The 144,179-nt window shown below is 38.4% G+C and overlaps 1 protein-coding gene across 10 annotated transcripts; it reads left to right on the forward strand.

Annotated features, from left to right (window-relative positions):
* The first annotated feature begins 7,575 nt into the window (after window positions 1-7,575).
* NEDD1 (NEDD1 gamma-tubulin ring complex targeting factor) lies at window positions 7,576-74,046 on the forward strand. 10 transcript variants are annotated; one of them, XM_082349527.1, is made up of 19 exons: window positions 7,600-7,691; window positions 10,241-10,384; window positions 13,275-13,369; window positions 17,359-17,475; window positions 20,616-20,756; window positions 33,028-33,257; window positions 34,880-35,081; window positions 35,466-35,661; window positions 39,578-39,706; window positions 42,077-42,124; window positions 43,054-43,256; window positions 44,126-44,279; window positions 45,187-45,343; window positions 51,056-51,122; window positions 51,622-53,708; window positions 58,307-58,399; window positions 59,846-59,888; window positions 61,172-61,218; window positions 73,916-74,046. In XM_082349527.1, exons 2-15 carry the CDS (start codon window positions 10,249-10,251, stop codon window positions 51,724-51,726), a joined length of 1,980 nt encoding a protein of 659 aa, XP_082205653.1. In that variant the 5' UTR covers window positions 7,600-7,691; window positions 10,241-10,248; the 3' UTR covers window positions 51,727-53,708; window positions 58,307-58,399; window positions 59,846-59,888; window positions 61,172-61,218; window positions 73,916-74,046. The 10 variants fall into 10 exon arrangements, with proteins under 10 accessions (XP_082205652.1, XP_082205653.1, XP_082205654.1 ...); XM_082349528.1 differs by having other exon boundaries at window positions 73,923-74,046; XM_082349530.1 differs by lacking the exon at window positions 59,846-59,888 and adding an exon at window positions 8,250-8,328 and having other exon boundaries at window positions 7,639-7,691.
* Window positions 74,047-144,179: the final 70,133 nt, after the last annotated feature.

Genomic DNA, 144,179 nt, shown 5'->3' on the forward strand with positions numbered 1-144,179 from the left:
CAACAAATAGGTATTGAGTGCCTACTATATTCCAGGTATTGTTCTAAGCATTGGGAATATAGTGGCAAAAAAACAGAACAAAGTTCCTATTTTTGTGTCACTTTCATTCCAGAAAAGAGACTAAACAAACCAAACAACAACTAAATAAATGTATACTGTGGTAAAATGTCAGGTAGGTATGTTCTTTGAGGACAAATAAAAGTTGGGTGAGAAGACAGAGCATGACGAGGTGTTGGGGATACTTAAAATAAGTCCAGAGAAAAGCATCTTTGAAGAGATGATATTTGAGCATAAACCTGATTGAAGTAACTAAGGGGAGCCATGGGAAAGTTCAACCAAAGGGTGTGTAAGGAAAACCTTGGGGGGCAAAAGGGTCCCAAAGGAGTGGGTGGTGGAAGTTGTAAGGGAGGGGTAGAAGGGGAAGGAATACAGATGTTCACATAATAGCACCCCTACCAATCCCTGAAAACCTTAAATTCTTTTTTTTTTCTTTTAAAACACTTTATTTGGTGAAATTTAGAAATATTAAAGAGGCCAAAGTGGTACAATCAGCCTCCTACTGGCAAATTAAGAAATAAAAAAGGTTGTCACTGTGATAAAGATATGAAACTTGGAACAGTTGGAAACCTAAATTAGAACAGGAAAAAAGATGGAAGCATAAGCAACTACAAATTCTAAATCTCAGTCTGAAGTATATGCTATCTTTTCAAAAATTAACAGAATTTAATATCATTTTATTTTTGTTCAGATATTGAATAGTTAGTTGATCCCCTGTTTTACTATTAACATATCCCTTTATCTTTTAAATCCCAGCTCTAAATTTTATTAGAGAACTCAGATATATTTTCATATGATACACAGCACTGAAATATGTTTAAGATATTCAAATCTGTATAATCACCTTAAATTCTTAAGTACTATATGTCATCTGCTTCCTTTTGCAACCATCTCTAGCCCCTTAGACAGTACTAATTCCTTCCTTCATCATGAAGGCCCAGCACTTGATAAATTTCACAGCACATGTCACTTTGTATCAACAGAATTTGTTACTTTGGTATAACCTGAGCTTCTCCAAGGTAGGGATGTTGTTCACCTTGGTGATTGAAATACACAGCACGGTTTGCTGGGAACTCCTAGGGCCCACAAATGTATGTTGACAGAACAATAATGACAAACGAGGTGACTTTTTGAACATGGCTTCTGAAAACCACTATAAAACATATGATCTGGCTGCTCTGTCCTTTATAACTCTTCATGCTTTAAAATATGAATGGGTCAATATCGCATTAAATCTTTTTTCTTTTAGAATTTAGTTTACATAAAAACAAATGAGACACATTGGGCTAAGTTAAACAGAAGTACATCGAACCATAAGGCTTAAAAAAAAAAAAAAAAGCAGTCCCTTGCCCCTCTCTACAAACACCCAGTTACTACTTCTCTAGAGGTCACCCTTTTAACTCTTTTGCTGTGTCTTTTGGTATTTATCTCCATCTCCCTGAATAATAAGCTAAGGCACATTTTTTCTTTCAATTTTAGGCTTTACCTATTAACTTTCTACCATAAAATATAAGGAATCAGTTTTCACAGCACCCTCCTCCACTCCTACTACACACAGATGCACACTTCCCATCCATATTGAGTTGATACCCAATATAGCTGTATCATAATTTTGGTTAAATTAACATTCTATGTTCACTTTTTTATGACTACATAAATATTCATAGCAGAGTTATGTGGTATATTGTGGTTTCTAGTTCCATTTTTATTTTCTTGCACAACTTTTTGTTTCCCTAGTGTTAGCTTTCTGTTATTGGTTGGTCAGTTGATTGGTTTTCTAGTTTTCTATGTACTCGATCATGAATGAAGTCCCTTACCTCCTCTCCTCCAGTTCTGTAAATCTCTTCCTAATAAAATTAAACATGTCAGATATGGGTGTGTGTGGGTGTGTGTGCATGTATTTTTGTTTTTTGACAATAGCATTCCTGGAGCCTTTTGACCTGCCATCTGGACTGGTTGCTCTTTTGGCCCAGTGCCCAACAGTAATCCTGGGATTTTTCCTTTGCTGACATCCTAGGGGTTCCATTTACCTTTCTCAGACTGGATGCCGTCTTCTTCTTTCAGCTCATTCCTTTGTTTTGGCGGAGCACCTCCTCAAGTAACTTCCTGAAAGGATGCATGGGAAGTAAATTTGTTGGGACTTTACATGTCTGAAAATGTTTTTATTCCTCCCTGACACTTGAATGATAATATGGCTAGAAAATATTAACTACAATAACCATTTTGCTCAGAATCATGAAGGCATTGTTAACTGTTTTGTAAATTCTAGTGTTACTACTTAGAACGTGGAAGCTATTTTGGTTTTTTAATTTTTTTAAATTTAAAAAATTAAAAAAAAATTTTTTTAATCCTCTTATTATTTGTTTTTAACAAATGGCCCCAGGGATAGGGGTATTCTGGTTCTTGAAACTTGTTTAGTAACATCTTTTTTCTTTTTTCCTTCACTTTGGGGAATGTTTAAAATCTCTTGGGACTTACCTGGTGGACCAGTGGGTAAGACTCCACACTCCCAATGCAGGGGTCCTGGGTTCGATCCATGGTCAGGGAACTAGATCCCGCATGCATGCCACAACTAAGAGTTTGCATACTGCAACTAAAAAGATTCCGCATGCTGCAAATAAAGATCCCACATGCCACAAGGAAGATCTTGTGTGCTGCAACTAAAACCCGGCGCAGCCTAAATAAATAAACAAACAAACAGATAAATAAATATTAAAAAAAATCTGTCAAGCCAATGTTCTGTAATTTGACAATTATGTACTATTATGGTATATTTTTAATTTTTTTTATTTTAATTTTTTTTTTAGTTTTTGGCCATGCCACGTAGCATGTAGGATCTTAGTTCCCCAACCAGGGATCGAACCCACACCCTCTGCATTGGAAGCATGGAGTCTTAACCACTGGACCGCCAGGGAAGTCTGTGGTGTGTTTTTTAAAAAGAGTTAATTTTGTTTTTTATTTATAAGTTGAGGACATCACTTTATTTTTTAATAATCACGAGCAGTTAGTCCCTGAGATATTTTTTAATAAAATCTATTGATGTTTAGTATACAAAAAATAAACTGCATCATTTAAAATATACGGTTTTATGAATTTTGACAGATTTTGAAACTACCTTGAAACCACCACAACAATCAAAATAAAGAACAATTCCAATTCCATCACCACCAATTGTTTCCTTGACTCCTTACAGTCCATTCCTCCTTCCACCAAGGCAGGTGCTCCACTGCTTTTTGTTTCTATGGATTAGTTGGCATTAAATGTGGATTGATATCAGGGTAGGTCCTCTGACTTTGCCTTTAAAAAAAAAGTGTTTTGGCTAGGTCATTTGCATACCAAAATAAAATTTTGAATTAGCCTGTCAATTTTCACACACAAAAAATAAACCTGCTGGAATTTCATGGAGATTAAGTTGAACATATAGATTAATCTGGAAAAACTGACATTCTAGCAATATTGTTTTCCATCTCATTAATATGATATAGCTCTCTATCTAGGTCTTTAGCTTCTCTCAACAACGTTTTATAGTTTTCAATGTATAGCTATTGCACATATTGTATTAAACTAATTGTAAGTATTTCATCCTTTTGAATGCTACTGGAAATGAAATTGTAATTTTTATTTCATTTTCCAATTGTTTATTTCTAGTATATAGAAATACTACTCTATTTTTGTATATTGACTTTGCATAAGCCTTGCTAAATTCACTTATTGAGTTCTAGGGTCATTTTCTTGTATGCCTTATGATTTTCCAGTACACAATCATATTGTCTGCAAATAGAGTTTTACTTCTTCCTTTCTATTCTGTGTGCTTTTTCTTTTCTCTCTTTCTTTTTTTTTTTTGACTTTTTGCACTGGCTACGGCTTCTAGTAGAATGTTGAATAGCAGTAAGACAGGGCATCTTTGTATTGCTCTCAGTCTTAGGAGAAAAGCATTCAGTGTTTTGCCATTAAGTATGGTGCTAACTGTGGGCCTTCCATAAATGTTCTTGAACCAGTTGAGGATGTTTCCTCTCTTTTTTTCCTAGAGAGTTGATAATCGTGAATGGATGCTGAATTTTTAAAAATGCTTTTGCTTTATCTATTGGCATAATTATAATGCGATTCTCCTTTATTTTGTTAATATGGCGAATTATGTTAACTGGTTTTGAGTGTTAAACCAACCTTGCATTTCTGAATTAAACCTTACCTGGTCATGATGTGTAACAATCCTTTTTATATGTTACCGGGTTTAACTCACATTTATAAGTGTATATATAATTTTTGTCTCTATGTATGAGGGATTTGAGTCTATTATTTTATGTAATGTCTTTGTCCGGTTTTAGCATCAGAGTAATACTGTCTTTAAAAAAAAAATGAGTTTAAGGGATATTCCTTTCTCTTCCGTTTTTGAAAAAATTTGTATTGGGTTGGTATTATTTCTTCCTTACATGTTTGATGGAATTCAACAGTGAAGCCCTCTGATCCTGGAGTTTCCTTTGTAGGAGAGTTTTCTTAATTACAAATTTAATTTCTGTAATACCTATAGGACTACTCGTTATCTATTTCTTCTTGTGTCAGTATTAATATTTGTGTCTTTCAAGATATTTGTCCATTTTATTTGTTATGGAATTTATTGGCATAAAGTTGTTCATACTATTCCCTTATTATCTTTTCAAATGTCTTTTGGTTTTGTATTGACAGTCTCTCTTTCAATCCTCATATTGGTAATTTGTGTTTTCTCTTTCTTCTTGATAAGTCTATCTAGAGCTATATAAGTTTTATTAATAATTTCAAAAAATCAGATTCTGGTTTCATTGATTTTTCTCTGCTGTCCATCTGTTTTCATTTTCATTGTTCTCTAATCTTTACTTAAAAAAAAAAGTGCTCTTCTTTTTCTAGATTCCTTAAGAGAGAGAATAGATTATTGATGTTGGATCTTTTTTTTTCATAATATTAGTATTTAAACCTATATATTTTTCTATAAGCATTGCTTTAGCTGAATTCCATAAAGTTTTATATGTTGCATTTTACTGATCATCAGTTTGAATATTTTCTAATTTATTTGTGATCTGATTTCTTCTTTGACCTATGCATTGTATACAAGCAAAGTTGTTTAATTTTCAGATGTTTGGGGCTTTTCTACATGCTTTACTGTTTTCTATTTCTATTAATTCTATTGTGATCAGAGAACATACACTGTATGATTTATTCTTTTAAAATTTATTGAGACTTGTTTCATGGCAGCATATAGTCTATCTTTGTAAATGTTCCATGTGTATTTGAAAAAAATATTTATCCTGCAGAGGTTGGGTACAGTGTTCTATAAATGTCAGTTAAAATACTGTAGTTGATTGTGTTCAGATCTTCCACATCTTTACTGATTTTTTTTTTCTTATCTGGATGTTCTATCAATTACTGAGATAATTCTGTTAAAGTCTCCAACAGTGATTAGGATTATGCACGTTCTTTTTTCTCCCTTTAGTTCTGAAATTTATTCTTTTTTTAAAAAAAATTATTTATTTGGCTGTGCCGGGTCTTAGTTGCGGCATGCAGGCTCTTAGTTGCGGCATGCGGATCTAGTTCCCTGACCAGCAGTTGAACCCGGGGCCTCTGCATTGGGAGCGTGGAGTTTTAACCACTGGACCACCAGGGAAGTCCCTGACATTTATTCTTCATATATTTTGAACTTATGTTATTGGTCACATATTATTTATAATTAATATGGCTTCTGGTTTTGCTGACCTTTTTATTGTTATGAAATATCCCTCTTTGTCCCTAGGAATATTCCTTGTCTTGATGTCTACTTTTGGAAAGCTGCATATGTTTATATAATTCATATATCAGTGAGGTCTCCAACATTTGGCTTCTATTACTTGTAGACTGTATTATACAGAACTAGGAAACACTATGCGCATAGATAGACACAGAGGTAGGAACAAGAATGGCAGGACCATTCCACAACCATGTCAGGTGATGAGGCTGTAGGACCAGCAGCGAGAAAGCAGCAGAGGTTAACATTTGGCCCTTTATGCTCTTGACAATATAGCATAATGGTTAAGAGCACAGTTTTTGTAGTCTTACGGTTCTAGGTTTAACTGCTGTCCATACCATTACTTAACTGTGTGACCTTGGGCAAGTTACTTAATCTCTGTTTCTTCATATGTAAAATGGGGACATACACATGTTTTCAGAAAGATAAAATTACATATATATAGTATATATATACACTTTATATACATATCTACACACACACAAATATATACTGCTTAGCAAAGTATCTGTTCCATAAATATTTTTATATGTCATTGTATAATATATAATATGATATATTGCTATATCACATATTCATATATTCTAGTCTCCACTTTCCTGCTGACTTCAAATTTTCAGAGATTTAGTAATTATCTTTTCTTTCTTCTATTTGCCCTTATTCCTCCTGCCCCTACTCCTACTCTGTTTTCTTATTTCCCAACTTTTGGGTCCCCACCCCTGCCAACATGTATTTAATAACCTCAAGAACTGTAAACTACAATTAAGGCGGTTGCTGCTTGCTGTCTTCGTTTTGAGGCTCCCCATCAATCTTTACAGCTTGTCTAGGGCTTCAATTTCTGCTCTGAAAAAATTTCTTCTCTGCATTTATTAGAGTTTTCCAGTTATTTGAAATATTGTTGCAAAGAACCGGGGCTTACGTACGTAGTTCAGAAACACACTCCCAAGTATGTACTTGTGCTGAAAGAATAATAACACTGTTTAGAAAAAATGCCCTATATTTTTAAAAAGGATTCTCAGCAGAGCTTATTAAAAAAAAAAAAAAAGCCCTGGTAGAAGGGGAATATGAAAGCTCAATCCACCTACTCCTTTTTCCACTCTGAGAAGCATCTCCTTCAGAAGAATTCCCAGCCAGATGGTGTTCGATGTTCCTGACCCTGCAGCATGATTTGGAAAAAATATCATAGGCTTTGAAGTCGGATAACTCAGACACTTAGGCTTTCTGTTATTTCTTAGCTTTTCTTGGCATGTCTCCTGGTTTGTAAACTGCATCGGGTATTATCGGCTGTCCACGGTTTCCTCTTCAGGGAAGACATTCCCAAACCCACATCCATGTTCATTTCCCTTTCATACATTTTGTACCTTTCATCTGAGGCAACTCTCAGAGTTTTCGATTTTCATTTAAGTATGTATTTATTAACGTCTGCCCCTTATACTGGACTGTAGCTCCACCGGGCCAGGGACCACGAGCGTTGACCGTACCCTTGTATTCCCAGGCGAAACTCAGCACTGTGCACCCAGAGTCTAGCAGAGTGCCTGGCACACAGTAGGCAGCCAACGAACAAATGGATGACAAAAGGGCAGCAGGCGCTGGCCCTAGCGCCATCGGTGGGGCGTGGAGGGAGCCGCCCAGGCCCGCAGATCCCTCCCAGGCGCTAGGACCAGGACCCCCACCCAAGCCCAGCACCGCCCCTGGCCCTGGCCCTGCCCCTGGCCCTGCCCCTGGCCACCAACCCGAGCCATCGCTTGGGGCAGCGCCTCTCCCGGTGACGCCATTCGGGGGCGGGACTTCCGGCCGCCGAAGTTTAACAGTCCAGGCGGGAGCCGGAAGCCCAGCGCCGGAGAGGGCCGCGCTGTGGCCCCCGGTGTACGGCGGCTGAGAGGTGAGGTTCCGGAGGGCCCGGGGTAGGGGCTGACACCTGCCGAGTACTTGCCCTCTACTGGTACCCGCTCTCCGGTCACCTCAGGGGGCGGGGCGGAGGCCCCTGGGGTCCCGGGGCCCCGGCCGGCCGGCCTGGCGCTCCGGACGGTTGCCGGGCAGGGGTGCGGCGGCGCGTTTGGCGCGGAAGTGCCAGGGAGCCGCGGGCCGGGGTCGCGCACCTCCCCCTGCGACGGGCTCCGGTCGGGCCTGAGAGGTGGCCCGGGTCAACTGGGGTAGGTCGGCGGCGGCTCCGGGGGCTGCCCTGCCACGTGAAAGTTTGCGCTTGTCTACAGTCCCGTTCTCTTTTTGTAAACCTCTCAAATCCAACTCGTTTAGCAGGCGCTCAAATGCATTTTACGAGGTAACCCCAGTTGAGCAAGACTCCTGCAAGTAAAATGCATTTTGGGTGACTGAAACTTGTAGAACTTTTGTTTAAGCTAAGTGTCGTAGTGGAATTGTTTCTTGTAGCCGCGCTCCCCGAATCCGGGGCTGACGGTGCTACCGCCTTGTGTCCTCACAGCTCAGTTTTGATGGGAGCCTCTTCCTGAGGCTGATACGATGCCCCGCCCTTAAAATGTGCTAGTTCTCGGAAGACTGAGGTTGGTGGGCCCTTCCCCGCTCCACTTTGAGAGGAGGAGACCGACGTTGAATGACTTGGCCAAAGTGACTGTCACCTAACTCTGGGGCAGATCATCTGAGCCAGGTCTAAAGGGATCTTTCCGCTCCATCACGCCGCTCAACAGGAATGGTCTAAGATTATAGTAAAGATATCTTTCAGTGGTTTTTACTGGGTTTACAGATGCTTTTCCAGCACTTCATTGTTGTTGAGTAGGGATCCGAAAGGGCACATGTTACCACCTGTTAAGGCGCCAAATCCAAACACTGTGTCTACATTTCAACAGATGACTAACGGCTCTTAGTAGAACTGTATTTATCTGATGAATGAAGCATAGTGAATCACATAGGTGGCTTTTCTAGTTAACAAAAGTTTTACCTTCTTTATAAACACATTGAAATTTTGTCTCTGGAGAATGAAAGGGCCCTATAACTTGTTGTGCCTTTAGGTTGTCCTCTGAAATAGAGTCTGCTCCTCGTAAGTGTGATGTTTTGTTGATGACTTGGGAACCTGTCTGTAATATCACTTATGCGCTGCTGCACTCTTGCACTGTCCGCACCAGGAAGGTGTGAAGGGTATATTTCTAGGCCCCCATCCCTTCCCTTCCCCTTTCTCCCAGGTATTTCTCAGCATTTTTTTCTTACCCGTCATGCATTACTACTTGCCTTTTGTCTTCTAGACTGCCTTGGTTTATGAAATCACTTTGTCAGAATTATGTGTTTGAACTGTATACTGTGAACAGATAATACAAGCGAAGGCACTGTAGACCGTGTGTTGGTATAGGGACTTAGTGACATCTTCTTAGGCTGTATTTGCTAATTTTAGACTTATTTGGAAAACCTGCCATGGCGGGATTCTGACCTGCAGGAGTGCTACAGTTTATCATAAAGTTTTTAAAAGGTAAGGAAGTTACCTATCCAACAGTTATTTGTTGAGTACCAGCTGTGTGCCAGGAATGTTTCAAGACTGGTAGTAAACAAGATGAAATCCCTGTCCTAAGGATCTTTATTTTGTTCAAGACAAGGGGAGTCAGACATGAGAATAAGACCGCAGATAGCAGGAAGGGCCATAAAAAATGAAACAGGGTAATGGGATATAGGACAACTGGTATGGAGCAGCTTTAGCCATGGTGGTCAGGGAGGGCCTTTCTGAGGAAGAAACATGAGCTGAGACTGGAATGATGTGAAGGAGATGACCTTGGGAAATCGGGAAAGACCATTCCAGGCAGATGGGGCTGCAAACAGAAAGACTCGGAGGTGAGAAAGAAGGCCAGTGAGTTTGGTGGCCCTGGGAAAGAGAGGTAGGAATGTTACAGCAGGCCAGTTTGTGTAAGGCACGCTAAGGAGGTTGGACTTCATTGTAATTGTTCTGCAGAGTCATTGGAAAGGTCAGCTAAGAGAATGTGATCTGGTTTATGTTTTAGAGAGATCACTCCAAACACTTTGTGGTGAGCACAATCTCTGGGACAAAAGCGAACGAGTAGAGCCACTTGTTTTAGATAAGATGCCTCATTTTAACTCTTTTTTTTTTTTTTTTAAATTATTTATTTATTTATTTATTTTATTTTTGGCTGTGTTGGGTCTTCGTTTCTGTGCGAGGGCTTTCTCTAGTTGCGGCAAGCGGGGGCCACTCTTCATCGCGGTGCGTGGGCCTCTCACCATCGCGGCCTCCCTTGTTGCGGAGCACAGGCTCCAGACGCGCAGGCTCAGTAGTTGTGGCGCACGGGCCCAGTTGCTCCGCGGCATGTGGGATCTTCCCAGACTAGGGCTCGAACCCGTGTCCCCTGCATTGGCAGGCCGATGCTCAACCACTGCGCCACCAGGGAAGCCCTTAACTCTTTTTTTAAAACCTATCCTTAATTGTTTTTAAAATATGTTGTTTTAAACTATTTGCAGGTGCAGTCATGCAGGAAAACCTCAGATTTGCTTCATCGGGCGATGATGTTAAAATATGGGATGCTTCATCTATGACATTGGTGGATAAGTTCAACCCACACACATCACCACATGGAATCAGCTCAGTGTGTTGGAGCAGCAATAGTATCCTTTTCTTTTTTAAACAACCACTTTTTGTTAGGTTAAACAACCAGTATCAATGAAACTTTTGCATGTGATCCATAATGAGAAATATATTTGGCATAGCTGTGAAATATAAAGTGAAATAGGAATTTAGTAAACAGTATATCATATGATGCACACTGATATTCTCTGTTGATTTCATTAAAAACTTATTTGCAATTCACTACATTGAAAAACAGTGCTATTAAAAATATGTTCGCTACTAGATGCAGATCATAGAATTAGTTTTGTTATTAACAGTTTGTTATTTAATCAAACGGAATAAGGTAGGTAATGGTGGGAAAAGTTCTGAAAGGTTCTGGAATGATGTTTTGTGTCTGTGTTTGGATATTTGTGGATCTGGTTGGGAAATTAAAGACAGAACTTGAAGGCAGAAGCAAAGGTTGAGGGAAGAGATAAAAATTGTCAAACATTCCCATCTTACTGATGTATTCTCTGTATTTCTTTTCCTTTCTATCTGTGATGAAAATAGTCTTGTTTCCCAAAAAGACAGGAAAATTATCTAGATTGAACTTTCCTCAGGTTTTTATGTTTCTGATTGACACCCTCCCTGTCTTAATAAGTTCCTAAATGTGGATAAAATGACTTCATAAATAGGGATTTCTCAATATCTCACTATTGACATTTTGGGCAAGATAATGCTTTGTTATGGAGGCTGCCCTGTGTATTGTAGGATGTTTAGAAGCCTTCCTGGTCTCTACCAACCAGATGCCAGTAGTCCCAATGGTGACAGCCAAAAATCATCTCCAGAATTGCTAGATGTCACCTGGGAGCCAGACTCACCCTCGGTTGAGAACCACTGCTGTCAACAAAGTATTCTTACCACCTTTTGTATGAAAATGTTCTGTATACTTGGTATGCTAGAAATAATCATTCGTCTGTGGAACTCATACGCATACACTATTTCTTAAACAACAGATTAAGCTTTAACATGTGTCTGATCTTATCAGTATCAAAGTAGTAATATTCTGCTTCCTGATGAAAGTAAAAATATCAAAGCTTTAAAATATGAATGATTCATGAACAAAAACATTAGAAGTTTTCATGCTCAATCTAATCTTGCAAATACATAACAAAAATGATGAATTTTCTTATTGAATTAAATTTACCTCTTCATCATTCCTTGATTTTGTATTAAAGTAGCAAAATAAATAACTTTGGTGCTCTATTAATCAAACTCATGGTGAAGGGACTGCATTTTTGAAGGACTCTCCAGATATATAGTGGGGTAAGATGTTTTAAAAAGAGTCACAAATATGTGAGGTTGCTTCTATTATTAGATTTTTATTATGTTTAGAGCTTAATTTTCCTTGTTACTCACTGCATAAAAGTAGCAGTTCTTAATGAGATTTATTATTTTTTTTCCCCAAGGAGTTTTATTAGGAGTTGATACATTTACTGATAAACCACTTAATGGTCTATCAACAGAACTGATGTAACTATGTGATGGTGTCCTATGACTTTTGGAAACTGGTCTTATTTCTGTATAGTTTTGTTGTACAAGTACCTGTGCACTGAAAACCTTTGTGTAGTTTTATACCTATTGAGGCTTTGATGCCTTCCATAGAGGTTAGTTACTGAAGACCAAGGAATTCCCAGACTCAGAGATTTAGGGACCACTTAGCATGGATTCCAAGAACAGCGTTAATGGTGAGGTGCCAGGGAGATTAGTTTTCTTTTTTTTGGTTCTCTAGGTAATATTCCTCACTTTCTCATGATTTCTAAAACTACATGAGAAATAAAAGGAGTAACTAGAGTATCCTCTTGTATTATTTTCTTTCAGTCCTTTCTTTAATATATTCTAAGGAGGAAAGTAGCAATAAACATAGGAAGAAGCCAAGGAAAGGGAAATGATTTATTTTTCTCAATGCTGTAATATCTAGGTAGGTGGAAGTGATTTTGTTTGAATCATATATCATAATAAAATTACAATCCATGGTCTGTTCACAAAATATCTGAATGTTATGTAAATCATCCAAAAGTAATGCAGTTAAGACTTTGCTTGTTAAAAGTAAAGGTTTAAACTTCTGATATTTTAATTTGTTTTGACTCAAAATCAGACTCTTGGTCTTGGTTATATTATTGTATTTGGTCATTTTAGTTTTAAAATACTTACATTGTTTTGTGTTCACTGATTATTCCACTTATAATTTATGTAAAATAAGGAAAATATAATTTTAAATTATTAAATTTTAAATAATTATTAATTTATTTTAATAATTTAAAATTATATTTTAAATAATTTGAATTTAATTGAATTGAAATAAAGTCAAAACTCTCAGAACATAGTTGCTGTGTAACCACACTTATTTATATTTGCTACATATACTGTAATATTCTTAATACATTTAAGATTAAAACACTCTATCACAAAAATTCCATCCTGAGAAAATATCAAGCTTTATTTTTTAGTGGAAAAATAGGAGACTAATGTGGATATTTGCTTCCTAGCTTAAAATGGTATCAAGCACTGCGTTGCTAAATAGCTATCTTAAACAGTATTTATAGATGAAAAGGCTGGTTGATATTTGCCCGATGTTGCTTTTATCATGCTCTCATTCTTGAAGGATAAAATTAGACCTTCTGGCCTACTCTTTGAAAATGGAGTAGTATTTCACATGGGTTAAATAGCTTTCAAGTGATAGCAAAATCAGAAAGGATAGTTCTTCCCTGCAGTAGTAGTAAAGAGAATTAGTCTTAGTAATTAGTAATCTGAGCCAGTTTTGAAAGCTAATGTATCAGCTATATTCGTTGCTTAATGTGCTTGCTTTTATCATCTCAATTCTTATAATGATAGTCGAGTGCTAGAGCTGCTCATGGATTTTTCGATTCTCCATAACTCTTCATTTAGATAACTTTCTAGTGACAGCATCTTCCAGTGGTGACAAAATAGTTGTTTCAAGTTGCAAATGTAAACCTGTTCCACTTTTAGAGCTTGGTGAAGGGGTAAGTTTTTTTTTGTTTTTTTTAACTTTTAAAAATCTTAGTTTTGCTTGGGTGGTAATTGCTTATTTATTATGGTGCTGACAACTAAATATAAAGGTGTTTCAAAGCATTATTCTTAACCTGAGCTTAAAATAATACAGTAACACTTAAAGGTGAAATAAGTGTGCTTACTGAAACATCTTTAGGTAAAATAATATTAGGTACTAGGGGAGCAATCAAGGACTTAGATTTCGTCAACTAGGCAGTTACTTTCTCCATTTCCCCTCTGTGGGAGGTTCTCTGGTATTGCTGTGGTTTTTTAGGATGATGTTCCACCAAGGTCACTGAGTTGATTTGAGCAGAAGAGTCCTAATGAAGTAGCCCTACCTTTACTGACATTGGGCTCAGGACCATCAGCTAAAGAGCCTTATCTGATGGTAGCCTTCTGCTTTAGCTTCTGTCCACATGGTACTGCCTGAGTCTCCCCAAGCTCTCCTGCAACAGGATGCCTTTGTCCCAGAGCTTTGGTCCCAGAGCATTTAAATGAAGCTCTCACTATATGTTCTTACCCTTTAGTTTTACAAGTTAATCCCTCTGATTCAGGATAATGCTGGCTTTCTTATTTCCAATCACACACTTCTTGAAAGCTATTTCCATTTTAAATAAGATCTAAATAAAAAGGAATAAGTAGTTAGTTGGTAGCTTGTTCTTTTTTTAAATTTCATAGTTTTCGTAGCAGACTGTAAACCATTATGAATTGTCATAATTTTACACACTGGAGTAGATAAGGCAGCCCAGTTAATAATTGTTCTACTCCAATTACAGTGGAGTAGAACACAGCAGACCATTGGAATATAAGCTCATCTAAAGTAAAAAGGACTTAGGATTTCTATCAGTCCTTTCCTAAAGGTATCTGTTGGATTGATCTCAGCATCAGTTCCAGCCCACAGATATTAAGAGACTGGGCAGAGAGAATGTCTGCTAAGGGTAGGAATGACGTTTGCCTATCAACCTCAGTAAGTGAAATTGAGGCAGAGAGTGTCGCTGGGCAATAAAGGCAAACTGTACTCTTCAAGAGCAGGTGGAACATCTTAGTCATCTTTGGATCTTCAGATCATGTCAAAGGTGGGCAGCAAACATTTGCTGAATTAAATATCAACATCAGAACAATTTCGATTTCCACCTCTACCACTATTTATATATCTATCTACACACATGCGCGCGCACACACACACACACTACTTTTATGCGTTGCCTTAGAACCAGTTTGGGACCTTTTTTTGTTGTTGTTAATGTGTAAAATATAAAAATGACATGATATTTACAAGTGTGACACCACTTTAAGGATTTTGTGAATATTTTACATTAGTTGCTGTAGTTCTGTTTCCCACAGTTAAGTCATATCAGAATGCAGGTTGATGAAAGTGAGATCATTGTAGTTATAATTTAAATCTGCTTTAGTTTACTTACAAAAAATATTTTACAACCATTGGTTTTTTAGTCTTTATTAGTAATTTCTTATAACATATTAGTGTGTTGGTAACCTTTGCTTCATAGGATCCAAGTCCTATTACTTATGTACCATTTGAGATATTAGGCCTTTGCTCATTGGGAAAATAAGGTTCTATCCTACTTATTTTAACATTATTTTTAAGGTGGAACTTTATTAAGTTTCATATTTATTTTCTTTGACTTTGTATTTTACCTCTTCAAAGTAGACATATTGGTCTTAACAGTATTATAACGGATACGATAGGCTACCATATAGCCTAGAAATTTGACCTGATGTTATTTTCAGATTTTAAAATTCCACCCATTGCTTGTGTCTTAGGGTACAGGATTTCTGTAATAACCACTCAATTTCCATTAATTATTTAAGTTCATTAGCTACATTAATAATCTATTAACATAAAAAAGATCTTCTATCATTAGGGTAAGCAGCTGTAAATACAGGTTTTGTTCTGAGCCCTTAAGAATAATTTGAGTGGTTTTCGATGATTAGAATCCTAATATATTGATCTTTGATGGATGCCCTTCTTGTCTGTTTTCTTTAAAGGTTATTTTGATAGCTCTTAGCAAACTGTCCTGATCTGCAATGATAACCAGATTCTAACTTTTACTAGTCTGTTTAGACTAAAGTCAGTTCCTAGAATGACCTGCAAGAGAATTATAGCGACCATACTGAAACATTGATGTAATGTGCTCCTGATATTTTTGTATGTGTTAATAATTTTGACTCAGTCAGAATTTCAGAGCTGGAAGAAGCCTTGGGGGAGGGAAAGGGGGTTATCTGCACCCTTTTAAGAATCTGGTGCTCTCTTGAGCAGAGGATGTTTTAGAGATGCATGGACTCTCAAGGGCAGTAGATCTAGTCCTCATCTCTCATTTCTCAGGTGTAGAAACGTAGGCTCAGAAAGGTGACATGACTTGCCTACACCTACATAGTTTGCCTTTTAACCTTTAACTAAGTCACAGAATGTCCCCTTTGGAATTCATTTTTCTTTTTTCCCCTCATGGTATTCAGCTGGAGGTGAGAATAATTAATGTAACTACGTAGTGTATCTGAAAATTAAATAGAAAAAAACATGCAATATTGTGCTTTGTAGCATAGTTACTGATGGTACTACCAGATAGATGACACTCATAGATACTCATTGTGAGAAAAACTTGGTTACCTCTGTACTTTAGCCGTTTGTTCTATAAATATTTATTGAACATGGATATGGTCTTTGCTCTAAGGAAACTGACATTCTGGTGAGAGACAATAAACTAGTAAACAGAATACTGAGTGATAGTGATAAGTTGTTATGCAGAGAGCTAAAATAAGATATTGAGATAGCAAGTTACGTTAGGTGGCCAAGGGAGGTCTCCTGAAGTGTGGCATTTAAGTTGATATCTATTGACCAGAAGCAGCCATTCAAGCCAAGATTCAGGGAAATTAACTTTCCAGGCAAGACTAGCTGTGTAGAAGCCTTGAGGCAAATATAGTGTTTATGGAATGGAAGATGGTCAGTGTGGCTAGAGAATTAGTGGATAAGGAGGAAAATGGTGAGAGACCAGGTAAGAAGGGGCCAGATGAATAGGGCTTTGAAAACCAGGTTAATGATGAGTTCGGAATTTATTCTAGGTGTGATTGGAAGCCATTGAAGATTTTTAAATGAGAGACACATGATCTGATTCACATTTCTTAAAGGTCACTCTACTTATGGAGCATGGGATGTTAGGAAGCAGGAGTGGAAGCAGGACAACCAGTTAGGAGGCTGCTGTTGTGTTTTGTCAGGGTTTGGATTAGGGTGCCAGCAGTTACAGTAGATAAAGGGGGGGCCCATGTGGGATAGATTTTAGGCTTGTAGTTTAGAGAACTTACTGATAGATTGGGCAGAGGGAGAACAAGGAATCAAGGTTAATTCTGGACTTTTATCTTGAGGAGCTGGATGAATGGGACCTTTACAGTGGTGGGGGAGAGTGTAGAGTTAGGTTCTGATGACATGATGTTTGAGACTTGGGCCATTAGGGGGAGATCTGCTGGGACACTGGACTAGTATCTTATCCTCTTTATAAAACTTTGCCCCTCTGTAAAACGAGGGTTTTAAACTAGGCATTCTTTACAGTTCCCTCTACCTTAAGAATTTTCTGAGCTGTGGGTTGATTTTAATGTGAGATATTCTGTGGGAGTCTAAGACCAGGTTTTATTAAAGGGAAGTATTAAGGGCAAGTAAGCCCTGATGGGAGCCCAAGACTTGCTGGTATTTCCTAAGCTCCCTCTGTCACCACCTTTCTGTGGACTAGAACATGAATCTGGTTGATTTCCTTAAAGCCTTTTTGAACACTTTGCAAACTATTGAATCCATGTGACAGATAATGAGAGGTGAATCTTTAGTACAAGAATTGGCATGTTTATAGCATTTAACTCAACAAATATTTTTCATGTGCTTACTAAGTGTTGGGTGAGACTTGAAAGTCATCTCTGGGCTCTGTTAAGTTAATGTGACTTTTTTTTTCTTTAATAGCAAAAGCAGACATGTGTCAGTTTAAATTCAACATCAATGTATTTGGTAAGCGGAGGCCTAAATAACACTGTTAATATTTGGGATTTAAAATCAAAAAGAGTTCATCGATCTCTTAAGGTAAGCAACTTTTTTTTTTTAATCCTTACAGAAATGGGTATCCCACAATGTGTTTATTAGGAATAGTTACCAAACTTTTAATTTTGAGCTTTTATGATAAAAATAAGCTGCTTCAGAATTGAAGTGAGATTTGTTAGGGAAAATAAAGATGCTGTGTAGCCAAAAACTTAGTTTTTTTGGTTTATTTTTCCCTCCACATATGTTACTATATTGCTATATTGCTGGGGTTAAAACTTTTTCCTTATTTTTTCACTTTGGTCTGCTCTCGTGTGAGTGAATCGCTTACTTCATTTAAAAAAAAAATATGGTTTGTTGTCATTAGAGATCTTTTTAAGGCACTTTGAAATAATGAGAGTGGTTTTGGGATGACAGTCTTTGGGGATATGGCTTCTTAGTTCTCTGCTACAGTTTGTGTGTATGTATTTTCGTCTTGGTAATGAAATGTTTCTAAAATAGTTTACTACTTACAGTTAGTGTTTCTTTAAATAGTTAGCTTTTTGCAGTTTCAGAAAATGAAAATAATCATCATGAAAGCCCCTGGTCGCGATTGTTTTTTTGGACTTCTGTCCTTTTAATATTTGGAAGTTCATTTTTAAAATTATTTTTAATTTTTATGTCTTTTAAAAAAGTTTTAATATGCAAAATTTTAAACATATTTTTATCTGTACACACACATACCTATATACACAGAGAAAGAACTTCCTTTAACTCATCATCCATGTGTTCATCACCTGATTTCAGTGATGATCAACTCATGGCCAATATTGTTTTATCTGTGTGCTCATCTACTCTCTCATCCTTAGACCTTCAGAGTATTTTGAAGCAAATACCAGAGATCATTATAATTTTATTACATATCTTAATGTCATTGAGTTAATTCTTACTAGAGAAATAGTATATAGAAGAATGGTTTTCTCTTAGCTAAGTTAAAATATAATCTTATGATTGCTGTTTAAAATATTACTTTTGGAAGTTCATTATTTTAAGTATTAACTAAACTTTGAAGAGTCTTCAGGAAAATTGAAAAGTTGCCAATAATGAGAATACTTAACTTTTATTGAATTCTTTGACATGCCAGCCACTGTGCTTAACATATTTACTCTATCTATCTCAACAACTCTGCAAAGCAGGTAGTATTATTCCTAAGTACAGATGGAGAAACTCCGACTCAGAGATGTTAAAGAACTTGTTCAATGTCAAGCAACTAGTAAGGGCAAAGATGAGAGGCACACTCAGATATTATTCATTGTTTAATCTTTTAAATTATGAAATAGTTGAATTAAAGCTATTTAGGGGGATATACCTAGTATGAATAAAGAATATCTTAAAGAATTGAGAAGAGATTAGAAGTCTGTGGCCAGTTTTGTCACACAGTGTCACACGTTTTAGGAGCATCACTTATTCCCATCCCTCCTTACATGGCAAAATTCTACTCATTTTTCCCCTCAGCTGAATGACTTATTTTCCACAGTTGAAATCAGGAAGACACACCTGCCTCTTTACAAAGTCATAGAAGTTGTATTGGACCCCACGTTATAATTTCTCAAATGGGAATGATGCACTATATGTCCACTCCTTCTTTTTCCTTTCTTATCAGATATTCTTTTCCTCAGGATGGCATTTGTTTGATTTAAAAAAGCAGTAAAATGTAAAGGCATCTCCCAGCATGCTTCAAGGACCATTTGAAAAAGTTGTAAAATAAGTGGAATATTATAGCTACTATTCTTGATATTACATTAATCTAATTACAAGATACAAAGGTTGGTTTGTTTATCTTATTAAGGTATGACATCAAACTGTTAAAAACTATGCTGATCACCATGCTCCTAGGCTAGATATCTCTAATTTAATTTTGGAAAACATAGTCCTTGTGAACTCAGTTTGTTTAAAACTGAACAGTTGGGGCTTCCCTGGTGGCGCAGTGGTTGAGAATCGGCCTGCCAATGCAGGGGACACGGGTTCGAGCCCTGGTCCGGGAAGATCCCACATGCCGCGGAGCAAATGGGCCCGTGAGCCACAATTACTGAGCCTGCGCGTCTGGAGCCTGTGCTCCGCAACAAGAGAGGCCGCGATAGTGAGAGGCCCGCGCACCGCGATGAAGAGTGGCCCCCGCTTGCCACAACTAGAGGAAGCCCTCGCACAGAAACCAAGATCCAACACAGCCATAACTAACTAACTAACTAAAAAAAAAAAAAAAACACAAACAAAAACTGAACAGTTTTATTTCCGCAAAGTTGATTCCCCTTTGGATTTGGGAGACAGTCGAGTATAATGAGAGGAAAATAAGCTTTGGAATATGACCTGGATTGAATCCTGGCTCTATCACTGGCAGTCCTGTGAGCTTGCACAGTTTCTTAACCTTGGTTAACTCATCTATCAAATGGGGAAAATGGCCTTGCCTCCCATGATTGTTCTAAAGATTAATAATAATATATAAAACTCCCAGCCTTAGTTGGTACTCAGCAGATGGAAGCAGCAGCCATCAACTCTCAAACATGCTTTGCTCATTCTGGCTTTGGGGCTTTTGTTTTTTGCTCTCTTCTATGTTGCAGTGTCAGGTTTCTTTCTCCTTCCCCTAACTTACCTCTTATTACTTTTTTTTAATGTTGAAATCAAGCTTCTGTCTTCCATAAACCTTCCTCTGTCAACTCAGTTCACAGTGATAACTCTCTTTCCTCTGACACTTTGCCTCTGCCACTCATTTAGCATTCATTCTGCCATTTGCATGTTCACTTAAATGTCCTGTCTTCTCAGTTGAACAGTAATATTCTCAAGGGCAGGGACTCTCATAATAATCAACTTGCAATAAATGTTACTTGTCAGTGGAAGTGAATTCTTTAAGGTAGACATAATGCCATTTAGAAAATTACCTTTCCTCTTTGTCTCTTGTTTCAGGGTGCCTGACCATTATTATGGTTATGAAAAATAAATCTTTATTCCCTGAAAAGACTTGATGTTAATCGGATAGTTTACTACTCATTTGAGTAATTTTTTTTTGGGTTATTTGAGGAAAATGTTAAAGCATATATTAGATTGACAAATACATAATAGTTACAAAACATGAAATTTACAAAAAACCATGAAAATATGCTGTTTGAAGGTTGTGTGGCACTGTATTTACTTTCATTTCTTTCATTCAGGATCATAAAGATGAAGTAACTTGTGTAACATATAATTGGAATGACTGCTACATTGCTTCTGGATCTCTCAGTGGTGAAATTATTTTGCACAGTGTAACCACTAATTTATCTAGTACTCCTTTTGGCCATGGTAGTAACCAGGTACAGTATGGGTTTATTCAAAATAAAGTTGATAAGATAGATTTTTTAATTATCTTACATAAGACAATGAATTTGAGTTTTTAAAATTGAGTATTTTAAATTTGCATTTAGCTCACTCAAAAAACTGTGGTAGCTATTCTTTAATGGTAGTATGCAAAAGCTAATTCATACTAGATGATGGTGCTTACATGAGTTCGGTTATGCCACTGAATAGTCACATGCTCCTAGAACTTAACTATGTATAAAAAATACAGATAATTGTTAATAGATTAAGCCAAAGGAATGGATACTAATTATGACATTACAATTATAGAAGTGTTGCATAGCTTAAGCTATGTCAGCTACAAGACAGATACTTATGTTCATAAGTACTCTGTTTGGTGGACATGGAATAATTGTATTGGGTTGGCAAAAAGTTCGTTTGGTTAATGAATCCATTGTTTAATAAAGTTCTTGGTGAAAATGAAAAATGTCTTTTATTTTTACTTAAAACCGAATGAACTTTTTGGCTAACCCAATATTTAGGCACAGGGTAAATTGAGTTTTCTTTTTTGTTTGTTTCAAGTATGTGATAGTTAAAGTATCAAAGCATATTTATGTATTTCAGGTTAATACGAGTATTTAGGGAAAATTTTTATAAAGGAAAATTAGTCAATTATTGAATTTTTTTCTTTATAAAAAATTAGTCTATAAAATTCTTAAAAGAATAAATTCAGTTTCTCAAGGAATCTAATTCTTGGCTAACTTTCCATGAAATTCTCCACAGGAATTTCCAATGAGGTGAAACTTCTTTTAATCTTTTTATTGTAATCACTTTGACCATAAGTATTATTAGATAAAATATGGGAGCTCTTCAATTTTGAAAGCGTTAAAATCATTATTTGAATAGTATTTAGTGTTTAAGGAAAATTTAATGGATATTAAAAATGTACAGAAAAAAATCTTTTCTCAGATTTCATATGTATTGAGGTAATAAAAGAGATGTACATATAAATGATATTATGGAAGATTGATGAAAAACAATCTTATGGTGATCCAGGACAGAGAAGACTGTCTGATCGGGAATAAAATAGAGAAAATTGAAGGAGGGAGGATTTCAGCTGGGTCTAAGGCTTATAACTGATTTTGTTTTACTAGTATATAAACTGACCTCTGACAGTTATTTGATTCTAGCTTGTATTAGGGTTAGCTCTTTACATGTCCACATTATAGTTGGAACCGTGTCTTGTTTCTTTGTACTCAGCCATTGTCTAACTTTGTGCCTTATATGGAAAAGATCCTCAATAAATCTATGAGTAGATGAATACATTTAAAGATAACAAAGATTTTAATAGGCTAATAAAGAACTTTGGGAGAGGGATATTTTATATGGAGGAAATCATATGAACAAAAACAAGGAGAAAGGAAAGCATATGGGTTTTTATATAGGGCTAATGTGGGAAAAAGATTAGAAAGGTAAGCAGGAACACAGTGTTGATGTGGGACTTTGAATGCCAGACCAAAGTTTGGCTTTTATTTTGGAAGGCATTTAGGGAACTCAGAATTTTTTGATTAGTTGAATATTAGAATCATAGAAACCTTGAACTGAGAACAGCCTTTAGAGGTAATCTCACTTTCTGCATTTTATGGATGAGGATAGGTGATTTGCCACAGAGAATGTATTAATATTGTCATAAAAATAGGAAATAATATTTTGTTTTTGTAATTTTTTTGGTTATTTGTATTATGATAATGGAAACATAAAACCTAAGCCCACAGAAGTTGGAACTATTGGAAAAAAATCGTATCTAGTGTTCAGATGCCTTGCTTTTTAAAGAAATAGAGTAATCTTCTCCTTCCTCTTTTTTCTTCTTCCTCTTTTTCTTCTCCTTCCTCTTCCTCTTCTTTCTTCTTCTTCTCTTTCTTCTTCCTCTTCCTCCTCCTCTCTTCTTTGGTATATTAGAAGCATGCTAAATTTAGATTTATAAATTCTGGGTTGACTTTTCAGTAACATAAATATTAGGTTAGATACTACCATGTATATTCTTAGATTTCAGTTTTTTTTGTATTTTGCTAGAGAGTTTTCTTATTAAAACAAAAGATGAAGGAATAGTCCTGAAAACATTAGGTTTGGTTATTGCTCTTGGCCTTATTGTGTGTAAAATCTTAAAGTTTTAAAAATTGAGCTAACTTACATATAATAAAGTACATATATCTTAAATACACAGCTTGATGAATTTTTATACATACATACACCTGTGTAACTACATACTACCAGAATCAAGATACAGAATCTTAATCCTTTCCAGTCACTACCTCATATTTCTTAAAAGAATTGTATGTGTCTGGTTTCTCTTAGTCTTCATTATGTTTCCTTTGTTGCATGGAATAATAGTAGTTCATACTGTTTTACTACTGTGTAGTATTCCATTATATGGATGTGCCACAATTTATTTATCCATTCTACTGTTGATGGACACATGAACTGTTTCCAGTTTGTAGCTATTGTGAGAAAGCTACTGTGAATATTCTTATATAAGTCTTTTTATGGATATATGTTTTCATTTCTCTTGAGTAAATACTCAGGAGTGAAATTGCTGGGTCTTAGGGTAGCCATCAGTTTTTACTTTATTAAAAATTGCCATAAAGGTTTTAAAGTGCTTGTGCCATTGTGTACTTCTCCCAGCAATGTATGTGAGATCCAGCTGCTCCACGTTTTTGCTCATACCAAATATTGTCTATCTTACTAACTTTAACCACTTTGATGGTTGTGTAGTTGTCTCATTGTGGTTTTAATGTGCATTTTTCTATGTTGAATGAGTTGGCATACTTTTATATACTGTCTTTTGTGAGGTCACTGTTCAAGTCTGTTTCTCCTTTTTGTTTGGGGTTATTTCTGTTTTTCTGATTGATTTATAGTTTATTCTGTATTCCAGATGGAGTCATCTTTTGGATATACACGTTGCATATATCTTCCTTTAGCCTACGGCTTGCCTTTCCACTCTCTTAATGCCTTTAAAAAAAAATGAACAGAAGTTCTTAAATTTATGTCTATTATGCTCCATTTCAAATTAATTTTTGTATATGGTGTGAGATGGGGTTCATCTTTCCATACAGGTATATAATTATGCCAACATTATTTATTACAAAGACCATCCGATTGCCACTGGGGTGAGTGTAGGTGGTGAGAGGGTTCGGAGAGCATTCAGGCAGAGGTTATCACCTTGTAGAATTCTTACCACCATTTATTGTGTTTCAAGTATAGTGATCATTGCTTTATATTACATTTTCTCATTTATTCTTTGCTACTCACTTGTGAGGTATAGGTTATTCTCATTTTACAAGTGAGAAAACTGAGATTCCAGGACTTTCTGATCACAGGATTCTTAATTGACTGATCTGAAGGTCGACCCTTGAAGAGTGGTAGCATTGTTTCCTTTTGAATCTCTTTCTAGCTCAGGGGCAGCTGAATGTATAAGGATTTGAGGATCCAAAGTTCTGGAAACTTTGCAGTATTCTCTTGTCACTTTGTGCAGGAGTTCAACATTTATTCTTATCTCTTCTTCACATGAAAAAAAATTTTTTTAAATTCTAGGTGACAGGTTGCTGTATTGTTGATTTTCAAAGGATTTTTTTCTTTGATTACTTTGCATGGCAAAACTGAATATATCTTCTAGTTTAGGAAAACAGTAATGCTCAAAGCTTATCTCTTGTGCAAGGTCAGATGAACCAGAACCTAGATATTCATGTTCTTGCAGCCTCTTGCTTGGGCAGTTGGCATCTCTATAAGCTTTTTTGGTATAGCTTTATGTTGTAAATCCCACATTTATTTGGAGAGGTAGCTGTGTGAACCTGGGCAAGTGACTTAACTCTCAAGCCTCCTTTTCCTTAACTGTCAAGTGAGAATGAAAATATACTTTCAACAGGGTTTTGTTTGTTTTTGGATTTTTTTGTTTTTTGTTTTTGGTCTAGATGAGATGCTAACATAGTTCCTAACATGTGGAGATTAGGGAGCTTTAGTGTGAACTTTTAATGAATAATCATATTAATTTACTAAAATAGCTTTTGTGATTTACTTCTGCAAACTGGTTTGAACATCTTTAGGTTTAATGCCTTCCCTCCAAACCCCTGCTAATTAACCAGTTGTAACTTGACCTCAGTAATCATATTTTGTGTTTTAGAGCAACTTAGAATAAGGAGAGCATTAAAGAAGGTGAAGAAATCGAACTGGCGTGTGTTGGCTTTTTCCCTTTTCCTGGAACAAATGTTTATATATTTTTCGTGTACTATATTATTTCATTTTTCTCTACAACATTAAAGCAGAGTGCATGGGTTAGGAAACACCCGTTGGCCTCTGTGTATGTAAGTATGCAGTCTCAGTTTTCTTAGTGAAGAAAGTCACAGTTATGATTTTGTATACTTATGTTTCCATTTTACAGGCAGCATAATTGAAATCTGTGGAGGTTTTTTTTTTTTATTAAGATTCCTCACAATTCATTTACAATTTCAAGTATATTAAATATTCACTTTTTAAATTTAAACAATGTTCATAAAAATTTCAAGTCTGTCTAAAAATTGACATACGTCAATTCCAATACACTGTCACCCAGCCCATTTTCTACGCTGACAGTTTTACTATAGGGTTTGGGTTTTTGAGAAAAATAGTAGGTAGGGCACATATAATGATTAAATTAAAATTTTCTATTTTTGTTTCCGTGAACAATCAAGAATTTGAAATCTTTAAAAATCATCAAATTGATTTCTTAGCAAAAGTGACAAAACCATGGAGTCTCAATGAATCTGCATTATACTGAATTTCATATTGGAAATGAGATTGCCTGAATATATTGAGAATCTTACTTTGAAGTGTCTGAGCTGAATTGAAGCTATTAGTTTTTTGTGGATCGCAGTGTCTGTCTGCGGGGGAGAAAGAGCCTTACTGCTTCTGCAGAGCTGCCAGGGCTGACAGACTCCTTAGAATATAATTGCAAGTCGCTATTTGGCAAGTTCAGCAGCTTAGGCTCACAAATAGGTTAACCTGTGTTGCCTTTCTCAGACTGCAGCCTTTTTGAAAGCAGTTAAAAAGTGGATCTATTTTATTGATTCCTTAGATTTAAAAGTGATTTTTTAAATGCAATGTCTGTGAGATTTTAAATATAACATTTTTCAGTATATGTTAAATAAGTCCATTTTCTTCAGTTAAATTTTTGACATTTTAGGTATAGCTTTTGTAAGTATTAATAAGCCTTATGAGTACGGAGATCTGGTAAACAATTATTAATTACATTTTTAAAATAATTATTTTATCAAGAATGAATTTAATTCCAGTTTGGTTAACTTGGTTGACTGGTTTTGTTTATACCTGAACTTTGGCACTCAAAAAGTTTGACTGACTACAAAGCTTTATATCTAGAATAGTGGTTTCCTTTATGTTATATGGGAATGTTGGTATACAGTTGTATACTATGGTATAATATGTTCTTGATTCTCTTTATGTATGTCTTTAGTATTTGTATACTTTTCTAGCCTTTATATTATGTTTTTGAGCAGTTTTATGATTGACATGTTGGCATAAAATAAGCTTGTATATTTTTATATATTCTTAAAGTATAATTTTTCCTTTTGTTCTTCTCTTCTAAATTTTCTTTAATAGGAAGTGATTTGAAGAATGTTTTCTTGCAGTTTCTCTGTATAGCTCTGTCTTCCTTCCATAAAGTTATAATCATTCTGTTGGTCCAGTCCTGTCTTCTGCTTTTTCTTATTAGTGTTCTATCCCAGGTATTCTCATATTGCTAGTCTTCATAACTATAATTTTTAATGGCTACATAATATTCCATTGTTCAAATGCCACAGCTTATTTAAACATTTCTGTATTTTAGGTATTTTCCAAATTTTTGTAATCACGAGTAACATATGTTAATATTGTTTCCATGAGTGTATGTTTTCTGCTTTTGGCTTTTTCTTTCAACATAACTCAGTAGTAGCAGGCTCACATTTTCTCTCCTTGAGGAGTTCAAGTGTGTTACTCATTTTTGGTCTCAAATGTCTGATGATAATTTAAGTATTTTTTTCTTATAAGTCACTTGTTCTTTCTCCCTGTATGTCCAAAAGATTTTTTTTTTCCTTTAAAATTCAGTAATTTTACTAGACTATGTCTTGGTGTTGGTCATTCTGTATTGCTATTCATAGGTACATGGTATGCTCAATTAACATGTAGTTTCAAATCTTTTCTTCTTTCAGGAAGTTTTCTTGAACTATAGTTTTTAGTATTTGGTATTTTCTTTATCTTTGTTTTTTCATTGTTGGATCTTCTTATCTTCAGTGATTTACTACTGTCTCTCAAATCATTTTTAACTTTTTCCTTATTTTTGATTTTTAAAAAGTCTTTCCTTTTTGACCTGTCTTTACGGTATTATTTGTTGTATTTATTCATTCTGTATTCCTTTTACCTTTAATGAAGGCTACATAATGTAGCCTTCATTTTTAAAAGGATTAAAATTTCTAATTGTTTTCCAAGTTCTGACATCTCATTTCTGAGTTTTCTAATTCTGATTTATGTTGTTTTTGAAGGTCTTGTATCATTTTATTGTCTTTCTGGTCATCTGTTGAGAATGTCTTTCTTCTTGTTCTCTTTGTTCTCATAATAACTTTGTATGATAACTGAGATAACTTTGATTTATCTGTGAAGTCAGTTTCCCTGAACTCCTAGACAGAGATGGAGTTTCGAGGGTATCTTTTCTAACTTTTCTGAGGTTGCTTGGCTTTGTGCTACTCCTGTACTTATATGTGAATTTTCACTTTCCTTCAACTATATTGACTCCATCCCATTCAGTTTGTTTCCACTCTTAGTAGTGTCTTCTCAGTATGGTGCCCTGACCTGGGAAGGAGATGCCTTGGCTGGACAGTTTTGGGAGTTCATTGGAGCTAAACTGCTCTAGCCCTTCAGACCTTTCTGCAAACCTCCTGCACAGAACCACTAATGCATTGGATATTCCTGGTCTAGCTGATGTTATCAATTGGCCACCATGCTTTCCTGTGAATACCTTTTGGCTATTTGGGGCTTTTCCTGTTCTCAGATCTGTCTCAGTCCCTGTAATTTCCTTCTGCTTCCTCTTGCACAGATACTAATACTATGAAGGACTATGGCTGTTAAATGTTTGACTTACTAATGTGTATTTTGGGGCTCATGGGGATACCTGTTGGTCTAGTTTTGTTGTAAATGTTTTCATGGGGTTTTAGTTTTGCTATTTGGTTTGCTATCTATCTGTAAAGCACACACACACACATACGCACACACTCACATACTTCTACTCACTGTCTGTGCTGGGATTCCCCAAGACCAGGTTTGATGTTTCACTAGGAGGACTCACAGGACTCAACATGTGGTCATACACATGGCTATGATTTATTACAGTGAAAGGATACAAAGCAAAATCAGCAAAGGGAAAAAGGTGCATTGGGTGAAGTCCCAAGGAAGCCAAGTATAAGCTTCCAAGAGTGTTCTCTCAGTGGAGAGGATGTACTTAATTTCCCCAGCATCAAATTGTGACAACATGTATGGCACATTGTCTACAGGGAAGCTTGTTAGAGACTCATTGGCCAGGGACTTTATTGGAGGTTGGTTACCTAGGCACCCTCTACCTAGCATGTACCGAAATTCCAAACTCTAATAAGGAAGGCAGGTGTTCAGCCATGGTTCAGCCATAAACCATATCTTTTGCACAAACAGTTTAGGCACAGTGAGCCACTCTTATCAGTCGGTGAGCCACTCTCTTCAGCTAGGGTGGTGGGAACCCTCCAAAAATCCAAGTTCCAAGACTCCAGCCAAGGGCCAATCTTGAAAGCAGGACTTTGCAAAGATAAGCAGTCTCAGGCCTGCTTGTGCACACATACACACACAAATGGGGGGATTCAGGGAGATTAAAAAACTCTGCCACCATCATAACCTCTATCTTCTCAGAGTCCTCCAGTTACAGGGACTTTAAGCAAGGCAGATTTACGTTCAGATTTCCAGTTTTGAAGAGGTTATTGCTGCAGTAGTGTGAAGGATGGATAGCAAGCCATTGAGAATGGAAATGGGCAGTAGCTCAGGTGACAGATGATTGGTGCTTGAAATAAGACACTGGGAATGAAGAAGAGGGAGGAATGGAGTTGAACGGATACTGTATATTGATGAGTGTGTGTATGTATGTATGTTTGTATATGTACATGCATATATATATATATATATAGTCATATATGTATCAGAGATTATAAAGCTATAAGAACGTGAATGTACATTCCTATCTCTGTGAAGGGGAGACTTTTCTAAGTGTAGGAACAACGTCATAAGTCATGGGACAAGTTTGATGTATTTAAGTACATAAAAATCTAAAATCTGACAAAAAGCAAGACAATAAAAATCAACAAAGTTGAAAAGAAAATGGGGAAAATATTTATGTCTATGAGAGCATTAATGTCCTTATTATATTAAGATCAATTGCAAATTAGTATTTTAAAAATCTTAATAGCCCAATAGAAAATAAGCAAAGTAGATTAATGGGCAGTTCACAAAAGAAGGAAGATAAATGGTCACTTAGCATTTTTCAACCGAGCACCTTTAAAGCGTGAACAACAATAAAATACAAATTCTTTTATAAAGTAGCAATTTTAAAAAATAATAGTAGTCAGGGTACTTGGAAATTGGAAACAACCTAAGTGTCCATCATTAGATTATTTAGACAAATTGATATACTCATTCATTCATTTATTATCCAGCTATTAAAATCATGTAGTAGAAGATATTAATAACACAGCTAACTTTATAATAATAAAGTATGGTCCCAAGTTTGCTGTTGGTACTTTACTCAAACGCAAACATACATATACACAGAAAAATACTTAGAGGATATCTTCCAAATTATTAACCAGTTTTTCTCTAGGTGGTAGGATTATGGATGGGTTTTTTTTTTCCTTTTTGTGATTTTTGTAAAAAAACATTTCCAAATATTTATAGCAGGGGTCAGCAAATTATGACCTATAAGCTGGCTGTTATTTTTCCTAGAAGTATCTTGAATAGGGAACAAGATAGGAACTTAATAAATGCTGTTGATACTAAAATGAGTTAATACTTATTTTAAATATAATTTAGATTAATATTTCATTTATCCAGGATCATTAGATATTCTCTTGATATTCTAAATAGATGATGATTTAATAGATGTAGAAAGTTCAGAAATGAAGGTCTGTTATCAAAGAGGTAGAGGTGAGTTATTGACAGAAACCAGTGTGGCTACTTAAGGGTCTTTTAAAAACTTATATGTAAAAGGTGCTCAAATGTATGGTACATGAATGAATGTGTGAGTTATGAACCTGTGAGAATAGTAGCAACACCTACTATGTACCTGGCTTTTTGCAGAATTGCTATTTAATCCTTAAAGTAACCTTGACAGGCAAACAAAAGTGTTTTCTTTGTTGTACACGAGAACACTGAGGCTTGGAGAGTGTAAGAAGTTTTTTACCCAAGTCATACAGAGTTTGGCTCTACTTGAACGCAGGTTTATCTGAGAGGAAGATTTATGGTTATCTTTAGTCTTGTTTTTCTTTTCTAAATGAGTTGCCATATAGGTCCACAGAATTTGAGGCAATATATGGAATTTAGGTTTTGACTTAAGAAATTCATTTTTAATTATTTATTAAGTTTTACAGTGGTCCCTCCTTATCTGTGGGCGGTGCGTTCCAAGACCCCCAGTGGATGCCTGAAACTGCAGTTAGTACCGAACCCTGTGTATACTATGTGCTTTTCTACACATGCATACCTATAATAAAATTTAATTTATAAATTAGGCACAGTAAGAGATTAACAACAATAATGAAATAGAACAATTATAACAATATACTGTAATAAAAGTTTAGTGAATGTGGTCTCTCTTTCTCTCTCAAAATATCTTACTCTACAAATTTAACGCCATTTCCATCCTAACTAAGCATTTATCACACACCGTGGCTGTAACTCACAGTTTGAGGTGCGCAGCAAAGCTAGCACTAATTTCTTTATCCTTCTTCATAATTTCATGGATAGAAGATTCATTCTTACCATAGTTTTTTTTCTTTCCTTATTATGATTAAGTTGAGAACTTTACCTTTTCACTTAATGGAAGCACTTCACCCAGCTTCTCTTTGGCATATCTGAATTGCCAATATCATTAGTGTTGCACTTTGGAGCCATTATTAAGTAAAATAAGGGTTACTTGAACACAAGCACTGCAATACCTTGACAGTTGATTTGAGAGCTGAGATGCCTACTAAGTGACTAATGGGCAGGATACCCTGGACAAAGGGATGATTCACATCCTGGCGGGCTGGAGTGAGATTTCATCATGCTACTTAGTGCTCAATTTAATATTTTTGAATTGTTTATTGCTGGAGTTTTCCATTTAATATTTTTGGACTGTGGTTGACCACGGTACGCACCTGAAACCGTGGAAAGTGAAGTTGTGGACAAGGTAGGGACTACTGTATATAAAACGGTAAGCTCCTTGTTCCCTGCTGTATTCAAGCAGATTCCGGATGGCCCATATTTTAAGGATGTTTTAGCAAATTACTACTGTGCCTAAGAAGTTGAACTTTATGAACTTTGAGAATCTAGAAGGTCTATGATTTTATGGTGGTGTTTTGTTTTTAATGTTCTGCTTGTACATTTTATCCAAATTTAGATTATGTGAAGGACTATAACTATATGAACTCTTAAAATGCTGCAGAAATCTTTTACGAATTAATATTTTGCTTATGTTTAGGTAGGCTGATATGTGACTCTGCAAACATGATAATTCACTAAGGCTCTCTATATCTTTTATATAGTCAAGGTCCATGTAGTTTATTTTTTCTTGAGTGTAGACCAGAGGAAAGATTTGTCTATTCAAATGGATATGTTTTTCCTCAACAAAAATGGAAAGTATAAACCAAAATTTTGTTTGTACTTTAGCCATATGAAAGTATAAACCAAAATTTTGTTTGTACTTTAGCCAAAATGGAAAGTATAAACCAAAATTTTGTTTGTACTTTAGCCATATGAAAATGAAGAGCCAAATTTAATGGTTGGCCGTAGTAATATCTTACCTTAGGTGTCAGGTTACAAATACTCTTGTTTCCTTAGACAGAATTTGTGTTATGTTATTCCTAAATATTTTTTCGTTGTTGAGGGCTAATACTTAATATTTTGAAACATCTTAGAAGTAGAATATGAGTTTTTTAATATATAAAAGCTAGTGGTTTTAAATCTTTTTGGAATGTGATAGATTAGATAGAACAAACAAAAAGCCCTCAGATTTGACTTTTTGTTCTGTGGCAGTTTTATCTGGGACCTATATGTGTAGTTGATACCTGCCATCTAGAACGTGATTCATTGCTTGACTCCGGACTATAAACTGTTTGAAGGTGTCTTATAGCTAGTTTCCCACTCTTGTGGATTCTACTTAATATTCATTTCTATACTTATATTGCTATTTCTGTGTGGGGGAAAAAAATAGCTTAAATGTAAAATACTTAATTCTCAGCACAATAAATGATAATATCAGTCAAGTTTGAAAGCAACATTTTAGTAAAAGTAGATAAAATTCATCCAATTTTAATCTAAGACCTGTTTACTCAAACTGGATCTTTGTATATTCTTATCCAGCAGAAACTAGAAAGAATGTCTCCACTGCCTCTAGAGATGAGTGTTTTAGAGAAAGGCTCGCGTTGCCCTCAGGCCAAAGCTTTTGAAAGATTGGGTATATAGTCCATCCCCAGTCTAGAGTGTTGCCAGTTCCCCCTTTGTATTTTAGTTAATTTTTTATTGTGCTTCAAGTGTTGAATTGCCAGCACATCAAACAAACATATCCAGATATCAAAAATATATATTGAAAACAAATGCAAAATATTATTGCTTATTCTCTACCAGTGTTCCCTTATACTTATTCATGATTTAACTGTGACTGGGCCTTTTATTTAAGTGGAATGTTCTAATCCTGATGAATTAATGTAGTTTACCTCAATATATTGTATTTTTCTTCTGAAAAAGAGGTGACTGAGGTAACTCTACTCCAACATAATAAAATCATGACAAATATTCAGTTACTAGATTTAAGATGTCTTAGGGTCATCTTATAGCCCACTAAATGATTTTATGGTTGTCATGATTGAAACGTGTTATGCTATAAACCAGAGACGTTCTAAATCCCTTGTGAATAATGTGGTTGGCCATATTTATACTTTATATAAAATGTTCTTATGTATGCTTACAATTCCGTAAAACTTATTTTTATTTTCATAGTCTGTTCGGCACTTGAAGTATTCCTTGTTTAAGAAATCGCTACTGGGCAGTGTTTCGGATAATGGAATAGTAACTCTCTGGGACGTGAATAGTCAGAGCCCGTACCACAACTTTGACGGTACACATAAAGCTCCAGGTTCAGGCATCTGTTTTTCTCCTGTCAATGAATTGCTATTTGTAACCATAGGCTTGGATAAAAGAATCATTCTCTATGACACTTCAAGTAAGAAGTAAGTATAACATGCTCATTTCTTAATTTAGTAACAAATAATTCTTTCATTAGCAGCCATATTTGTGATTTGTATAGACCTCTGATTAATGTTAGAAGATGTAAAGTTTGTGTATTTGTTATCTAATAAGGTAGAATTTTCTTTTTTTTCCCATGCAGAAAAAACTAGATGAGACGTGGGTGTTCTTTAGAGCAGCGGCCCCCAACCTTCTTGGCACCAGGGGCCGGTTTCGTGGACGGGGTGGGGTGGGGTGGGGGGTTGGGAGGATGGCTCAGGCCGTAGTGCGAGCGCAGAGCAGCAGATGAAGCTTTGCTCGCTCACCCTCAGGCCGCTCACCTCCTGCTGTGTGCAGCCTGGGGTTTGGGGACCCCTGCTTTAGAGTACTTCTGGATGATGAATGTTGAGGGGTAGCATGTTAATGATTTCACATCTTTATTTTAGCATGCATGCATATTACTCTTTTTCAGAATACAACTAAATTTGTATATTTTTAAAACAATACGATTAATTTGCTTTAAAATGAATTCATTATCTAGAGCAGGGTTTCTAAACTGTTGACATTTTGGGCTGGATAATTCTTGGCTGTGGGGAGCTGTCCTGAGCATTGTAGGATATTCAGCAGCATCCCTGGCCTCTACTTACTAGATGTCAGTAGTACTCCCCAAATTAAAAGTAGTAAAATTACCCCCAGTTGAGAACCACTGATATAGAGCTAAAGGGTACATAATTCTCTAAGTATCCAGGTCTGTTATGCCTTCTTGTTCTTCTTACAGTTATAAGTGTGCTTGGTTAACTTAAAAAACAAAAAAAAACTGCGAGACTGCAAGAGGTGTATTCAAGACACCTAACAATATCTAATGATCATGTGAAAGGAAGTGGCGTTATTATAATATCACTGCTAGGGAAGGACCTACTGTGAGCTCCTTTTTAAAGTTTACTGTTACTTATTTTACTCTTCTCTTTTTTTTTTTTTTTTATTCTTTTCTTTTTGAACTAATTTACTGAGAACCCTAACAGTTAAACCATTCCTCTCGTATACCCGACACTCCAGCAAGGAGTTCAGCTTCAGCAGATCAGTATCCATACTTCTGTATTAGCTTCTGGGAGGATTAAGCCTCATGAATCCTGTTAGCTTTTGGGTCAAGAGATGCATAACCAAGAGCAAAGTAGCAGCTGCTTCCTTGTCAAAGGTCATAATCCTCTTGAGGCTTAAACAGGTCACTAAATGGAAAGGGGATACTTAGAGCCTCCTTAACCCTGAGGCTATAGAGCCCTTATTTGTGGAGTAACTTGCAGGAATTCTATCACGTTCACTGCCAAAATAATAATTACTCAAAGAGATAGGTCCTGTTTCTAGAAGATATAGAATGTATTGTATCTATTGGAAGCCAATAGAAAAATAGGATGGAGTGCTTAGCAGTTCCTTTACATGCCATTGTAATAGAAATGTCTCCATGTCTAATTCTACGTTTCTGCTTTAAACAAATATTTGAGATGGGTATTCTAAGTAACTTTGCCGAAATCTAAGTAACTTTGGTTTTGGTTTACAGTTATTTATATGTCGTATAAGCTTATATGTATACATTCACATATCTACATATACTTTGCTCTCCTTTCCAAAGGCTAGTGAAAACTTTAGTGGCTGACGCTCCTCTAACTGCAGTAGATTTCATGCCTGATGGAGCCACTTTGGCTATTGGATCTTCCCGTGGGAAAATATATCAATATGATTTAAGGATGTTGAAATCACCAGTTAAAACCATCAGTGCACATAAGACATCTGTGCAATGTATAGCATTTCAGTACTCCACTGTCCTTTCTAAGGTAAGATATTTTCTTTCTTTTCAGCATTTTTGATTTTACTAAATAAATCTAGTTCAGAATATAGAAATCATATGTTGTCAATTAAACACAGTGTAGTTTTGCTTCATAATCATTTTTATATCAAAGCATTGTAAATAATTTTAGTACAAATCCATTTGATACTTAGTTTTAAAACTTTTTTTTTTTTTTGCGCTTTTCACATTTCTCTCTTCAAAAATATTAAAAGGCTTTCATGGTTCAGAGGGAAGCTCTCACATCCACCAGCAAGCTTAAGATTTCTAAGGGAAAAACAATATTTTTTAAACTAATAGGGATTTATAAAATATTAATGTCTCTTATGGAGCATTAGAAACCTGAGCTTTTAAATATTCCCTTCCGTTTCAGTCAGGTTTAAATAAAGGCTGTTCAAATAAGCCCACAGCTGTGAACAAACGTACTGTTAATGTGAGCGCTGCTAGTGGAGGCGTCCAGAATTCTGGAGTTGTCAGAGAAGCAGCTACCACTTCCATTGCCACAGTTCTGCCACAGCCCACGACAGCAGTTGTGGGGAAAGGAACAGTTGCTGTTCAAGACAAAGCAGGTAAATGTTGCTTATAGATAGTATTTGGAGTTCCCATCCTGTCTCCTCCCCAAATGGATATCATTATCACTTTCTTTAAGAACCTAGAACTTAAATTCACTTGCGTATTTAGGTAAAATTATTATTATTATTATTTTTTTAAACTTTGGGTTTATTTATTTATTCATTCATTCATTTATTTATTTATTTATTTATTTATGGCTGTGTTGGGTCTTCGTTTCTGCGCGAGGGCTTTCTCTAGTTGCGTTAAGTGGGGGCCACTCTTCATCGCGGTGCGCGGGCCTCTCACTATCGCGGCCTCTCTTCTTGCGGAGCACAGGCTCCAGACGCGCAGGCTCAGCAGTTGTGGCTCACAGGCCTAGTTGCTCTGCGGCATGTGGGATCTTCCCAGACCAGGGCTCGAACCCGTGTCCCCTGCATTGGCAGGCAGATTCTCAACCACTGCGCCACCAGGGAAGCCCGGTAAAATTATTAGTAGATAGTGAAAATTGAAAAAGTGAAAAATTTAACTTTAGCGATAAATTTTTAAAAGATTAATGAAAGGTACTTCACTTACTCTATTTAGCTGAACTTCTGTTGTAAGATATTTTAAAAACAGAATAATGCCCTCTCAGAGGTACCGCTACAGGCTAGATGACTTTTCATTGTGCCTTTAGATTAATCAGCAGAGAATATGAAACTTTGATGCTTTCATTATGATTTGATCTCTTAGTTAAAAAAAAAAAAGCTATTAATGGCTCCTGTATTTCATTTTTCAGAATGGAAAGTAAGTCAGGTGATGAAATGAATATATTTAAGTGCTGAATAGTACCTGGCACATATTAAGCCATAAATTAGTCATTTGTTAAATAAAAATAAATGAAAATGTTGAAATTTTTAAGTAATTTCTTCTACTCTGATAATCATATTGATGAAACAGTTCTTAAAGAAGAGTCCATTTAGACTTTGTGAAGGTATAATATGGTGATAAGCTTCCCCATACTTATTGTAGAAGATATTCTTTGCCTATAATAAAGATCGTAATTCCCTAAATTCCTGAAAGCCTTTTTGTTTTTATTTTAAGAAGTTATGCTATACTGTCAACTTTCAACATATTTTTAAAAGTCTGCATGTGATATACCAGTATGTCTCTAAAGTATTCTTACCAGAAATGAATGTACTAATGTCTTTTGAATTTTCAGGACTAGTATTTAAATTGAATACAAATATTTGTTGGTGCTTTTTCAATATGAGTTTACTATTTCCAAGTATAAGCAGAACTTTAATTTGTTAGTCTTGGTAGTGTAAAATTTTTAAAAAATATATAATAAGTATATTCACTATAAATTATCTTTGAATATATCATCCTTAGATAAAAATCATTATATATTATGTAGAAAAATAATAAGGTCCTTATTTAAGAACTCCTAGAAACTAATACTATTGCTATCTGTTTAAAAGAAGAAGTAATGTTTGCCAAGATGTTGAATTAACTATATTAGGAAAATTGGTGTTAGTAAAAAAAATTATTATTAATTTTATTCATAATTTTAAAAAATTAAAATAAAGATTCTCTCATTTATTGTAAACTTTCTGAAGTCTCAGTGTCTTTCATTTAGTTTTTAATACAGAAGTTTATATGTAACAATGGCAGCATTAATTAGATATGGAAGACTTGGGTCTGCAGGGCCACCAATTAATGATAATTCTTGGCTGATTAGCAAAGTTTCTGGCAAAATGAATGCTTACTGTGCACCCACAAAGAGTTAGAAATTTCTGTTTATTGATTTTATTTTGAAATAATTGCAAACTTACAGAAAAGTTTCAATAATAATACAAAGAACTCTTGAGTTCTAGTATATCCTTTAGCAGATTCACCATTTTATAAATTTTGCCACATTTGCTGCATCATTTTCTCTCTCTCAACTCACACACACGTACATTTTTCCCCCTCTGAAACATTGAGAGTATGTTAGGCTTCAGTCTCAGATCTATCACCTTCCTACCTGGATGACTTTAGGCAGTTTTCTTTTTTATATATAAATTTTGTATTGGGGTATAGTTGTTTTACCATGTTGTGTTAGTTTCTGCCGTACAGCCAAGTGGAGTTCCCTGTGCTATACAGCAGTTTCTTATTAGTAGGCAGTTTTCTTAACCACGCTTTTTTCTCATTTTTCTCTTCCATAGATAATATTTAACATTTGGGGTTATTGTGAAAATCGGAGAAAATGTATCAAAAGGGCCTAGCACATGTAGGCACTCAATAAATTATAGTGTTGCTAATATTGTCGTTACGATCATCATTATTGCTATTACTTTAAGCATGGTGTAAAATAAATTTAGAATTTGAAATAAGTTCATATGGCTTCTACTGAAGGTGTCCTAATTTAGTTATTGAAAAGAACCTCTGCAGGGGCTTCCCTGGTGGTGCAGTGGTTAAGAATCCGCCTGCCAATGCAAGGGAAGTGGGTTCCATCCCTGGTCCGGGAAGATCCCACATGTCGTGAAGCAACTAAGCTGGTGTGCCACAGCTACTGAGCCTGCGCTCTAGAGCCCATGAGCCACAACTACTGAGCCTGTGTGCCACAACTACTGAAGCCCGCGCGCCTAGAGCCCGTGCTCCGCAAGAAGAGAAGCCACCGCAATGAGAAGCCCGCGCACCACAACGAAGAGTAGCCCCCACTCGCCACAACTAGAGAAAGCCCGCGTGCAGCATTGAAGACCCAATGCAGCCAAAAATAAATAAATAAAAATAAATATATTAAAAAAAAAAAAAGAACCTCTGTCTGCAGACTTGTTGCTAGTGCTCCTTTTCAGTAGGAAACAGCCATTTAAGAAGTGAAAAATAAGGCTTTAGCACTATTTTCAAATGATACCAAGCTTCTATTTCATAAAGTTCCAGAGGCTAGAGTTATGCATTCAGACATGTTGAGGACCTAGAAAAAGAGACATTTCTTCTTTATAACCGATTACACTCTTGGTATAAACACCCTTCAGTGACAGTGATGTACAGATGTTTGGTCATAACTTTCTGTGAGGTTATTAGGTTTATTTCATTAGCCAGGCTTGGACAGTTTTTAATATTTTGAACAAAGCGAATCTTTGTTTTTATCCCAGGCTTTTCAGTTTTCATTTGGGACCAAGATGGCAAATAAAACAGTTTTAAAAATGTAAGAAAGTAATATGCTACCAATTCAAATGCCAAGATTTCATCAAAGTTCTTGAATCTCTAGAACTCAGTCCTTGACCCAAAAATGAGCAAGAAGTTACTGAGCCTGCAGAGTTCCTATTATAACACCCTTGCCCTAAAGTCATGCAATATATACTGAGAGAGAAAGTAAACTGCTGCATGCCTCTTTATTGTTGTCTATTGTACTATTCTTTATGAGTTTGGTATTCTGGTTTCCTTCCTCTCAGTAAACTATCCCAAGGTTAGTGAAGTCATTTAAGGTCAGTAACGCTGAGAGCAGTGTTAGGTTCCCACTGTTAGTGAAGAAAAAAATAAAAGGGAAAAAGATCCGTTCACTGCAAGCTGGGGAAAGGAACTAACGTTGCTTGAATACTGCTATATGTTAAGCATTGTACTATATGCCTTAGAGACTTTTTTAAAATCATTGGTAGATGATCCTAACAGTGAGTCAGTCACTAACAAAAATAAGTTGTGTAAGAAAAGTACATAAGTTATTTAGAAAAGTTCTATCAAAGTAGATTTAAAAAGTGGTGTTATATGAGTTATTTGCTTTTGAGGAGCCCTTCATTCCATGAAAACGGTGCTTAACTGAGCTATTGTTATATTTTGCTTTCTTTTCCTGATGCCCACAGTTGTAGTATTACCAATGATATAGGTAAGGTATTCATTTTTAGAACCTAGCTTCTCATGATAAATTTATTATGAGAAATAATAAAAATGTTTATTTTTATATCCAATTTCTATAAGGTCTGCCTCGAAGCATAAACACAGATATTTTATCTAAGGAAACAGAGAGTGGAAAAACCCAGGATTTCTCCAGCTTTGATGATACTGGAAAAAGTAGTTTAGGTGACATGTTCTCACCTATCAGAGATGGTAAGTCTGTTCAGATCAGAGGATCATGTCCTCTTGCTCTGGTAGTCATGACATTTTTATTCTGGCTAAAAGATGTGAATAATAGCTTCAGTCTCACTCTATTCATGACAGTTGCTAATTTTCTCAATCCCTGAGGTGGTATCTTTCCCTTTGCCCAGATATTTCAAATGTTATCATTCCAAAATATATGCTAGTAATTTTCACATGGGAACCAAACAAATAGCTCTCAATTTAGCATTTTAATTTCCACAGAAGTTTCTTAAAGGAAGTTTTGCCTCCATAGGCAATCTTTTACTTGTATCTACTTCTAAATAAATCTTCCCCAAATCTTGGATATTTTGATAGGCAAAAAATATCTTCCTAACATAAAAAAATTTGTTTCTTTAATTGTTAGTATTTAACTGGTATTAAATGTTTTCATGGAGAAATATGGCTGGGGGTTAGATTGCCTCATCTTTTACACTAACTATGTATGAAAGTACCATACACACACACTCCCCATTGCTAGTAGAAGTTGCCATTAAAAAGAAAAAAGCCAAAAAAAACAAACAAAAAAAAACTTTGCCAATTTGTTAAACGGAAGCATTATATATCATTGTTGTTCACTCTATGTGAACTAGGCACATTGTTTGGCTGTGCTTTTTTGGTACTAATGTTCATACTATTTTCTTTACTGGGATAGTCTCACTACTAATAACAATATTATCAACAGTATGGGTAAATTTCTAGAAGATGATTTGGCAGACTTAAATATTCATTCTTTTTGTCCTGTTAATTCCATTTCTATAAATTTACCTAAGAAGATATTCAGAGAAGCCCACAGAGATTTGTGTTTACTGTTTATAGTATTGAAAAACAGTAGTGAATCTAAATGTCATCAGTAGCAGGGTGTTTAAATTATTACATCCACTCATGATCTTATAAAATTTAATTTTTTAGTTTAAAATTGGTTTCAAAATTTTCTTCAACTAATTTCATAAGCAGAAAGAATAAATATATATGTAGTAGTACAGAATTATTGAGTGTCTTCTGCCTTACCCCAGCTTGAAAATGACTCCTTAAATTGCCCGGTCAAATTGCTATCTTCCATCTAATAAAAGAGGAAGGATTCCTTTATTTCGGGATGAAGAGAGGTCATACTACCTAGTTGAGGGGTAAAGAGAGGAGAGATGTGGGCAAAGGAGGTAAAAGTGGCTTGGGCTGGAGTTGAGAAAGGTTTCGGCGGTTAGTACCCAATTGCGGTGCTTTGTTTATGAGAACCGCTGGAGTAATTTTTTAATTGAAGGGGCTTTTTGAAAGTGTTTGAGTTATAAATGAAATCCTTTTTAATGGTTTTTGAAAGTAATAAAGGATATAAATTCCTTTTTAGTTGCTTTTGCTGTTTAAAAAGATATGATTAGAATTTGAGCCATAAGCCCTTCATTTATTAGAGTTTGATATTATTGATAAGAAGAAAACATGGATTCTAAATATAGTACTGGTTTTCATTGTCAAGAGATTTGTGTTTTAATCTCAAAGATTCAACACTACTTAGGTAAAAGTCTTAATCTATTTGTGCTTCAATTTCTTCATCTTTTAAATAAGAGTACCTCTGCTTTTGTTAGGAAAAAATGAGTAGCTAATAAAAGTGTCTGTGTTGTGCGATCACTAGGTATAATACACACATGCAGATAGACAGATGAATGGATGGAGAGATATGGATGATAGTCCTACTAATATGATAATCATGTATGATAATCAATTTATTGGCCATTTGAATTTCTGGTGAATTTTTTAATGACCTTTGCCCATTTTTCTATTAATCTGTTAAAATGGAGTTAAGCAATTTTTGGTTGTTATTTGGTAAGTGAATAATATTACAGTATTGAAATATTCTTAAACATATTCTACCATTGAAAAAATTTTAATAAAACCTTATATTTTTAATAACATTGTGTTGCTTACAAAATATTTTTACATTATTTCAATTGATCCTCAAAACAGTCTTGTGAGATGGTCAGGGGCATTGTCCCCGTTATATAGGTACAGAAACTGAAGCATAATTATATTAAAGTCTTGTCCAAGGTCACAGAGCTATTCAGTGGTATAAGCAGAACTGGATTACAGGTCTCTGGAGCCTACTCCAGTGCTTTTTCCAGTATACCTTGCTGTCTCATTAAATGACTCTATACATAGAGTTATCTTTGCTGCTCTGCATGAAGCTAAAAGAATGAAAAGGGAAGTTTATGTGAATACTAGCTTTACCTTCACTCAGATTTTTCTTCTTAAAACTAGTAGTCTCTGAACTCTTTGGGGAACGAATAGGAAGCCTAAATTGCTATGGCTTCTTTTTCACTATTTTTTAAATTTTATTTTCTAATTTTATTATAGATGCTGTAGTTAACAAAGGAAGTGATGAGTCCGTAGGCAAAGGAGATGGTAAGAACTGTTGAGAAGTATTTTTATCAAAGTTAAAAGTGATTTTGTATTATCTACTGCTGTGTAACAAACAAATTACCCCAATATTTTGAAGCTTAAAAGAACACTTATCATCTCATAATTGTAGGTGAAGAATCCAAGCATGGCTTAGTTGGGTACCTTTGGCTTCAGATGTCTCATGATGTTTTAATTAGGGTGTCAACAGGGCTGCAGTCATCTCAAGGCTTGACTGGGCAAGGATCTGCTTCCACACTCATTCATGTGGCTATTGGCCAAAGATATCAGTTCCTGCCCATGTGGGCCTCTCCACAGGGCAGCTGACAACACGGCAGCTGGCTTCTCTCAGAGCTGGTGCGAGAAAGTGAGAGGGCACTCAAGATGGAAGCCACAGTGTGTTTGTAACTTAATCTTGGAAGTGATATCTGCCACTTTTGCTATATACTCTTTGTTAGAAGCAAGTTCCTAGGTCCAACCCACTTTCCAAGGGAGGTGATTACACGAGGCCGTGGATCCTTGGCAGGAGGCAGGGATCATGAGGAACCATCGTAGAGGCTACCTACCAAGGTACACCACAGACATACACCAAATTAACATATGTCAAAAACTTTTATTTACTAAAACATTCATTGTATTTTGCAGTTTTCAATGTATCTTCACATACAGTATCTCTTTTAAACCTCACCACTCAGGGAGGTGGATATCATCATTCACATTTACAGATCACTTAACAGTCACAGAGAGTTTTATGACTTTCACCCAAAAACTCAAATGAAATAAGGGGTAGAGCTGATAAGTGAACCTGTCTTCTGAATCGAAATCCCATGTCTTTCTACTGTATTCACATGTCTATTGTGTTAAGTGCTTTTCTTAAATATCCAAGATTGGGGAACATCCCATATAAGTGCTAGTTTTTTTCTCCTCTTTTTCAGGCCTTGACTTTCTACCACAGTTGAACTCAGTGTTTCCTCCAAGAAAAAATCCAGTAGCTTCAAGCACTTCAGTGTTGCATTCTAGTCCTCTTAATGTCTTTATGGGGTCTCCAGGGAAAGAAGAAAATGAAAATCATGATCTGACAGCTGAATCTAAGAAAATGTATCTGGGAAAACAGGAACCTAAAGACTCCTTCAAGCAGGTATCTGCCTATAAATGATATTGAACTCACTGTGTGTGTTTATCACTAGCAAGTATAATGCATCTCATCACTAGAAAGCAGGCAGCTGCCACTGGATATGTCCTAATTATTGACAGTGCTGTGCACTTACTAGGTAGAAAATATTCTTAAATCTTGGTGTCACATGTTAAAAACTGAAGAATACTTTTGAAATCTGTCTTTGGATATGTTGGAGGTTAACAGCAGGTGTAATCTTACACTGTTTGTTTCCTAAGACAAGATACTTGATTTAACTGTCTGTGTAAGAATATTTTATACCTGACTTCTTTTAGAATGTATTTCCATTGTAGCACAAAGCACCAAGTTGGTGGTCAAGTCTTTTACCTTAAGTCTTAGAGCAAATTGATGGTGCTGAGAGGTAATTCATCATCATTACCTTCTGCTGTAATCTAATAGAGTCTATTGTGCAGTATGTCTGTTTATTTTCATATTTATTTTTTAGAATGATATTGAAAAGATATCATTTAAGAAGTACAAAAAAGTCTTTTGACTTATTTTTGAAATATTTCTGACCAGTTATCACATGAGAGTTTGGGGATTTATTTATTTAGTTTTTGGCCCGTGATTGCCATTTTAAATGATATTCAACTGCAGATTCTTAGTAAATGAGCTTTTGCTTATCATGTTATCATTGAAATTGTTTTTGATTAGTAAAGTTGATTTATTTTACGACTGGCCCTAGCAACATTTTTTTCTCCTTCAAGATACCTTTCTAGTCTTCCTTTTTCTGACCCTACTTACTGGAAAAAAGAGAAAAGTAGATACAAATTATATGGATAATATGGATAAAACCAGAATTTATATATTAATTGTTTATTTTAAATGTGAAGTTTGCAAAGTTGATCTCCGGTGCTGAAACTGGAAATCTAAATACCTCTCCATCATCCAACCAAACAAGAAGTCCTGAGAAATTTGAAAAGCCAGAAAAAGAAATTGAAGCCCAGTTTATATATGAACCTCCAGTCAATGGATCTTCAACTCCAAGTAAGTACATAAAACTTCCTGATGTTTGAGTGCTAAGTTGAAAACTCCCAGTATTTACCTTGAAAAAGATAAATTAAGAGAGTGATCATAGACGAAAAAGTTCAAGGAATTTAAAATTTATGACACTTCTCTAGTGTGTGACTCTCTTACTAGAAGACGATGAAATGGGTATGAAAGGTTAAATTCAGCCACATTGTTTTGGTACTCTTTGGGTGTGAATTTCATTTTCAATCCAATATGTAAGTGTGTTGATCTACTATGGTACAGATAGGAATATAGGACCCTTTGAAAATGGGTCATTAAGTACCTGAAATTGTCTTTTTTTTCCGTATTAAAGTTCTGTCTATAGAGTTCATGGCAGAGACCCTAAAAACTCGATCACATTTAAAGCGATTTAGGTTCAGCGATAAGAGTTACCTATACAAAAAACTCTTTGTATAGTAGTAGCTCTTTTATATAGATACCTATATTTTAAGGTTTCTGTGGGTATATTGCATTAGCTTAAACTCTAGGGCCTTGCCTGTAGAACTACTTTACTCCTCTGTTCCTTCTGTTTGTTTCTAATAGTCTTGGTTTATCTAGTTTGTGGTGTGGCTTGTCACATTCATCTTTTGTAAGAGAAAATGATTCAGAGATTCTTCAAGATTAATTCCTCTGTCATATGTTATTACATTAGACAGTTGGAAGTTTAGATAGATAGATAGATAGATAGATAAATGACTTATTAGAAATAATGTCTTTGAAAGTTTCTAAGATTTGTATTCCAGACAGTGAATTTTTCTAAATGTCACAAGATCACTGTTTTTTACCAGTTTTTCAAGTTTTCTCTTGCCAAATCATATTTAGAAGTGTTTGATGTCTCTTAGTCCAAATTGACTATTAATATTTTGTCCATTTTTAATTTTAGATCCAAAGATAGCATCTTCTGTTACTGCTGGAGTTGCCAGTTCACTATCAGAAAAAATAGCTGATACCATTGGGAATAATCGGCCAAATGCACCATTGACATCTGTTCAAATCCGTTTTATTCAGAACATGATACAGGAAACATTGGATGACTTTAGGTAATTGAGAAATTATCTAGACCTTGACTAGCTTTTTTTATTAGGTGTAAAACTGTAACTATGAGTAATGTTGTGGTTACTACTTTTGCCTAGGTTCTGGGGTCCATAAAACCATAGAAAATATGAGTTTTGTTGATCTTGACGTGCTGAGTTTATTTTATATCAACTAGGAAAAGGCACATTTCCCTAGGGCAGTTATTAGATAACTTGGCAGGATGGCGTAGCAGGCTGGCTGCCATTGTGGATTTTTTTCATCATCAAACTATGGACAGATTCTGGTAAGCTCAAATGGGATTCTTACAATATTTATAGATCACCTGTTAAGTATGCTATGTGCAGTAATATAGTAGAGAAAGATAGTTTTTAAAGGAATTCTGAATATTTTCAAATAGAATGCGTCAGAATGTAATACTTAATTTTAAGAAGTTCTTGCCTGGATCTGTCCTTGTCTTCTCATTCTTTGAATTTTGAACATTGTAAGAATGTTCTAGAATGCTGGTTCCTTTTACCTGTCATCTCAATATATTTTGAAAGCTATTTTCAATTATTAGAATCTTTTGCATTTTTTTTTCCCTTTCTGACCTTTAGTTACTTAGTACTCTTGCTCAGATTTGGAATACCATGAGCAAGAATGTTGGAGAAGATGTGCAGTTTTTGTTGGTGCATATTTCTTTTTAATGTTAAAAATGTTTTGAAAAAATTTTTAAATGTTAACAAATATATTTTTAAAGAAAAATAATCATTTTGACATTTATACTGTGCCTAGTATGTACTGATACTAAGGATACAAAAACGGATGATCTGCCCACAAAAGCATTATAGTTTAATTAGGTATAGTGTGTGCTGCTATGATGTGTATTTCTTTGATGTGAATTAACTCATTTGTAAATAGGGCAGTAATGACAACATGATAAGGAAATTTTGGTGGTTCATATAACAGCCACCAAAACAAAGTACATGAACACAGGTAAAGGCAGCAAATCACCTATCCATGTCCATCTCTTCCTATTCCCTTCCTCTTAACTTGGTTTGGCTATGTGCTCTGTGTTAGGAAGTGCTTGTTTTGTGATTTTTCCCCGTCTTTGGGCATTTTATCCTTGCCTCCATGCTTGACAGCCCCAATCCTTTCTTCTATCTTCTTTCCTCTTATATCAAATGACCCTCACTTTTTTTAAGGTGAAATCTTTGATTTTTCAATATTTAAACTACGCTAGTATTTTTATTAGGATTTAATTGTTTTTGTTAGTGCTAAGGTTACAAAGATTATATAGGTTTTGAGTGGTCTGCCGAAGTCCTTTCTCCTTAAATCCTGTTATTTTCTTTTTTGTTTTTGTTTTTTTTTTGCTTTTTCAGTGTTATTGTGGTAAGAATACTTACCATGAGATCTACCCTCTTGGATTTTCAAGTGTACAATATACAATATTGTTAACTATAGACACGATATTGTACAGCAGCCCTCTTGAACTTACTTTGTGTAATTGAAATTTTATACTCGTTGATTAGCAACTCCCTGTTTTCCCTTCTCCCCAGCCCCTGACACCCACAATTCTGTTCTTTGCTTCCATGAGTTTGACTGTTTTAGATATCTCATATAAATGGGATCATGCAGTATTTGTGCTTCTGTGTCTGGCTTATTTCACTTAGCATTATGCCCTCCAGGTTCATCCACGTCACATGTCAAGATTTCTTTCTTTTTTAAGGCTGAATAATACTCCGTTATATGTACATACCACATTTAAAAAAATCTGGTCCTATTATTTTTCCACACACAGTTTTTAAAAATATGAGATATTTCAGGAATGCATATATAGGGCAAAATAGCAGAATTGTCTGGTTACAGCTGTAATATAATGTGAATAAAGCAATTTTGAAAACACAGAAAGGGAGCAGTTCTTCTGGGGCAAATTTAGAAAGAAATCATGCCTTGTGTGCCTGTACCTGGGGATTGAGGGTGGGTAGGGGCCTCTCTCTGCTCTTCTGCCCCTCTGTCAACCATAGGCAGCCTCTGCCTATGGACCCAGAATGGCTCAGAGGATTTCTGCAAATTCACCTGCTCTGACTTCAGCCTCCAGTAGGTGTTGCCAGCTGTGCCTTACAATGGAGGGACAGAGCGGGCTATTGAGAGGCTCTCTGCTAGCCATTCTCCCTCAGCTCTGGAGGCTGACTTCTCTGTGAGGGCCTGGAGTGCTTCAGAGGGGTTACTCTCAGTTCTCCTCCCCTGCCCTAAGTCTTCACCAGGCTCTGTGCATCTGTGTCCTAGGGGCTGTCTCTCTCAGCCCTCCTGCTCTGCCCCTAATTTTTCCGTGAGCACTCAATGAAGGCCTGTGGCAAAAAGTTGTTGCATGAATGGAGACTTTATTTTCGGCTGGGACTCCTTGGGATTCTAAACTGTCTTGACAGTCTTCACTTGGCCTTTACAAATCTATAAAAATTTCAGGTAGTTCTCTTTACCCTATCAGTGGCAGCTTTCTTCCCCTGCTGCTCTGTCTAGGATGAAAGCAACTGTGGGTCTTTCTTCTTCTGGAGGGACTCACCATTTTCTGGATTTTAGTTCATTTAGATTTCTTTGCACTCTCAAAGTTGAATTTATTTAAAATGTATGATTTTATAGGTTATCTGGCTTGTTCTCATTATTAGGGCTGGGGAGCTAACATCCTAAGCAGAAGTCTGTGGGTTTATTTCTGTTGTCTTTCAAGAAGATTTAAGTTTCTTCTGACAAGCAGATCACTTCCTGGGTTTTAGGTTTTCTTAGGGCTGGTTTATTTTTGGTTTGCCTTTATTCCTAGGGTTTAGTCTGTGCCCTTTTAAGATGTGAGCTGAATGTCTGGAGTATTCACCAGGCCTTTTTATCTTGGTGGGTCGTGAACTTTAACCTCCAATTCTTCATCACAGGGCTCTCAAAATCCTTTTCTCCTCTTTAGCTGCCACTTTATGTTTGTTTTCCTGCCATCTAACTCAGTACAGTCATTGCTTAGGAGTCAAAGATGTCTCGAGGGGAAATTGCACAGTTTCAGGTTTACTTTCTACAGGTACCCCCTTTCCAGAATCTTGGACCTTGCAGCCCTGGCTGCCTTGGGAGTTCTGAATTCTAATACTCCCCAACCAAGTGAGACTGTCTCAAACTCCAGGCCACTGCTTTCATCTCAGCCTCTTTTCCCCACAATGTGGAATCAGCACATCCCCCAGAGGGAAAAGCAGAGGTAAATGTGGAGGTTACCTAGTAGACTCGCCTTCTTTACAAGACCATGGTCCCTCCAATCCTGGCTACTTTAGTGGTTCTACGATGCCTTCACTTTTTGTTGTTGTTGTTTGTTTGTGTTTGTTTTTTAATATAGCTTTTGTCATAACTAAAAGCAGAAGAGAAAAAAATTTTTTTAAATATCTTTTAGTTGCAACAGAAGAAATAAGGTACTTAGGAATAAATCTAACCAAAGATGGTAAAGATCTGTGTGGAAAAACATTAAAAAAAATTTATTAGAAAGCATTAACGCTTAAATGGGAAGATATTATGAAGCTGTCAGTTCTTCTAACTTGGTCTATAGATTGAATGCAATTCCAATCAAATCCCAACTGGGTTTTTTGGAAGAAGATGATGAGATAATTCCAAAATGTATATGAAAGAAGGAGGATACAGGAATAACCAAGACACTGGAGAAGAATAAGGTTGAAGGAGACTAGTTTGTCAGATAGATAGGCTATCATTAAAATAGTGTATCATTAGCACAGGGTAGACAAATTGCCCAAAGGGATCAAATAGGCAAAAAAAAAAAAAAAGCCTATGTATATATGGAAATGTGATATATGACAGAGGAAATGTATATATCCCTGTTGCATGCTATTTAAAAAATCAGCTCCATACAGGGTGAAAGTTTAAATGTAAATGGAAACATTTTAGGCATTGTAAGAGAATATATATCAACATATGACTTCAGGGTTTGGGAAGTTACTTTAAAATAAGAGGGTACACTACCTATAAAAATAGATTGATAAATTTGCATTAATATTAGGTTAGTAAATTTGAGAATATTAATAGGAATTGTTCATCCCAGGACACTATTAATAAAATGAAAAGACAAAAGATATCTGCAGTACTCATATAACCAATAAAGAATCAGATTATGTAAAGAACTCTTATAATATAATTTTTTTAAAAAAGACATTCAGTAGAAAAATAGTTTAAAGACATAGACAAGCATTTCACAGAAGAGGAATGGTATATGAACATAAGGAAAGATGCTCAGCCCTACAAATTAATCAGACAACTGAAAATGCAATGGGATACTGTTTCACACCCAGTAGATGGGAAAATATTGTAAAAAGCTTGGAAACACCAAGTCTTGGTGTGGATGTAAAGCTACATGAGCTCTGTTATACTGATGATGAGTGTGTCCATTGATACTACCACTTTGGAAAATAATTCCTGTTATTTTGTAAGTCTGAACAGTGTACCTCTGGATCATACCTATGACTCAACATATCTACTCTTGGATATATCATCTCCAGAAATTGGCACGTGTGGGTTGGGAGACATATACATGATTGTTTATAACAACATTGTAATAATAAACACTTGAAAACAATTCAAATTGACAGGAGAATGTACACACTAGTATAAATCAGTGAATTACAGATATATAGAATATGAACCTTGAAAACATGATACTGGATTTTTTAAATGTCCACTACTCAAGCCTACATAGGATATGGTACCCTTTTTGTAATGCTCAAAAGCAAGCACAATGAAAATATACTGACTACAGATTCTGTGTTATACATACATACATATATATATATATATATATATATATATATATTTCTTATTAAAACATTTCTTTGCTCAAACAAAATTCAGCAGCATAGTGACTTCTTTCTTAGGCTTCTCCCAAGAGTTAAATGTTGGAGTCAGAGAGGAGCACACAGGAAGCTTCTATGATTTTGGTAATGTTCTAGCCCATAAATTGTGTGGCAGGTGGCTGAATGTTCCTTTTATTGTTATACTGCATAACTTTTATGTCTTTTTCTTTGGCTGCACCGTGTGGCTTGCAGGATCTTAGTTCCCTGACCAGAGACTGAACCCGGGCCACGGCAGTGAAAGTGCTGAGTCCTAACCACTGGGCTGCCGGGGAATTCCCACTTTTATGGCTTTTGTAGGCATGAATTAATTGCATTTTATTGAGTAACCTCTGTTACAACCACCCAAATAGGCGCTTTTCATTCTGCTGGAAGTTTTTTTTTTTTTTTTTTTGATAGCTTAAACATTGATAATAGTTAAAACATTATAACCTAGAGCATTATCTGTATTTCATTGTAATATAAACCTGTGTCTTCCCTTAATGGTAAATTCTGTATTAAGGAATGTAGTGTAATGAGAGTTCTGGAGGTAGACAGCCTGGGGTTATATCCTACTCCACCATTTACTAGTTGTGTGACATTGGATAAGTTATAACTACTCTGTGACTGAGTTACTTCATTGGTAAAATGGAGGTAATAATTGCACCTAGTTGTGAAGATTAAATGAGTTCTTACATCTGAAGTACAAGAAACAGTGCCTAGCACATAGTAAATAAATACTAGGTGCAGTGGTATTTTTACTATTGCAATAATTATTAACACTCAGTAACGTGAAACGATCAGAGTTTAGCCATTTTCTTGAATGATCTAGAGCTGATAAAACTGTTATAATTCTAATAAATATTTTACATTCTTCCCTAGAGAAGCATGCCATAGGGATATTGTGAATTTGCAAGTGGAGATGATTAAACAGTTTCATATGCAGTTGGTATGTATTGACATATTTTATTGTAAGTGAGCATAGCTGTGGATCTAACAAGTCCATAAAGGGGTGATGTATTTTTACTTACTTATATCTAATTGCTAAGAAATAAACAAGGAGTTTTAGAAATTTAATAAGTAAAATAGATTTTAACTAGTCAGCCTTCTTTGTAACCTATGATAGTTACAAAGATATGATAGTATGATAAAAAAGTATGATAGCTACTTTTTCACAGCTTTTTTTTTGCAGTAAGTAAGCAAAAAGCTTCCCAAATGTGCAAAATAAGCTTTCCAAATATATAAATTTCACCAGTGCTCTTTCATTTATATTAACAAAGTAGTAAGGGTGGTTAAGTTAAAAAAAAATCATTCAGTTAGTTAATCGAACATGAGAAAAATGATATGAAAATATCATTTTGAAAATATATGAAAATATGTAAAACGGCTTGCCAAATAAATGTGAAATGCCAGTAATTTTAAAAGCATTTTTTTTTTCCCTTTTCTAGAATGAAATGCACTCTTTGTTGGAAAGATACTCAGTGAATGAAGGTTTAGTGGCAGAAATTGAAAGACTACGAGAAGAAAACAAAAGACTACGGGCACACTTTTGAAATTTCAGTGAATACTTTAATGTTTTGTAATTTGGGAAGCTTCTGGCAACACAGAGCTACATGGAATCAGTATTGTTTTCATGGCCTCTGGGAAAATTTTTTTTCGAGTAAAAGGGTGATCGGATCGTATACCAACCACTATTTCATCTTTTCTGTCAAAAATATTTATATTTTTATATTAAAAACTGTACACTGTGTCATCTCCCTAGGAGGAAAGCCAACAGAATCTTTATTTTCTGAAAGCTTTAGCTATACACTAAGTGCCCTTTTTCATAAGAAAAGAAAATTGTGCAGAAAAAAAAATAGATTATGTATGTTTTTTAATCACCTCTTTTAAACAGATAATATTTTTGGTTGACAGTTGCCTTCCAAATTTTTTTGGATGTTTGATGATTAAGAGTTTGAGATACCTTCTATTTTTATGGAGAAAGTAATTTTAATTGGTGTTTTGGGTTTCTAAGCAACTGACTAATAAAACACAAGGTTGATTAGTAATTATTTTGTTAACTTGATGAAGTCAAGTATGACTATTATTTATTACTTGTACATTTGATAAGAAAATTTTCAGAATTTCAAATTGCACAGATTACATTGTATCTATTGCATTTATGTTACTGTATTATACTTCTAACAAATCTCTACTCCTGGTTGGTATTTTTTAGCTAACTTCACTTTATGAAAACTTTTAAGGGTTTATAAGACTCAACCAGAACTGCATATTTGCAGATTATCTCATGAATTAATAACATACAAAATTATACTATAAAGTTTCAATCAATATAATTCAACTTATAAACAGTGGAAATTTCATATTACATACTAAATATTACAGTATTAGTGCCATTTTTTTCTCCCACATGAGGTATGGTTTATTTTGTTTTGTGGTTTATATCATTAACTTTCTCTAATTCTTTGTGTGTTGTGTGTAATATTTTTATACTATTGACCGTACTATAAAATAAATAAAATTAAAAAAAAACAACAGGAAGGTTAATTGTCAAAAGAATTTACACCTCTTTGATAATATGTAGATGTGGACATCTGCCTGCTCTGATCTACATTTTTAGTGATATAAGATTAGGAGGGCAACTGGCTTGTTTCCCTTCTTATAGTCTTTTGTCCCAAAGATTTAAACTATGTACCTTGTATATAGCACTCCTGCCCAATTTTGACTTCTGAGATGAAAGTATTTACTAAAAGAACTCTGTTAAAAAAAAAAAAAGAAATCTAGCTAGCTTACTAACTTTTTTCCCCTGAGTGATGAGAGATTTTAAGGATATATTAAATAAGTGTAAACATACTAATAATTACTTCAAGAAATAAAAGCAAATTACTTTGTCCTAGTGCGGCTCAGAGAATACATTTGTATTAAAGCATAAAGGAGTGCTTATATAGTCTTTTTTCCTGACAGGTTATAAAAGCATTATGGCTTGTAACAGGTTTTCTTATATATCATTATCAAACAGATTTAGAAGACATAGAAGTGTGTTTTGCTACATGCTGTATTTAAATCCGTTAATATTTTCCTATTGCCTTTTTCTATAAATGCACATAATGTGTATTAAAAGAGGTTGGATAAGTAAAATAATTTTAGTAACTTTATGCATAAAGATGAAACATTTTTTTTGTCATGGAATTTAAAAGCTAAATAAGCACAAAAAATTTTAAATGGTAAAAATGGGAAACCTGAAATTGAATTTTAGCCTCTGGCCAAGATAGCATAATAGAGATTGGATTTATACAACTGAATTTTAAAAAGACACAAAATATTTGAAATAATTTTCAAATACTGAATTTTTGAAAATAAAAAACTCAACTTCGGTTCTGTACCTAGTGAGAATACCTTTTGAAAATGAAATAAAACTTTTTCAAACCTAGAAAGGCTGAAAGGATTTATCACAAGAAGACTTTTGCCCTACAGAAAATGTTAAAGGTACTGGACAGAAATTTTCTATGCAAAGGAATAAAGAGCAACAAAAATGGTAAATATGTGTACAAATGTAAGACTTTTTTTTCTTATTTTAAATTTTCATTAAAGGCTAATAGACAATTTAAAGCAAAAATAATAACAATGTATTGTGTGGTTAACATATGTAAAGTGAAATGTCTGAGAAGAGTATCATCAAGGGTGAGAGGAGGGAAATGAAAGTATACTACTCTAAGATTTTTATACTAACTGTGAAGCAGAATACTACTACCTGAAAGTAGAATGTCATAAGCTAAGAATGTATACTGTAAACCCCAAAGCAACCACAAAAGAAAAAGTTATAACTAGTAAACCAACAAAGATGATAAAATGTAGCCATAGAAAATAATCCAAAAGAAGGAAGGAAAAGAAGAAAGGGGAACAAAGAATAAATGGGACAAATAGAAAATAAACAGTAAAATAGTAGATTTAAACAGCAATATCAATAATTGCATTAAGTATAAGTTGTCAGTTACCCTTATTATGAGATTGAATCTTTTTTATCCAACTGTGTACTGAATCCGTGAAATCCACTTTAAATATAAAGATACAAATAATTTAAACATAAAAAGATGAAATAAAAAAATTAGAATGTATATTGAACTGAATACAAATGAAAACAGAAATTATAATTTGTGGGAATCAGCTAAAGCAGTACTTACAGGGAAATTTATATCATTAAATACCTGTATTAGAAAAGGAAAGGATTCAATAACTTCAGCTTCCACCTTAAGCTAGAAAAATAATAGCAAGTAAAACCCAAAAGGAGCAAATGAAAAGAAAAAAGATGAGAGAAGAACTCAGTGCAATTGAAAACAAAATCAATTGAGAAAATCAGTGAAATTAAAAGCTAGTTCTTTGAGATCAATAAAATTGATAAACCTTTAGCTAGACTGATGAGAAACCAAAAAAACCCCTTAAATTACCAATATCAGGAATGAAAGAAGTGACATCACTACAGATTCTGCAGATATTTCTGACAAAGAAAATGCCAAACCTGAATGGCTACACTGGTGAATTCCTTAAAATATTTAAAGAAGACAATATCCCAGTTCTCAACAAACGCTTCCAGGAAATAGAAGAGGGGATAATTCCCAACTTACTCTTTGAGGTCAGCATTACCCTAACACCAAAATCACAGGAAAACTACAAACCAATATTTATCAGAAGTACAGATACAAAAGTACTAAACAAAATTTTAGCAATTGGAATCCAATGATGTATAAAAAATGATAATACATATGACTTAGGCTTATCTCAAGAATGCAAATTTGGGCTAACATAAAATTAATGTAATTCACTATGTTAACAGACTAACATAGGGAAACCATATGATCATCTCAATAAGTGCAAAAAGAGCATTTGACAATATCCAACACTTATTTCTGATTAAAAACTCTAAGCAAAGTAAGAATGAAAGAGAACCTCTTCAACTTGATAAAGGGCGTCTTTTTCTTTTTTCTTTTGCTGCGCTGCGTGGCTTGCAGGATCTTAGTTCCCTGACCAGGGATTGAACCCAGGCCCTTGGCAGTGAAAATGTGGAGTCCTGACCACTGGACAGCCAGTGAATTCCCAAGGGCATCTTTTTTTAAACTAATTTTTTAAATTGAAGTATAGTTGATTTACAATAGTATATTAATTTCAGTTGTGCAATTTAGTGATGAAATATTTTTATAGATTATGCTCCATTTAAAGTTATTACAAAATAATGGCTATATTTCCCCGTGCTGTACGATATGTCCTTGTTGCTCATTTTATACAAAGTATTTTGTGTCGCTTAATCTCCTACCCCTATCTTGCCCCTCCTGTCTTCCTTCTCCTCACTGGTAACCACTAGTTTGTTCTCTGTATCTGTGAGTCTGTTTCTGTTTTTTTATACACATTTGTTTGTTTTATTTTTTAGATTCTGCATATAAGCAATAACAGAGTATTTGTCTTTGTCTGACTTATTTCACTAAGCATAATACTCTCTAGGTCCATCCATGTTGTTGCAAATGGCAGACTTTCATTCTTTTTATGCCTGAGTTATATACATATATATATTACAATATATATTATATATGTATTATATATATCACATCTTCTTTATCCATTCATCTGTTATTGGGCACTTAAGTTGCTTTCATTATCTTGGCTGCTATAAATAATGCTGCTATGAACACTGGGGTGCATAAATCTTTTCAAATTAGTGTTTTCATTTTCTTTGGATATATACCCAGCAGTGGAATTGCTGGATCATCTGGTAGTTCTGTTTTTAGATAAAGGGCATCTTAAGAAAAACATGCAGCTAACTTTGTACTTAATGGTGAATGCTTTTCCCCTAAGATCAAAGACAAAGCAAAGAAATAAATGGTATCCATATTACAAAGGAAGAAATAAAGAAGTCTCTTCACAGATGATAAATTCAACTATATAGAAAACCCTATGGAATATATTAAAAATTTAATACTAATAAGTGAATTTAATAAGGTTACAGTATAGAAGGTCAATATACAAAAATCAATTGCATTTCTATATACTAGCAAAAAACTAAAATTGCAATTAAAAGTTAATACTATTTACAGTAGAATCAAAAATATGAGATACTGAGGTATAAATTTCATAAAAGTTATGCATGACCTGTACTCTGAATTCTACAAAACATTACTGAGAGAAGGTAAACCTAAATAAATGACATGCCGCGTTCATAGACTGGAAGGCTCAACATTGTTAAATGTCAATTTTTACCATGTTGATTTTCAGATTCAATGTAATAATAAAAAATTTTAGCAGAAACTATTTTTCTCTTCAGCTATGTCTAATTTAGTATTTACCTAATCTGGTATTTAATATCATCTATTTTATTTTTTAGCTTAGAATTTCCATTTTGTTCTTTTTTATAGTTTCTAATTCTCTTGGTGAAATCTTATAATTTAATTCCTTAAATATATTAATTTTAGGTTTTTTAAGTTAAATTTATTTTTTGTAAACTATACTGAAACAAAGCTATAGAAAAAGTGTGTGTAGTACATAACATACACATATATGTGTTTATCACATAACTATTTTATAGTTAATTTGAATTTATCTTGAGAAAACAAGGATAATTTAACTTTAAACAAATCCATTATTTTAAATCACCACAATAAGGATAATCTCAATAGATACAGAAAGAGTATCTGATAAAATTCAGCAAATTGTTTGGTAAACTATGAATAGAAGAAATTTTCCTTATCCTGAGAAAATATATCTTCCAAAAACCTACAGCAAATATTTTCTTTTCTTTTTTAATTGAGATATAGTTGATTTACAGTATTATATAATTTCAGGGACTTCCCTGGTGGCACAGTGGTTAAGAATCCACCTTTCAATGCAGGGGATACAGGTTCGAGCCCTGATCTGTGAAGATCCCACATGCTGCGGAGCAACTAAGCCCGTGCGCCACAACTATTGAAGTCTGTGCACCTAGAGCCCGTGCTCTGCAACAAGAGAAGCCACTGCAATGAGAAGCCCGCGCACCACAACCCCCACTGGACACAACTAGAGAAAGCCCGTACGCAGCAATGAAGACCCAATGCAGCCAAAAATAAATTTTAAAAAAATATGTTTCAGGTGTACAACATAGTGATTCACAATTTTTAAAGATTATACTTCATTTATAGTTATTATAAAATATTAGTTATATTCCCTGTGCTGTACAATACATCCTTGCAGCTTATTTATTTTTTACATAGTAGTTTGTACCTCTTGATCCCCTACCCCTATCTTGCCCCTCCCTTAGTCATTTGAAAGTCTGTGTCTGATAACTAATATCTGGATATCCTATGCTTTTGTTTCTATTTTACATTATTTCTCTCAGTTTTTGGTCACATTGTGTCATCTGATCTTCTTGAATATTTCTTTATTGAGTGATTGGTATCATGAAAAATTGTAGAAATACTTTGAGTCTCTGAATGCTATTATCTTCTCCCTGAGAAGATTTACTTCCACTGTGGCAGGCAGTTAGGCTAGGGGAATGAGCACGCCCATGTCATCGTAACGCAATCAGGGATTGAGGTGTTTCCAAGTTGAATTTAAATTCCTGGTTTATTCTTATTTTTAAGGTGTAACCCTTCAGAGTTCCAAACAAACTCTTGGGGTTCCAGTAGGACCATCCTACTTGGCAAGTCATGAACTCTAGTCTCTCCACTCTATTTCTTTTCAAGGTTCTTCTTACCTTGTATCAATAAGGTTTAGATGTATTACTTTGCAGTTAAAGTTAACAGAATGCCAAACAAGTTAATACTGTAGATAATCACTGCATATTTCTAGTAAAAAATTATTTTATGTATTAAATTATCAAGTTCCACATACTTAGATAGATGGAGCTCTTAAAGACTGCAGAGTTAAAAAGGTAAAGAGAGAGTCTTTAGATTTATGTTATTTGTGGGAAAATCAAGGATGTGGCTATGGAATCTATAGTTAGAACCTCTGAAAGGAAAAAAAGTGTCTTTTAGTAGACCAATAATTCTCCAAATGTGGTTTGGTGAGCCCTGAGAATTCCTAAGATCATTTTGGGGGCCTGTGAGGTCAAAATTATTTTCATAACAGTACTAAGACATTGTCTTTTTCATTCTTATTTTCTCATGAGCATAGAGTGAAGTTTTCCAGTGGTTATGTGACATGTGATTACATCGTTGCCCTGATATCTAATGGAATGGGTTCTTGTACTTTCTAGAATTTTCTAAGGTAAGCTCTTTGGAGTCTTTAATAATTTTTAATAGTATAAAAGATACCTGAGGCTAAAAAAATTGAGAACCTGTGGTATGCCTTTTCACCCGGTAAAAAGGACATTTAGGAAGCTTAAGGGCATGGTCCCACATTAGTCTGATATGCACTTATTAGTAGCAGTAATTAAGAGTGAGAGAGAAGCATGCCTAGAAAATAATTGTGGGTATGACTTTTGACTTCTGGCTCACTGGGTAGACTGGAGTCAAATACATAAACATTTACAAAGTGTTTTAAACAGTTGATTTACCAAAATCACTGCTGCCACTTAGGACTAAAAGATTGAGGCTTTTCAAAAATATAAAAAATTCTCCAAGCCCTCGACTTTGTAATCCAGGAGGCAGGCTGAGAAAGTTGCTCTGTTGCCATAATGGCCTATCTTCCAAAGCCCTTTTAAGAAATGGTTGAGGAGGATGAAAAACGAAGGACATCTTGAAGAGCAGTCAAAAACATTGTGGAGAACAATGGATTTGGGAGGCACTCCCAGGAAGCAGAACCCAGGCCTCATTAAGAAACATTTCCCATCCACAGAGCAACTTGGGCCCAGTTGAATTTCAGAATTGCTGTAGGCCAGTGACTGCTAGGAGCCTCCCAGTCTTCTAAAATGGGGGTGTTTATTGCAGTTATCGTGTCCTGGTTTCAGCTTGTAGGCTCCGTGTATGTGTGTGTGTGTGTGTGTGTGTGTGTGTGTGCACATGCGTGTATCTCGGGAGTTGCTCATTCTTCTGTTCATTGTTCTCTGAACAAAGAGCAATCCATTGTTCTTACCAAGATGAAACATATCTGAATCTAGTGTAGATTACAAGGTCTTGAACTGAGCCTGATGCTGTGATTGGATGTGACTTTTAGAGTCCTTGGGTTGGGGTGAGCATATATTGCATTTGGGAAGAACATGAATTATTGTGTCCTGGAGGCCAGAATGTGGTATTTTGCATTATTGTCACCAGTCCTAAACCCCTAGCTGTATTCCTGCCCTTTGCCATTTGACTTTGCAGTTCCTACTACTAAAGAGGTGGAATATGTTTCCCCTCCTTGTGACTTCGGGTTTGGCCATGTGGCTTGCTTTGGCCAATAAAGCAGAAATGATGGTGTGCCAATTCCAAGCCCAGGCTTTAAGAGGTCTTGCATGTTTCCACCCGCTCTTTTGTACCTCTGACATGGACCTTAAAAAACGAAACTAAACACAAAAAGCTTCCTAGGCTAGCTGCTGGTCCCGAGGAAGATGAGACATGTGACGCAGAGCTGTCTCAGCCAAGCCACTCAGCCAAACCCAGCTTTAGTCCAGCCCAATAGATCCTCAGATCTATGGGAACAGATGCCTACGATTGTATGCTACTGGGAGTTTCTTGGTTGTTTATTATGCAGCAATAGGTGACTGATAAACATCTTGACTCACCTTTATTCCAGCTGCTGTGATTTGGAACTTCTTCATACTTTGCTGAGATTTATTGTAAGAGCCTCTTACCTAGGCTTTTTGCCTTACTCTGTTTCTTCTTATCTGTTGCACACACTTCTATAATACTAGTGTTGTCCTCACCCAAAAGGCAAAACGAATTGTCCATAGAAAAAGCCCATGTGTAGCCTTTGATGTGGCAACCTGATCCTTCCTGCTGCTCCACAGCCCTGCCCCAGATATTTCAGTCTCAGGTACCAGAAAGTACCATGCCATTTCATAGCTCTGGGCAATCACTCTCATTGTTCTCTCTGCCTAGCAAACTTCTACAGATCCTTCAGGACACTTTTCACATGTCACCTCTTTTGTGACACTTTTCCATGACCTAAAGGCAATCATGCTCTCTTCCGTGCATCCAAAAATTCACTTCCTATCACTATTATAATTCTTATAGAATTGGGTTGGTTTGTCTCCAGGTCTCTCTCCCCAGTGGGCAAAGGCCATTTTGGAAATCTCTCTGTAGTTGCAATATCTAGTATGGTGCTTTGACCTCCATAGAGGTTCAGTATCATCTCATATCTAATTTTATCAATTGTTGAATAATATGGAAAACATGTAGGGATTGTTATGACTTATTAATTTCTGTATGGTATTTATGACATTTGCAATAAACTGGAAATTTGGTTAACCATAATTCTTCCTTCTTCACACATGTCAAATAATAGGATTTATAGTAGTAGGATAAATTTATGAACATAGAAAAATGACAATAATGGTTGAAGATAGTTGACATGCCCTTGATGTAGATATTGTGGGTCCTTTTCAAGTGAAATCTGACAACCAGCTCACTTAAAATTAAAATGTTAAAAATCAATTATGCCTCATTTTGCATTCTGACAAATTGAACTTTTCAAAATTTGTTTGAAGCACATCTTATGTCAAAAGACACCTACTCTATTATTTGAATACTAGTGAAATAAGAAAACATTTTATTTCTCATTTTTTAAGATGATCATGCACACTAAATCTTTATCTGCCAAAATGAAACAAGAATATCTGGATATCTAAATTTTGCTATCGTTACTGAATTCTTTTTAAATATCAAAGTTATTGACTTTAGCAAAGAACCAAGTTGCCTAAATTTAGTAGGAGGGAATAGCTGGAATGTGGGCCATACGAGGAGCTTATACAAGAGAAGACTGGAGAGGAAGGTGGTCTAGATCAGGAAGGGCTTTGTAAGACATAGCTAAGAGTTTAGAATTTATCTAGTAAACGGGGATGTTTGCCTGTAGATTACAGAATGAGGGGACTGACTTCTCTGTTTCTACCCTTCTTGTTAGAAAGTATGCACACTCTTAAATGTGACCACCATCTTCAGCTTTGTTAGGTAAGTGTAGCTGACATCCATTTTGTACAACAGGTTTGGCTTTTTAAGTTTGAAAGGGGAATAGCACATCCTCTGAGTGTGGGTGTGAGATGATTTGGGTAGATCTATAGGATATCCCAGATGTAGAAGTTTGGCTTTGCTGGGGTTTCTCTCAGGATTAGTGGTAGATAATACTCTCAGGCATTATCCCCTGGTCTGGGCAACTCCCACAGAGGATTCCATTCCAGACTGTGCTTCAGGAGAGGTGTTCCAACTGACAGGGCTCACTTTTGCTCCCTCGTCTTCCTTTTTCTTCATCATTCATTCAGTGAACAGCAGTCACCTCCTGTGTGCTAAGCACTGGGGATCATACTGAAGAGCACACTCATTGAGCAGAAACGACAGATACAGAAACTGAATAATCATGTGCTAAGAGTGGGGAATAGATATACACACAGGGCACTTATGGAGGCAGCAAAGAAGGGTATTAGTAACAATCTGAAAGGGTAGAGTAGTATCTGAGAAGGCTTCTTAGAGGAAATAGGAGATAAAAGTCCTAAACTGAGGATTAAAGATGAATAAATACCTGGTAAAGAGGGAGGAGGACATGCCTCCCAGACAGGAGGCTGGAAATAGCATGCACAGGACCTGCAAGGGCCAGGCAGGGAAAGAAGGATGTGAGTTGCAGAGATGAGCCATGTCAGATCATCAAGCATGTACCTTGGGAGCATGCCAAGTACTAGGTTCTCTTTGGAGGAACCAATAAAGGGTTTTAATCAGGGACGTGACACAATCAAATTTAGAAATATGATTCTGACCACAGTGAAGAGAATGGCTTTGAGACGAATTAGGCTAAGGGCAGTGATGTAGTCTTAGTGTGTTTGGGCTACTATAACAAAGTACCATGACTGGGTGGCTTATAAACAATGGAAATGTATTTTCACAGTTCTGGAGGATGGGAAGTCCAAGATCAAGGTGCTGGCAGATTCGGGCCTGCTTTCTGGTGCACAGGAAGCACCTTCTCACTGTGTCCTCACATGGGAGAAGGGATGAGGGATCTCTCTGTGGCCTCTTTTATAAGAACACTAATCCTATTCAGGAGGGCTCCGCTCTCATGACTTAATCACCTCCCAAAGCCTCCACCTCCTAACAACATCATCTTGGGGGTTAGGGTTTCAAGATATGAATCTGGTGCAGGGGGCAACACAAACATTCAGACCAGAGCATTCATCATTTAGGAGACTGTTTAGTCCTCCAGGTAACACTGAAGGCCTGAACCATCAAAAGATTAGAGAACTATTTGGAAGGTGAAATAAGCAGAGCTTGATCAAAGATAGTGGATTTAAACTGGAATGCATCTAGAAGCTACCTGTTGTACATTAGGTGGGCTATTGGTTTGAGAAGGCTTTTTAATATTTAATAATTATCCTATAAGCTCTAGTTTTCAAAGTGTTTTAAACATTAAAGATATGAACAGAAATTTAATAGTTTCCAACATCTGTTGAACATCCCCCTCTTTAATACCTACAGATATGAGTTGTTGTGATTTATTTTTGAATATGGACCCATCTTTTGTTTGGGGGATAAATTCTACATGGTCAGGGAGGATGCCTCTTTTCATATACTATTGTATCTTTTCCCTGGTATTTTACTTCAGAGTTTCAATTCTATTTTCATAAGCAATATAAATTTATAATTATCTTTGCTAGATTTTTGTATGGGGATAAGTTAGCTTCTTAACAAAATTAGGTTAAATTAAATGATGTGTTTATCTGGTCTAGCATATTAGTTAGATTAAAAATGATGTTATAAAGTTATATTTTAAACCATATATATTTATTATGTTACCTGTGAACTTATTTTATAAGCAAGATGAATGGTCTTTTTGTGCCTATCTTTATAACTTGAAACATAATATCTTCATTTTAAATTATTGTAGAGGCTCTGAATCCCTTCTTTGCTTTTATTATATATAAATTGACCATATTAGTCATAGCAATGACTTATTTGATGCTGGGTCATCAACTTCCTATTATAAAATTATTCCTGTGGGAAAACACTGACTCAAATAGCAGAGGCGAGGAAGCATTGCAGCAAGACAGGCTGTGGACTGTTTCATGTGCTGTAGTGTGTTGTGCAGTAAGCATGCTCTTCCATTTGTTTTTTTATGGTTGTGTTTTGATCTTTAAATCTGCTATCTTTTTTTTTTCTTCTTCTTTCACCTGAGAGCAACTAGTTGATTAAAAGCCAAAGAAACTACTAAGAATAAAAGCCTGGGGGTGGTGTGGGGGCGGGGGGGGGGGAAGTTACACATTCCAGTAAAGTAGAGCAAATCAAATTAAAGCATTCAATTGTCACTTCATTTTATTGGGGAGTTGGCTACAAATGCACTTAAATTTTGTTCTAACCAATGTATTCTTTCAATTGTCCCTTCAGTATTTAAGCCATTTTGGGGGGAAAAAAAAGTAAGAAACACATGACAACAACAAAAACATCTTCACTAGCTTAGAATGTATATCAGTTTTCTATTTCTGCCTAACAAATTGCCACAAATTAGCAGCTTCAAATAACCCACATTTATTGTCACACAGTTTCTCTAGGTCAGGAGTGTGGCATGGCACAACTGGGTTCTCTGCTCAGGATCTCACAGGGCTACAGTCAAGGTGTTGGCCAGGGCTGCATTCACATCAAGAGGCTTGACTGGGGAAGAATTCATTTCTAAGGCTGCTGGCGGAATTCGTTTCCTTGTGGCTACGTGCCTGCAGCCCCTGCTTTTTGCTGGCTGTCAGCTGCAGGCTGCCCAAAGTTTCCTGTTAGCTTTTCCAACATGGCTGTTTACTTCATCATCCTCACAAGTGGAGTTTCTTGCTTCGGGGAGCATCCAGTCTCTCTTTTGAGGGATTTCATCTGAATAAGTCTGTCCCTTTCTCCTCCAATCTGAATAATCTCCCTTTTAATTGGTCAACACTTGATTTAGGACATTAATTTCATAGGCAAGACTGTAGTTTTGGCTCCGAGAAAGTCACGAGTTCCACCCACACTCAAGGGTAAGGGATTATACAGGGTAAGAACACCAGGAAGCAGGATTCACTGGGGCCACCCTAGAATCTTTCCACCAGAGAGTTTCTCATATTAATGTTTTATTAGAAAGTTATACTTTTTCTTTTAGAGTGAGGGAAAGGGGCAGTTGCTCAAGACTGTGGTTGTCAGCTGTGTCCAAAACATAATGGCATGGGCTTTTAACTTGGACATCTCACCTTTTGGTCACACCCTCTGCCCAAGCCCTGTGTGCCACACAAAGTGGGCCACTTGCTGCTCCCAAACATGTCACTGTCCTTCATCATGATTTACCAATGATAAATGCTTATCCTTGAAAACCTCTCCTTTCCCATTCTTACTCACTTTTCAAGACCTAGCTAAAATTATACATTCTGTAGTGGAGCTTTGATGACTTTCTCAGGAAGAGGAAACTTCTCTGTTCCCATGATAATTTTTAGAAGTCTTTTTCATGTCAGCTTTCATCTGGGGTTATAGCTATTTGTTTATATACCTGTTTCCTTGCTTTCTTTGTATCACAAATCATGGCTTATTCTGTTCTGTATGTCTAGTCCAGTATCTCTAGTACAGGACTTGACACATCGTCGGTACTCCCTAAGTTAAACTTAAATGAATGAGTGAAGAGTGAAAATGAGCTAGAGTAATAGTAAAATAGAAAAATAGAGTAAGAGAAAACAGGAAAACAACAGTATGGACAAACTATGTATACAATGACAGAATTTTTACTGGGTTTTATCAGAATGTGAGGATGGGAATGTGAAGGAGAATAGTTGTGAGTAAGTCGATAAAGGTCAGATGATGGAGGGTCTTGAAATTTTCTAGGCTAGAAAATGTGGAGTTCACGGAGCTTTAAATCTAGTGGGGAATAGACACAAATAATCTCACAGATACATAATTTCAAGTTGTGAAAATCTCTATAAAGGAAATGCACAGTGTGTTAAAATAACAATTAGCAAGGGGACCTGCTTTAGCAGAAGTCACCTTAGTAAGTCACATTTGAGGTGAGACCTGAAGGTTGAGTAGGAGTTATGTACTTGAAAGGTAAAGATTGGTATAATCAGGCTGAAGAGGAAATTCAGAATCAGGTCCTGCAGAACCTTAACAGGCCACATTACCGTTTTGGTATTTATCCTATAAACAATGGGAGGAAATTGAAAAATTTTAAACAAGGTGGGCTTGGAGTGGGGATGGGAGAGTGAGAGAGACAGATGATTTGATTTGTCTTTTTTAAAAAGTTCCCTGAATAATAGACTAAAAGAGTATAAGAATAGATGCAGAGAGATGAGTCTGGTTAGGAGACCTTTTAATGGTGCAGAGAGTAGACCACAGTAACTTGATCTAGGGAATGGCAGAGGAGCTTGAAAGAATTGGAGAGATTTAAGATATATTGTGGAGACTCAGTTGACGGGAGTTGGATATGGAGAATAAAGGAGAGGGAAACGTTTCTAGCTTCCACGGCTAAATGAATGGTGGTGCCCAGAAAGAACAGTGGAATATGAACATGTTTGGAGATGTTGGACACCATCTGGTCTGCTCTGGGAATGTCAAGGTGTATATGTTGAATGGCCTGATGGATACATGTGGGTCTTAAGTTCAGAGGAGAAATCTGTGTAAGAGATAATAAGGGTTCCCGTATATCAATGGTCAAATGACTTTTGACAAAGGTGCCAAGACCATTCAATGGGGAAAGGAACAATCTCTTCAACAAATGGTGCTGGGACAACTGGATATCTACATGCAAAAGAATGGAGTTAGACCCCTATGTCACATCATTTACAAACAAAAATTAACTAAAAATGAGAACTCAAAAGACCTAAATTTACGAGCTAAAACTTCAAAACTCTCAGAAGAAAACATAATGGCAAATCTTCATGACCTTGGATTTGGAAATAATTTTTTTCTCTTTTAATGATTTCTTATATATGACATGAAAACAAAAGCAGCAATAACAAAAAAGGATAATCTGGACTTCATCAAAGTTAAAAACTTTTGTGCATCAAAGAACACTATCACAAGAGTAAAAAGTCAACCTACAAAATGGGAGAAACTATTTGCAAATCATATGTCTACTAAGGGTCTAGTATCCAGAATATATAAAGAACTCTTACAACTCAGAAACAAAAAGACAAACAACCCCATTTAAAAATGGACAAAGGACTGGAATAGACATTTTTCCAAAGAAGATATATATAAATGGCTAAAAAGCATATGAAACGATACTCAAAATAACAAGTGTTGACAAAGATGTGGAGAAATTGGATCCCTCATACATTGCTGGTGAAAATATAAAATGGTGTAGCCATTATGGAGATCAGTTTAGCAGTTCCTCAATAAGTTAAATATAGAAATACCAGATGACCCAGCAATTTCACTCCTAGGTATATATCCAAAAAATAAAAAAATTGAAAACAGGTATTCAAGCAAAAACTTGTACAATAATGTTTAGAGCAGCATTATTCACAATAGCTAAAAAGATGAAAACAACCCAAATGTCCATCAACAGATGAATGGATAAACAATGTGGTATAGCCATACAGTGAAATATTTTTTAGCCAGACAAAGACAAAGGGATGAAGTACTGATACATGCTACAACATGAATGAACCTCAAAAACCTTACGCTTCTAAGTGAAAGAAGCCAAATACAAAAGGCCCCATATTGTAAGATTCCATTTATATGGGATATCCAGAATAGGCAAGTCCACAGAGACACAAAGCAGATTAGTGATTGCCAGGGACTAGGGGTGTGAGAAAATGGGGAGTGACTACTCAATAGGTCTGGGGTTTCCATTTGAGATGATGGTAAAATTCTGGAACTAGGTAATAGTGATGGTTGCACAATATTGTGAACGTACTCAATGCCATTGAATTGTACACTTTAAATGTGTGAATGGTAAATTTCATGTATATTTTACTGTAATTAAAAACAATTAATGAGGGACTTCCCTGAAGGCACAGTGGTTAAGAATCCACCTGCCAATTCAGGGGACATGGGTTCGAGCCCTTGTCCAGGAAGATCCCACATGCCATGGAGCTACTAAGCCCACGCGCCACAACTACTGAGCCTGTGCTTTAGAGCCCGTGAGCCACAACTACTGAGCCCACGTGCCGCAACTACTGAAGCCCGTGCACCTAGAGCCAGTGCTCCACAACAAAAGAAGCCACCACAGTGAGAAGCCCGCACACCTCAACGAAGAGTAGCCCCCACTCGCTGCAACTAGAGAAAGCACACTTGCAGCAAGACCCAACACAGCCAAAAATAAATAAATACAACAAACAAACACACAAAAAACAATTAATGAGATTCGTTGGCATCTAGATATTAATGAAAGCCTCAGTAAGGATGGGGTCGCCTAAGGAGAAGGTATAGAATGAGAAGGGGCTATAGTCAAGATTTAAGGAATTCTAACAAACATGTTAAAGGACAGGTAGAGGAGAGTGCTTCAGTACTGGAGACTGAAAAGGAGCCGAATGATGAGTAGGAGAGGAAATAGGGAAATGTGTTATCATCACATAATTAGTGAAATCCTGCCGAAGGTAATAAGGTAGTGTTGAAGGTTTTGAAACAGTGATGAGATCAGAGCTTTCCCTTAGGAAACTTCGCCTGGCAATAGTGTGCAAGGAAGATTAGAGGAGAACCTGGAGTGAAGGGGGGCAGTTAAGAACTATTCCACAGAAAAGGTAGGTTCGATTTAAGCAATGTCATGGAGGTAGAAAACTTTGACAACATGCTGGGATTGGTTGGGCTCTTACAGCTTGGAGTTTGGACATTAGATGTTTTATTAACAGGAACATAAGGATTCAATATTCCTCAGACCAGTGTGTGTTTGAGCTGGACTATTTTTTAGGCTTGTACCGTCTTTTAATTATGGTAAGATGCTTAATGCAGTATTTTTTTCATATATATGAAATTTCAAATTCCAATAGTCTTCTCCAAATGTAGGGATTACTCCATGCTCTATTAGTCAGTGTTTTAAGTAAGTTATATAGACTTCTATCTGCACCCTTTTAGATTTTCTTTTAACGCAGAAAAATCATATAATCATAGGGCTGGGGGGGGTACCTTAGAGATCATTGATTTCAGTCTGGTTTTCTGTGAGTGATAGGAGTCCCATGGAGGGTCTCTATCCATGTACTAGTGGTGTCACCATCCTTAGGGGCTTTTTTTCTTCTCTAGTTTTTCCCCTCCCTCTGTCAGTTGTTCCACTGAATTTTCAGTGTTGTCAGATGGCAAAGGTATCAGAATGTAGCACATATTTCATTTATTAATAAAGTACATCTTAAGAACCTACCATGTACTACTTACTGTTTTAGGTCGTGGATATAAAGAAGAAAGCAGATGAGTCATGACCCCAAATGTTCCTATTTTGAGGGTAGTGTTTAATTAGTTTCCAGTACTCTTTTTAATATCGCATAACATGATAATTTTCTTGGCTGCGGTCAAATGAAAAGTAAATGACATTTTATATATATATAATGTGAGGACTCATGGAGAAGGGTTTAAGAATGGATCCCCATTGGACATGGAATATGGATTTCAAGATTTAGTCAGTGTCATAGTAGCCACATGTACTCGGCATCATAATTCTTTTACATCTTGTAGTTATTGTTTATAGCATGTACAGTGTAGTGTGACTTGGTGTGGAGTCAGGCAGCAGGTTCTTTCTATTCACCCAGATTTTCTGTTCTTGAAGCTTTTGATAGATAGTATTCTTTGAGACATTCAACTCTTTTTGCTTTCGTAATGAATTTTTGCTTATGAATTTTCACTTTGTCCTGGTGTTTATCAATCTGGTGTTTGACTTGATGTCTAGCATATGCAAGCATACTCTTACCTTCAGTATAGTTTTGGAGTAACGGATGCCTTACTCCTGTGGTTCTCAATAATACTGATAGCTGACTCAGATCCCATCCTGTTCAGAGAGTAAGCAGTCATTTATTCAATCAGTTTATTTGTTCAATTTATCCTGTGACTCTAAGTCCACAGCCTTTTATCAGAAACACTTTGGGGCTTTAGAATTTATAATTCTTTGATTTAATAAAGGTAAGAGTTTATACCTTGTATAGTCTGACCATTCTGACAGGGTCTGTAAGCAGCATCCTGTAATCACACACATTAGTTGTTCCTTAGCAAAACAGGAATAGTCACATTAAGTGGGATAAGGAAGGACTATGGGCAGCCTTGTGTCCATGTGGGTCATGTCTGTTTTGACACCAAATGAGCTACAAAGGGACTTTCGGTTTTCAGAGGTTTGTGGATTTTGGAATCTTAGATAAGGAAATGTTTGCTTGCTTACGAACAAGGTGAATAAGAGGTAGTGTTTTCACTCAAAAGACACAGACACTTCTTGTTTTGTCCATTAGGCCTGTTCTGTTTGTTGTAAGCCAGTTCAAATGTGTTTAGATTTCAAAAAAAAAAAAGGGTGGTGGTGGTGGTGGAGTAACTTATTGATTCAATAATTGAGAATTCTAGCAGACAGATTTCGGACAATGCTGTACCCAGGGCTCAAATGATACCACAGGGTGGGTTTCTCTTAATCTTTCACGTGCCTTCTGTTCCGGGGGTTTCGGTCTCTCTGCCTCTGTATGCTCTAGGCCAACTCTTTGGTGGTGGCAAAGATGGCTAGAGCAGCTCATTTCACAGTTAAGTTTTCTAGGGAGGAAAAAGAGCCCCTCTTCCTGTTGGAGCATTCCCAGCAAAAATCTTCTTGCATTTCATTGGCTCTAATCTGGTCACATGCCATCTGTCACTGAGGTCAAGGGGTCACTGAGGTCAGGGAGATGAGATGTGCTGATTGGCTTAGACCTGGATCATGTGATCCACTTTGGCATCAGGAGAGTCAAGCACATGAACTGAGCAGGTGGGGCTTTCTCAAACAAAGATTGGGAGCTGTTGCCAGAGGACGTGGGGAATGTTGGGTGGCAAAGCATTAATGTAGCCCTGCAGGTTGACACTGGATTTTCTTTGTAATTAAAATTCTTCTGATGGAATCCAGTGGAGTTAATGTCAGTATCTTTTCAGCTATTTATAGCTTTCCTGCTGATCATATAGCAAAACATTATTACTCTTTTATATGTAACAAAATAAATATACAAGAGCCTGTAAGTCTAGAATCAAATTTGACTCTAATCTGAACTCATCATCAAACCATAATCATTAGGAACTTGTATCCCCAAGGACAATGTGGTAAGCCTTAAGGCTCTGAATGATGTCATTAGAGAGGAAGTTCTGCTGGGGGATGCCTGGATTGTCTTTTTTAGTACAGGAATGATAACTCAAAGCTCTCTAGCTAGATATGTTGTTATATTGTTTTACTTTTTCATAAAGAAGCAGTTTTGCAGGATGGTTAAGAATATACAGTCTGGAACCCAATTGCCTTCATCTGAATCTTTGCTTCAACTATCAATACTTACTTGGATGAGTTACTTAACTTCTTTGTACTTCAGTTTTCTTGTATGTAAAACAAGTGTTATGGTAGCATCTACCTCACTAGGTTGTTTTGAGGATCACATGAATTATTACATGTAAAGTATTTAGAATGGGGCTTGACACATAGTAAGTGTGCTATAAACATTAGCTATTATTATTATTATTTCATAGGGTAACACTAACTCTGAAATTCCCCATAGTGAAGTAGGAATCTTTACAGCATGGATATTAACATTTCTGTGCCTTTAACTAATATTACTGGTGCCCTGTGTACATTATTATGGAAAATACCATTTGTTTTATTATCAGGTTAAAGTTTAAAAAATAAGCCAACCATAATTTTTTTCAAAAGCATTTATTTTGACACAAGAGGTTCCAGTCAGCCTTATAAACTTAGAAAGTGGAAATCTTCCCTGAACTGATGGAAAATGAATCCAATTTCAAATCCCAAACCAGATTCCTGTTTTTGTTGCTATTCTTCTCCTAAAAGACAAAACCTGATGTTTTCACAGTTGTATATAAAACAAATTTTAAAATCCATATATAGCACAGTGTTTACCACCCACCCCTGTCTGTGGTCATGAATATCACAAATTCTTTAAATTTCCCAAACATGAGATAAATGTCAGACCATTCTGTAAATTGACTTTATGAAGCATTTCTGAGCTGAGCTTTCTGACATTCACACCAATGTTTCCATAGTAACTAATGTGTTCAGAAGGGGAAAAGCAGGAAGAGATGAAAAACAAAGGAGATGATCCAAATAAAAGAGATGCATAAGTAAGGGAGAGTAGAAGGTTCTATAAACTTTGAACCATTGCTTCTTGCAGGAGACAAGCATTCTTGTTCACAGGAGCAACTTGCCCCGCTGGCTGACTGATTCAGGGGTCCTTACTGGAAAAAACTCCCAAAGCTTGACCAAGTGACACCCGACTACACTTGGGCAATGACTCAACAGTGCCAATTTGGAATGTTCCTTTCCCCTTTTATTTTAATCTTATTTTTTCTCTGTTTGGAGGTCCCTTAGTTACCATGGTAACAGTGAAGTAATTTGTGCCTGTCACTGAACTGTCCAAAAAAATTGCAGTATCAAGTCAATTTAAAGAATAGTTAGAAACAGGGTGGGGGAACATAGGTGTTAGTGATCATCACAATTTGCAAACACTGAAGTAAAGAATGCTAGAACTCTACTAAAACATAGGTTCTCTTTTCACATCTTATTAAACGGTGGCCTATCAGTTGCATTTAAGAGCAGATTTTAATGATCAATTATTCTCTTATGATGTCCAGAGCACGGTACCTTTTTCTCACTAAACTTCAACAAACTTACTTCTATGAAAATGTGTTTAATCCCCGAGTTGTTTGTAGACTTCATCAGGTCAATGGTTAGAGATGAATAGTTTTTTTCTGAATCATTTGGGGAGGAAAATACTCACAGGCATCTGACTCAGGGAAATAGTACTTGATGATAAGCAAAATCATGGCCCCTCAAAATCTCCATGTCCTAACCCCCCAAACTTGTGACTATGTTACCTTACATGGCAAAAGAGACTTTGCAGATAAGATTAAATTAAGGATCTTGACATAGGAAGAGTATCCTGGATTATCCAGGTGGGCCCAAATGTAATCTCAAGGGTCCTTATAAGGGGGAGGCAGGAACGCCAAAGTCAGAGAGGGAGGTGTGATGGCAGAAGCAGAGATCAGAGTGATGTGGGCCCAGGAGCCAAGCCACGGAGGCAGCGTTTAGCACTAGACAAGGCAAAGAAACGGATTTTTCCCTAGAGCTTGCAGAGGGAGCACAGCCCCGCTGACACCTTGGTTTTAGCCCAGGGACACTTCTGACCTCCAGAACTGTTAGGGAACAAATGTGTGTGGTTTTAAGCCACTAAGTTTGCAGCGATTTGCTACAGCAGCAGTAAGAAAATAATACGGCACTGTTTGCAGTCTCTGGTCTCACCCTCTAAGACAGTGTCATTTGATATTTACTCTTACTTGGCAGAAAACGGAGCCAGCTCTGACTGTAGGCTGAACATTCTGAGTGTCACTAACTGAGGGTCCCATGGGTGGGTCTCTCTGTGTGATACTTTAGGGACCTTAGATCTGGTCCAGGGACCAGGAGGACTCTGGTTATGGCAAGGCCAGCTACTGAGGCAACACAGACCTCTGAAGGCCTGGCTTGAACACCATGAGAGGCCAAGTGCTTCCAGGTCCTGGGTGAAAAGTCCCTGAGAAAGAGAACTCTTGTGTTCATAATCTATCTCTCTATGAAAGGACACCTGTTTGCTTGATTTTCCAACTAGATTGTACATGTGTCAATGCTAGACATCCTGCTTTATGGAAGTCTGTAAATCTCACAGTTGCCAGCACCATTCTGGGCACCCAGTAGATGTTATGAGAAATAGCAACTCCTACTTCTCTGAGCTGCTTCCTAGGTAGGTTTTATTTTATTTTTTCCAATGATTTTACCCTTGCCATCCAGGTACTGTGTAAAGCACCTGATGTATATTATCTCATCCGATGCTTACGACTCTGAGGGAAAACTTGTTTTTGTTTTGCTGACCTCAAAATAGAGGTTCAGTGACTAGACTGAAAGTTAAAAAGTGAGTAAGTGGCAGAGCTGGCCTCTGAACCCAGGTGTGTCTTCCTGACCCCTACTTCTAATCGCTGCCTTGCTGCCAGGTCAGAGGCACCATGAGGTGGGTGTCAGTGGCCTTTCCTCTCTGTGGCCCTCAGTCCATGCCCTTTACCCCCTGAGTTCCCGCTTTGGCTTTTACTCCCACTCACGCAGCAGGTGGAGGAGGGGAATGAGAAGGCTGGAGAGGGCTGAGGGCTCGAGGTCAGACAGAGGAGGGTAGCTTGGGTCCTGGAGGCCTCCTTGGCCTTTAGACACATTATTTTAGGTAGGAATCTGGTGTCTGTCAATTAGCACAATCCTATAGCTTTATAACTTCTTGGTTTATTTTCCTCAGTTTTTTCCTGTGGCAGGCAGAATTCTAAGATGACTTGAAAGATTCCCACCCCCTGGTATGCATGTTTTGTTGCTGTGAACTGAATGTCTGTGAACTCCCCCCCACGCCCAATTCACATGTTGAAGCCCTAATTCTCAATGTGATAGTATTAGGAGGTGGGGCCTTGGAAAGTAATTCCAAGGCGTAGAGCCCCTCATGAAGATAGCAGTGCCCTTAAAAAAAAGAGATAACTAGAGAGATGATCTCTTTCTCTTCCATGTGAGGATACAGCAAGAAGGCATCCATCTGCAAACCAGGAAGTGGGCTCTCACCAAGAACTGAACCAGCCAGCCTCTTGATCTTGGACTCCTCAGCCTCCAGAACTACGTGAAATAAATGTTTTTTGTTTAAGCCACCCAGTGTATGGTATTTGTTACAGCAGCCCAAACTAAGACACCTGTATAATCCCCTTCCCTGTGACTATGATGGGATCCTCACTCCATTAGGTTCCTAATCAGTGGACTTAATCAGGTAGGAGATTATCTGGGTGGGCCTAATCTAATCAGGTGAGTTTTAAAAGAGAAAAATGGAAGTATGAGAGGGTATGGAGGGGACCTTGTGGCAAGGACCAGAGAGTGGTCTCTTGGATCTGACAGTGGTCATTGGCTAATAGTTAGCAAGACAATGGGGACCTCAGTCCTATGTCCAAAAGGAAAAGAATCTAGCCAAGAACCCAAGGAAGCTTGGAAGATGGTATTTCCCTAGTGGACCCTCCAGGTGAGGATGCAGCCAGCCAGCAACCTTTAGTTCAGCCCCGTGAGATCTTGAGATAAGAACCCAGCACCTGATGCCCAATCCATGGATACTGTGAGATAATAAGTGAGTGTGTTTTTTTTTTTTTTGATAGGAATCAAAATGTATTTGTTAATTTTTTTTTCACACACACACACACACACACACACTGTATTTTATTTTTACAAGAGATAATAGACTGACACCAAGCATTGTAAATGGATGACCACAACAAAAGCAACAATGATTGCAATTACCAAACATGAAACACACTCATACTATGTCATAATATTGACATTCAGTCCAGTAATCCTTCACTGTAACAGCTCCTTTACTTTGCAGTGAAAATTGATTTGTATATTCTTTGCCTCTGAGTCCTTGTGGGATTTTTTTTTTTTTTAATTCAGACAGAAAGTCACAAAAATTATACTCATCCTCATCAGTTCAGTGAGTGTATTTTAAGCCACTAAGTTTGTGGTAATTTGTTATGTAGGAGTGGAAGACTAATACACCTTCCTGAAATTCATTAAAAAGAAAAAATCAGTCTCAGCGGGCCCAGGCAGAAGAAAGAAATAGACCCTGCCTCCCAAGTTCAGATGCTGTTTGTGGAGTTAAAACCTTAAACACCTCAAAAAAAAAAAAAAAAAAAAAAAAAGGTTAAGGAAAGCATTTCCATTTGCCTAGGATTTGTTTTTACGAAGATGTGTCTCCCTTCCGTGATGTAAGTTATCATCTCTGATCAGTTCCTTTGATGGGGAACTTTGAAAGTTTTTTTGGGCTGCTGAAACCACTGGCAACCCCTAAATATACCTACAAAAATGGGGGGGGGGGATGTCTAACATTCCAAAATGCCACTGGAAGCTTTTAACAGGAGGAGGGTCTGGGTTGGGGGAGATCCCTGTGTAGGCCCGCCCCTCTTTTAGCAGAAGAGGCTCTATTTTTCTTGGGAAAGCTGTCAGTCCCTCAAAGACGCAAAGCCTTTCCTAGAAGGAAGGGTACCCTGAAGTTTCCATACCAGCCCCAGGGCTTTGTCCCTTTCATTGCCATTGAGCTATTAAGATAAGTTTGTGTTCTCCCTTGGGGAACCCAGGAATGAGCAAACCCTCTCTCCTGCAGATGGAGGATGAACTTTTTGTAGACACAAACACCTAATAATAATAAGCCCCAACAGTTTCCGAAGGCTGAGCATGTGCTAGGAGTTGTACTAAGACTACGACACGCACGTGATCTCATTTATGCTGCTCCGAGCGAATCCCATTAGAATGTACACTCAAAGAGGGCAGAGGCTGGCTCCAATTTGATTGTCAGGGTATTCCCAGTGCCTCTACAGCCCTTGGAACATGGCGGGGACTTCAAGGCATATTTGTTGGGAGTGAATGAATGAATGAATACATGAATGAATATATAGTCATACCTGACGACTTGGCTTAGATATTAGGGTTATCACCATTTTCTTAGATTAGGAGCCCGAGGTTCAGAGAAGTTAAGAAGTTCGTCCCCTATGGCCGAAGCCCCGACTTCCTTACCCATGAGTGCATCTCCCTGGCTCCCTGGGGGCCCTCCGCGTTGGACCCCCGGGCGGCGTGCTGGCTTCGGGCGGCGAGTCTAGCCGCGGGCGCCCTCTGCCGGCGACGCTCCCGTGGTGCAGCGGCCCCGCCGGCGGACGCACAGGTGCGCGCGTCGGTCCACTGACTGCCTGCCGGGCCTGAGTGCGTGCTTCCTGTTTGGGGGTGCCGAGCGCGTTCCCTCGGTGGGACCTGGATATCACTTGTGAGTCTCATTGTCCTGGGCGTCTTTAAGGAGTCGGCCTCGGGGTGGGGGCGCGGCTAAGGGGCAGGAGAACTTGAAGAGTTAAGAATTGCCCGGGTGGGTCGAAACCAGAGGCAGGGGGAAGCCGGTAGGGCGAGGTTCTAGAACTCTGGGTCCTTGACTCCCCTTCTGGGGAGCAGCGAGGAAGTGGGGTCGGGGAGTGAAGTTGTCTTTGGCCCGATGGTCGGAACCTGTGATGCAAGTGTGGCCCAAATTAACTGGAAGCGGGGAAGACCTTTGCTTCCTTTTTCCAGAACCTTCTGTTGCAGTCCTGCTTGGCAACGCAGGTGCGCTCGGTGCACACCAGGGAACTTGTTTACTTAAGAGAATCACACCTCAGTGATATTTGGGGGTATTCTCCTGCACTCCCATGGATGGTAGTTATACTCTTGCCCCACGCACCAGCCGTACTCAATCCTTTTAGTTTCTTCCCCAGTTCTTTAAAAAAAAAGACACAGCATTCACCCACATCCAAGGCAAATTCACAATCAAGGAGATGTCTTCATTCTTTAAAAGTGGTGGGTTTGTTCTGGTTTTCACATCAAGTAAGGACTACTTCTGGGGTTGTTTTGCTTTTGATCGCCCCTCCATAATTATATCCTTAATTTATTTATGTTTTTGCCTATTGAAATTAAAAACATTAGAAAGCCAACTTTATGAATTTCTATCACTAAAACTCCAGTGAGAAGTACTTATCTCTTACTTCTCCCACTGGAATAATATATTCCCCAGATGGGGAAATTTAGCTCTCTTTATTAGGAATGAAGAAGAAAACCACAGGTCAACAGAAAAATGAAGGGGAGGTGGTGAATTGTTCTGAGAAGATAGGACATATGCATTTGCTAGTCTAGATGATTCGGTTTTCTCTGGGAGTGTTGGAAAATATGGTATGAAGGGGGAAGGCCATCGGCTCCCATGCAGTTCACCAAAAGAGGTTTTGAGGATATTTGATTTGGAATTACCGTCCTTTCTTTTCATAATATTCAGCATGTCCCTAATCATTATATTGCAGATATTGAACACCGGCTTTTAATCCCTTCTACCAAAATGTTTTGCACTCATTTGAACACTTCTAAATTGAAATTCTAAATTAGTATTCATTGAAAACTGGTTTGACACAAAGAAAGGAACATGAATGAAACCTTTTAAGCCTTCTTTGCATTTCCAAGTGCATGTTCAATTCTTTAGGAAAGTCATTGTTAGTGGTTTAGGGAAGATTTATTCAATTCCCAAGTGCCACCTCCAGAGGGCACAGCTGTCTCAAAAAAAAAAATTATTATTATTATTTTTAAGTTCCTTCAGTTTTGCCAAGGAACTCTCTAGCCTGTAATTGTGATTCCTGGGATCCAAACTTGAAATAGTTTTACTTAATATATTTCAATATTCATTTAGATGTTATGGTGTTCTATTATTTTCAGTGATTGACATTTATAATCTTTTAAGTTTTTATAAAACAAAGAATTAAATCCAATGTTGTCAATTTGCCCCGACTTTAAAAAAAAAATCTCTCTGATTCTGTCTAGTTTTAAGTGATAACTCCAGACAGATTCAAGCAGCACCCTTTAATTTTTTTAAACGCATTTAAAAGTTTATTTGCTAAAACTTTGCATTTTCAAGAGATTGCACTCATGGCCCCAGTTATCCGAAAAGATGAAGTGTGAAATGTGCTGCATCTTGCATATAAATTATTTAGGATTTAGTGCCCAGTGTATTCTTGTAGAGTCTGCTATTACATTCAGAGTAAATGCTTTGGAAGCCTTTTACTCCTGAAGCTACACAAAATGTCTGGGGGATTTATTTTTGTAACATCAAAATTTATGGTAACTTTTTATTTAAAAATGCTTTTATTCATCCACAGAGGAGGGGAAGTTGAAGTGAATTTGCTTGGAAAAGAACGGGGTTATTTTCTTCTAGAATGTACATAAAGCGATTTACTCTCTCCCTCCTTTGTCTCAGCCATCTCTGCTGTGTTTTTAGTGTGAAATTGAATCCTGTAAGGCTAAAATCTAAGAAGAGGGAGACTAAGGATTCATGCAAACAATTTACATGTATTTCTTTCTTGTGGTTTCTTTCAAGCTTTCACTTGCTGCTCACTTTGGGCTATTTTTCTTTTCCTGTTATTTTTTTTTTTCCCCTGTTAACATTATGCATGAAAATCTAGCAACAGGGTGTGAAAGGGACTGTTTGTAAGTATTTAAAACTGCTTCACATCTATTTATATGAAAATGCTTTTTAGGTTTTGGAAGCTTATTTGCATGTTGGCATGGAAAATTTTGGAAACTTATGCAGGATAGGTGTTGAAAGTGTTTAACTTCCATATTTGCTTCACATAAATGAGAAAGAGCTAGAGCAGCCACTAAAACAGTGTGTTCTGTAAGAAACCATGCTTATGAAGTGGTGTCAGCTAAACATGTGGACGAATCAAGAGAGGACTTGATGAAATACCCCTGAAGTCAGGTTAAGCCATGGATGAGCCATTCAGGGCTAACGTGTATGACACAGAAGTATAATTAGCAAATCTACAAATTATCCCTCTTCTATTTCAATTCCAAAAAACAAATGTTAGTTTAATGATATATTCCTTGGCCTTGTATATTATTAGTCTTGTCTCCCCAGTGGGATGATGGAAGATCTTTGATGGCAAAGAACCACGTCTGATATATATTTTTTGTATTTCATAATAACTAGCCCAGTGTTAGACCAAAAAGGCCTTCAACAAATAGTTGGCAATTAATTGTTAGTCTGTGGAACTGTTGGCCAGGATCCACTCCCAGGTAGAGAATGCCAGACTTGAAAGTTTAAAGCGTGTATGAAATCCAAAGTGTTTTTTCTCCACTGTGTCTTCGTGAGGCTCATGACACTCTCAGTGTTTCCTTAGGTGAATGGATGTGCTACTGTAATCTGATGGGTGATTTACAAGAAATTTGTCATAAGTATTTGGGATTTTTGGTGCTGCCATTCTTATGAATTCGATAATAAATCTGAGGACAATATAGTGGAAGGGATTCAAATGAAGGTGAAGTTACATAGAATATTTGAAATGGAAGGGTCAGGAAACCAATGTTTCAGCAGAACACAGATGACTAAGGTAAAAATGTGGTCTCCCCTTATCCCCCCATTTATATATGGTAGAACTTTGCTCATTCATCTGTCAATGTTGACTGTTTTATACAAGGTCCTGTACCATTGTAGTTGAGTGACACATAGAGCCTTGAAAAGTAGTTATCTCCTGTCAGTGGATGTTAAGTGAGTCTATCAGGCATGTGCTGAAGGGCCTCCAGCCTTGGAGGAATGTTTTGTTAGGTGACCTATAAAGTTGCCTGCCAATGAAAATGCTGTGTGGTTCTGCATTGAGTTCCTATTACACTCATTTTATTAGAATGAAAGACAGTTCTACAAATGCTGAAGCATCATAAGGAAACATGAGATGACGACCGACGAGCTAAAAGCCTGGCATCATTAGATTAAGGGTGTGTCATCCCGATGCAGGGTCCTATTTCTAGGCCTCTTAGCCTAGGGACATGCGTTAATTATATGAGAAGTTCAGATTTTCTGTCTCTGACAGTTGAGTCTAGTTTGAATGCTTATAATTCTAATTTAATTAGAAATGCATTCAAAGAGCTAATGTTATTTGCAAGAATTTAGAAGTAAATCCCTTAGTGTAAAATAAATAGACCTTTGGTAAAGTGAATCATAACGTAATTTTGAATGTATGGATGGATATTTCTCTATCAGCTTTGCTTGAATTCTGGCAGAACTTGGGGAAAAATTCTGGTGTAGATATAATACTCATCTGTTCTCACTGTATAACTTAGTTCAGGATCCATATTCAAGTTTTTCTGCTCTCAGCTACCACCACAGTCTCCAAAGGTAAGTCATTTATTAAAAAAGTCAGTAATCTAAACAATTCCTACTTTTCCCTCCTCATTGTCGAGGCATTGCCTGGTTACTTGCACATCCATGTAGATAAGTGAATTCCTGGTCAGGGGCAGTGTTGCAGGGGGACTGTAAGGCATTACTGATGTTCAGTTAACATTCAAGTAATAGTACTCTCACCTTCCCTTTGTTACATTAGGTAATTTTTAGTCCACTGTAGTCATGGGCTGACTTCATGCCATCAGAGCCTAAAAGCCAAGGCCATACTATGGTCTTTCTTGTAAGTGGCCTCCTGGTGGCACTAGGAGGACACTTGCTTTGCACAGAAAGGCTACATGTTTGGCAGGCAGAAAAGATACAGGGTACTGTCCCTGACTGAAAAGTCAGTGTGCCTTTTCAAAGTCTGTTTGATTACATTTGCTGTGATGTCGATGGGTTCCTATAATTTATCTTCAGTCTCAGAAAGTGGTTTGGGGCTGGATGCACATTCTGGTGTTTGTTAATTCCTGAGGTGACACTTTTAAGTCCCAATGTTTGATGTTCCACAGTCCCAGAAAGAATGATTTTTGACTCTTTGATCCTATAAGAAAAATCCAATTGTTTTCTATCTTGCAGTTCATGCCGATGGCTTTTGTTCCCTCATCGTTTTAGCAGATATTTTCTTTTTCAAGGCAGAGTCATGATGGGGGGGAGGTCTGTTAAGATATTGCAATAATATAAATAACAGTCTGGTGAAATTACAAATATAGCAGAGATTCTGAAGAGGTTGAGCAAAAAAATTGGTTACGGTTATCAAGCTGGAAGAGTGTTTAAAAAAAGGTCCAGAGCCCTTTTTTAATGTCATGCCTGTCTGCAGCATTCCTTAGTTTAAAAATCATCCTCTGTTTGCTAAGAGAAGAAAACACAGGCTAAGGAATAAAATGCTCTGGACACGTTTCATTTAGTTAGGTTTTTTGCTCCTTGGTCCTCCTGGTGGTTTTCGACCTCTCCTATTCTCTAATAATGTTACTTGGAGAATTAAAGACAACCTGAAAAGCAAAACTATAGCAAGGAAGAAGGGCAGACAATACAATGAACTGAATTCTCTAGGCTGTTCACAGAAAGGCAAGAAAGACAAAAGAACTTTTTTTTTCTTCTTTATAAAAGCTGCCGTTATCTTTTCTTCTCTTTCAGACCTTTTTCTTCCTGTTCTTGGCTTCCTTGCAGCTCTTAGCAGCTCATCATGAATGGCTATTTTAACTTCTTTTTATTAATAAATATGATAAAGTTACTGTTACTAATTTACTGTTTGGAAAGTAGAGGCTTTAAAGTAGCATTCTTGAAGGTTTTAGAGTAATTGCAATTTTAAGTCTTTTTTTTTTTCTTTTTTCACCCATTGAATTGGATTTTCTCTCAGCCAAAGTGTTTTGCCTATTATTTACTGTTGTTGTTGTTTTTTTAAAGGATAATTGAAAGTTGTTCTACAGATATAGCTAAAAAAAATCATATTTCTCAGTGAAAAACAACCCTGAAGTGAAAGCCAACTTAAATCCTACCAGAAAAGACTCACAAAGTGAAGCTGACATCCTGGGAGAAGGGAGAAGCACTAATGTCCCCAAGTAATCAGTTTGGGCCATTTCAGTGCTAAATGACAGGATCAAGAAGAAAAATTTTAAAATTGATTTTTAAGACTGTCTGAAAAAGGAGGCTGAAATGAATATTAAGTGATTTCTTTGGGGCTGTCAGAAATAATAATGGAAGAAGAGACAAGCCTGGTCTTGCTGCTGATGGTAGGATCAGAGAATTTAGAGTCAGTGCAGATTGGAGACGAAGTTCTACACTTCAATTTTTAAGAAATGTTAATGAACAAAGGGAAAGGAGGCAGCAAAGGAACCTAATATGAGTAGGTATGAGCTAGAAAGGGAAGTGGAAAAGATGTCGCATCACATGTTGGAATGTTAGGGAAGGGTACCGTGGTGGGTGTGTGCGGTGCTCTGCATTCTGTTAGGAGAAGAGAACCCCATTCCTGGAAGATCCTGTGCGTGAGGTGTTCTAGCAGTGGGAATGGATCTGTCAGGACATATCCATTCTCTCTCCCACCCATCCCACCACCCCCGTCCCTGCCAGTAGCCATATACATCTATCTATCAGTTGGCTGGTTGGAGTGGGGCTTCAAGCTGGCTATTGAACAAGCCCATAGGGGCATGAGGGTTGCATTCATGTCTTTGGTCTCATTAGCACCATGTTGGAACCAACAACTGACTAATTAATAGAGAGATGTATTGAGTGTTCCTTGGGATTTGGAGTCAGTTTCCCTTAAATGAGCCATGTCAATTACCACAAGCCCATAGATACCAAGAGTTGGAAAAGGATCTGGCAGGATTTAAAAGCACATGGGGAACATGGAGAATTTGAATAAAAATGGAAAAAAAAACACCCATCTTACTAGGATTGTGCTGTTCCAGCACACGGATGCTGACCATCACGCCACTGTGAAGGACTGATACAGCATTCTGATGGATTACTTTTTCTACAGTTTGTTTTCAGAAGTTTCTTAAATTCCACTTTTTTTCTTGTTCTCTGAGTACGTGGGCTGGAAAACATAACCTTCTTTAACGTTCTGCTTACTGATGTGGAAGTGGACGGTGAGCATTAATTCCCCAATCCTTTGGGAACAGGATCCAGCTTCCTTCTTAGAGTCTTACCCACTTTCCCTTTGTCTTATGGGATTATACATCAAGGTACCTAGCCTTACCTAAGCCATGAGGAGGGCAGTGTTGTGATTCAGCCTCAGCCTGTGGTTCTCAACTGGGGATGATTTTGTCTCCTCAGGGACATTTGACAATGTCCAGAGACATTTTTCATTGTTAAAACCAGAGAGAATGCTACTAGCATCTAGTGCGTAGAGGCCAGAGATACTGCTAATGCACAGGACAACCCCCTACAGCAAGGAATTATCTGGTCTGAAATGTCAACAGTGCAGAGGTTGATAAACCCCTGATCTGAGCCAACTTGACTTTCCCTTTTGGGACATCAGGGATGTGGTATAAGCAACAACCCACCCCCCCACCACCCCAGATGATTCACACTCATTCATTCTAGTAGCAGTACCTCATGAAGACTGTCAAGTTGTTCCTGTTAGCTAGACTTCCTCCTCAAACCTTTCTGGGTTCACACTTTTTTTCTGGGCTAGATCTCCAGCTTTTTTATCTGTTTTGTGAACTCCACTATACCCTTTTGATACAGTCTTTCTCTGCTGGAATTAGCTAGAGTAATTTACTGTTGCTTGCAGTCAAAGAACTCTAAAGTGACGTGGAATAGCTGACAGTGTAGCATCGATATGTCAAATGACACTTCATAATTCGATGGTGTCTCATAAATCCTGTCTTTGGTTATTAAGTATCTGGTAAGCTGAGGGTCAAGTTAGAGGAAGCAGAAGAAGTACAACAGAGAATCCTATACATCTGAGGTTTCTTGTGCTGACATTTCACTGCAATGGTAGGGAGAATCAATAGACCAACAGATAGCTTGAGAACTCACTCTCAAGCAGGGAAATAAAGTTTTCCAGGATGGTAGGACATCAATGGCAGCAGATCAAGTGCAAACCTCAAAAAGCAGGATTTAAAAAAAAAAAGAAAGTAACCTACCATTTTTGAAACTATGCCTGCCTTTGACCTCCTTAGGCTGCTGTGCACAATGTCGAAGCCAGGGGCTGCAGATGAATAATTTCTTCTCTTTTTAAAAAATCATTCTTCTCATTTCAAGCTTCATTTTAAAATAATGAAAGCATAGATGGCAGTACCTTACTCACAAGCACAGAAGTTTTCTTTAAAGACTTTTAAACTCAGAGCTGACGCTGGCATGGTGCTCTAACTCCATTAAACAGGAGAAACTTTTCTCAAATTAAGATGATCCAAGGAACAGAATCTCTTGATTACCGAGGCTGGAATAGGTGAGTGTGGGTGGTTTCCTGAGCCCGTTTAGCTGTTGGAGACCTTGGGGGCTGCCTCATAAAAAGACCTGTTTTGTTGGAAGCTTCTCTTTCTCTAAGTGCATGGGTTGGAATATGTTAAACTATTCTTCAGTGAACAAAATCATAAAAGGATGTGAGCATACAAATAGAGAATTCATGTTGGAGATCTCATGAGGTTCATTGTACTTCTCAGACGGGGTTTCTTTTTTTAAGATGCCAGCAAAATGCCATGGTATTTTATTTTTGTCTCCAGTAAATTGCTTTAGAAACTTAAACAAATTAAACATCTTGTTTTGTGTCTCTGAGACTCACTGGGGAAACTCAGTCTCTCTAGTCTGATGTTTCAGGTGGGAAGGAATATGTGTGTGTAATCACCTTTTTAAAATAGCTATGCATGTGCATGAGACATTTAGTATCACCTGGAATTGTAAGCAGTTGTGTTTATTATCTAAAGGAGAAGAAAACAAAAGTGAAGTTTTTGGAGTGTGTGTGTGTATGTGTGTGTGTGTGTGTGTGTGTAGGTATGTGTGTGATGCTGTAAGATGAGAAATCATTCCTGATCCTTTTTATATTTTAGGAACTGATTTCTAGTACATTATATTAGTGACACTCAAAATCCATTGTTGAAGCCATGTGGAAACTAATTTAAAATAAATCTTAATAAAAATAATAATTATTGATCATCATTCAAATGGAAGGCAACATGACAGAAATTAGCTAAAACTTAGAGCCTGCCTTTGGAATTTAAGGGGGCTCTATTTTCCTTCGGTTCCCCATCACAAAAACCACTTTCCTTCGTTTCCAGTGTTGGTAAATGGAAACAGCTCTGAGATACACACCCCTGCCCCTCCCGCTCACCTCCAGTCTCCCCTGGCTCCAGCTCCCCCAACGGATTTCTCTAGAATAGAAGGATTGCTTCCTTTCAGTACCTCCCTGCTAGGAGGAATGGAACAGCCTAGAAGGCTGGTGCCCCTGGGCCTGAGTAATAAAATTAGCCTGGGTGGTTAATTTTAGTGTTTCTCCCCTTCGACAGGGTCTCTTTGACAATAGGAACTGTCTGACTTGGTTACTTCTCATGAAAACACCTCAAACCCCTACCAGCTTGAACTCTCGGTTGAAATATTACATTTAAAGGCCAGACAGAACCCAAATGAATGGATGATTGCATCACCTTTCAAATATCACTTTAAAAAATCTATGTAGTGAAGACTCAAGTCCTTTGGGAAGGAGCAGGAATGAACTGTCACCCGTATCCTCCCTTGGCTTCGATTTTGTCTCTCTCCCTCTCTTACTGGCTTCTCTGCTTTCTCCCAGGCTCCTCCTTCCGTTCTCTCCCCACCCCCTCTTCCCATGCACAACTGAGCTACGTGAAATTCTGGTTTGGATGTATGGCCTGGAGGCTGAACTATGCAAGAAGTGTCACCCACAGAGGTGTTTCCTTTCAGAATGTCATTGTTTAACTTCGGGGTCCTGTTATTCTTATGTGAATGAAATGTCAGAAATGAATTTCACCATGTAATTTTCCAGGCATTGACAGGCCTTTGCCATCTGTCACTGGATCATGCTTTTTACCTTTGGTTTCCTGCCATGTTCAGGGTTTTGACCTATCCCTTTGAGTGCCAGTAATTTTACTTCTCAATATAGCCTCCGATGGAGGTTTCTGCTGCCAGGTGTGACTTTTGTAACTTTAAGGCATGGAGCGATTTCTTCCACGGGCTTTGCTTTTTATTGTTTTTAAAACCTCAAGTGTCATGAATCCCGTCACTTGAACAGTGTTGATTTGCAATTAATCCCGTGGGTATTATCTATTTTTGTCTGCAGTCCTTGCTGATGAGGAGGGCCCACATTACAGCAAAGTCTCAGTCTTTTTGAAATGTAGGACTGAGTTCTATTGACTGAAAGAGGCAGTTTAGGGGAGAAGAATTGGGGTAGGAAATAGGAATATTTTTTTATAAAGAACCCAAGTTTAATTGGAAAGAAGGAGAACTGAAGTTTTTTTCATTCCCTGCATAGCGAAGATTTTGAAAAATCCTACTGCTCTGAAGTCAGAAGACGGATTTTATAAAGTACAAGCAGATTGTTTTTGAACTGAATGTTAAAGCTCTGCTGTCAGAGTTGACAAGTTCCTGAATTCAATTTTCAAACTAAAACTTAGAAAACCAAGGAGACACTGTGTCTCCTCAGTAGCTTATCAAAAGAAGTGCGGTGGCAGGCCCCACTGCTGTCTCCGCCGGCCAGGTTGTCGGGGACGGAAGAGGTAGGCGGCGCCCCATCGCATCATCTCTGCTCCCTCTGGTACCCGGTGCATTTTTGATATGGGCTGGATAGGAAGGGCCCCAGCTGCTCAAGCTTGCTGAGATTGGACAACGATGACAGGCCACCCAGCTCTTTTCTCCAAGAATGGGGAGAGCTTTAGCATTTTTAGAGAAGTTTCAAGCACCAGTGATCTTTGCTCAGGACTTATTGGTCTTCATGGTTGACAGAAAAAGGATTAAGAAGCATCAATATTAGCACACTAGTTGCTGCTTTACAAGAACAGTGTAAAGCTGTGTAAAATTCTAGGCACAGCCACCACCAGCCCTCTCCTCTTTCTTCCTTTTGGGATAAAAATTAGCTAGTTATGGCTTGTGAGTTTTCAAGATCTTCTTTATGCATGTAGATGATACAAGGTTGTCCCTAAAAAAAGATGGTATTTTGCAACTAACTACTATAGTAATATAGGTCAGTATTAATACTTACAATGTGCCATATACTGCCTTAGAGCCCATTTAAATTTCATAACAACCCATGAAGCAAATTACTTCATCACCATTGCACAGATGGGGAGAGTGAGGCTCAGAGCATTTATTCGGGATTTCCCAACTAGTAAGGAGAAGAGCTGGGATTTAGACCCAGCTCTAACTCCTAACCTTGCCCTCTTAACATTTTATGTAAAACTGCCTCCAAAACAATGACAATGATGAGCTCAGTGGTAGAATTTCTTCCTGCAGATTCAACAGTAAACAAATATCATGACCTTTTGAATACTCTTCAGGTTGTGTGATTCTAGTAAGTCTTAAATTTTCACAGGCTTTTATTTTGTATCCATTTGGTCCTTGAAAATTCGGATTTATTAGTTGCTATATTTCGTTTTTATTCCTGTAACTGTTATAAAACCTTATTAAATTGAAATCTTACTACCTGGAACTCTCAATTAGCCAGATTTTTTTTTTTTTTCCTTTCTTGTACTCCACTTTTAGAAGGAAGAAGAAAACCACAGAAAAATAAGCTCATATCAGAATTTCTTTTAAAGGTTAAATGTGTCCTATGGTCGTATGCCTTTTAGATGTTACTCCTGACATCTAACTATGTTAGATGTTAAAATGTGAGTATATCTCTTTATGATTTTGAAATGCTTAATCAACAGCAAAGTCTGCTAAAAATGTTATGGGGGTTGTATTAGTAAGGTTAAGCTAAGGGCTGTAACAAAGAGTCCCTGCATCCTAATAGCTTATCGTAATAAAAGATGATGTTTCGTCCACGTCACAATGCAGTGGGAATCAGCAGTGGTGGTGGGGAGGGGTGGTTGCTGGGCTCTATACACTCATTCAGATTAACCTGGACTCTATCTCGTGGCTCTGATATTCCTCTAGAATCTCACAGTGTTCCGCTGAACCTAAAGAACCTAACTGGCAAACAAAGGAAGACAGCCAACCTGGAAGATTCTCTGGGAAGTTATTAGGGGCCAGGATTGAAAGTGGTACACAGTTCTTCTGCCCACATTCCAATGGCATGACCCCACCTAACTGCAAGGGAGGCCGGGAAATACAGTCCAGCTCTGTGCCCAGGAAGGAGAGGAAATAGGGTTTGGTATCCACCTAGCATGGTCTCTGTCACAGCAATGAAATAAAATTCTGAGATTTTTATGGCTTTTCTGATATTACAAAACATCTGATTATTATCTAGATTAGTGGTTTCCAAAACTTGGGTCATTAAAAAATATCTCTGGAATGTAACTTAGACCCACACAGGGTCAGAATGGGAGTGGGGACTGTGGGTTGAAGCAGACCAGGAATCTGCATTTTTCAGAAGCTCTCCAGGTGCTTTGGATATAGCCAGGCTGGCACCAGTTTGGTGTTTGGGAATCACTGGTCTAGATAATGCACTTGGTAAGGCAGGAATATAGATTAATTCATTTCAGGAAGAATTTTAGCAAAAAAGACTGGGAGAAAAAAAGGGATCTTTAGTTACTTGATAGATGAGCCTAAATCCCTATTTATACCAATCACTGTAATTAGTCAAGACTTCAGACGTATTGTGTCCAGTTGTTTTGAAAGTCCACAGAGTGCTTCATAGATAATAGTTTCATTTCCCAGGGAAATGCCCCATATAGGAGGAGAGCCATCCTGGATTTTGCAGACACTGACTACATATATTTTATTATAATTATTTAAAAAATTCTCCATGTCTCATTTCAGCCTTTTTCATCCTCCTAGCAAGCACAATTATAGATTCCTAGTTATCTAAACTACCCCAGTAGGTGTGAAGGCAATTGCGATAGTAAAACAGTTTTCTAAATTGAACAGTCATTGTTTTTTTTTTTTAATAAATTTATTTGTTTATTTATTTTTGGTTGCTTTGGGTCTTCGTTGCTGCACACGGGCTTTCTCTAGTTGCGCGAGCGGGGGCTACTCTTCGTTGTGGTGCGCAGGCTTCTCATTGCGGTGGCTTCTCTTGTTGCGGAACACGGGCTCTAGGTGCGTGGGCTTCAGTAGTTGTGGCTCGCAGGCTCTAGAGCACAGGTTCAGTAGTTGTGGCGCATGGGCTTAGTTGCTGGGTGGCGTGTGGGATCTTCCTGGACCAGGGTGCGGACCTGTGTGCGCTGCATTGGCAGGCGGAGTCTTAACCACCAGGGAAGTCCCCCAGTTATTGGGTTTTAAAAATCAAATTGTGTTTCTTGTCTTGGTCTTTAAGAGTATGTCTTTGCCGGTTTGTTTGTTTTTAACCCACATATTCCTCACATATCCTTCTGCTCCATTTGAATTTTTAATAGTATATGGCTTTTGAGGGATAAACGTAACCTCTTATAACCAATAAAAGTTGCCGGTTAAATTGGTCTCATCAGTTTTGCAGGCCTGTTCTATGGTTGCTACCCCAAGTGAGAGTGGGAGAGCACAGGGTCATATTTCAGGTTTACTCTTTTGTGTTGCTATCAGGTTGGATTTATGAAAGATAGTGGAAATTTATCACCTTTCTCTCCTGTTATTCCAAAACCGTAATTTTCTAGTCTCTTGGTTGCTTGTGAACATTTCTGATAAAATACACAGCTCTCTGAACCTTTGTAACACGGATTTGTTTAAGATCTTAAATTATATATTGCTGTGATCCAAGCAGAGGATGAGAAACCTGTCTGCTGTATGTCCATATTAAGGGCAGCGTTGCAAACCATTCTGCACAGTTCTAATCATACTACTCTCCTAATTATTCCACATTGCTTAGCTAATCGCCCCCGCCTTCCTTAGCCTTGCATTCAAGCACCCAGATCATCTGACCTCTGCCTAAAACTGCTTGTACGCTTTCCAGTCATTTAACCTGTAGAGCCCTCACCCCAAATCTTTACCCTGGCCAGCTGGTTGAGTCATCATCCTCCAGAACGTCTTGAGTTTCTTTGCACCTAATATTTCCAAACCCCATCCCTTCCTAAATGAAATTCAGTCCATTCTTTAAGATTCAGTTTGAAATGCCACAGACTCCGAAACCTTCCCTCTTCAACTGAACTATGACATTACCACTTACCATGATATATAATTCAGTTTGAGATATGCCTGCTAGATTTTCTACTAGAGTGTAAGCTCCTGGAGATCAAAGATCCTGCTTTATTCATCTCTTATTCCTTATGGTGCTTTAACCATAGTGAGCATTTATTTAACCTTCATGATAAACAACATTTGGTTGAGAATTATGATGCAGAGTTGAAAACCCAACCTTAGACTATTAATTTAGAGCATGTCCCAAAATGGAACATTAATATAAGTTACTTTGGGAAAAAATATCTGGTTAAGTGTACATAGGTTGTTTTACTGCACGGCTTTTCAGAGCATTTAATATGCGTATAGAATGTAATGTCCTAATGTGAATATCTAAGAGAGAATGTAGTAAGCATCATATTTCATATTCTTTTCACCACAGAGCTCTTTTTTTTGTGAAGCATATTGACAAACCAGGGTTTTTGTAACTGACTTTGGGAACTGTTACTTGGAGTAATATTCTGCATTTTTATAGTACCCTTTGTTATCAAAAGTACTTTCACCGTTAAAGTCATCCTTGATTTTGCTAAGTATCACTGACTGCTCATAAGAAAACAAAAATAATGTTTTCTAGTTTGCACTTCTAAACATAATTATTTTGGGTGTTGTATGTATGTGTGTTTGTAAACTGCCAGAATTCCTCAAATATGCTATCTGCTTTAGCTAAGAGGGAGATAAATGTATATATTTCAGGAAAAATCCTGGTGATCTAAATGAAACCTTTAATAATGAAGACATGCAGCTGAGAGTCATTCCCTTGTCAAACGTCTTTGAAGAGATATGCAAAGGCCTTTGTCTTAATAGTAATTTTCCTGAAGGTCACCCACATTCAGACTATTTATGTAAATCTCCACTAATTCAAGCTTTATTGAATGATTTGCTGAATGTAAAGTCAGTGCTAAGGGTTTTTTTTTTTCTTTTGCCATTATTGATTTATCTGTTCTACCCATTCTTTCTGTGGACACAGATTTAAGAAAAAAATCAGGTCATTGTGTGTTTATATTTCTCTCCTTTTAATGAGGTATATTACATCAACAATCATTTGTCAGGGCTGTAATTGCAAATACAGTGGAAGAGATCAAATTTCAGAGCAAGAGGAGTTAAAGGATCCTCTTAAACGTTGAAGTTAAACCTATGATTTTTTATGAACTTTGGGGCACCTAATTAAGTGATTAGTAACAAGCAGGAGTTTCCAAATGTCAACTGTATAATTATGAAATACACAGTGGTTTTTCCAATAAATTTCTATGCTGTTCCCTATTACCTCTTGATGGGCCCAAACAAAGTCTTCTGGTGAAGACTACAAAATTCGGATGGATTTCCACTGCTGATGGCAAGAAATCTTGTCTTCTGAAACATAACTACAAAATACTTAGGGTAAAAGTAAGTTTGAACCTATTAAATACATGAATGGGTATTAATTTCATCTCTCAAACCATATATTATAAAGAAATTCCATTTTATTCCTTTTTGTATCTTTATTTTGCTCACTTCAGACTCTCTTGCTGCTGAGCTTCACCACCACTGTTTCCCTCTGGTTTCAGAATTCAAAATAGTTATTTTTTTAAACTGAAAAGTAAATTAAATTTAGTGGGGGTGAGGAGTTGGAGGCTATAAGACAAGTCAAACTATTTAATTGAGTGGAAGGTCTCCTATGTTATTTCAGATGAAGGAAATCATTTTTAAGCCTGCCTCCAACATTTACCCTTGGTGTTACTGTATAGATAGTCAGTGTTTGACAAATTCCCATAGGTTTTAGCCAATCAAATATTAGGGCCTAACATTGTTCTCAATGGTGAAAAACTGAAAGCATTTCCTCTAAGATCAGGAACAAGACAAGGGTGCCCACTCTCACCACTATTATTTAACATAGTTTTGGAAGTTTTAGCCACAGCAATCAGAGAAGAAAAAGAAATAAAAGGAATCCAAATCAGAAAAGAAGAAGTAAAACTGTCACTGTTTGCAGACGACATGATACTACACATAGAAAATCCTAAATATGCTACCAGAAAACTACTAATCAATGAATTTGGTAAACTAGGAGGATACAAAATTAATGCATAGAAATCTCTTGCATTCCTATACACTAACAATGAAAAATCAGAAAGAGAAATTAAGGAAACACTCCCATTTACCATTGCAACAAAAAGAATAAAATACCTAGGAATAAACCTATCTAAGGAGACAAAACACCTGTATGCAGAAAACTGTAAGACACTGATGAAAGAAATTAAAGATGATACAAACAGATGGAGAGATATACCATGTTCTTGGATTGGAAGAATCAACATTGTGAAAATGACTATACTACCCAAAGCAATCTACAGATTCAGTGCAATCCCTATCAAACTACCAGTGACATTTTTCACAAAACTAGAACAAAAATTTTTACAATTTGTACAGAAACACAAAAGACCCCGAATAGCCAAAGCAATCTTGAGAAAGAGAAATGGAGCCGGAGGAATCAGGCTCCCTGACTTCAGACTATACTACAAAGCTACAGTAATCAAGACAGTATGGTACTGGCACAAAAACAGAAATATACATCAATGGAACAGGATAGAAAGCCCAGAGATAAACCCATGTACATATGGTCACCTTATCTTTGACAAAGGAGGCAAGAATATACAATGGAGACAAGACAGCCTCTTCAATAAGTGGTGCTAGGAAAACTGGACAGGTACATGTAAAAGAATGAATTAGAACACTTCCTAACACCATACAGAAAAATAAACTCAAAATTGATTCAAGACCTAAATGTAAGGCCAGACACTATAAAACTCTTAGAGGAAAACGTGAGCGGAACACTCTGACATAAATCACAGCAAGATCCTTTTTGACCCACCTCCTACTGTAATGGAAATAAAATAAAAAATAAACAAATGAGACCTAATTAAACTAAAAGCTTTTGCACAGCAAAGGAGACCATAAACAAGACCAAAAGACAACTCTCAGAATGGGAGAAAATATTTGCAAATGAAGCAACTGACAAAGGATTAACCTCTAAATTATACAAGCAGCTCATGCAGCTCAATATCAAAAAAACAACCAAATCCAAAAATGGGCAGAAGACCTAAACAGACATTTCTTCAAAATAGACATACAGATTGCCAACCAACACATGAAAGGATGCTCAACATCACTAATCATTAGAGAAATGCAAGTCAAAACCACAATGAGGTATCACCTCATACCAGTCAGAATGACCATCATCAGAAAATCTGGAAACAGTAAATGCTGGAGAGGGTGTGATGAAAAGGGAACCCTCTTGCACTATTGGTGGGAATGTAAATTGATACAGCCACTATGGAGAACAGTATGGAGGTTCCTTAAAAAACTAAAAATAGAACTATCATATGACCCAGCAATCCCACTACTGGGCATATACCTTGAGAAAACCATAATTCGAAAAGAGACATGTACCACGATGTTCATTGCAGCACTATTTACAATAGCCAGGACATGGAAGCAACCTAAATGTCCATCGACAGATGAATGGATAAAGAAGATGTGGCACATATATACAATGGAATATTACTCTGCCATAAAAAAGGAAAGAAATTAAGTTATCTGTAATGAGGTGGATGGACCTAGAGTCTGTCACACAGAGTGAATTAAGTCAGAAAGAGAAAAACAAATACCATATGCTAATGCACATATATGGAATCTGAAAAGACGGTACTGGTGAACCTAGTGGCAGTGCAGGAATAAAGACGCAGACACAGAGAATGGACTTGAGGATATAGGGGGGTAGGGGGAGCTGGGATGAAGTGAGAGAGTACCACTGACATATTTACACTACCAAATGTAAAGTAGATAGCTAGAGGGAAGCTGCTGCATAGCACAGGGAGATCAGCTAGATGCTTTGTGACCACCTAGAGGAGTGGGATATGGAGGGTGTGAGGGAGACGCAAGAAGAAGGAGATATGGGGATATATGTATATGTATAGCTGATTCACTTTGTTGTGCAGCAGACACTTACACAACATTGTAAAGCAATTATACTCCAATGAAGATATAAAAAAATATATATTTGGACCTATTATATGCTAGGGAGAGTGGCAGAGACAAAGAAAATAAAAGTTCTTATCTCTGCCTTTGGGAAGTTTAAAAGATTATTGAGGAGGCAAAGTGTTTGCAAAGTAGAAGTAATTAGGAATATTTATGATTAAATACTTTCTGTCATTTGTTATACAAGTAATACATAATTAATTAAAAATATAATGCACGTATGGCTTATTTTTCTTTCAGACAAATAGAGAGGTAGGTAGGTAGGTAGATAGATATCAAGAGATCGATCATTCTAGTTCTTTTCTTTTAACAACCTTCATATCAACCCACTTTTATTTATTCATTTCTTTCATACTAGGCATTTGCAATGTCTTCCAGCTTGGCTGCGTTCAGTAGAGAAACCTAAATAACAGTGGTTCAAACAAGGTAGAAGTTTATTTCTCTCTCATGAAAAAGAAGACCAGAGGTAGGCAGCATAGGGATACTCCATGATGCTGGTAGCTACCCAGGTTCTTGCCAGTTTACTGCCCTGGCATGTCCTTGCCCTCTGGTCCAATATAGCTGCTGGAATTCCAGAATCACATCTGAATTCCAGGCAGTGGGACTGAGGATATGGAGGAGGAAGATGAGCTTCTCTGTCACTGACCAACATTTAGTCCTGTGGCCGTGCCATAATTAGCTTCAAGGAGGGCTGAGAAATGTGTTTTTTGTTTGTTTGTTTTTTAAAGCTGGGTGGCAATAGGCCCAGCTAAAGGTCAGTTTTTATAATAAAAAAGAAGGGTAGAAGGGATTTGGGAGGCAACTGGTAGTCTCTGCCACAAATTGTTACTATGTGTTGCTATTACCAACAATGCAAAAATGAACATTCCTGAACACGTTCAATCACATTGGTTCATGCCAGTGAGTGAAATGTGTTGTGAGTTACAGGGACAGAAAGTTCTAGAGGAAAGGCTTGGAGAAGGGTGGGACCATGGTGTGCCGGGTGGCTGGAGTGGCCGTTGTCATGGAGGTGGATCTGAGCTTGGTCCTGATGGCTGGGTGAACTGAAGATGGGAGGACTAGGAGCATATCTGGGCCGGGTGAAAAGCATGCATTAATTCATTCGGTCTCTCATACAACCACTGTTCATTGAACACTTACTATGTGCCAGTTACTGGTCATACAGAGATGGGCCCAGCATAGCCCCTGCCCTCATTGGAACTCACAAATAATTCATGCCACTTTGATCAGCAGAATGGATGCCTTTGGGGTAGGCAGTGAAGCGACCTAGGCTGGATAAGAAGGCTCAGGCCAACTAAAGAGAGCTTGGAGGTCTATTTAAAGACATTAATCCTGATTTTTAGCCAGCGGGGAGACACTGAAAATTTTGATCAGAGGAATGATCTGATCTAAGTTGTATTTGAGGAAAACCTGGCATGCACAGGTTAACTGGAGGAGGGCAAGAAGACTTGAAGCCAGTGCTGTTACTGAGCTTTCCCCGTGTGATGATGAGGGCCTGAGCTAGGGAGCTGGCCTGGAGGGGTGGGGAGTACAGTGCAGTGGCTCAGGGCATGCTTTCTGGAGATACGTAGTCCTAGCTTTGGATCCTACCTCTGTCTCCTAGGAGTGGGCTGGGCATGGTCCCTGTCTTAGCTCAGCCTGCCATAACAAACTATCATAGACTGGGTGGATTAGACAACAGAAATCTATTTTCTGACAGTTTTGGAGGCTGTGAAGTACAAGATCAAGGTGCTGGCTGACTCGGTTCCTGGTGAGAGCTCTCTTCTTGGCTTGTAGATGGATGGATGCCTTCGTGTTGTGTCCTCACATCATCGAAAGAGAGAGAGCTCTGGTGTCTCTTCCTCTTCTTCCCAGGGCTCTAGCCCTTTGGATGAAGGCTCCATCCGTATGATCTCATGTAGCCTTTATCACCTCCTCACAGGCCCTATTTCCAACTACAGTCACATTGAGGGTCAGGGCCTCAACATATGAATTTAGGGGGACATAAATGTTCAATCCATAGGAATCCCCATAGCTGTCTGAACCACAATTTCTCATTAGCAAAATGGGGGAAATTCCATCAACCCCTTTATAGGGTTGTCGTGAGGATTAAGTGAGGTGAGGCTTCTACTTAGCACGGTGTCTGGTCCAAGGGAAGAAAGCAAAACTGGAAACTAGAAGGGACAGGTGGGCCAGACATTTCAGTGGAAAACTTTTCAGACTTGGGGAAAGGATACAAAAGACAAGGGAGAGTCCGGGCACAGAGATGGCACTGAGGATCTAAGCCAGGGTGATGGGGAGAATGATGTCAATTGACAGCGATAGGAGAGTCTGGGAAGAGCCAGCCAGTTTTGGGGAAGAGATTGATGAATTTGATTTCAGGTCTGTTGCTTTTGTTGAGATGGCTGGATATGCTAGTGGAAATTTCCAGCAGACAGTTGGGGTTTATTTACAAGAGAGGATATATGGCTGCTGACGACAGCTCCTGGGGGAAACGAAATTGGTAGAGTCTGAAATTCAAGAGGAAAGAAACAGAGAATGCAAATGAACCTGCACAGACCCAATAAACTGGAGGCCCTAGCCTATGCAGGAGGAATTTAGTTTTGTAAACTTTTCTGGTCGAACAAATGAATAGTCTGAGGCAGACTTCAAACTGGGAGCTGAATTATCCAGATCATTTCCTCAGTTCTCCACTTTACTTTGCATATTGTAGACACAAGGAGGTGGTTCAGGGATCAAAGCCCTACAAACCTGCCAAAAGAAATTTACATCTTAAGCATTCGGGTTGTGGATTTCATATGAAGAGAGAAGTAACTTTCTCAGTAATAGGACAAAGTAGCTGGGAAATTTCTGAGTTAGGATATTGTCTCTAAACACTGAAGAGTCTCTGGCAGTCTGAAAAGCCCTTAGCACTTCAGGATCCAATTAAAAGGGAATTATTTTCCCATTCCACAGCTAAGGAAATGGATCAACAAAGAGGCTGAATGACTGTTTTAAAACCTGACAGATATAACATGGCAGACAAGGGAATGGGATTTGGAAGGCTCCCCCTTTCTGAGATACTGAGTTATTTTCTTCTTAGTGTGGTCTGTCAGTTCTCCCAGCCATGAGTCAGTTGAGATCAACCTTTGATAGACTTATGCCAGTAAATAATAAGCCCACCTTTGTCCAATTGCAGGCAATGGAAAAGAGCAAGTACATAGAATTCATTGCACTTACTGTTAGCTTTTCATTTTCCATCTTTCATTCTCTACCCACACAATCCTTCACACTCCTCCAAATAAAAGTAAAGTACTATTTTCCTCACTTTAATTTGCATCTGCTTAACTTTATTCTGCTGAAATAGTTCTTGCTAACATCCCTGATGTCTTTTAATCACCAGGTCCATTTGGACCTTTTTTTAAGTCCTTTTCTGGATTTTTCTGCTGTTTGCCACTACTTCATCAAAATCTCTGTGCTGTTGGTTTCCATGAAACCTCACTCTTCTGTTTGTCATGACACCTCACAGACTATCCCTTCTTGGTTTTCTTCAGTTGATGCTGTACTGCTTACCAGTTAAATCCTGGCATCCTTTTCATCCTAAGCAAACAATTTTTCTCATTCTGCACACTCTCCCACCTGGTTGATCCAGTCCATTCTCGTTATATCCATTGTCATGGATATGCCAGTGACTCCTGAATCTCATCTCTGGCCCAGATTCTTCTCCCAAGCTTCAGACTTACATATCCAACTGGACAGTTTTATTCAGATATCTTCTAAGCATCTAAAGATCAAAATATCTGAAACCAAGAGAGTCTTTTCTCCTCAAGTTCTTTCTCCTTCTACCACCTTCTCATCTATGAAATTTGAAGTCTCAGAACCAATGATAATCCCTTTCTCCATCAGCACTCTTGGTACCTACATAGAAGTTAATTATTCACTAGCTAGTGCCAATGTTACTTATAATTCTCAAGGCTGGCATTTGGGGAAGATAAATATAGCATGATTTATAAGAAGGGGAAAGTGACAAAAGTTGAGATATAGGAATCTCCAATATATAGATGGTGTGGTTAAACTATGATCACTTCCAAGTTCCATCTTCAGGGTAGACTTGTTTACCCCCAAACGATCCATACATTCTGATGAGATTCAACTTTTTTTTGGTGGAGAATGAGTCATAAATATGGGCAACTGAAAAAACATTGAATTTTGTATCAGAAAGTGCATGCCTTCTGCCCATTTCCAGATGAACATATGGAAATCCAGGGGAGAAAATGTCTTGCCCAAGGTTGTAGAGCTAGCTTGCAGTAGACTTCCAGGTATTTTGATTTTCTCTTCTGTACTGTTTCTTCTCCACTACAAGACTTCTGTTTGTAATGCATGCTGCTCAGTACCAGCAATGACTCAGGAAACACTCATAGTTTATTCCCTAGTAGCTTTACTGGTGAATTCCATTCAGTCCCCTGGACTCTTCACACTGATTATCAAGGTGGGGCTGGACATAACCAGATCTGGCCAAACAGCACACGTATCATCACCTTTCCTTCATCTATGTTAGGTATTACCAATCAGTTCAGTGCTATATTCCTAATGAGCTCAGGACACCGCCAAAGTCCTTAACATGAGGCTTTAGGCAGTCAGTGTCAATCAGTTGGTGTTTGTAAGAGAATTAAAACCCATTTTCCATCCCTTCAGGAATTGCTGTAGCCCCCATTTCTTTTGTTTCTGGGATCAATGCAGTGGGCAGTGATGCTCTGAGCAACTTCATCAGCCTTTTGACTGGCATCTTGTCCCCCATCATGTATCTTTAGATTATTATTGAGCAGGCAGTCCATTGTTCTAATAGCACCTGTCTTTCCTGTGCTGCATTTCTAATCACCTGTGAGACGGTGTGCTGGAGAGGTACTTCCTACCCATTGTGGATTTTTCCATTAATCCAGCTCTGCTGAGGCCTGTGCTGGGTTCTGGATTTCTTCTTTGTGAGAGTTTGTCAGACCAGAGTATTTCCCACTTATAGTTGGAACAATTCAGGCACCAAGAAAGGAAAGGTAGAGGTATAAGCCAGAAAGTCAATAATGGAATTTGAGCCCCTGGACTTCTGAAGCTTCAATAACAACGTGGCCTACCTCCCTAACACTTATCACTCAGTATTTCCTAAAATACTTCTCAGATTTAATATATAGTTCTTTCTTTCTTCAAGTTAATTTTTTTGAACGTATAAGAAGGATGATATTTCTGAATTGATAGTGTCTCTGAGACTCAAAAACAGTGTGCCAGATGGCTGGAGCAGCAGGAAACGTATCCCGTCAGGAGTGGAGAGGTAATTGTGAAGGAATGGAGAAAAGGTGGGAGGGATTGTAAAATGATAATGAGGGAATAGAGAGAGGCTAGGTTGTTGTAATAATCTTAAAAAGAAATTCCTGTTGGATTTCATGACATTTAGTTAATTGATCATAGGTATTCATCGTATGATTTCTTTATTTCCAACACTGTCCTAGGTATCTTGAAACATGTGAGTGATATGGCTCCTTTTTGCAGGGAAACGTAAAATCTCACCAGAGAGATAACTACTTATGAAGGGATTAGAGAAAAATGTGAGTTGTCTCCCCATCAGCTTACGTGTTTGGAATTAGTATGTCACCCTTCTGATCTTAGTTCTGGGATGACACCACTTACAGTCTAGTACTTGGACACCACCTGCTTGGCAGGTCTCCGTCAACTTCGTTTTCATCTTCTTGGTGGTTAGTCACCCAGGATGGTGTTTAATTCCTTCTTTATCCTTAGCTCCTTGCACCATTCCAGGCACATAAAAGAGACTCAGTAATTGTTGACTTGTTATTTGTCTCTGCTTTGGCTCTTGTAGTTCTTCCTTCTAATTCAACCATTTGGAAACCTCAACTTCACCCCCTCCTGATTTCACACCTGTATTACTCTGCTCTCTTCCAATTTTTCACTCTTGCCAGATTGATCTTTCTAAAATGCCACTTTTCTCAAATTGTTTCCTTGCTCAAGGATTTATGGTCGTTCCCTATTGCCCATGTTGTCACCTCTATACTTTTCTGCTTAAGCTTTTAAGACCTCCCCATTATCTCCCTTTATCTCATCTATGCATCTGTATCCATCTTATCCTCGAAACAAGCCTGGGGCTTCATTAAGGTCAATCTGCTTCTTAGCTCCTGTCTATACTTACGTTAGATTCAGCTTCTGAGCATGTGAGTCTGCTACTCTGCTTGCCATGAGTAGCCTTCACTGTGCCCTTCTGTGCTTTACTTATCAGGCCCCATATCACTCAACAAGACTTCTCTCATTCATTAATCAGTTAATCAGCACACAGTAATGGACTGTCTACCATGGAAACAAAGATCAGGAGGATGTAATTCATGCCCTTAGGAATCTCACACTAATCCAGTACTCTATGCCTTGTGCTAAGCATAGGGTTTTGTGCTTTGCTATTGAATTGAGTGACAATGGTGGCCCCTCCACTGCACGATCTTGGACAAACTTCCTAATCTTTCTCTGACTCACGTTCCTTATCTAATGGGAATAACAATATTCTCACATTGACTTATAACAGTTTCATAGGTTTAGCAGTTTTCTCAGTTGGGCTGGAAGCTTTGGGTGGACCGACTCTTGTTCTTGCTCTGGTGGGGCCAACACATGCCACGTGCAGGGCTAGGAGATTTTTCCTGGAAAGGTTCTTGTTGATGAAGGGTGAGCAGCTCACATGAGGTCTTCCACATCTGCTGCCATGACCAGTGTGAGAAGGACCCAGTGAAACAGACTGGGATTGGTCTTCTCAAGAGGCAGGGCAAAGAGTACAAGGAGGAGAGTGAGTAGTTACGGAAAAGAGAAAAATATGGGCTTTTATGAGTATCCAAGTTTACATAAAAAGGGTTTTAGATATGAAACAAATCTTGAAGTTGGGGTAAAGATGAAGAAGAGCATTTGTTGGGTTTCTTCTCTGTGCCAGGCCCTGGCCTTGCTACTTTCATAGGCACCATCTCATTTATTCCTCATAACAGCCCAGTATAGCTGGTATTGTGTGTCTCTAGTTCATGTTTGGGGAACCTGAGGTTTAGAGTAGGTATTTGCCTGGCAGAGGTCACCCAGGGAGTAATTGGCAGGATTTTCTGCTATACTGTAGTGTGTGTGATATTTGTGCTGTGTGACAATTTCTAAGGAAGTCTGGCAAAATTTGTACCTCTTAATTTAATTTAATGAGGCACATATGGAGCAGATAATACATGAGCAGTCACCACGCTGTTTTGTTTGTTCACGCTCTGCCTTCCTTTAGGCCTTATCCTCATAGAATCTCAACAGTGGGTGTGTATGGGTTTGACCTTGGTGCATATGAAGAGCACAGCAATGCCTCTTGCCTGGGCATCCTTTATGCAGTACAAGTGTGTAAGGGATGATCTGAGAGACATCAGTAGACACTCTTCTTCCTCTGTCAGGCGCATCACTCTAGGTTATCTGGAATGTCTACGTTGCTTATGTCTTTGGGTAAAGATATTAGCGGCTCCTTTAAAAAATAGTCATGTATCTTAGGAAGGGGGACCACAGGAAGCACTTATCAGTCATCAGTATCCTGGCTCAGTGAGTGAGCATGTCGCAAGGGCCTGGATGGAATGGGAAGAAGGACAGATCACTTTTTATTGCAAAGAGAAAAATGGGAAAACTTGGACACCAAGATGGGAATCCTGGTTAGCCAGGGAGAGTAGGAGGCTGCCACGCACACAGAGGAGGGATACAGTTGTGGATGTACAAGTACCCAAGATAAGCTTTAATTTAGCGCAGACCCGGACCGTGGGAAGGGTAGCAGGACCCGTGAGCAGGCTTTCTTGCTTGCCGGCCGCGGGTTTCTGGGCATTGCCTCACTTTGTTTTGCCGGAGGATTCTTTTCCGTAGTGCCATTTTTCATGAAAGCTGTGCCGTTCTGCATCTGCATGAGGTTACGAGCATCTTTTAAAATCTGGAACAGTTTGTTGTGTGTGTTTTCTGGAGATGAGGCTCATTAACTGTCCCAGTAAAGGGATTCTGGAAGCCTCCCCTGTAGGTCAGAAGGACCTCCCGGGCCCAAGAGCCATTTATGGAGGGGAAGAAAGGTGAGAACAGTGGGTGCACAGCAATAGTCTGTCAGTGATACCTTGTTCCTTCTCCTCCCACACCAGAAATTCACCCTCCATCACGATTTGGGATAATTAAACAAACAACACAAGCATTAAGTTAAATCAAACCAGGCAACTTTGATTTCCAATCTCTTAAAACCTGTGTTGGAGCAGAGGGAGAAGAGAGAACATAAAAGCAGTCCTTTGGAAACTTCCAATTGCAAGGCTGTTTACCTGGGGCATGATAGCATGTACAATTATCAGCCTTGTTTGACTCCCAATTATTCTTGTGACATAGACACAGATTATGGGGTGGGAGTGCAGGGAATAAAACCTAACATGTTACGTCCTATGTAACCTTACAGCCAATTATTGGAGAATCTGACCTTGTTAAGACTTGTAGCTGAACAAAACTAAATTATTGCATAAAAGTCCTTTGTACCAGAGTTAAGCAGTATGTAAATCTTTCCCATCCCTTCTTCTAGAGATGGAGACAGAATGAGCATAAAACTGCCCTTTTCAAATCTTGGCCATCGATTAAAATGTGCATTTGAAGTGTAGCACTAAGGGTTTTTTCTATGAGAGTATGTAGGCCCCAGAGAGGATGAAGGTAGTTCTGTTGAGATGGGTGAAGAAGATCAGAAGTCAGAACACAGTTATTCCAGAAATCTAAGTGGATTAAAATGGGCAGCAAAAGAATATTGTCAAAGGATGCAGGCTTCACTGTGAAAAATACTTTTTAGCATGTATGTATTTACTGTGCATTGCACTTAGACTGGCACGCAGTTCATGGTTATTGGAGGTTCTTTGTTTCCTGCATTGTTTAATTTGCATAAATAATCTCATTGTTTCATAAAAGTGAGATAAGACCCAATTCAGTTTGTTTGGAAATTCTTAAAGAGGAAATTCTTGGGAAAGCTGATTCATCTTTGAAGCAGAATTAGAAAGCAACAGGCATGGGGCAAAGCATAGGTCATCCTTACCAAGAAAGGAATCAGAAAGAAAGGAAAACCTTTGTTATGGCTGACCCTTTTACATTTCTAAGTCATAGGATCATTCTGTGGTTGCCAGCATGAGAAGCATTTTATAAAATCTCTTAAAATTTTATTACGCTTCCTTTATACAATACCAGTGAAGTTTCTCTTTGTTTATGTTCACAATTACTAGAAGTTGTTTGGAGATCTATCTATAGACTTTCCCAAGTGAAAAAGTATTAGGTTGTGGGCCAGGTTTTTTTTTTTTTTTTCTTGCTGTGTGTGTGTTTGGTTTATATATATTTTTGTATATATTTGTGTGTGTGTGTGTGTATATATATATATGGGGGTATTTACGTATATATATATATATTTGTGTCTATATGTATATGTGTGTATACATATATAAAATGTTGTGGCTGGACTGGCCCTTTGGTTATTATTATGATGGCAAAAACCCTCAGGGAACTTTGAGGAACAAGGTTTATTACAGTTCCCAGCAGGTACGTGGCCTGCCTGAGAGCTACATAGCGAGGATGTGGGTGGTTAGAGAGAGAGAGGGAGAGAGTGAGAGAGAGAGAGGGAGAGAGAGAGAGGGGGAGAGGGGGGGAGAAGGAGAGAGAGAGAGAGGGAGAAGGGGAGAGAGAGAGAGGGAGAAGAGAGAGAGAGAGAGGGAGAGAGTGAGAGAGAGAGAGTGAGAGAGAGAGAGGGAGAGAGAGAGAGGGGGAGAGGGGGGGAGAAGGAGAGAGAGAGAGAGGGAGAAGGGGAGAGAGAGAGAGGGAGAAGAGAGAGAGAGGGAGAAGAGAGAGAGAGAGAGGGAGAGAAAGAGAGCGAGGGAGAGGGAGAGAGAGAGAGGGAGAGAGAGCGGGAGAGAGAGAGAGAGGGGGAGAAGGAGAGAGAGAGAGAGGGAGAAGGGGAGAGAGAGAGAGCGAGGGAGAGGGAGAGAGAGAGGGAGAAAGAGAGAGAGAGGGAGAGAGAGAGAGGGAGAGGGAGAGGGAGAGAGAGAGCAAGGGAGAAAGGGAGAGGGAGAGAGAGAGCGAGAAAGAGGGAGAGAGAGAGAGGGAGAGCGAGAGAACCCAGGACTCTGCCTTTTTTAGGGTTTGAGAGTGCTAGGGTTTCGTGGGTTCACTCTTTTTTGGCTAATTTAAAGCATCAGAGCAGGAATGAGGGCGTGGGATGGGAGAAGAGTCACTCGAGTGGTCAGTTATCCAGGTTACCCAGGGCTTTCTGAAAGAGGGACCCTCATGGGTGGGGGTGGCCCAGTTCCTTGTCTGCTTGTTTTGCTGGTAGCTGTGTCATACATCTGGCAACATGTTTATTCAAGATGGATGTCTTTTGAAATGGATGCCTCAGCCATCAAAAGCTTAATGCCAGGCACTTACACTACAGAAGAGCACTAGAAATGGTAAATATGTGGGTTAATATAGCATCTATCTATCTATCTAATTTTTTTGTCTTTTATTCTCTTAATTTTTTTAATACTATAAGATTGTTTAAATCAATAATTATAACACTATATTGTTGGGTTTATAACATATATAGATGTAATATATCTGACAGTAATAGCACAAAGTATGGGGGAAGAAATGAAGCATTATTGAAATGAAGTTGATGTATTTTACCAGAGTTAAGTCAGTATTAACTTGAGGTAGATTGTGATAAGTTAGAGATGCACATTGTAAACCCTAGAGCAACTACTAAGAAAATAACTTAAAAATGGCTAAAAAATCAACAGAACAATTATAATGGTATTCTAACAAATAGTTAACTCAGAGGAAGGCAGTAAATGAAGAACATAGAAACAAACAGAATCACTCGGGAGGTTATTAAGATGCAGGTTCCTGAACTCCATCCCAGAGATACTGATCCCATTTATGGGACCCTGTTATCTACATTTTAAACACAAAAGTTTAGGGATCACTGCTACAGACTTCAGAGCTATACTGAAAATAAATAAATCCAACTATATCAACACTTGCATGGAAATTTTAAAATACGAAGTCTAAAAGCAAATCCATCACATTAAATGGAAAAACAAATCTGCCTGTAACAATAATTCCTGTAAATGTGAATGGAGTAACTAACACTCCAATCAGAAGGTAAAAGTAGAAATATGGGGAAAGATGTTATCATGCAAACAGTAACCGTAGAGAGCTGGAGGGGCTGTATTTGTATCAAAAGCTATCTTGGTGATTCTGACGTGCAGTCAGAAGTGAGAACCATTCATTTCACCCATAGTGGGGCTGCAGAGCATCAGGGAAGGCTTCCAGGAAGAGGCAATACACAGGAGGTTAATTGATATCAATTAGGTAAAGAAGATGGGCTGAAGGCCATTTTACCGAAAGGGAAGGATACAGAGTGAGTCAGCATTAGGTGTTCAGTGAGCTACAGCTGGGGTTGTTTCAGGGCAAAATGAGAGGTTAGGAATGGTGAGAGGGTGGCACAGGGCCTGATGATGAGTGGCCTTACTTATCATACCCATAAACAAAAGTTCTTTTCCACTGGCGTGTTACATTTTAAGCGTAATCGGTATGAAACATGAAGAGGTGAGGAAGAAAAGAAGACCTATGACCATATAGTGGTGGAGGAATAAGGCTCGTGCAAGGAGGAGGGAGAAGGCAAGGACAGTGGGCATTCGCCATAGGCCCAGAGGCTCCTCTTAGTTTTGGGGCCTGTGTTTGGTTTGTGGTGAAGATGTGGGTGGATTAATTTGGTTTACCATGCTTCATTTCAACAATGGCATACTTGAAGCTAATTTTTTTTTTCATTTATTTTTATTTTTGGCTGTGTTGGGTCTTCGTTGCTGCACGCAGGCTTTCTCTAGTTGCAGTGAGTGGGGGCTACTCTTCATAGCGGTGTGCAGGCTTCTCATTGTGGTGGCTTCTCTTTTTTTTTTTTTTCACACACACACACACTGTATTTTATTTTTACAAGAGATAATAGACGGACACCAAGCATTGTAAATGGATGACCACAACAAAAGCAACAATGATTGCAATTACCAAACATGAAACACACCCATACTATGTCATAATATTGACATTCAGTTGTGGTGGCTTCTCTTGTTGTGGAGCATTGGGCTCTAGGCACGCAGGCTTCAGTAGTTGCAGCACTTGGGCTCCGTGGTTGTGACAGGCAAGCTCTAGAGCGCAGGCTCAATAGCTGTGGCGCACAGACTTAGTTGCTCCACGGCATGTGGGATCTTCCCAGACCAGGGCTCGAACCCGTGTTCCCTGCATTGACAGGCGGATTCTTAACCACTGCGCCATGAGGGAAGCCCTTGAAGCTAATTTTTTGCCATAAAAATAATTAAAGCATTTGCACAGAGAAGCCTAGTTAATTTCATCTGTGTCCATTTCAAATCTAAGACCTCAGTAACTGGATGGGGCTTTCTTCAAAACTCTTGAAAGTATGGAAACTTCCACGGTTTGGGTCTTTACAATACTTTTTTCACAGTGTATTGTCTGTAGTGGTAATTCCTGAACTTTTATGTTGAAACGTAGATAACAGGGTCCCACAAATGGGATCAGTATCTCAGGGATAGAGGTCAGGAACCTGCATCTTAACCTACCAAGGTGATTCTGATACAGGAGTTTGTTGGACTCCACTTTGAGAAGTGTATAGTTTCTGGACTTTCATCCTTGGCCTTTTTTTCTGTGTATAACATGGTAGTCTTTTTACATATTGAGGAAACTCTTCTTTATAATGATGGCTCTGCTCTGAAATGCAATGACCTAAAATTGTCTGAAGGAAAGGCATGCAAAAGCTAATTTAAATGTCGGCAGATTAACAAAATCTTCAGCATACTTAAATATTGGAAATGTTATCAAACAGAAATGAATGTTGTACAACAAAATACAGATCAGTTACTTGAGGAGCTGCCAGAACTATTTTCAGAGGTAAGAGTTGGATGACGCTGTTCAATGCCAAATTCAGTTTCCTCAGCTTGTGCGGAAATCTGTATCTCACCGGCCTCCATGGTATTGTAGTAAGAATGAGGCCTCTGGACCAACCTAAGTTTGAATCCCCGATCAGTTTTTTATGAGGGTGTTCCCTTGCACAAGGGTCTTACTTGGTCTTTTTGAGTTTTGTGTGTCTCATGTATAATAGATGGATAAGAGTACAGCCACGAAGGGTCATAGAGGGGATTAAATAAGAAAGTGTACATAAAGTACGAGGTACAAGAATGTTCTTGGGAAACATTCGTTCACTTTTGTACATATCCATAAATAGCCACATATGGAACTAAACTTGCAGTTGATAATGAGAAGGACATATTCTAATAGTCCAGAGTTTATCAGTAGATGGTAAAATGGTCCTGGCAGTATAAAGATGCAATTCAGGATGCTGACATCCTTTATCTGTTTCTCAGGGGAACAGGTTTCCTGCCTCAGTAGTCAGAAAGGAGGACAGTACCCGGTCTTCCTGGCCTGTTTGGGGTGGGGGTGGTGAGGGACGTTCCTGTCTATCTCAGGGGGTCTTCAGTCCTGTGACCTGATCCTGTCACCTCTTTTGCAGCCCTAACCTGGGCTAATCACAGGTCTATGTCCCTCCTGCCCCCAAAACCTCTGACCTTCAAGATGCTGGCAGATTTTAAGAAAGACTGTTAATTACCATGTTCAAGTACACAGGAGAATTGACAAAAGGTAATGAATCATGAGGCTGACATTTTAAATATGGGAATAGTAGACATTTTAATAAATTTTCTCTCAGTAATATAATTTTTGGACCACCCTACTTCTGAAAAGATTCAAGCAGCATAAGAAAATGCAATAAACTGAAAATGTAATTATTTAGGTGTCCACTCTGAGAACAGTGTTTAGATTGCATTTAAACTTTTTTGGTGAGGGGGAAAGGTTTGATAAGGATGTTTAGAGTAGAAGGTTCTTTACCTTTTAATAAATTCAGACGTCAAGGCAAAACCGAGCATTTTCTTTGCTGAACAAAGCAAACAAACTGACGTGGCTGTGATTCTCAGGCAGCTCCAGGGGGACAGGAAGAAGAGGAAAGGGGATGCGTAAGATCAGACAGACTAACGGAGGGCGCCATTCATTCATTTTGGTTCTCACAGCGCATTTTTTGTTTGTGTCAAAACTGGCATAAAATATGAATTTGTTACTGATTATTATTTCTTGCAAATTCAAAATTCTGAGGTCTTTTCACTGTAGAGAAAAAAGCAATCACAAATACGGCTCTTTCATTAGCAACAGGCTAGGCAATATTTGCTAACGTGTAAGTCTAAAGATTCAGTTCTGCGGTGTAGCCCAGTTGTTTTCTGCATGGGAGATTACAGAAGAAAACAGGTTCCAGACCATCTTTTCTCCCTTTCATTTATTACCTGATTCTGAGGCAAACTATTTTAGAAAGAGTCCTTGTTGGAATAAGGAGTAGAACCAAGCAAGTCATACTTTATGTTGTGTCATGTATTTATTACATGATTATTGCATAATTTTATGAATGGGGGAGGATCAGGAATGTATGTGTATAAATCTGTCTGTGTTTTGGGTCAACACACATTTCTGTGATAAAAAGTTCTGATTTCTTGTAATAAGTATCTTTCCAGTGTGATTTCGGTTGATTTATGTGGAAATCATAAATCCAGTGTGATTTATGAGGAAATTACTGTTAAACTAGCTTAAAGTTATAAGAAGACTCTGTATAGAGATATCATGCTTGAGTCTCCAGCCTGAACTAGTAAGGAGAGATTGATAAGAATATCTTTCTTTTTTTCTCTTTTTATAAATGTATTTATTTATTTATATTTATTTTTTGGCTGTGTTGGATCTTTGTTGCTGCACGCGGGCTTCCTCTAGTTGCGGTGAGCGGGGGCTACTCTTCGTTAGGGTGCGCGGGCTTCTCATTGCGGTGGCTTCTCTTGTTGCGGAGCACGGGCTCTAGGCGTGCTGGCTTCAGTAGCTGTGGCACGTGGGCTCAGTAGTTGTGGCTCGTGGGCTCTAGACCGCAGGCTCAGTACTTGTGGTGCATGGGCTGAGTTGCTCCCCGGCATGTGGGATCTTCCCGGACCAGGGCTCGAACCTGTGTCCCCTGCTTTGGTAGGCGGATTTTTAATCACTGCGCCACCAGGGAAGTCCACCTTCCTGTTTTAACAGAAAAGTCATAGAGTAAAATTAAACCTGAACAGATCTTGTAGCCTGTAGTTACTTTTTTTTTAAAACAACTCTGATGGCTTACTAGTCAAAAGACCTTTTCACATTCAGACAACATAACAACAATTGTATCAGGAAAAAACTGGGTAGACTGGGAAAAACTAAGAGAAACAGTGATGGAGAAAACACAGCTATGAGCATCTTGAAAATAAAAGCAGCATCTTGAAAAATAAATGGAGCTATTTCACTTTGCTCTTTTGGAGGGGTGCAGTTTCCAGATACTTATTTTAGATATAAGAACGCATATACATTTTAAATGTAAAGAAAAGAAACGCCCAATTTCATTTCAAGAAATTATGTGTTGACTCCCATCGCATCCCCAGTATAGAGAATCTTGTATTTCTTTCCTAAAAAAAGGAGCAGGTAGGGAGAGAGGGCATAGCTTTCATGGCTCTTTCCTCTAAGAAATTTGAAGCTGCCTCCCTTGCCATTTTTTAGTGTTTTGCTCATGTTAAGTATACTTTAGATGAATTTGAAGATGCTGAATCATAAATAATAGACACAGTTACAAAGCTGCTGGAAATTTATGAAATTGCCGGTTTGAGCTTCAATAAGGCACCAGGTCAGAAGCAAGTTCCCACTGCTCCATTCTCTGAGGCAAGTAGTTGCATACAGCCCTGCATGAACTGCAACGGGTTGTGTAAACTGTGTTTTTCCCTAGATTCCTAACTATGACATCAACACCAAGAACTGGGCTAAAATGTTTCCTTCTCTCTACTCAGAATGAAGACTAAACCCCATTGGCTTCTATCCAGGCTTAGAAAAATATATTTGTCAATTTTTGTAATAAAATTAATATCATGGATGACTAACCTTAAAATTAAGTCAAGAATATGTACTTTGTTCCCCTGCACCAAAATCACTTCATATACCATTTCCACAAAGAATTACCTCTCAGAGTAGGGAAATCACTTAAAAAATTGCAAGGAAGCCTTTAAAAACTGAGCTGTTCTAATGGGATATTTAGAAGGGTAATACTCTTTAAAAAGACCTACTTGTTTGTTTTCAAAGAATGGGGAATTAGGAACCCCTTCTGAATACTTTTCTTCCCTCCCTCCCTCCCTCCTTTCCTTTCTTTCTTGCTTCCTTCCACTCTTCCTTCCCATTTAATTGTGATTTTTTTTTTAAAAGGCAAAATGATGTCATTACAGGTATCAGAGAACTTTCCCATAAACAAAAAATTTTCTAGTTGCTACTTTGAGTCCTTAATGCAGGCTAATATTTAAATTAGGAAAGTAAAGGTAAAGAGCAGAGGCATTTTCTATACTCAGCAACTGAGGAACTCTAAGCATTTTAAATATATTTTGATCATATTTATTAAGGATCAGAAGGCTGTTGAGAACTAGTTTTTAAAAACCCTCTAAGATCTAAAATAACCACCAAAGACCTTTTCATTTTGAAAGAATAAACAGGATTATGAGACTAGGTAACTTTTTCCTTGAGGAGCTATAAATGCAAGTCATTAGTAAAGTTCATTTGCTCCATTGAAATTCATTTCTTATAAGGTCTGCCGGATAATTATTCTTTCTAAACACAACAACAAAAACTGAACAGATGTTTAGGTAGATAACAAGTTTGATGGATAAGATATAATGAATCTGTTCTTTTCATTGTTTTTAATAAAAAAGATATATCTGATGGTAAGATTTCTTCAAGGTTCTTAATAGAATATGTTCCCTAGATTAAAGAAGAAGAAAAAAAGGTGGTATAGAACTTGATATGATACTAGGATAATGAAAAATGTATCACTTAACAAGGTCTGCATTATTCAGAGTTATGCCCATGCAACTGTGTGCTCTAATCCCCAGCCAATACGTTGCTTGGTAACCAGTTACCTGCACACCTGCTCCGTAGCTATAAGAGACAGTGCATGTATGGTTATTGGTCATATTTAGTACTGAAGAAAAAGATAAAATCCAACAAATATTAATATTTTATACAACAGTATATCTTTTACCTTATTATTGCACTCACTGTTTAGCTAAAGATTTTTTTTTTAAACAGAAGAGTCACTGCTTCCCATCACACTGTCACCTCCCGAGTAGCATGAGAAAGGACTTAAATTCCTTTCAGAGCATCTGTAATCAACTCTGTTTGCTGCAGGCAACAGATGCTACCATTAGGACGGATTTTGCACTTAGGTGAGAGGGAAGGCTGAATGGAGAATTTCAGTTTATAAAAGATTCCAGCCCTGGAGGCAGAATCATTCTAGAATCAGTTTGACCATAAGGATCTGTCTACATGAATGCTTGATTAACACAGCCCTAGAAATACCAGTCATTGTGATTAGGCTGTGGCATAGCTGGATTGTTCCTGATTATTTCCCTCTCAAGTTACATTTCAGAACAGTTCTACCACTGATTGTGTGGCAATGACTCGGTAGGGAAGCCCTAAGAGGCGAGCTTTGGGACCAACACATGAAGCTCATGTATTTTTTTCCTGTTAGAAGGTTGATTGCACACTATGCATTTGAGTCTCAGGGCTACTAGAAAGGATGTTCCAAGGGCCTTAAAGTCATTTGCTCTAACTTCTGGCAGGATCACAGCAATTTATTTAAGAGTTGGAAGGTACCTTTAGGGATCATTTAGTTCTTTGATTCTCAGCCCTGCCCGCACATTAGAATCACCTGGAGAGCTTTTAAAACATACTGATGCCTGAGCCCATCCCCAGAACATTCCTATGCTAGGTCTGTGGTAGGATTCAGGCTGAAAGAGTGAAGAGCTGGACCAAGGCCAAGTATGTTATACTAATTGATGGCCCTTCACTTAAAGGGAAACATCAGAAGTGAAGAACACCTATTCCCTTTCTACTGGTTCCCATCCTTTTGTCCTCTTGTTAGCCTTAAACCACTTGGTTAACCAAGGCCCCAGCACTGAGGCTCTCCTCTTCGGTATAGCTGGGGCTCTTGGTAGGGTCCTTCATGTGCCACTCTGCCTCTAGAGAAAGTCACTTGCTTGTGGACAGAGCTACCACAAGCTGCAACGATAAGCCAAGGCGAAAACATACGTGGCATTTTGTGCAGGCCTAGCAGTTCAAAGCCAACTGCCTAACTGTTAAAACCAGCCTCATGGACCATGTAAGCTGCTACACACCACCAAACAGCCCCATATCACAGGCTCCACCCAAGGCCGCAAATCATAGGCTCTACCTTCAATTGCCAACATGTCTTATTTCTCAAAGTTTCTGGTTCACGCACCACTTGTTGGGGGGGGTTGAGGTTATCTCCTCCAACTGTGAGCCTCCCTGCTCTGTGGAAATGCAGAATAGAAACTATGCTTCCGTATGCTTTCGAGGGCGGCTTGCCCTTGAGAGAGAGGGAAGAGGAAGAGGCGGAGCTACACGTGTCTCGTTTCTCTACCAAATTCACCATCAGACAAGTAGCTATAGTTTGAGGCGGGTGGAAGTAAGAGGACAGAGGGAGGCCAAGAGTTTTATTTTAATTGATGTCCTTTCATTTAAAAAGTTTTTCTTGTTGGATTATAGTTGATTTACAATGTTGTGTTAGTTTCCGGTGTACAGCAAAGTGCATCAGTTATACGTATATGTATGTCCACTCTTAAGATTCTTTTCCCATATAGGCCATTTCCTTTCATGTTTAAAGAAACATCAGGAGTGGGAAGGAGGTGTCCCCTTCCTGATACTTGTCGACAGCTGCCCTACTCCCAATATCCATCAGTATCACTGGGTTTTCTCTTACTCCACCTCCTAAGTATCTGTCTGCCCTTCCACTCTGTTTCCACTGCTACTGCCTAAGTCAGGCCTTTGTTTTCTCTTTTACTAAGATTTACATTCCCTTCATTGCTGGAATTCTGGCCTTTGTGCCCTGCCCCCCTTCTTCTCCCTCCTTGCCCCCAGCATACATACAAGCAAAACTGAAAAAAATCTGTCTTCCAGATCATCAGAGTAGTTATTTTATTGTACACATCTGATGATGTCACTCCCATGCTCAGTATCCCTCAGCAGCTTTCCATTGCCTGAAAGATACTTTCTCAGCTCCTGTGTCTGGTGTACAAGATCCCTCACAATTTGATAGGTAGTTAAGCTTGTGGACTCTGGAGAAAGAATGCCTGGTTTCAAAGCCATTGACTAGCTATAAGTCCTTGAACTAGTAATTTAACCTCTGTGCCTCACTTTACTCATCTGTGAAATTAGGATAATAATAGTACCTATCTCAAAGGGAGACTATTTTGCAAGAATAAATAATAATCCATGTGAAACACCTATCACTGTGCTTAGCACATACTAAGTGCTCAAAATTAAATCATTATTATTTTTCTTCTGCTTGCTTATCTAGCCCCATGTGTCCCATGGATCCCCCCTATACTAGAAGGCCCAGGCTTAGCTACTTGCTCTTCTCTGACCCTGCCGCTTTTTTGTGTTTCACCCATGTTGGTCCTTCTGTTGGCACGCCCTTGCCCATCTTGATTGCCTGGCGTTGTCTGCCTTTATTTCCTAGTGCTCAACCCAGCAGCAGGCATATATGGAAACTGCTCAAAATGTTTGTTGAACAAGTAAACATGCGAATGAGAAGGCTCTTTTCTAGGGGAAATAATTTCAAGTTTTGAAAGCTCTGCATGTACTGCATTTTATGGAAGAGCAACATATTTTCTGGTGCAATTCAGTGGAAACATTAAATGAAAAAGAATCTTAGAATACAGATAATTGCTATTTTCACTTCAAACTACTTTTTAAAGTCTAAATTCAGAACTAATAGAGATTTTTAAAAATCTGTACTAATATATTGTGGGTGTGGGAAGGAAGGGGAGAACATTTCAGATGTAACCTTTTAGCTACCTCCTTTGTTGAAATAACTTTTCTAAAACTAATGATACAGCTGATGAAATCTCTTTTGAAGGGGTTGCAATGCACTGATCTTACTGCCCTAAGTTGGCTAGTCTCAGGGCAAACAGCGCTTGTCTACTGATCATTTAGAGCTCTTTCTTTCACTTTCTAAAAGGTCAATTGGTTTATTTCCATGTATTTAGCAACAGTTTATAAAGCAACATTTTTAGCGCTGTCACTGTATTAATTTTTCATGGTTTTAGTAATTGTGAATTTTATATTTCCTTGGGAAGCAATTAATACATTTAGGGACCTGTCCTGGGTTTCATAAACACTTCCAATTAAAATGTATTGATTTGGCAGTCGTTTCTCCTTGGTATTCGTTCACAAAGACCAACAAGCAATTTACGTGGCTTCGGCTAACCTGAATGTGAGCAAAGATGAGACAACTGAAGATATTACTTCTTTCTCCCTTAGAAGTTAATTAGTTCTATAGGTGTTATTAGCCTGTAAGCGCCTGGAGGGCAAAGATAATGTCTTTATTCATTATTGTATCTCACCCAGGGTCTAGCTGAGGCCCTGCATGTGTTAAGGGAAACAATTGGCACCCCCAGCAGGGAATTTGCATAAATGAAGGCACTTTCCCAGTGGCCAGTGTGGAGCCCAGAAGGAGAATCGGCAAAGGTCAGGGCAGGAGCTTAGTGAGTTCCTGGGAAGCAGAACAGACTGCAACCTCGCAGAGGCACCTGGGATTAAGTGGGAGAATGGGGGCACAGCAGAGGAGCCCTTCCTAGAAAGACCAGGAAGGAAAAGGGGGATCCAGTCAGGAGACTTCTGGATGTGGTACAATTCCTTGAATACATTTCAGGTTGGAATCACCTGGAGGATTTGAGTGCATAGATAGATGTTTGCAGAAATGGGAAGGATTCCAATGTCTGGGCATAAGAGTTCCGGTGAGGAGTATTTGTGATGCTTTCTCACTGTAGGGTACGTGTTTGTGGTGTGTGTGTGGGGTGTGGCAACTTATCAAAAATTAGGCCACTATTGGAGCAAAGGATTTCTCTCAGAGGCTAATTCTTATGTATAAGGATCAATAGATCCTTATTAGCACATCCCTAAGGCTGAGTCAAATCCCGTGGAAATATAAATAAAATATAAACTATGGTATGCTCATCAGTAGTTTACAATCCAATTAGATGTGTAAAAAAGATCATATAAGCATTGGAACAGTATACGATAAATGAGGAAATAGATAAGTTGTTCAGTGCATTCAAAAGAGAAAGTCATTCTGGGCTGGCTTTATGAAGAGGTGAGACATAATCTGAGCCTTGAGGGCATTTACACAAGCAGAGAAGAGATGTCACATATGTGACCTGAGGGTGCAAACTCATGGGTTTTGAGTGAAAGCTTTTGGATGGTGTAGAAGATTCCTGTTGTGTGAGGAGTTGAGGCAGGGAAAGTTGGAGTGTACTTAAGACTCATTACAGTCTGGCCTTGGACGTCAGGTGAAGGCATTTGAGCTTCACCCGTTAGGCAGTGGAGCACCGTTCATGGTTTTTCCACCGGGGCCTGGCATGATCAGAGTCGCCCTTTAGAAGATTACTTTAGCAAAATAATCCAGGCTGGGTTGAAAGAGATGACTCTGAAAGCACTGAGTCCAGTTTGGGGGTGTCATTTCCTAAAACCCTGGAACACTGTATCATCTCCATTTATCTAAGTATAATCTGGCCACTTTCAGGTCATTCTCAGCACAATGACATATAAAAAATAAAAAGAACTAAATTTTTACTACATTCTCTTGATCATATTGCATAATACATATAAAAATCTTTGAAATTCTCTTCACTCATTTAAAGATGAATTTTTTTAAAGATAAAATCATGACTCTCATACAGATATAAAATGAACATGTGTTAAAGATTTTATTTAACTCATTAAAGAGGGAACCTGTAAGATGTTACAACCAGTTCAAAGGAGAATCCAAAGAATGGATACATCTATAGATTAGGAATATTGAAGTAAATGTACAAATGGAGGTGAGACTGGATTTTTCCATGATAGGAAAGAGGAGTCAGTTGAACTTCTACCAGATAGAAATTACACGTCTGTAGACAAGAACTGTTTGGAATAGCTAGCAGTTATCTACATTTTAGAGTTGTAAACTAGCTTAATGGCAGTGAAAAGCTAAAATCAGATAATCTAGAAGGGTGTGCTGTAGACAATGCAGAACTTTCCACTGAAGCACAAAGTCTTCTTCCAAAAATTCCAGAGACTTACGTCCTTCTCTTTTTACCAAACTTTATTTCGACCATTTATTTCAAAATGCCACCATCTTCACCCCCCTCGCACTGATCTACTTATGTTACCTGTGGATCAATTCTTTTTTTCCAAGAGCAGCTCCAGACCCTTTCCTTCTAGTGTAAATTAACTAATTCTTTCTTGCTTCTCTCAATTTTCCTTCGTTCACTACTAGATCATCTCACAAAGACAGAGGGTTCTCCTTCTCCTTAGAAGGAAGTTTTTGAAAACATGTAGTTCATATTTTCTCCATCACATCCACGTAGTCGAATTTTTATGCCATTGTTTTGGACCAAAAATGTTTTGAGGTTGTGGTCCTGATTGCCACTTTCCCCTTAAAGAAAGAAAGAAAGCTGGTAAGAAGAATCTTAGATTTTCTTTTCTTATTCTACTATAAATCTCCTGCTAAGGGATCTTCTGACCCAACCTTGTTTCAGAGCTGAAGCATCTGAGAACAGTTAGGGTGAATGCCTTCTTCAATTAGAGGCAGAGATAAGACTGGATGTCGGGTTCCTTGGTCTAAGAGTCAGTTTTACAATGATTTATTGAGTGCCTACTATGTGCCAGGTCTTCTTGGAACTTATGTTCAATGTGGAGGAGACAGGCAATAAATAATATAAACAAGTAAATTATGTAGTGTATCATGTATACATTATATTGTATTATGCAGAATGGGAAAAAAGCTATGAAGAAAAATAAAGCAAGGGATTTAAAATAGGGAGAGTGATATTTGCACAGTGACTTGAAGAAAGTGAGGGAGTGAGCCGTAAGAATATATGGGGGAGAACATTCCAGGCAGAGGGATCAGGAAGTCCAAAGGCCCTGAGGTGGGAGTATGCCCGGTGTTCTTGAGGACCAGCAGGAGTCCAGTGTGGCTGGAGTGACGAGCAGTGCAGAAGGAGATGGGAACAGATAAGTGTGGGGAACAGGTGCAGATCATAGAGAATCTTGTAGGCCATTATAGGGTTTTCTGATTTGAGGTGGGAAACCACTGGCAGGTTTTGAGTGACATTATCTGTTTTATATTTTAAGAGGATTATCCTGGCTGTTATGTTGAAAATAAACTGTAAGGGGACAAAGGACAAAGGGGAATCACTGTGGCCAGCAGGGAGGTCACTGCACTAATCCAGGAGAGGAATGACAGTAGCCTGGAGCCAGGGGGGAGCAGTGAAGGTGGAGAGGCGGTAAAGTAATGATGGAGTCAGTGTTAACCTTGGGTCAGTTTACTTCAATTATCAGAACAATTTGGGGGTATTTAGTAGTTTTCTACGCATCTTGTTAGGGACTGGGATCCAGTTATGTAAGATCCAGTTCCTACCCCCGAGGAACCCAATCTTATAAAAGTGACAACTATAAAAAAATACTGAAAACATTAGAATGCATCGTGGCAAGTGTAACAATAGAAATATGTTCAAGGTACAGAATGAGACCCCAAAAAGGAATGATGAGCCAGGAGGGCTTCTTGCCGGAGCTATATTTTGAAAAAGGAACAAGAGCTTCCCAGGGTGCCCTTCCCAGGTGGAGGGAGGCCCTTCAGGTAGAGGGAACAGCAAGATCTGAGGGGTAGTGCAAGCTGTTAAGCTGTTCACTTCTATTCTTGGCCGTGCAGTAGATGCAAAGTGTTGCAACAAGACTCTCCAGCCCCTACTCCATGTGCTTCAGGAACAGCCCAGAGGCCCTTGTGGTTTAATATCTGTCTTGGGGGAAGAGTACCAGGCAGCGAGAATAGCCAAGTGTAAAGACCCTAACATATAAACTTGCTTTGTGGGTTAAGGAACATCAGGAGGCTGGGGGCTAGACTGGGGAGCATAGGAAACAGACAGCTGAATGCCTGAGTCCCTGGGAAGGCATTTAGGGCCATCAAGGAGTTCATCTGGAGTTTTTCCCAAGGGAGGGAGAGCAAACTTTCATTTTTTGAATTGAAAAGGAAAGTGGCATAAGAGGGGTGGGGTAGCCTCTTAGAATTCTAGAGAGAGATAGAGATTTGGATACTTTCTGAAGTGTAAGATATGAAGGTGTCATGTGGTAGGAAAGGGGCACATGGATGCTTGGATGTGGTCGGTCAGTAAGCCCTGGCAAGTGAGCGGTGATGCAGTTTCTCCCCGGCCAGTCCTGCCGTGCGCGGAGAGCTGCACTGCGAGAGGTTGCAGAGGACTGTGGTCAGTAGGAGGAGTCTGGAGTCAGGCTGATGGGTCAAATCCCAGCCCCACCGTTCACCCCGGACTAGTTGCTTAACCTCTGTGCCTCGGCTTCCATCTGCCAAATGGGGCTGGTAAGTTTAGCGCCTGCCTCAGATGGTTGCTATGAGGAGTATGTAAGTGGATGTTGAAAATCGCTTACCACAGTGGCTAGCACATAGTCAGTGCTGTGTAAGTATGCGCCATTGTTATTCCTACCCTCTGGGATCAGCAACGCCTAGGGCCTGCGGACAGCCTTGACAGAGGTATTCACAGTACGGCAGCCCCGTGGACTGAGACGAGGCCTCTTCCTGTGGGTGCCCTGCGGTCCTTACAGAGCTCAGCAGAGGGAGGGGACTGAGGCTAGGACCCTAATGCCTGGGATTGGATTTCTCATCAACCCTGGCAAAGAAAGGCTGAGCCAGTTTTAATTTTATCTAGAAAAATAAAGAAATATGATGTTTCTTAAGTGTATCATGAAGCAAATTCGTAGTGGTTACGTGTGCTTAGGGAACTATAAGCAGCTGTAAATTGCTGAAAGATAGATTCTGAGGTGGGGGAAGTGGCAAGTAATGGTTGAAAAGGTAGGTGGGGATCAAGTCAAGATGGACCTCAAATGCCCTTCTCATGACTTTGGCCTTTATTCTACACATGCTGGGAGCCAGAGAAGGATTTTTAAGCAGAGGTGACAGAATCCGATTTAGATCTTTAATAACTTTGTTGGCGGCAGGGGTGTAGATGTAAAATTGTCAAGAGAATTGGGAGAGAAAAAGCAATCCAGTTAAAAGGCTGTTGCAATAATTCCAAGGAGGAAGAATAGGGGCCGGATTAAGGTATTGACAGCAGAATAAAGAAGATACAGTGGAGCTGAGACATAGCTAGAAAACTTGGACCTGATATTACAGACAGAGAAAAGCCAGGCTTCTGGCTTTGGATATGGGGAGACCAGGGGAAAGAACAGATTGGGCGATGACAGTGAGTTCCATTTGGGTCCTGTTAGCTTGTGATGCCTGTGTCCAAGTGGAGGTGTCAAGATTGGGCCAAGATAGAGGGATCATTAGGATGGAGGCGGTTCGGGGGGAGTGGAATTGCTTAAGGCAAGGCAGTAAAATCAGAAAAGAACCCTGGAAACACCAGAGACTTTGGTGAGGATCACTGGGAAGAAATGGTCGGATAGATAGAAAAACAACAGGAGGGGTAATTGCCAAGGAACTAGGCAAGGAGTTTCTTGGAAGCCTCATTATTAAATGCAGAGACTTCAAGAATAGAGGGCTTTTGCTGATACACATCAGTAGGCGAGCAGAAATAGTTTTGAAGTCAAGGGAACAGTAAGCAGTGAGGATGTGGTGAAGGTGAGTGTGGACCATACTTCGAAGAGATTTATGAAGTAAAGATGAGGATGGTAGCTAGAGGGGCAATGCTGGGTCAAGGAATATTCCTCTCCCAGTTCTCCAGTTTGTTAGAACTTATTAAATAGGCCATGAGAAGTTCTCAGCGGAGAGAGAACATTGGAGGATTCATGTGTATACACTTTAAAGGCTGGGATGTATATAATACTTTTAAAACTCTTTCTCTAAAGCAAGTCTTAAAAAATTATCAATTCAACTAGATGAAAAATTCACATAAGTAAGAAGACATGAATGGGATGTTAAGTGAAGACTCCCTATATTTAATTGACATTTTCCTCAAAGTTTGACGTTTGTATTTTCTAAAGTATGTTTTATTCTACATAAGTAAGGGACTCTCTGGCAGCTTCATCTCATTGCATGGCTGTGTGTACTTTGTCCCATAAACTCATTTTGACACACTCTTTTAAATTTGATATTAAAGTACACAGTTTATCCTACAGCTCACTCAGAAAATTTTAAACCACTAGCCAAGTGCTGAACAGTGACAAAATCCATTTTTACGATTCAAAAGGGCACATGCTTCACAGGAAAAAGGAATGGAGCTTTTATTTTGGCTAAATGGTGGGAAAACTGTGGGAAGTATATTGGGGATAATTGTAAATATAGTTTTTCCTTGCATGATTGGATCTTAGATTGTTAGTTAGGAATATTCTGAAACAATACAGTTATCAGCAAGAAAACACTCAGATGCTTCATTGCGTTCAGTGGTTTCTTTTATTAACTGTAACACCTGCCATTTCACAGCCTGTGCTTCTGTCTCCAGACACAAAGTAAAAAGGGTCCCACAATAAATATTGGGTTATTTAGGCCTCCAAATAATACAATAACAATCAAACTGTGCACTGCAGCCTCAGTAATCTGGATATGTCAGGTAAAAGCGATTTTCTTCTTGTTGGAATGAAATGTATTTGATCTGAATTGTTCATTTAACAAATATTAATGAAGTGGCTTTTATGTGCCAGGCACCATGCTAGGATCTGCAGTTATGGTGGTGCCTCAAATGGGCAAGTTCCCTGGCCCGGTTTCGTATACCAAGGCAATACTAAAAATTAATTATATATGTGAAGAATGAAAGGGAAACCACAGTGGGTCATAGTGATATTCAACAGGCAGGAATGTTGACCTAGATAAATCAACTCTGTTTACCCCTTTACATGGTGTAGGTGAAAACACTGACTCTCCATTCCTAATGTTTCCTCCATGTGGAGGGACACCTGTGAGACATCCCACCTGGCCTCTGATGCCCCTTCACTCACCCCTCCCTAGGGAAGGAGAGGAGACCCCCGTAGTGGTGAGTTCAGCAGAGGACCCGGGCACACCTGGCTCAGCCTCTTCCCTTTCCTGATAGGGATCTGGAGCATTTCTCAGCCAGATCTCCAGGGGTGACTTGCAGCTGCTGGAAGGTGGCTGAGTTCCCTATGCCCTTCTGAGTACTGGCTTTCAGTGATGAGTGTCAGGTGGCAGACATGGACTCTCCAAATAATGGCCTTTCTCATGTTGATCTTGAGGCCAAGGGGGAAGGTCATGAAGGAGCTAACCCCTTGGATTTTATTTTCTTGAACATGAGCGCCTTAGGATTATGACCACTATGTAGTCTGAGTTTGGCTTTGGATTGTTAACTACAGTTGTGTCTCTCTGCCCGCACTGCACCCCCTTGCCCCTGCCATAGCAAAATCTGTGGATGCTCAAGTCTCATTTAAAATGGAGTGGTTTTTACATATAACCTATGCATATCCTCCCATACCCTTTAAATCATCTGTAGACTACTTACAATATCTAAAACTGTGTAAATGCTATGAAAATAGTTACCGGTGTGTGGCAAATTCAAGTTTTGCTTTTTGGAACTTTCTAGAATTTTTTTTCTGAACAATTTTAATCTGCAGTTTGTTGGTTGGTTTGTTGAATCTGTGGCTGTGGAGCACCAACTGTATATAAGCTCTGGCCATGGACTTAGACTTTCAGGACTGAAATAGTGTCTTCACCCATAAAGAAGCGTTAGATTTCAGGAAAGAAAGAAAGAGAGAAGAAAGAGAAGGAAAGAAGGAAGGAAGGGAGGGAGACAGGGAGGAAGGAAGGAAGGGAGGGAGGGAGGAAGGGAGGGAGAGAGGGAAGGAGGGAGGAAGGGAGGGAGGGAAGGAGGAAAGAAGGAAGGAAGGAAGGAAGGAAGGAAGGAAGACTGGCTTAATATAAAGAGAATATGCCATAGTCTTGGGTTTCAGTAGAGAAACAATTCGATGGAATTTTTGCAGATTGAAAGTTCAGGAAGACAACCTGGACTACATGTGGGACACCTTAGGAATCAGGTTTGCTTAGGAAGTCAGGCAGGACTTGGAGTGGTCTGGAAAACATGGTTGAGTTTTGCTAGCAGAGCAGGAGCAGTGGAGGAATAAAAACCAAGAAAGACAGATTAACTAGAGGAAAAGAGAGATTCCTCAAATAAAAAAGAGTTATTCCTGGTCAGACCAAACAGACATGCATAAGAACCGTAACATTGAAGGCTAGGGATAGATACAAAAGGTAAAGTGAGGTTCTTTCAGATCTACCTCTTCCTAATGAAAGTACTAGAAAAGGGAGGCATTCGTTCAATAATCATTTATCATATGTTTTTTCAGTGCTTCTTATGTGTCAGGCACTGACCTTGGGTATTAGAAATATATCAGTAAACAGAAAAGATAAAATCTATCTCTGTGGGTTTTACATTTTAGTAGGAAAATCAGACAATAAACAAATTATATTGCATGTTAGAAAATGATGAGTGTTATAGAAAATATGTCATAGTAAAGGGGATTAGGAGTTCCTGGGAGGTAAGGGGTGGTGGTGGTCAAGGTGGGCCTTACTGAGAAGGTGATACTGGAATAAAGATTTGGGGGAGGTGAGGGAGTGAGCCATACGGTTTCAAGGAGAAGAGCATTACAAGTAGAGGAAACAGCCAGTGCAAACACCATATGGTATGAGTGTGTCCAGTGTGTTTGGTGAGGAGCAAGGAGGCCAGTGAAGTAGGAGCGGGGGAAGGGGACAAGGGGAGGAATAGTAAGAGATGACCTTAGAGAGGTAGCAAGAGGCCATATTGAGTAGACCCTTCAAAGTCATTGTAAGGACTTTGACTTTTACTCTGAACGAAGAATAAGGAAGGCCCGCGATTGTTACAGCAATCCAGGAGAGGGATGAAGGTAGTTTGGAACAGGTGGTGACAATGAAGATTGGTCAGCTTGTGGATATATTTTTGAAGGTAGAGCCAAAAAGAGTCCCAGATTGAGTGGTTGCAGGATATGAAAGAAAGAGAAGAATCAAGGATGACTGTAAGGATTTTGGCCTGAGCAACTGGAAAGATGGAGTTTAGAGTTTAGAGTTTCAGTTGTTATTAGATCAGAAATGGTGGCTGGGGCCCAAAATATCTGGAGAAGAGGGGCAAGATCTTAAAGAGTTCATTGGAATGACTCCAACCACGAGAGACAGTGTCCAGGAAAGCATTAAGAAATACTCTCTTAAAGTTACAGACAGAGTTTGCTCCAAAAGCCATTGAGAATGTACCCCCTCCCCTCTCCCTCAAGAATTTTGACAGCTATACCAACGGGTTACAGATAATCTGGACAGATGTGAGGAGAGAAGACCAGGAAGATCAGTGTGAAATACTCAAGGGATTACTGGGTGTTTCAAGGTGATGTGGTGGTGGGTCATATGCTCAATAACTGTATAGAATTAGATGTAAGGATGGTACCTGCAAGAGGGAACATTATGGGGAACCAGCTGGATGTTAATAGATGGAGTCTGAGTCTGGGTTAGATGTTGATCTGATGAGAACATATGTTCTAGTTGGTATTATTCTGTTAGGGAAAGTAAAGATTAAAAAGATAGACAGGATTTGTTTGAACGAAGAAGGCTACTGGAGGACTCAAAACTCGTGGACTTGATAGCTCTCTCTCACTTTGGGAGATCACACTAGACTCTTTAGAAGAACGTTAGAAAAACAGATGCCTTGACCAGAAAACAAAGGGGTAGTACAAGGAAAAGAGCCATTCAGTTTCAGAAAACTATACTAGACTTACTTGCATTGGGATGAAAGGGGCCAATTCAAGAGATTAAAGCTGTTACAACCTCTACTTAGTCCTCCTGAATGGGATAAAAAGGCAGTGCAGGGAAACAACTCCACAGGCATGCCTTCCTTCAACAAAAGATGTTGTATATGGGAATGCTACTTTGTCTAGAATATTCAAAGGCTTAGGAAAGACTGTCTTGGCATGCCTGTGGCAAAGGTGTTGATTGTCACTATGCTGCCAGGGGCCTAAACTGCGGAAGCTTTAGTTCCGGAATCTGCTGAGGGTGATTCTGCAACTGAAACAAATGTGAGTTGAGAAGGAACGTCCCCAAAAGTCAGTCCCCAAAACTCAGATCAGAGCAGTCCTAAGTCACAGGACAGAAGATGTCTGCTTTTGGGAGACAGTGGAGGAGTGGGGGCCATGCCACCAGTCAGAGCCCACTGAGGCACATGGGGCTAAGAAGGAAAATGGGAGTTAGGAGGTTTTGAATATATTGGGTAGGAAAGAGAGACACTTCTCAGCTTTGCTAGAAGTCAGCATTGTTTGCTTTGAGAGACGATACATTTGTCTACTGGGATTTTCCCCCAGATATGGCCAAAAAGACGCCTTGAGTAGTTCCCTGATGGGCAGTTTCTCCCAATAGAGTTAAACGTCATGGGCTGTATAGTTTGGACACCTGACACATGCTGGCTGATATCCTGCCAGGCTAAGACCCAGATATTCTTCACCTACTCTTCTTCTGTCAGGTGGTACCGAGTTTTTGGCAATACTAATAAGCATTTGGTTCTGGGCCTATAATTTTGAGAAGGATAAATACATTAGTAGTTGAGGATTAGTTTCTTTGCTGAACTTGGCAGATGTGCAGCCAGCACTGGGATTCTCTTGTAAATCCTATTAACTTTTTGCACATGTGAAGATATTTGTCTTTGAGGTCTTGAAAAGTCATAGCCTGGTCTTTCAGTGTTAAAAGAGGTAATGTGGGTAGAGCACTTAGCACAGTGAGAATAGTATTGAAAATTATTATTAGACAATAGAACGGCTCTTTTACGCAAGGTGATTTTTTGGTTGTTTTTTTGAGTTTTTAAGTCTGCCAAAATGGTGATAGGTGGGACTGGAGAAACTGGAGAGAGAAGTCAAGCCAGATCAGGCCAGACCTTGCCTTGTGTGCCGAGGAGTTTAGACTTTGTCTTGAATGACATGTGGAGCCATCAGGAGTTTGAACAGGAGAGTTTGGCGATAAGATTTTGTCTTAGAAAGTCACTCTTGCTGGACGGTGGAGGTTGCATATGGGAGGCAGGCAGGGCGATCAGTAGGGAGTCCATTGACGTAACAGGTGAGACATGGCAGTGGCCTTCACCCGAGGTAGTGGAGTGGCAGTGACGTGGGAAGAGGTGGAGACCTGATGGCCTCGGGGAATGGACGTGGAGGTTGAGGGGGTGTCATCAAGAATTAGTTACATGCTTCTGGCTTGAACAACCGAGCAGATGGTGATGTCCTTCATGAGGCAGAGAACTGGAAAAACCAAAACAAAAGGAAGGCACTGGTGTTGATAGTAGTAAGAGCCATGAGCATCATTTGAGCCCTTTGTACGTTTTTTTGAGAATACATGGATTGCCTTGTTGAATACGGGCAACAACGGAATGTGGTAATTACTATTAATACCTGCCTTTTTACAGAGGAGGCAACCCAGGCTCAGAAAGGTTAAGGAACTTGCCCACATCTAGTAACTGGTAAAACAAAAGTCTGGAATCAGATGGATCTGGGCTCAAATCCTGGATGGCCAGTTGAGGGAACTCGGGCATGTCTGTTAACTTGTCTACCATGGAGAGAAGACCTGCCAGCTGAGGCTCAGTGAGAGGATGTCTGCAGGGCCTCCAGCACGGTGCCTGGCGTGAGGCAAACGCAGTGAACAGTAGCTGTCACTGACGAAGTGTTACCAATTATTACCCTAAGCCTCTGATCTAGGAATGATAAATAGTCCCATTTCAGAGGCTTGCTCGAAAAGGACAGTTATTTTACTCGTTTGTGCCACGTCAGGAGGCTAAACGAGTTTGTCCAATTTCCAAATCCATATTCTTTTTAATACAACAGGCGGTACTGAATTTTCTTGGTAGTAAAATGATCAATAATCAGCTTTATAATGTCTTGAAAAGTCACTAGTCTCCATGAAGCTAGGAACTATGTGTGCTCCCTAGCTAATTTTTGCATGTGTGGCCGGGTTGTAATTTGCATCTTGAGGATTCCAAGCTCTTGATCTGTTATTATTAGTAGCTGTAATATGTTACAGTGACCTGGGTTTCCTTTTCAAGAGATTGAATGTAGATATTCCTGCCTCTCCTCCCCTTCTGCGCCAGTCCTCTCTTGCTTTGTTACATTTCCATTTCCCAGTAATTTTTCAATATAACTTGTAATAAAGCATTAGACATCTCTTCTATTATTTATTTATTCTTTCAGCCAACATTTACTCTGTGCCAGGCACTGTGTGGGAAGAACAATGACAAACGAGACAGGCTGTCCATCATAATGCTCGCAGACTATGAAGGAGACCAACGTGTTAGTGGACACCTGCAATCCTATGTTACCTGGTGGCATGAACAAGAGGCAGCGTGCACACAGAAAAGGAACTGAATGATTCTGAGTGTGTGTGTATGATGGGGGTGGGAGATGATGTAGAGGAGGGCTGTCACAGTAGGCTGAACAGGAGGGGTGTCATTTGAACTGGTTCTTTCTTAAAGAAACGTTTGTGGGTGCAGAGGGAATAGAGGCGTGAAAGCAGTCAGTGGATGGACTCATATATCTTAGAGCAGATTGCCTATTGAAATCATGTGGGAGTCTGTAAAAAACCTCAGTTCTCAGGCCCCACCCTAGAAGCACAGAAACAGAACCTCTGGAGGTGGGGTCTGAACACTGGTGGTTTTCAAAGCTCCCCAGGTGGTTCTCATATGCCCTCAGCATTGGGATCCACTGCCCTGGAGAAACTCCAGTGCAGGAGCACAGAGGACTACAGTGTGTCCATGGCAGCACTGTTAGTAATAGCAACAAACTCTGGAACAAAACAAAACAAACAAATGTGCCTTGACAGAAGACAGGATAAATCGTGCAGGTCATGCTCCCCACTGGAATTTAAGTGCCGTGAAGGGAGAGTGTGTCTGTGTGTTCACTGCTGCATGCCTAGCACTGAGAACAATGCCTGGTACATGGTAAGCACTCAGCTCTTTTTTTTAGCAATGAATGTGGTGTATTTATATAATCCCATTATGTGGGATACCAGATAGCTGTGAATGATGAAGCAGCTGCATGCATCGACATGGGTGGATGTCAGAAGCATGAATGGGCAAGGTGAAACAAAAGAATCACCACAGTATGATGCCCCTTTCTAAAGTTCAAAGTCAAGCAAAACCAAATAATAGAATATTTAGTCATATAGGCATTTGTGGTACATCTCTACATCAATACAAAAGAAGGCTAAAGAACCCAAATTCAGGATCGTAGTCGCAGCACTAGAGGGGTGGGAGCCCCAGCTTGGCTCTGGGGAGGAGCACATGGAAACTTCTTTTGGAAATGTTCTGTTTCTTAAGTTGGGTGGTGGTTTCGGGGGAATTTGTTTTATTATGCTTCATTCGTAACTTACATATGTATTATATATATTCATCAGATATCCGAATATTCTGTTAAAGAAAAAGAGAACTGATGGTAGTTGATCAAAAGGAAGCGGGTAGCTAACAGCAGGGACTGTATAGCAGCGATTAAGGGTGTGGCTTTGCTCTTCCTGGTTTAGCAGGAGCTCCTGCTATGGGAGGCCAAGGGAAACCCCTGGCGTCATCACTGAGGTGGTGCTCCTTGGGAGAATGAGTGTGTACAGCCGCCTTGGACTCCTTGAGGGCAGCCTGCGGGGTGAGGGACCGGCCCCACCTTCTGGAGGGAGAATAACCTGGAACCACCAGGAAGGTGAGGGGCCCCTAGTCTGGTGCTGATGAGGAAGCTGACGATGGACCTTGTGCCCACCCACTGCCCTAGGCAGCTGCTGGTGGATATAGGGAGGGGCTCTGCACACAGCCTGGGATTTTGTTCTGGAGTCTAGTCAACCCGCCTTCTAATTTACTCTGTGAACTTTGTAGGTGCCACCTCTCTGGACTCCAGCCCCCTCATCAGTATAATTAAGAGATGAGACCAGAGCAGTCATCTTCAAGCTGTGTCTGTGTCACCTTTTGAATTCCCTGGTGATACAGGTGGGTGCAGTTGAAAAGGAAGTCTCAGCCTGGCCACCCCCAGTCCAATCAGGGCAACTGCTCTTATGGATTTTATGTTTTGGCTCCATGTAGGATTTCATTTCAGGGGAGGGTTCTTCTGCTAAAACGAAAAGCTATGAAAACCCAAACAATTGAAAGTTTGGAAACCACAGGTCTAGATTAGTGTTTCACAAACATACCTATATATCAAATTATTCTAAGAAATTAAAAAAAATACAGACTCCCCAGACCTTACCCTTGATTTACTAAATCAGTATTTTTAGGAGTAGGATCCCCAGGGAGTTTTGTAACAAGCCCCCTAGGTGGATATCACAGCGGCAGCCCGTCTCTGGTCCAAAGGCTGGTTTTTGCAAGCCCCTGTTGTGCTGGAACCTTGGAGTTCTCCTCTAAGCACTAACATACTACGAGTCTGTGTTTATTTTCCTCCTGTGTATAACACCTTCTGTTCCATTTGTTTATTTTTTCTCCATTTCTACAAAAACAACAGCTTCTAAGAACCAAAATATCAAAACGAAGCTGCCATCCTATTTTTATTTTTTCCCCTACAAAATTTAGGGTTGTTTTTCTGGTTTTTGTGTCTCACCCGCCTCCACCCCTGAACATTGTGTATAAAAATAGGCTCTTTGTTTTTCCTACAGTGCCTACCGCTGTAGCTCCCACATGCTTTGGAAATCATGCCATTCAAGTTTGAACAGATACTAAGGGAGCCCAGGGAGTAATTTCCGTTTGCATCATTCTGGTGACAAAATATTTCCAAACTGTGCTCTGACATTGACTTTGAAATATTTCTCTCTTCTTGTTTGCCCCTGCCCCCTGAAAACATATAAGTATGCTTGATTGAATAGTCCACTAGAGAGAGTAAAAGATAAGGCTGGGAACGCCTGCTCTTGAAATAGTGTCTGTGGTTAGTACCCCTTAACAAAGAAATATGATTCTTAGAAGGGCCAGTGAAGGGCAGATGAAAGAATTAAGGGAATATGTGGGCTGAAACATGGGGTCAAACTAAGAAGATTAAGACTTTCAGCCCACAGAGATGAAGGCTGCATGGGGAGATGATCAAAGTGGATGAAGCCATGAAGGGCATCAATATGTCTGAATTCACCAAATTCCAAAGCACAAGAGTGGGCAGGGAGGACTCTTTGAAGCCTGAAAGAAGAGAAATTTAGGACAAATAGAAAAAAATCATTAGTTTACACAGTGAGTCATAAAATTTTGAACGAAGTCATTCCCAAGATATGGTCTGGGTTGAAAATAATAAAGGTTCACAGAAAGTGTAATATATTTATGAATTGTAGAGACACAGTGGTTTCCTGAGAGTGAATTATATCGTTCTGCAGCACCCCTTTGGCATTTTGTGTTTGGGCTGCTACCACGTCTGACACAGAATGCTAAGCTATGTTTACTCTGCAGGTGATCTAATATGACAAAATTTATGTCCTTATAGGGGGAACACCTTATTCAGTCAGGGGCCTTAAAACTTTTAAATAATGGAAACAATTTTCTCACTATGTAGGGATTTCTTGCTTTAAGAAAACTCTCCATCCCATCTTGAAGGCCATGGTTTGTCAGTTTCTGGGAGCTGTTTTCATTGACACAGGGAGGCTGGGGTGGGAATGAGACAACAATGTAGTGGAGGCTGCATTATGTAACCTCTAAACCCATTAGCAGGGCCAGAGAGGGCAAAGGCAGGAAGAGACTGCCACTGATGCCATTGTGTACCCCAGGAGGTCTATACCAATGAGAAAGCCATGTGAATACTCCTCAGTGTCACACATGGGAATTCCTTCATGAGGCAGGCATGACCTTTCTGCTTTCTTATCCCTCCTCAGTCATGCAAAGGACTGACAGTTGGAGCAGACAGACAGGGGAACACTGTATCCTGAGATGTGAAGTCAGCCATAGAAAGAGGTGGAGATAAGAAGCGAAATCAAAGCAGGAACTGTTAGCCTTCTTTAAACTCTTTCCCAGATTCTAACAAAATATATCCATAAATAAATTATCCTAGTCATAGTACACCAAACAGCAGGACCCAGAGTTCATTCCTTCTTAGCCTATCAAAATTATGCTGTATACATGGCTGAGTCATATAAGAAATTTAGTTAAAAGCTTGCTTGGTTATCTATTGCTGTGTAACAAACCACTCTAAAACTTAAGGGCTTAAAGCAACAACAATTGAATTATGCTCATGGATTCAGTGAGTCAGTAATTTGGATGGTTAGTCTCATCTCCACAATGAATGCAACCTCCAAATGGCTAGCGGCTGGAATCATCTCAAAGTTTCTTCACTCACGTGTCTGGCACCTGGGTGGGGATGACTTGAAGGTCGCTATCAACTGAAAATGTCAACCAGAGCACCTACATATGGCTTCTTTATGTGGCTTGGGCTTATCACAGCACAGCAGCTGGATTACAAGTGGGAGAATCTGGAGATCAAGCAGATGGAAGCTACGTGGCCTTTTCTGACATGGTCTACTTTCAGAAATCATGAAGCAGTCGTCACTGTTGTTGCATTCTGTTGGCATGAGTGAATCACTGAGGCTGGCTCATACTCAAGGGATGGTATTAGTTGCCACCTCTTGATGGAGGACAGGTAAGGTTACATTACGGAAGAGCATGTGGGAGAGTAAATATTGTCTTAGCTTTTGTGGACAATGAAATACAGTCTACTATCACAAGGGTATGTATGTGTGTGTGTGTGTATAAATAATCACCTTTTTTCCTACCTTAAGATCTGAGAGAGGAATTCAATCGGCATCTAGATGATAGGGAATGCTTGTCATCTAGGATGTGTTTATTTGGGGGTGAGAAGAAAGTAGGGGATTAAGAGCAATATTTGCAACTTATCCATCTGAAGAGAGGAACTGGATAAAACTCTTCTGTAAAGGGTGAGCAAACAAATGAAACCAACATAGGACCTTTGGAAAGTTTCTGCAACTTGAAAGAAGGGGACCATTGTCTTGAGGATACAGATGGAATGTATACTTTGAAAAATGACCTGTTAAAAGAAATCAAAAACATATTTCTGAAATCCTCTTTGGAGGGAAGAAAAGACATAATTGAGACAGAAAACAATTGCATCAGTTACCATGAAGAGAAAGTTGATGAGGACATGGGGAGGGGGAAGGGTAAGCTGGTACAAAGTGAGAGAGTGGCATGGACAAATATACACTACCAAATGTAAAGTAGATAGCTAGTGGGAAGCAGCCTCATAGCGCAGGGAGATCAGGTCGGTGCTTTGTGTCCACCTAGAGGGGTGGGATAGGGAGGGTGGGAGGGAGGGAGCCGCAAGAGGGAAGAGATATGGGGACATATGTATATGTATAACTGATTCACTTTGTTATACAGTAGAAACTAACACACCATTGTAAAGCAATTATACTCCAATAAAGATGTTAAAAAAAAAAAAGAGAAAGTTGAGAGGCTCCTTTAGAATGCAGAGGAAATAAGATGAACATGATAATAGCAAAGTTGATCAATATGGAAAGCAGAGAATAGATGAGGAAACCATGAGTATCAGGAATTTCTGAAAATGAAGTCAGCACAAATGGTATCAAAGTAATAATAAAAGATATAAAGAAGAAAACTTTCCCAAATGGAAGAAAGACTGAGTCAGCATTTGATAGCACTCAGTAATTCCCACAGAAAATAAACAGAGTAAGACTTGCTTTCAGGCAGGTCCAGGCAAAAAAGTGTTCGAACTTTATAGACAAATAAAAACATTGATACAAAACTCTGAATTCCCAAAGTTTTTGTACAGAGGAACAGAAATCAAGCTGAATTCAGACTTCATCTCTACCATATTAAACACCGATGATAGGGTAACCTCTATAATATAGAAGCACTAGATAATAACAATTATGAGGGAAAAAGTTTTGAACAAAGTATTCATCCAAATTTTTATTAATGTGTAAAAGCACCAAAAAAGCATTATCTAATATACAAGGATTCAGAAAGACTATCACACTTGTATGATTTCTGGAAAATAATCAGTTGATGGCCTCTGGAATGACAAACTACACATTACAAGAAATTTAATAACGATTAAATGGATTTCAAATTTCATACTGGATTAACAAAGACTGACAAGTAGTTATAGGAGAGACAATGCTGAGTTCTCAACTTACATAGGGAGAAGTGACAAATGAACTGTTTGCAGTTCTGGGAAGTAAATTGATGATTGGTGGAACAGAATGGAGAAAATTTCCAGCCATAATATTTGCAGAGGAGGTTGCAGCTGAGGAAGGAGCCAGTCTGCCTAGAATATTCCAATAAGAATCTAACCCAATTAAAAAATGGCCAGAGGATCTGAATATACATTTTTCCAAAGAAGACATACAGATGGCCAGCAGGCACATGAAAAGATGCTCAACATCACTAATCATCAGGGAAATGCAAATCAAAACCACAACGAGATATCACCTCACAGGTGTCAAAATGGCTGTTATCAAAAAGACAACAAATAACAAGTGTTGATGAGGATGTGGAGAAAAGAGAACCCTTTGTGCACTGTTGGTGGGAACATAAATTGATGCAGCCGCTATGGAAAACAGTATGAAGAGTCCTCAAAAAATTAAAAATAGAACACCATATGATCCAACAATTCCACTCCTGGGTATTTATCTGAAGAAAACAAAAACACTAATTAGAAAAGATATATGCCCCCCTAGGTTCATTGCAGCATTATTTACAATAGCCAAGAAATGGAAGCAACCCAAGTACCTATCAATAGGTACTTATAGGTATATAGGTATAAATAGGTATAATAGGATAATATAATATACAATAGGTATAAATGGATAAAGACGATGTGGTGTATTATCAGCCGTAAGAGAGTGAAATCTTGCCGTTTGCCGCAACGTGGATGGACCTAGGAGGTGTTCTTCTAAGTGAAATAAGGCAGACAGAGAAAGACAGAAACTGTATGATTTCATTTGTATGTGAAATCAAAAACAAAACAACGGGAAGTCCCTGATGGTCCAGTGGTTAGGACTCCACAATTCCACTACCAGGTCCTGGGTTCGATCCCTGGTCAGGGAACTAAGTCCCGCAAGACGTGTGGCATGGCCAAAAAAAAAAAAAAAAAAAGGAAAAAAATAAAAAGCAAAACAAATGAATAAACATAACAAAACAAAACCAGAGTTATAGATACAGAGAACAAACAGGTGGTTGCCAGAGGGGAATGGGGTAGAGGGAGGAAAGAAATAGGTGAGGGAGATTAAGCAGTACAAACTTCCAGTTGAAAAATAAATGGCTCACGGGTGTGAAATGTACTGTGTGGGGAATGTAGTCAATAACTATGTAATATCTTTGGATGGTGACATACCGTGATTAGACTTACGGTGGTGATCATTTTGAAATGTAATGGAATAACAAATCACTATGTTGTGTAACAGGAACTAACATAGTGTTATAGGTCGATTATATTGATACTTCAAAAACAAACAACCAACCAAACCTCACAGAAAAAGAAGTCAGTTTTGTGGTTACCAGAGGCCAGGGTGGGGGGAGTGGGAATTAGATGAAAGCAGTCAAAAGGTACAAACTTCCAGTTATAAGATAAATAACTACTAGGGATGTAATGTACAACATGATACATATAATTAACACTGCTGTATGTTATATATGAAAGTTGTTAAGAGAATAAATCGTAAGAGTTCTGATCACAAGAAAAAATTTTTTTCCATGTATTTAATTTTGTATCTATATGAGATGATGGATGTTCACTAGACTTATGGTGATAATCATTTCATGATGTATCTAAGTCAAATCATGCTGTGCACTTTATACTTATACAGTGCTGTATGTCAATTATATCTCAATAAATCTGGAAGAAGAAAAAGGATATATACTTGAAGCTCAAAGAGAGCAGATAACTGAGAGAGTAGGAATGAGTTTGCAGAAAGCAGAGAATTAAAGGTTTATATTTAAAGACTTGGGGCTTCCCTGGTGGCGCAGTGGTTGAGAATCTGCCTGCCAATGCAGGGGACACGGGTTCGAGCCCTGATCTGGGAAGATCCCACATGCCGCGGAGTAACTGGGCCCGTGAGCCACAGCTACTGAGCGTGCGCGTCTGGAGCCCGTGCTCCACAACAAGAGAGGCCGCAATGGTGAGAGGCCCACGCACCGCGATGAAGAGTGGCCCCCGCTTGCCGCAACTAGAGAAAGCCCTCGCACAGAAACGAAGACCCAACACAGCCATAAATAAATAAATAAATAAATAAAAATTTAAAAAAAATAATAAAAAAATAAATAAAAATAAAGACTTGTTCATATAAGAACAGATAGTCTACTTTCTCCTTCAGAAAGTCTAGCAAACAAACATTTTCCTCTAGGCAAAAACAACAACAGCAACAAAACAAAAACCAGAGTGTTCTTTTCTCAAGAAACTGAACACATATTTTTGGGAAAACTTGGCTATTAGTGAGGGTGTTATCACCCTGGAGTCAAGCCCTTCACATTCTGTCATTAAATTCTGTCATAAAGCTGGCTCTCACTTCCTCACCCTCTCACCCTAAAGGAAAGCCTGTGAGTCGACAAATTCTGCTCCTAGTCAGCCTTATATTTCAGAAGGTTCACAACATGGAAGAGAAAGTGAAAGATAATCATAAAAAACTGACCCCTGAAGAAACAGAGAATTCAGGGAAACAAAGATAATTTAAAAGCAACAACGACAACTCTACTATCCTCAGATTTGAGAAGATAGGGGGGTGCTATTGTCTGCATAAAAGGGTAATAAGATGCTTGGAAAATGAAAAATACAGTCTCCCAAGACTGAAACAGGAAGAAATAGAAAATATGAACAGACCAATCACAAGTACTGAAATTGAAACTGTGATTAAAAAACTCCCAACAAACAAAAGTCCAGGACCAGATGGCTTCACAGGCAAATTCTATCAAACATTCTATTTAGAGAAGAGTTAACACCTATCCTTCTGAAATTATTCCAAAAAATTGCAGAGGAAGGAATACTTCCAAACTCATGCTATGAGGTCACCATCACCCTGATACCAAAACCAGACAAAGATACCACAAAAAAAGAAAATTATAGGCCAATATCACTGATGAACATAGACACAAAACTCCTCAACAAAATACTAGCAATCAGAATCCAACAATACATTAAAAGGATCATATACCATGATCAAGTGAGATTTATCCCAGGGATGCAAGGATTTTTCAATATAAGCAAATCAATCAGTGTGATACACCACATCAACAAATTGAAGAATGAAAACCATATGATCATCTCAATAGATGCAGAAAAAGCTTTTGACAAAACTCAACACCCATTTATGATAAAAACTCTCCAGAAAGTGGGCATAGAGGGTACATACCTCAACATAACAAAGGCCATGTATGACAAACCAACAGCTTCCATCATACTCGGTGGTGAAAAGCTGAAAGCATTTCTCTAAGATCAGGAACAAGACAAGGATGTCCACTCTCACCACTTTTATTCAACATAGTTTTGGAAGTCCTAGCCACAGCAATCAGAGAAGAAAAAGAAAGGGAATCCAAATTGGAAAAAAAGAAGTAAAACTGTCACTGTTTGCAGATGACATGATACTATACATAGAAAATCCTAGATATGCTACCAGAAAACTACTAGAGCTCATCAATGAATTTGGTGAACTTGCAGGATACAAAATTCATACACAGAAATCTGCTGCATTTCTATACACTAACAACAAAATATCAGAAAGAGAAATTAAGAAAACAATCCTATTTACCATTGCATCAAAAAGAATAAAATACCTAGGAATAAACCTACCTAGGGAGACAAAAGACCTGTACTCTGAAAACTCTTAAGATGCTGATGAAAAAAATCGAAGATGACACAAACAGATGGAAAGATATACTATGTTCTTGGATTGGAAGAATCAATATTGTTAAAATGAATATACTACCCAAGGCAATCTACAGATTCAATGCAATCCCTATCAAACTACCAATGGCATTTTTCACAGAACTAGAACAGAAAATCTTAAATTTTGTATGGAGACACAAAAGACCTTGAATTGCCAAAGCAATCTTGAGAAAGAAAAATGGAGCTGGAGGGATCAGGCTCCCTGACTTCAGACTGTACTACAAAGCTACAGTCATCAAAACAGTATGGTACTGGCACAGAAACAGAAATACAGATCAATGGAACAGGATAGAAAGCCCAGAAATAAACCCACACACCTATGGTCAATTAATATATGACAGAGGAGGCAAGACTATACAATGAAGAAAGGACAGTCTCTTCAATAAATGGTGCTGGGAAAATCGGACAGCTACATGTAAAAAAATGAAACTAGAACATTCTTTAACACCATACAGAAAAATAAACTCAAAATGCATTAAAGACCTAAATGTAAGGCCAGACACTGTAAAACTCTTAGAGGAAAACATGGGCAGAACACTCTTTGACATAAAATGCAGCAGTATCTTTTTCAATCTGTCTCCCTGAGTAATGGAAATAAAAACACAAATAAACAAATGGGACCTAATTAAACTCAAAAGCTTTTGCACAGCAAAGGAAACCACAAACAAAATGAAACGACAACCCACAGAATGGGAGAAAATATTTGCAAATGATGCAACTGACAAGGGATTAGTCTCCAAAATTTACAAATAGCTCATGCGGCTCAATATCCAAAAAACAAAAAACCCAATCAAAAAATGGGCAGAAGACCTAAGTAGACATTTCTCCAAAGAAGACATACTGATGGCCAAGAGGCACATGAAAAGATGCTCAACATCACTAATTATTAGAGAAATACAAATCAAAACTACAATGAGATGTCACCTCACACTGGTGAGAATGGCCATCATCAAAAAATCTACAAACAATAAATGCTGGAGTGGGTGTGGAGAAAAGGGAACCCTCCTACACCATTGGTGGAAATGTAAAATGGTACAGCTACTATGAGAGGTTCCCTAAAAAACTAAAAATAGAGCTACCACATGATCCTGCAATCCCACTCCCGGGCATATATCCAGAGAAAAACATCATTCAAAAGGATGCATTCGCCCCAATATTCATTGCAGCACTGTTTACAATAGCCAAGAGATGGAAGCAACCTAAATGTTCATCGACAGATGAATGGATAAAGAAGATGTGGTGCATATATACAGTGGAATATTACTCAGCCATTAAAAAGAATGAAATAATGCCATTTACAGCAACATGGATGAACCTGGAGATTATCATGCTAAGTGAAGTAAGTCAAACAGAGAAAGACAAATGCCGTATGATATCACTTATATGTGGAATCTAAAAAAAATGAGACAAATGAACTTATATACAAAACAGTAACAGACTCACAGACTTAGAGAATGAACTTATGGTTACCAGGGAGCAAGGATGGTGGGGAGAGATAGATTGGGAGTTTAGGATTGACATGTACACACTACTATATTTAAAATAGATAACCAAGAAGGACCTACTGTAAAAAAAAAAAAAAAACCTATGTAGGTGCTTAGAAGTAATATAATTGTGTTTCTTCCATTATATATATATGTGTGTGTGTGTGTATACACACACACACACACACACACACACACACACACACACATATAAAGAAAACAGCGACAACTCCACTGTCCTTAGATTTGAGAAGATGTGGGTGCTGTTGTCTCCATAAAAGGATCATAAGATGCTTGGAAAATGAAAAATTACAAAGAATAAGGAAGAACACTTGGAAATTCAAGAGATGATTGCTCAAATAAAACATTCTCTCCATTGTAATTGGGAGAAAAAGTTGAGGAGATTTCCCCAAGGGTAGCCCGACAAGAAAGGATAAAAGCAGAGAAAAGATAGAGGTCAATTAAGGTGAGGATTTAAAAGTGTCCAGTGGATGGATTTAGCAAAAATGAGGCCATTGGTGATCCTGCCAAAAATAGTTTCAGGGGAGCAATAGAATGAATACAACATAAATATCCAAATAATGTGGTGCTGTTTGACTGGCTTAAGAATATTGGTTCAGTGATTCAAAGTTAGTGGAAAAGAATACTGTTTCTCATCCCAAATATAAGATCCTAACTCATCCATATAGTTCAATGAATAATGACTTCACAGTCCTGAATTCTTACCCCAAAACTACCTTGTACTACATACCACATTATTTGTCAGTTCTGGTTCCAGGTGGGTGGCAGTGACCTCAGGTCAGAAACGAGCTGGGCCAAGGTTGTCCAGATTATTAATTTGTTTTTCAGGAATCTAGGTTGTATAACATTAAGGATCTTAATGGTATTGATAGTATTTGGTTGTAAATTGGTGATCTCTACTAGGAGAAGGACTTGTGAGTCATTTGATTAGCTTATCCATTACTGTATCATAATTTGGTACTTAATTTCTTATATAAGCAATTAGAGAATTTTCTGGGAAGTAAGCATTTTGGTATTCTGCACATAAATAATAAAAACTCAGATAAATATTAGAAGAAACAAATGAAGATGAAGTGGCAGGAAAAATGAAGCTTAAACTACATTTTTCAAAGATTTCCATGAAGTATTCATTGACCTGAAAGTAATACATCACCAGTCTCAGCATCCTAAGAGAAGTAGTAGCTTGCTATATGATATTATTAGATTTTAAGAGGGGAAAAAGTTGCCTTCTGGGTAAGAACTGTCTTGGAGCTCATTGTTTAACTACAAACAAAACATTTCCAGCTCTGCATGCTCTTTAACTTTGTACCATTGGCAGGAGGCAAAGTGATAATGGGGAATTGCTAAAAATGTCACTTTTTGTGTAGCAAGAGAGCTTGAGACTTTCAGTCCTGCGAATTAAGTTAAAATGAATGGCTTCTAAACAGCACATTGGGTGACAGGAAGTTTATCAATGTTATGTCTCCTGAGGTGTTCCAGTAATAGTAAGTTTGGGCAGAATAAGCTTTTTCTCTAACAGTCTCCTTGGAAAGACCAGCAGTCTCCAGAGAGATTGGTTAATAAGTCAGTTACCTGAGTGTTGAAAATGAAATAGAAGAGGTAAGGGAATAAAAAAGGCTTTGAAGGAGAAAAATGTTAATTTAGCCAGTTCAGTGCTTCTCCTACCAGAGTGATCTTCAAGGCTGGCTAACCCACTGTCTGTGGTTTTACCCTGATTTCAGTTTGCATCATGGCCTCCATGAACACAGGATCTTGTGTTTTGGTCATGCAGAGCTGTTATGGAGAAGATGGTGGATGTGAGACTCAGGTTTGGTGCTGGGAGAAGGCTGGAAATGGCCTTAGGAGGACCACTGAGGTGGGGATGCTGTCTGATTGGACAGCTCAGTGTGTGGGATGAGTTGTTGTTGGCAGGAACTACCCTTGTTCTGCTGTTGCTTTTGCAGATCTCAGTGGGAATCGAGGTAATGGTAAGTGGTATACCTGTGTGTTGTGATCTGACAGTCATCCCTAAAAAAGCATTTTAATTTTCTCCCGTGAAGGTACTCTCAGAGGAAACACAATTAATTGCCTTCGGAAATGCCTTGACACTTTGAGATCATTGGGCAAATGGTGCTATATAAGTTCGTGAACAGTGTGTGCTTGCATGTGTACAGGAAAGAGCATCTCCTTGAAAAAGGCAGGGTTGTTCACCTCAAGTTTTATTTTTTTCTTGTCCTTGGGATGCTGGAAAGTTCTGAAGCAATGCTCAGCAAGAGAGGATTGAGGTCTCTTTAAGTTTCACAGGCCACCGACCCCGCAACTCTCATGGTTTCATTTTACACACGTAACCCTACATGTGTTTACACATAGTTTCTCCAATTTTCTGGTAGCCCAGAAGTTAATAGTGTTGTTGTTAAATAAATGAATATATTAATTTTAATGTGAAATGATTTTTGAAAAAGCAGTAATGCTTTCTCAGGAAAGCTTCATGAAGTATTCATTTTTCTATCACCACACTGTGAATCTATTTACCAGTTATAATCATTTTAAGATTTAGTTTGTTTGCTCTTTGGTTATTATTTTGACCAAGAGGGCAGGGAGGAGAACAGGACATCATTTTATCAGCTCTCTCCTACCTTCTGCTGTAATGCCTTTTGCCCTGGGTCAGGCTTGCATTCCTTGCCCCTCCTCTCACCCTGGCCTGGACTCTTGCAGTAGTCTCCTCCTAACTGGGCTTTTTACTCCAGCTTTGCCTCTCTGCAGATCCTCCAAACAAAAGTGATAGGTCTCAGGGTCATATCTGATCATGTCAGTTCCTTCCATGATTTCCAGTGCTTAGAAGAAAATATCCAAATCCCATGCAAAACCATCATAAACCATTTTTACCTCTCTAATGTAGTGATTTTCAGCCAGGGTCAATTTGTCAGTTTTGCCTCACAGAGGACATTTGACAATGCCTGTAGACATTTTTGATTGTCACTATGGTTGTGTGTGTGTGTGTGTGTGTACTGGCGTCTAGTAGGTACAGGCCAGAGATACTATTAAACACTCTACAATGCACAGGACAGCTTCCACAACAAAGAGATGAACAGTCCAAAATGTCCATAGTGCTGAGTTTAAGAAGCTCTGCTCTTATCTAATCTGCCCATTTCTCCTGTGCTTCCAGCACTGCAATCACAGGGAACTCCTTGCCCCTCATGAACATGCCCTGCTGTTTCTCTTGTCCTTGTCTTTGCCCATGCTGTTCCTTCTGATTGGAGCGCCTCCTTCCCCTTTTACCATCTGGACATTCCCGGGCTCTCATAGTACCTTGGGTATCTTTCTAATTTGTGCTTATGTTGCACTGTAATGTTGGTTTAAACACTTTTTCCCCTTGTTCCCTACTGGGCAGAGCTATTCATGTCAGGCATCATATCTAACATCTTTCTGTTCCCACCATCGGGTACAGATCTTGGTGTATAATACATGTTCGTCATGCTTTTTGGATACTTGGCTAGATGCATGGATGCATAAAATCTGTATTTAGATCAGATGATAGAGTCCAAATTCGTTTATAACCCAAGGCTACTAATATTCCCCTGTGGAAATTAATTCTTCTTCTAGTACATTCCTTTTAGCATCACCTTCTTGATAATTTTCTTTTGATGCTTTGACTGCTGGTGGCTTGAATGTGGTAGGTGATTAGTAACTATTTATTGAAGGAATGTTGGTCATAAGTCTGAGTTTAAACAAATTATTGCGTTGGGTAACCTTAGATTCCTTCTCTTTAGAAAGGCAGGAAAGAGATTTTTTTTCTTCAAAATTGATCTTCCTGGGCTATATTGTTCCTACTCTGTTTCTCTCCACCTCAATGATCCTCCGTACACCCCACTTCACCCACCATGGCTTAGCCCACCCTGGAAGCTTGGGTGCAGAACTGAAGACTGCAGGAGTGAGAGGGCCTAGGGGCCTCCCACGGGTAGAGCTGCCTTGAGCTCTAGAGCTGCCTAGAGCTCAGTTCACTCCACTCAAGGTTAGAACATTAAATCCCATCCTTACTGTGCTGGGAATGGCAGAGATTTATCTCTCTTCTGCCACAGCCTCTTCTCTAGGTTCTGTCCTCTTCAATTATGAATGTTGGTTCATTCACCTTGCTTTCTACTCTTAAATCCCAAGTGGAGCTGTTTCTATCTTTAGCCTCCCTTTTGTCATCTGGAAGAGAGTGGTCTGTCCAATTTCTTCTGAATGTCCTTTCTTCCTCTGGCTGGAGACATGGATCATTAAGGAGAAGTACCATATTTCACATTTGTATTTGGGTGATTTTCCATTCACTTGTCCAGCCTCCCCATTCTTACCTTTTTCTTTCAATATAGTCAGTCAGCTGTTGATAGTCCCTGGTTTTAGACCAATTTTCTTGTTCCCTGGCTCTTTTCGTTTTTATTATAGATTCTGGTCCTCCTCTGTCTGCAACATAATTACTTTCTTTCTTGTGAATTCTTTACTTATTCTCCTGGACTCTTGTTCTTTGCCCTCATTCCCCTGTAGGTACCCATTAGCACTTACATCTCTTCCCTCTGAATTTACCATATTCTTTTTAGGTGTTGGCATTTTCTCACAGGCCTTTAACTTGAGTCTCTACCTATTGTACCTCTTGAGTATCAGATGCTTGGTGGTCTTAACCTTCAAGTTTTATTGTGTCTAGGAAATGGGGTTGGATGGGGGAGAAAGGGAGTATTTAAGGAAGAAAGAGGCGAGAGGTCTTCATTTCACTCTTATCAGAAAAGGGCAAGGATCACAGCGAGAGGGATTCTTTTCTATTAAACTCAGTTCTGGGTTTTGTAGAATTTCCTTTTCTCTCTCAGAGCCTTGATCTCTACTTTCACCCATAAGCAAAGTTTCAGTAATTTGTCTGTGGGATTTGAAAAAAGCAGAGCCACCCTCAGATAGCTTGCTATTGGAGTCTGTTCTGTACTGGGCATGGCATGATGAGAAACATACACTTCCCCACAGGGGCAGCCAGAGGGGAGATGCGTGTATTCAAGACTAATGGCATTGGATCAGAAACAGGCTAAGGAAGAAAAAAGTCAGTTTTCAGCAATCAGGAAGTTGCCCTTCCCACAAATATAAAATAAAACTGAAAATAAAAACAAGTAAACCCTTCTCTTTCCTCTGCTACAGGCAGACAAAAAATGCAGAACAGCCCATCAAGAGCTCAGAAAGTAGACAGGCAATAAGTCACAACACGTCATAAACTGAGAGACAAACAGTGTATGCCAGCGGTTAATACGGAAGGTCGGCAGCCAGCATGTTGTAGAGGCTACTGACAGGAAGCAAATTATCCTCAGCAAAATGACTGATAATGAGAATGCATAAAGTGAACTCTGAAGTGCATGAAGAGAAATTTAACAAAAGGACATTTATGAGGAATGTAGTTACTCCATCATGGACCAGGGTGGAGTAAGAATAGGATGGCGAGAATGGAGGAAAAAGAGCAATTCAGATTGTATCCGAAGCACGGTTCCCTCCCCTCATTGGCTAAGTCTTTTCAGCAATTTCTTCCATAAGAAAGAACAAGGTGTTTCTTTTAGAGCCCTACTTTCTTCCCTTTATATTTGTGTGTGAATAAAGTTCAGTTGTTCTCAATGTGCTAGTTATCTTCATGAAGTTACAAGTTAACCTCACCTACAGACAGCTTTTATTACGTACAGTCGATCCTCTTTCAGTCAAGAGTCTGGCATGCAGAATGGGAAGAGTGGGTAGCAGCACCTTTGCAGAAGATTGTCTTTACCAAGCCTCCCCATCCTCTGCTGTAAGTTCATTTATATAAAGTAAACCACCTCTAACCAGAACCCAATTAACCAGTATGTTTTAACAGCCCCAGCTCTCACCTCTACTCACTGTGGTTTTGAATATTTTTAAAAATTTTCTTCAGAAAAAGGTCAAATAGCAAGAAAACAGATGGTAGCGATACTTAGTACATGAAAGATCCTGCAAACTATTTGTGATCAGTGAATAAATATCCTGGGATTAATGTAGATTAAGTGCCGTCTCCTTTACATGATTTAAATCAGTAACTATGGAAACTCGTACTTGAAGTTTATTGTATTAAGCCTGAAGTGATGACCTCAGTCATCAAAGGAAAACTTAGCTGTGTTCTGGACTGTGAATGTACTTAGGCTGGAAAGGGCACTAATGCATCTTAGAAGGACTTGAAACAAAGGTCGAAGCAAAGGTTCCGAGAACATCCTCAATACCTGGTTTTTAAAACTTTTTAAACGAAGAATTTCAAACATACACAAAAGTAGAGAGGATGATTTAATGAGCTAGAGAGTCAGTTAGATTCAGGTTTAGTTTTTAGGCAAGACTCTTTCCTGGGTGGTGCTCTGTACTTCCTGTTGCTTCATGTCATGAAGCCAGAGGGTCTGGTTTGTCTCACCTGAAGTGATGCTCGGATTGATGCGTGGGGGCAGGTGTGTCAGCCTCATCCCTCCAGTAGCAAGTTGTGGTTTCTTGACGACTGTTGTCTAGAGCCATGATTTCATTGAAGAGCTTGCAAAATGTGATGGATCAGTTTTATCATATCTTCTTCATTTACTAATAGAGAGTTTTCCCATAAAGAAGAAATTTCCCTTATTAACTATTTGATTACCCTGAAACACAGGAAGTGTCACCATGAAGCAGGATAAATCCTGATTCATTCCTTTCATTTATCAGTCTTCAGAGTCATGTGTTGGGGCTCCAGCAGTCAGATTTGTGGCCACTTAACAAATGTGACCCAGGGAGTTTTTTTTAAACTCTATTTACTAAGGTCTTTGGTGAAATGCTTTTCTCC

Source organism: Balaenoptera borealis (assembly GCF_965194805.1).
Source record: "Balaenoptera borealis genome assembly, chromosome: 13".
Classification (NCBI taxonomy): Eukaryota; Metazoa; Chordata; class Mammalia; order Artiodactyla; family Balaenopteridae; genus Balaenoptera; species Balaenoptera borealis.

Coding starts and splice junctions, on each gene's coding strand:
- NEDD1 (XM_082349526.1), top strand. CDS start 10,249: ATGCAGGAAAACCTCAGATTTGCTTCATCGGGCGATGATGTTAAAATA. Junction 42,125..43,053: donor GTCCGTAGGCAAAGGAGATG/GTAAGAACTGTT, acceptor CCTCTTTTTCAG/GCCTTGACTTTCTACCACAG. Junction 45,344..51,055: donor GAAACATTGGATGACTTTAG/GTAATTGAGAAA, acceptor ATTCTTCCCTAG/AGAAGCATGCCATAGGGATA.